At 39.4% G+C, this 121896-nt stretch overlaps 3 protein-coding genes and 1 long non-coding RNA gene across 5 annotated transcripts; 3 read left to right on the forward strand and 1 right to left on the reverse strand.

The window, feature by feature from the left end:
- Positions 1–2921: 2921 nt before the first annotated feature.
- On the reverse strand, positions 2922–33342 carry LOC130542745 (uncharacterized). The gene is made up of 4 exons (XR_008957523.1): positions 32953–33342; positions 24160–24276; positions 4860–5120; positions 2922–3134 (listed from the first exon to the last, which is right to left on the reverse strand). It is a non-coding gene; the product is annotated as an uncharacterized LOC130542745 (long non-coding RNA).
- Positions 33343–33440: 98 nt separating this feature from the next.
- On the forward strand, positions 33441–68968 carry SLC30A5 (solute carrier family 30 member 5). 2 transcript variants are annotated; one of them, XM_026498858.4, is made up of 16 exons: positions 33441–33630; positions 42422–42544; positions 43757–43823; positions 45042–45127; positions 49274–49361; positions 53947–54034; positions 55215–55291; positions 55528–55698; positions 56395–56683; positions 56866–57074; positions 58453–58610; positions 59872–60001; positions 62238–62439; positions 63082–63308; positions 66142–66270; positions 66859–68968. In XM_026498858.4, exons 1-16 carry the CDS (start codon positions 33542–33544, stop codon positions 67027–67029), a joined length of 2304 nt encoding a protein of 767 aa, XP_026354643.1. In that variant the 5' UTR covers positions 33441–33541; the 3' UTR covers positions 67030–68968. The 2 variants fall into 2 exon arrangements, with proteins under 2 accessions (XP_026354643.1, XP_044240074.1); XM_044384139.3 differs by lacking the exon at positions 33441–33630 and adding an exon at positions 43502–43641 and having other exon boundaries at positions 42469–42544.
- A 15036-nt stretch (positions 68969–84004) lies between these two features.
- CCNB1 (cyclin B1) lies at positions 84005–94282 on the forward strand. Its single transcript, XM_026498857.4, has 9 exons — positions 84005–84184; positions 84810–84980; positions 85082–85228; positions 87490–87672; positions 88897–89055; positions 89481–89717; positions 89997–90137; positions 90692–90802; positions 91647–94282. Exons 1-9 carry the CDS (start codon positions 84164–84166, stop codon positions 91752–91754), a joined length of 1278 nt encoding a protein of 425 aa, XP_026354642.3. The 5' UTR covers positions 84005–84163; the 3' UTR covers positions 91755–94282.
- A 2853-nt stretch (positions 94283–97135) lies between these two features.
- On the forward strand, positions 97136–121074 carry CENPH (centromere protein H). The gene is made up of 9 exons (XM_026498856.4): positions 97136–97388; positions 104690–104745; positions 111703–111751; positions 112142–112216; positions 113873–113929; positions 116179–116242; positions 116586–116637; positions 118317–118480; positions 120821–121074. Exons 1-9 carry the CDS (start codon positions 97255–97257, stop codon positions 120911–120913), a joined length of 744 nt encoding a protein of 247 aa, XP_026354641.1. The 5' UTR covers positions 97136–97254; the 3' UTR covers positions 120914–121074.
- Positions 121075–121896: the final 822 nt, after the last annotated feature.

A 121896-nucleotide genomic window follows, 5' to 3' on the forward strand; every position in this document is an offset into this window, starting at 1 on the left:
TTAGTCCAGCCCAAAATACTAGGGACGAAGTCCAGATGCCAACCTCCATACACCCTATTGTTAAATTAGCAGAGAGTATTAACGTGAACGATGTAAGGCTAAGAAAACAAAAGCACTTCAAGCAAAAACAGCCAAAATAGGCGTGGGGTTTTACACTTGGCGAATACACCCCCTCCACTTTACACATATTCACATGGGAAAACTACCCTTCAACTGTGATAATTTTAATTATGCAAAGCCTCCAGGAACATGTCTCTTGAATTAAAGACCACCCTTCTGCATTTTCTTAACAACTTCATTGACTTATAATTTATATACCATGAGATTCACTCCTCCTAATTGTACAATTCAGTGATTTTCAGTAAATTTCCTCAATTATGTAGCCATCACCGTAATCTAGTTTCAGAGCATTTTTATCACCCCAGTAAGATTTCTCATGCCATTTACAATTAATCCCCATTCCTACCCCCAGGAACCTACTAATCTACTTTTTGTGTCCTTAGAGCTGCCTTTTCTGGACATTTCATACAATACATGGGCTTTTGTGTCTGGTTTCTTCTACTTAGTATGATGTTTTTGAGTAGATTCATGTTGTAGCATGTATCAGTATTTCATTCCTCTTTATTTCTGAATGGTATTGCATTGCATGGATCCCATAGTTGTTTTTAGGCTTAAGTTTAGAAGGCCCAAACGCATCACCACTTCTTACTGTGTGTGCCAGATGTGATTATAAATAACTATGGCAGAAAGTACTCAACTATGGCCACCAGCAATTCTTCCCCTCCCTCTGCACACTCCTGACACTGAGATGTGGAGTCTACTTTCCTTCCTTCACTCTAGAATCTGGACTGGCCCTATCCCTTGGCTTGTCCAAGAGACATAGCCACAGTGATGCCCTGACACTTCCGAGCCCACTTAAGAGAACTGGCAGCTTCTGCTTCCTCCTCTTGGAAGCCAGTGATCATCCTGCAAAGAAGTGAGGGCCAGACTACTGGACGATGAGATATCACAAGGAGAGAAACTTTCAACCATGAGGCCTTCTCAGGTGTTGCAGCCCCCGTCGAGCTCCCAGCTGAATGCAGCTCCGTGAGTGACTGCAGTTACACCAAGTGGAGCTGAGAAACCAGCCAGCTTAGCCCAGGCAACCCATATAAGAAATAATAATAATAAATATTATAATATTTTATATTATAATTAATATAATAATAAATATTATAATATTATAATAATAAATAAATGGCTGTTGTTTTAATCTACTCTGCTTATGTAGTAATAGGCAACCAAAACATCACAATTTAACCAGTCTTTTTCTTCCATCTTAATTCTTGCTGGTTTTGTTCTTTTTGAGTTTTTACAGTTGTATATCTTCTCTTACAAGAGATTTCTAATGGGTGTTGACTTCAACATCACTTCCTTGGCTGTTTGTGATACACTGAAGAGTTAATGTCAGTCAACCGGCTTTCTGATATTTGTATGCTGAAATCTTAAAGCAAATTTTTTAAATGCTCTGAAGAGAATCACCTGGAACGCTTTATAAAAATAGATTCTCCATCCTCCCCTCTCCTCTTTCACCATGATGGGTAAGGAATCGGTGTGCAGCTGTTCCCACAGCAGTGTACAAGTTACTTTAATAATCTCACCAGGAAAACTATTTCAATAACTCAATTGAGTATCTCCTGAATTTTGATTAAAGGAAAATGAGCATGCTAAACACTGTGCACAAAGACACAAAAACTATCAAAATATAACCCTTACCCTCAAAAAGTTTAGAATCCAGTTGCCAAATATATATATATATTTATATTTATACTTATATTTATATTTCATGTCTATCAGATTATCATTCAATCAGCCTACACTGGAGATACAAAATTAGGTAATTTTCACTTACACAATGTTATCTATCAATTATATCTCAAGAGGACAGACAACATCCTTCTGGCCACAGTGATAGGTTTGGGGATGAACATGTGACCCAATCATAGCCAATGAGACACAGTCATTAGACTTTTGCTGGGACTGTGAGAAAGAGGTGCTCTTTTTTTACTCTTTTTTTTTTTTTTAATTTAGCGCTATTAACAACCATCTTGCCACCTCAGGAGGAAAGTCTGTCTTAGAAGAAAGCTATATTTTAGGAAAACAGATCTGGGAGCTGTCTAGAGAAATTGGTCCCTGATGGTATCACTGAACCACTGAAAGCTGGTTCCTGCTCAGGACTTTTCAGTTCTGTGAGCACACACACACACACACACACACACACACACACACATGCGGGAAGACATATACCTCTTATTGCTTAGGCCAGTTTGAGTTGAATTTTCTGTCACTTGTAAAACAACTACCTTAGAAGCATGTTTCTCATCAGTAAATTGAGGATACTACTTACTTGCTACCAGGCTTTGGCGGGGTCTGAGTATTTGGGAAAGTATACAGCCTATTCAAATATCAAGTATTTTCCCACTTACTTCCTCTTTTCTGCTTCTGCCTATTCCTAGCATAATAACACTTTTAAAGCATAAACGTAATGCTAGACCAAAAGAACATTTTCATTACCAGATATGCCTGTTCCTTGTTCAGGGACTCCTGAACGCTTGCGTTCCACAGAATTCTTCATATCATAGAATTCTTTGAAACCAAATCAGCAAAGTTCTGTTTCAATGAGCTGTTTCTTCCTTAGGTCACAAAAATAGCTTCTGCAAATAAAATCCTATGTTAAAAATGGTGTTTGTGGAAAACATTTTACCTGTCATACATGCGAATGTGCTTTGGAAAGGAAATTGCCTAGGAAATTCGTTGTTGATGTTTGGTACATTTTCATTACTACTAATCAGTTCGAGTCTAAGTTCCTTCTGCTTTCTTGATCTTGCAACTTGCTGCTCAAAAAAGACACAGACATGTGGGGAGCCAACAATGAAAGCTCTTTAGTCTTTATTCAAATAGCAGAAGATTTTCTTTTCCATAACCAACTGCTCATTTTACTTCCAGAATTCTCTCTGTCCTTCATTTCTGCTTCTCGCTCCTTTTCATGACTCCTTTATCCAGCCTTGAAATCTGATTCTTTGATTTCATCTATCTGTAGTATTTATTCCTCATAACCACTATCAATGCCTTTGCAGAAATTCATCATCCAAAGCCTGCGGACATTAGAGGACAGGAATATAAAAAATTAGCAAACAGGAGCACGATTTCAGTATGTGAATTCTATCTCAATAAAGCTGTTGCTTAAAAAGAAATAAAAGGCAATGAGTAAAAACTGGTCCAGCCCTCCAAGAACCAACAGAGAGTCATATACAGCTCCTCCCCAGAAACAAACTGGGGTTTGTCTGGGGTTCATCAGCATGAAGGATGGTGATATTCTTCTCTCGATACCCAAATAAAACCCAGCAAACCCTCCTTCAAGTGTTGCCAGTGAGGCATGTAGAATCACAGTGAGTGGATTGAACTGATAAAGGCATTTTCTCTGCCAGCATTTAAATGTGCCCTTTAAAGACTAAAATCAATTCCAACGTCCTTATTTATACTCTGGTGGTACCCATGTGTATATATAGCAAAACATCCATTAGGAAAGAAGCTTTGCATCTTTCCACATAATCCGAAACGATGGCAAATTATGACGTGGTAATTAAATCAGAACCGTACATAAGAAAAAATATATTGTGGACTGGATCTATTCAACACCACCTTCCTTTTAAATTTAATTTTCCATTCCATTTTTTATGTGTCATCCCACCTTGCCCATGTAATCTCTCTGTAATTCATTCTCTAGCTCAGCTGGACTTATTGCTACTTAGACTGGCAGATACAACAGTGAAAAGATGATGTCACCCCTTAGCCAAATTGCACTATTATTATAGAACCGCATGTACTCTCATTCATTTATCTCTGCTGACATCGCTCCACGGGAAGATTTTCCAGGGCAGATGTGAGCTCCCTTGGCAACAAAAGTGGTGGAGAGTGCACATTCATTTTAAAATCCTGAGAGGCAGAATTTAGTAAATCTTGACTCTTTGGAAGTATATTGTGAATAAAGGAGACATCTAATGTCCTCAAATGTGTTCTGATTAAAAACCTCCATCTTGAGCATGAGACAACCCCCCCAAATTTATTCTCATCACGGAAATCCGTTCTCCATTTAAAGGCATGCTTTTGACCCACAAAAATCGTGCAGACTAAAGTGGTCTATTTGGCAAGTATAGGTATACATGCTAAGAAATGACTTTATACTTTAGTTTCATTTGATTAGGAATTGGGCAAAAATTAATAAAAGGTAATTATGCAAGTTCCATCCAAGTGTGCAAAAACAGCTTCAAAATCGCATATAAGCATTAGAGAGACAGATAAGACTTTTTGAAGAGGAAAGCAAGCAATTGGAGAAGTGGTATAAAACAGAAAAGACACCCCAGAAAATGAGAGTGAAAAGAAAACCCAGGGACTCCTGGGTGGCTCAGTTGGTTAAGCGTCTGCCTTCAGCTCAGGTCATGATCCCAGGGTCCTGGTATCAAGTCCTGCATCGGGCTCCCTGCTCAGCGGGGAGTCTGCTTCTCCCTCTGCCTTCCGCTCCCCCTGCTTGCGCTCTCTCTCTCTCTGACAAATAAATAAATAAAATCTTTTTTAAAAAATACATAGCCTGGAAGCCCAAAATATTTACTACCTGGCCTTTAAAAAAAAAAAAGGATTTTATTTATTTATTTGAGAAAAAAAGCGAGCACAGGCGCACAAGCCACAGCCCTCCATCTAAGGACCCTGAGATCATGACCTGAACCGAAGGCAGACGCTTGACTAACTGAGCCACCCAGGCACCCCACTACCTGGCCCTTTAAAGAAAAGGTTCGCTGGATTCCGATCTATAGGGTAAATACCTATTAGTGAAATTGCTGGGTTAGGAGTTTCGCATTTCACACTTGGCAGGTCATGGCCCCGTTCTCCTCATAGGGGTTGGACTTGTTTATTCTCCCAGCAGCAGCGGGTTTTTCCATGTTCACATCCATGTAGTTCATTGGACATTTTCACCTTTGCCCGTCTGATAGGTAGGAAAAAATACATTTCTCTGGATTTGTTTTGCATTGGTCTGACTTGGAGTGAAATCAAGCATGTTTTTCTGGTTGGAAAAGCTGTGATGGCTGTGAGGGAAAGAGAAACAAATGAGAAGTGAATTATCGATTTCAGTTATTTGATGTAACTGAACTCACATCACTAAACAAACCCAGCAGAGCCCCTACCGCCACTCCAGACCCCGCCGCCCCTCTCTTCCCTCCTGGCCAGGAAACGGGTTCTGAGCAGCACCTGCTTCCTCGTGCGGCTCTGCTCTCGGCTTAATCACCGTGCACGCTGTGAGCAGCTGCTAGGCGGGAAAAGTGAGTTCTGGTTTCAACCTTGGGAAAGTGGAACTGAGGCTGTGGGAAATTCCTGCACCCGGGGAGGCTCTTCAGAAGGTGCGGTTCCGCCTCAAAGAAATGTCACAACAACAGCTCCCCGGGCTGGGAGTGAGGAAGCAAATGCACCTTTTTTTTTTTTTTTTAAATAGGCGCCATGCCCACCGTGGGGCTTGAACTCGCGATGCCGGGATTATGAGTCATGTACTCTACTGACCGAGGCACCCAGGTGCCCAGACCCCCCTTTCAATCGGGGATGCAGAGAGGATAGTGCTTCGCGCCCCCTTGTGGGTTTAGACTGTGCTGCTGCGGATGGGTGCTTGCTGTCGGGGGTCCCGTATGAGACACAGCAAGGGGCCCGGGGGTTCCTACCAGACTCAAGAGGCATCTGCCCCTCTCGCCGGCAGGGAGGAAAGCGGTGAGGCCCGGTGTTTGAGGGTCCAAGTTCGTTTGGACGTTTGTTCATTAGGCGAGGGTGTGCAGCTCGTACTTTTTCTGCTGTTCGGAATGGAGAAGGCTCCTGGAGAGGGGGCTACGATGCTCTGCCTGTGGGGCCTGACAGATGCAAGGGCCGGGGGCCTGCTGAGTCTTTATAGCTCGGCAAATTCCGAGATAAGTTGCTTGGAGAATAAAGCTTTGTTCCAAAAAGATAGCAAAGGACTAAAGTTTTATAGGTGGTGAAGCTGAGGAAAAGGCTCCTCAGCAACTAACTAGATCCTTAAAATATGGCAAGGCCATAATCACATTCAAATAGGTAAAAATTAGATTTGGGGGAATGCCTGTGCTGGAAATGTGCTAAATTAATGATGGTAAATCCATTTAGTGGAATAGTATGTGGCTGTTAACGCGGCGGATCCGTATGTACAGATACGGAATCTTTTCCAAGAAATCAAGAAATGGAAACGTCAAGGTAAGGGGCGGTAACTAAGTGTCCGGCATCGGGACTTCTAGAAGCCAAGAGCGAGACAGGGATTCTTGTGTTTTAGGAGGGGTTGCTCCCCGGAGAAGGGGAGCGGGGGAGTGGGGCGGGGCAAGGGGAAAAGCTAAGCAAGGCCTTGGTGAACATCGGCTTTCGCCTGATCCCACAGGGAGCACAGGGGCGTGAACTGGACCACGGGGTGGTCCAACCTTTTACCCCCGAGTTGGCTGCAGTGTGTCCCAGGCTGGTGGGAGGAGGGTTCTCCGCGGAAGAGGGTGAGTGTGAGCCCTTATGAGTAGCCCTCGCCCACAGCAGCCAGGAGGTGGGTGCGCTGGCTCTCGAGGACATCTGGGCGGAGCTCCGGCCGTACCTGCGACAGGAGAGGTGCTGCCATTTGGGGGACAGGGTAGGAGTGCATACAAATAGGCTTGGACGGGTGGGGACTAAGAGCGGAGGCCCTTATCCTGGAGCGCATGCAACCCCAAGTGCTTCAGAGATAGAACCATATTTCAATATAATTGGCTTTTTTTAATCCTCTGTGTTTTATTTTACGTATTTTCAAACGTTATGCTGAGGGGCACCCCTGGCTTCATCAGACAGCTAATGAGCGCGTGGTGCGCGCCCCAGAATAAAGAGATGCGGGAAGGCTGAGGGAGATGCTGGGCGAGGCAGAGTGGATACTTAGGGGGCGGGGCTCAGGAGTGGGAGAGACGCTTTTCATTCTCTGTATACCCTTTTGTACTAATGGAATTTTCGTTCTGTGCCTTAGTTATATTTTTAAAAGATAAGAGAAAAAAGAAAGAAAATGTATTTTAAAAAGTTACCTACTTCTCCAAAGAACGAGGAGGAAAGGAGGAGGAAGAACAGATATGGGGGAAAGTATCCCTCCAATGAACCTGATTGTTCCTGGGTTTTCTTTTCTTTTTCTTTTTCTTTTTTTTTTAACTGTTTGGGGTTTTTTTAATTATTCATTTATTTGTCAGAGAGAGAGCACAAGCAGGGAGAGCAGCAAGGCAGAGGGTGAAAGAGGCAGAGGCATTTTTTTCCAGGCTATGTATTTCTGTTGCAACTACTCATCTCCGCGGTTGTAGCATGAAAGCAGCCAGACAATATGTAAATGAACAGGCGTGGCTACCGCCCAATAAAACTTTGTTTACAAAAACAAATGGCAGCTTGAAATCGACCCACAGTCTGTAGACTGCCAACCTCTGCTAGGTATTCTAGCAAACGTATACAAAAACATGTATAGTATATTCTTCATAACAACAGCCTAAGAATGGAAACCACCTTGATGTCCATCGAGAGTGGACTGGATAAGCAAATAATAGTACCTCCTTTCAGTGGCGTACTTGGCACTCGGTAAAGAGGAAGCAGCTCAATCTGCACTGGTAAGGGTGAAACCCAAAATACATCAGATTTTTTTAAATGCAAGGTGGAGAACAGGGTACAGTGTGCTTCCATTTTTTATTAAAAATGTATAAATACATATGTATGTATTTGCTTATCCAAGCATAACACATATCAGAAAGGACACCCAAGAAGTTGGGGAGGGAAACCAGATGGGGGACAGGAGCATGAGGGAGACTTTTTTTCACTGTCTGCCCCTTTGTGCCCTTTGAATTGCATACCATGTGCTTCACCAATGAAGAACAAATAAATACAATTGAATTTTTTAATTGCCCGTGCACTTCCGGTACTGTTCTGGATCACCAAGTATAGGCAAAAGAGTAAAGTGGGGCTCTGGGCAGTAGACCTCGCTATTTCCAAAGTTCCCTCCCACACCCAGAGGCTATGGTGTCTGTCAAAGAGCATCACGGTAGGGGGCGCCTGGGTGACTCAGTCGTTAAGCGGCTGCCTTCGACTGGGGTCCTGGGATCGAGCCCGGGTCAGGCTCCCTGCTCAGTGGGAAGACTGCTTCTCCCTCTCCCACTCCCCCTGCTTGTGTTCCCTCTCTTGCTGTGTCTCTGTCAAATACATAAAATCTTAAAAAAAAAAAAAAAAAAAAAGCATCATAGTGGGAATCAGGGGACCTGGTTTCAAGTCCAGCCTCCATTACTGACTCTGTGCTGCCCTGGGCCGGGCAACCTCATCACTCTGATCGTCCCTTTCCTCTTCTGTACAACGCAGGCAATAGTGCTTTTGAGTTATGTCATTTAAACAATGTTACTGTTATTGGGGATATCTTTTAACATCTCTGGGCCGCTTTCCTCAACTGCAAAATCAGAAAGTTGGACAAAATGAGGCTTTTCACTCTCAAATGCATGATTCCATTAATAAACAAAGTTGTCATTTACAAGAATTCAGGCAGAATCACCAAGTTGACAAGCTAGGATGGATCACTTCTTGCTTATCTCAAGAGATGACTTCCAAATCCAAAACAGAAAATAAGATATCTGTTTGCACTTAGAGATTCAGTCCAACTCGGAGGTGGGAAAGGTCTGCCTTCTTCCAAGAACACCACCTCTCTTTCCTTGGCCTGGTCAAGCCAGCGGTTGTCACAGCCTGGCAACTTTTTGATTTATTTATTTTTTTTAAGCGGCTACTGGGTATAGAACACGGCCTGCTGGAAAAAAATTTAGGAAATGTCAGTCACAAAGAGAAATACACTAATAGTGTCAAGTAATAGGCTCATGAGTCCTGGCAGGACAAAGAAATGGGGGAACCCCATTCAGCAGGGCCATGTAGGGAAGGCCTTGCCTTGTCCTGACTTCTGGCCTCTGCTAAGAGCTCACCATTGGTATTGTTTCAGGAACTCCAGGGAGATAACAGGATGGTGATGAGGAAGACCAGGTTGCACTATCCTCCTGTTTCTGAGAATTTCTGGCTATTGTTAAGCAAAAGTTTGGAGAAGTTAAACTGACAGGAAATAACATGCTTGTTGAGTTATAAGGTGGGAAATGTTGTGAAATCCTTTTTCAGAAAAGGCCAGCTAAGGGAGCGTGTGCTGATGTGATAAGGAGCAGAACTCTTAAGATCATCTCAGCTGGTGGAAGTCTCGCTCTTTTCCTTCCTCATTTCCACGAGCTCAGGAGTATACACCCAGATGCTTTGAGAAGCATGTTGCAAAGATTCTTCAGGTCCCTGACTTCAAAGAAACTTTTATTCTTGAATAAACTATTTTGGCCTCTCAATTTTAGAACCAAAGTAGCCAGTCAAATCTAAGAGATTTTAACAAATCACAGACTCAACCTGAAAATGCAGAGTACAGTAGGGACACGTCCCCAGAAATGATGAACTGGGAGAGGGCAGAGGGAATGGGGGGCCTTAAGGTAGCAGAAGAAAAGGAAGGGGAGATTTCAAATGTGAATTACAGAATTGCGCTTTCTCTTTGAGAGATGGGAGGAAATAGTCTTTAAATATAAGTCACAGGACATCAGGGTTTGGTAAAAAAATTTGGTGGATTATGGGGTAACTTGAAAGAAGATAGAAAAGAGAAAAGAACGAAAAGAAAGAAAAAGAAAGTGAATTCAGTACAAGAATTTGCTATGAGAAAGACAAAACCATATGATTGCATTTATTTGTGGAATCTAAAAAACAAAACCAGACTCACAAACAAACAAACCAGACTCACAAATACAGGAAAACAACCTGTTGGTGGGATTAGTGAAAGGGATTAAGAGGTACAACTTCCAGGTATGGGGGCGACTGGGTGGCTCAGTCGGTTAAGTGTCTGCTTTCAGCTCAGGTCATGATCTCAAGGTCCTGGGATCCAGCCCCGGATTGGGTTTCCTGCTCAGCAGTGAGTCTGTTTGTCCTTCTCCCTCTGTCCCTTCCCCACCCTGCTTCTGCTCTTGCACTCTCTCTCTCTCATATAAATAAATAAATAAAACCTTTAAAAAATAAATTTCAATAATAATAAAAATAAAACAAAAATAAAACAAAAAAACTCCAGCTATGAAAAAGTCATGGGGATGAAAATAACTTTGTGTGGTGAGAGATGGGGACTACACTTATTGTGGTGAACATTATGTATTATATAGAACTGTTGAATCACTATGTCGTACGCCTGGAACTCATAAAACATTGTATGTCGACTATATTTTAAAAGTGAAAAATTTTTAAAAAGTAGCATTTGCTGTGTACTCTCTTTGGGGGTTGCCTAATAAGGAGAAAGCTCCTGATGGGGGGCTTTGTGCTAGAGAGGCAAACCCCGATGGGGTAGGGGGCTGAGAGAGAACATTCGGAAGGACCAGAACCCAAGGGTGTCCAACAATTTAACTCAATTATGACACTACCTACCTGAAAATTGCTTCAAATCCCACAGGTGAAGGGCTCGGTCCCACAAGCACGATCAATTATTAACTCCACTTCTAGGAATCCACCCAGGATCCATCCGGGAGCCTCATTAGAGCAAAAGACAGTTCTATCACCCAGGAAATTCCAAGGGATTTAGTACCCTGTTTCAGGAACCAGGGTCAAAGACAAATACTAGGATAAGAGATGCTGCTAACAGTCTTATCATTTAGGAAATTACGAGGGTTTTAGGAGCTCTGGTCCAGGAACGAGGGGCAGAGACCAATATATGTTTTCTATTACCTCACAGTACCTTATTTCCACTTTTACTATTTTGCAAAAGTCTGCAATACACATCCTTATACATGTCTCGGTGTAAATATGCAAAAAGTTTCTTTCAACTAATGTATATGTACAAATAGAACTGTTGATCTCATAGTATGCTTCCTTTAAAATTTACAGAATAGTTAGTGCTAAATTATTTCTAAAGTGGTTGTACCAACTCTCATTCAAACCCAGTTTCCAGAGGACATTATATGACTTTTTTTTGCTTTTGACGTTCTAACGCATGGGAAGTGCTTTTTTGTTTCAGTTTACGTTTTCCAGATTACTATGAGGTTGAGCATCTTTTCATATGCATTTCCAATCTGTAACTTAGATCATTTTTCTATAATTCTGTCTGTTTCATATCAATTTGTAGGAGTTTCTTATACATTCTGGAAACCACTAATTTGATATATCTGGGCTGATTTAAATTTTATCTAGCAGATTGGAAACAAAAATATCAGTAATCCATTCTGCAGTATAAAATTCAAGTTATACAGGTATTCTTACAAGAAAAAAAATCTCAGTTGATTTTCTTTTTTTTTTTTTTTAAGATTTTATTTAATTATTTGACAGAGAGAGACATAGCCAGCGAGAGAGGGAACAAAGCAGGAGGAGTGGGAGAGGAAGAAGCAGGCTCCCAGTGGAGCAGGGAGCCCAATGCGGGGCTCAATCCCAAGACCCTGGGATCACACTCTGGGCCAAAGCTTAATGACTGAGCCACCCAGGAGCCCCCTCAGTTGATTTTCTGACCTAAAAAATTCCTGGGGCACCTGGGTGGCTCAGTCAATTAAGTGTTCGACTCTTGATTTCAGCTCAGGTCATGGTCTCAGGGTTTTGAAATCAAACCCCTTGTCAGGCTCCATGCTGGGCGTGCAGTCTGCTTATTATTCTTTCTCTCCCTCTTCCTCTTCCCTCCCCTCTCCCTCCCTCTTTAAAAATAAATAAGCAAACAAATAAATAAATAATTCCTATAATATTTCTCTTTGACTCTGATGTACTAAAACTTCGACAAATGGCCAGTTCCTAGAGTGCCCAAGAATATTACAATACATAGTCCAGTAAAACTTAACACAATGGAAGCACCTTCTCTCAGACTTGTTTTAAACTTTCTGTATCAGTCAAGGTCCTCCTGTCCCCCCAAAACAGAAACAGATGATATACTCAAATTAGGAAAATTTGAAGAGGTTTTAGCAACAGAGGAATTAATTCCAAAAGGGTGAGTGGGTATAGGGGAACCATGAGAGATCGTGGTAGCAGAGCTGTCACCACCCCCAAAGGGAAAAGGAGAAGGGGAGCTTGCCATAACCGAGAAAGAAAGAAAGAGAGGGGTATGGAGGGGGCCGTCTAGACAAGAGCAGGGACCTTCTGCTGAGGGACACAGCAGCCTGTGGCAACATCACAGGAAGGAACCAGGGAAATAAATGCCCTGACCTCATATTCCTCTCTCCCTCCCTTTCACCTCCTGCAGAAAGCCAGAGAACATGAGTACCTTTAATGTAATCTGCGCAAGCCAGCCTGGCAGGTTGGAGACTGGTATGGGGAAAGGCAGAGAATGAATCTAGAGAGGCATACTGAAGAAATTCAACACCCTTGTGTAGCCAAATCGCTTCAGATTCTAGCCCATGTGTAGGAAGAGCAGATAACTTAATGAAGTTATAAAGAATCTTGAAACATTTTTCTTTCTTTCTGAATCTGGGTTAAATCACGAGTTGCTAAGCCAAGAGCTTCACTCTGAACCCTACAAAACATAGATTACTCCACACCAGCCCCATTTAAAGCAATTTACCGAAGATCACAAATGCTGAATAACTCGCAATTCCTTGTAAACCTGAGGGGTCTACTTTAAACTTTTAAATGTTAAGGATGACTTTTTATGAAGTTAAATAGGAGTAATTAGAACAAGGCAAGTGACAGATCAACTGTAGGGCCAGATACATAGTTTGTGGAACGCTTCGTCTCCTGTTTTTCATCTTTCATCTCCAACAAGGAGAAGGGTTATCAGACAGGAAATAGTAGAACAAGAATTCGGACAAGAGACCTAAAAATCCAAACTGGTGTAGGGATTATAAGACAGCACCGGGGTTCACAACATCAGTACAAACCTCTTGGCCCCAACGAACTACATCCCAGCCTACTACTGGAAGAACGTGGTGATAAAAGGAGCTGCTATTCGTTATCTCTGAAGACTCTTGGGAAATGGGGCAGGGATGGACAGGTTATCAAACATCACTTTGAACACAAAGAGAAGGATGGGAAGCACTTAAACATGTCTAGGAGTCAGGAAGGACAAGTCGTAATTTAATGAATTAATAGCACTTCCCTTCCTTTTTTTTTTAACTCTGCCAGACTGGTAAACGAAAGAAGGGGGTCAACACTGCGCTTTGGCATTTTAGCTCGGTGTTTGACAGAGATGTGCACCTTGTGAGCAAGATGGAGGACTTGGGGGGGCGCCTGGGTGGCCCAGTCGTTGAGCATCTGCCTTAGACTCAGGGCGCGATCCCAGAGTCCTGGGATCGAGCCCCACATCAGGCTCCTCTGCTGGAAGCCTGCTTCTTCCTCTCCCACTTCCCCTGCTAGCGTTCCCTCTCTCTCTGGCTGTCTCTCTGTCAAATAAATAAATAAAATCTTAAAAAAAAAAAAAAGATAGAGGACTTGGTCCAGATAATCACAAAGACAGAGGCTAGTTATGAATCCATGTCAACCCAGAGTCTCTAGTGCCCTGGGATTCTGTCTTCAGCCTTGTCCTGTTCACCGAGTAGACAGCTGAGTGCACAGCCAGTTTGCTTTTCCTCTTCCTGGAGGACTGGGAGAGGTAGCCAATATATTGAATGACAGAGTGAAGATTCAAAGGCCATAACAACACGCTAGATTTCACAATAAAAATTCTAATTGGAATAAACATAAAACACTACACTTACATTCTTTAATGCATAAGAACAGAGTCCGAAAAACATGACTCTGCTTCAAACTAAACATGAAGGGTTTTACTCTTATTTTTATTTTTTCCTTCTTCCAAAACCGACCAACACTACAGTAGATGACCGTTTCCTAATAAAAGCATAAATCCACAGGAACAAAGAGAAGGAGAGAGGAGGAAAACAGGACAGGAGATGTAGGCGATAATTTGAAAGATGGAAAGCAGTAGTGACTGAATTGGCAGAACCCACCACTGAAGTGTCTGCAAAGAGGGTTACTAGGGAGAATGAAGCAAATTCACCTTGAAGAACCCTGGAAAGGCCTAGAACTAGGAGGCCGAGCTACTGCAGAAGGGAGTGATGGAGCACAGACTCAAAAGTAGAAGCACCTGAAAATATGAATAGAATGAGCTGCTTAGGGACGCCTGGGTGTCTCAGTCAGTTCAGCAGCTGCCTTCAGCGCACGTCATGATCCCGAGGTCCTGGGATGGAGTCCCACATCGGGCTCCTTACTCAGTGGAGAGTCTGCTTCTCCCTCTGCCTGCTGCTCCCCCTGCGTGTGCTCACGCTCTCTCTCATCCCTCCCTCTCTCTCTCTCTTTGTCAAACACATAAATAAAATCTTTAACAACAACAACAAAAGAATGAGCTGCTTAGTGAGAGCGTGTTTCCATTCACTGAGGAGGTTTAAGCAGAAGTTGGACAAGCACTAATCAAATATGCTATAAAAGTGATTCAAGCTCTTGGTAGGAATTTGGCTCCAATGACCTTTAAAGTCCCATCACCTTTGAAATCCTGTGATTCTAATCATTCCGTAGACAGGCCTCTGATAACGTTTTCATAACTTCTGCGTGTAGTTCCTACACGCTCCTATAGGTGGCACTGCGGTACAAGATAAGACAGCAAACGGCAGCTCCTACGGGATTCTCCCAGGCTATGGTAGAGCTTATATGGTAATACATGATACCCACGTATATGGTAATACATGATACCCAGAATGCTTCTCAATTTTACAAAATCAGAAACCTGAACCCATAGATTCAGAACACCTAGACACAAAAGTTCTAGTGATTCATGAGCCTTTGTGTGCATTAGTTTGTCATCCTTCTCAGCTCTGGACATCTGCCTTATTTCATATCTCAGCTGTGACATTTTTCTTTGATCTATTTGTCGCTCTTGGACAGCAAAACAAGTGATAATGTAAAGCAACTGTTCCTTTACATCCCAGGTGTCCTGCTTCACTAAGTGCACCTTTCACCTCAGAGCTCCTGGGAGTGTGGGGCCCTACAAGCTTTATCCCCCTTGTTTAAATAATAATAATGATGTAGGAAAGATGCTGGGGCTCTGAACCTAAGGCCAAGAAAGAATTCTTGACATGCCTTTGGTGCAAAAGGTGGTTTTATTAAAGCACAGGGACAGGATCTGTAGGCAGAAGGAGCTGCACTGGGGTCAAGAGGAGTGGCCCATTATATACTTTCAAGTTGGGAGGGGGTTAGGGATAGGGAAAGTCTCCAAGGAATTTTGGAAACAAGGTTTCCAGCAGCTTGAGGGGACTAGCCATTGTTAGGAAAAGGTCATTCATTACCATCTAATAACACCTTAGTCCTGAGACCCTTCAGATGTTGATTGGTGGGCCCTTTGCTTGCCGGATGATTGCCAACGTGTATCTTGGGGTTAGAGATAAAGGAAATTCCCAAAGGAATTTTTACACATTCAAATAGACTTACAGGATCCTGGGAGTTGGGCTAAGATTGCCCTTTGCTCTTAGCAAAGAATTAACATTGAGGCAGCTGAGTTCCTAGAGGAACGTCACTCTGCCTGTTTCAAGGACTTGACAGTGGCCTGTAGGTAGTAAGGAAATTTAATTTTTCTTTTGTCTTTGTTTCCTACATCAGTAATAATAAATAACAACAAAACAAAAAACTATTTTTCCAGCACAAGTTCAGACCAGTGCCCCAAATATGATTGTCTCTGGTTCTCTTCCTTTTCCCCAGCTAAAGGAGATTTATGCTTTGTGTCTTACAAACTAAACACTTAATATCTAGCTCTTCCTGACAAGTTTGCTATTCATCAAAGCTGTAAATTTGGTTTCTTTATTTCTCTTATCTGTTTTAGATTTACAAGGTCCGTGGGGAATATCTGTTCCTCATCAAGGAATGTCTCCATCAATTCCATAGATTCAGGTTACTCTGTTCCTACACTCGGGTCTCAATTCCATGAAAACTTCCTAACACTAGAAATCTTTTTTCTAAAGAGAGTGTGTGCGCACCTTTGTGTCAAGATGTCAAGAGCAGGGGGAGGGGCAGTGAGAGAATCCCAAGCAGACTCCACGCTGAGCGTGAAGCCTGACTTGGGGCTCAATCCCACAGCTCCAAGGTCATGACCCTAGCCAAAACCAAGAATCAGCAGTTTAACCATCTGAGCCACGCAGGCACCCCACATTAGGAATCTATAAAACTGTCAAACACAATCATTTTTGGCATAACTTACCTCTGGGCTTTTTTTAAACCACGGATTTTTTTTTTTTAAGTGCCATTGGTAAACCCCAAAACCCAAACTGCCTTTAATACAAAAAATTAAGAGTTGAGTAGTAAAAAAATTCCACATTCATTCTTTCAGTAATTAGATTTTCAATAGAAATGGTCATTTGGGGTGCCTGGCTGGCTCAGTAGAGGGAGGTTGTAAGTTCGGGCCCCATGTTGGGTGTAGACATCACTTAAAAAAAGAACGAAAGAGAAGAATTCTCACCCTTGCACCTTATTTCAAGTATGTGTCCTAACTGCCTTGGTCAGCTATAGGCACAGGCCTACTAATATCGGATTGAGTCTGGTTGTTTTCTTTGTGTTTTTTCAGCAGTGTCCTCTTTATTAGCTCGATCTGAAGAATACGTTGTCATAGCTCACAACATTTGCCATCTGTCCTAATTTGTATACCAACTTTCTAGACTTGGTCTTTCTGTCTTTCTCTGGAGAGAACAGAAACAATTTATTTTATGTTTAGAGCAGTTAATAGGTATTTACAGAAACACCTTTGAATCGTCTCCCAGAAAGAAGGGTAGCACCTGGTTAGGTAGTCCTCCAACTTAATTATCTCTGTGGTTTCAAAAATGTTCGCAGCAATTCCAACACTATCTGTGTAAGTGAACACTCCTTCCACCGTCATATCACAAAATGGAAAACTTTCTAAGGAATCCTATGCATTTGGACATACACATCCTGATAGGTTTATTTTGTTTCTTATCATCTTCATAGCATGTACTTAAGTCCTTACGCAGCTTATAAAACAGGAGACTGCTCTAGTGAACCTTGGGATCTTCTGCTATCAAGCAAATTGCAGAGCTTGTCAAAAATGGAAGAATTTAAACTTTGTGGATTCAGATTCAAATTTAGCATTCGAGCCCCCAAACAAGCCAAATTCACTGCTGCTGTGATGGAACTATGTGCTGGGTGACCCTAAGGATGAAACAAACCAGGGTCTCTCTCTGCATTTCATGCATTTTGAATATAGATGTGGCTGGTATAGGGACCAAGGCAGGACACCCCAAGATGGGACACTCTGGCATGAAGTTGATTCTGAGCTGAAAGCAATTGAGACCCTACAGGTTCAAGACAAACTTTTGCCTCTCCCTTAACTACATAGAAGAATCTAAATGATTCCCAGAATAAGGGTTATTAACAGAGATACATTTCATCTGAGTGACCCATCTGTCTGGCAGGGCAAGCCTCTAATTACCAAACATCTGCTATTCTTTTTATTGTCCTGCGAATTGCATTCCTTCCCTCTGAAGTCCCAGACCCCTATCTATCCCCTTCTCCTCAGTTCAGGATGACATATAGACCTCATTTTGCCTGACTGGCAGTGGAATTCCAGTGTCTGCGTGGATTCCCCGTATGTACACCATTAAATTTTATTTCTTCCTGTCTTGTGTCAATTTGATTCTTAGTCCAACTAGAAGGACCTAGAAGAGGACAGGGATTCTTGCTCCCAGACACTGGCATCAGACCGGAATGAGGGAGAAGCTTCAATAGCTGATGAAAGAGCTTCTCAAGAAAGAATAAAAGTTTTTGTTTTCAAGGCCACCCTCCAACCAAAAAAAAAAAAAAAAAAAATCAACACGAGCCTACACTGACTTCAAGAAAATTTGCAATGAGATTTAAAACAAACATTAAGCAAAACACAACAGATGCTCCAGAAATTGTGTCTCATTAGGGCACATTGAGGGGTGCTAGGTCTCTGCAAATGTCCACTTAAAAGGCCTCTAAAGATTTCCCCAATTTGTGAACATTATGTTCACCCTGTGGTGTTTTTAGTAAAACTAAGACCAGAATTACACAGATCACGTTGAGGAGAAAAAATTTCTCTTTTTCCCTTCTAGGTTCTTTGGTTGGCCTAATAATTAAATGGACATAAAAGAGATTCATAGGAGAAAAACAAATTTCATTACATCTATACGGGAGCCCCACAATGATGCAAGACTAGAAGGCCGTCAGACAGTTGAGGCTTAGACACCATTGTGAGCTGAGGAGAAGGGGGTGCGGGCCTGGGACTTCAAAGGGACGAAGACAAGTAACAGGAATACAGAAGAACAAATGTTTGGTCAACAAATGTTTGCCAGGCCATGCAGATAAGTCTTTCTGATGTAAAAAGTTATCTCTGGTTATAGCTCTCTTCCTGGTACCAGCTCCCGGCCTAAATTCCTCTAGGCAGATAAGGGAGACGTAAAAAGCTTTTCCTGAGTCTGTTGGGTCGTGACCACCTTCAGCTCAAAATAATCCACATGCCAGCGGGGTATTTTGGGGTGGCATATTCGGCTCTCCTCCAATAACAACTTGACTAGGCTCCTGTACAATTACAGCATATGAAGCGTAATTTTATACGGTATTTTATTGTGGTCTGCTTGGCCAACATAAACAATTTGGAAAGCTTAATGCTGTACAAATATAGTTTGGGAGGATGACTTCTTTAAAATGAAATCAAGCCCCTAATGAGCACAGGGCATTATACGCCACCGATGGACCACTAAACTCCACCCGGAAACTCGTAATACACTACATGTTAACTCATTTGAATTTAAATTTTAAAAAAAAGGAAAAGGAAAAGAAATCAAGCCCTAAACAAGGATAACACCTCCCTTCATTACTTTGTTTCCATGAGAAACCAAGATTCAGCATGATGTACACCGACTTAAAGAAACTTTTCCCAGCGCACACCCAGCACAAGGATTTAACTTCACATTGCACGTGAACTCAAAACGCAATGCAAAGTATACAAACATCTCCGCGTGTGTCAGGTGGTTTGGTGTCGAGGCAACTTCAAGTTACCTCAGGGACTTGGGGATTTACTGTACATTACATACGGAATTAAGAAAAATGGGGGGGGTGCCTGGCTGGCTCAGTCAGTGGAGCATGTGACTCTTGCTCTCAGAGTCGTGAGTTCAAGCCCCATGTTGGGTGTGGAACCTACTTAAAAAAAAAAAAAAAAAAAAAGGAATCTCAGCTCCATAGCCAGGCATCATGGGGCCCAGCTGGACAGCAGGCATGACAGAGCCTGGGCGGCAGTTCTCCCAGCTGGAAGGCACCGATGCAGCAGCAGCCAGAAGGGACCCCAAATTGCCTCGGCAGCTGTGTTCACTGAATCTCCATCATTATGGCGACTCAGCAGCTCTCTTCGTTGCTCCAGCTCAACTCCTATCAACCAACCACCTCACTCTGAATATCTTTTCTCTACATCATGGCTTGCTTTACTCATAGCTTCTGCTCTGAGTTTAAGGGTTCTACATTCTCTTGGCACCCCCGCCCTGCCCTCCATCTGGGGAGGGAGCCCAGATCTGCTTCCATTATCAATTGCCTGTTTCTTTCCCTCCATCACCAGTACAAATTCTTTTTTTTTTTTTTTAATTTAAATTCCAGTTAGTTGGGGCACCTGGGTGGCTTAATCAGTTAAGCGTCTGCCTTCAGCTCGGGTCATGATCTGCAGGTCCTGGGATCAAGCCCCGCATCAGGCTCCCTGCTCAAGGGAGAGTCTGCTTCTCCTTCTCCCTCTGCTGCTCTCCCTGCTTGTGTGCTCTTTCTCTCTCTCTCTCTGTCAAATAAATAAATAAAATAATTTTTGAAAAATAAAAATAAAAAAATAAATTCCAGTTAGTTAACAAAAAGTGTAATATTGCTTTCTTTTTTTTTTTTTAAGTAAGTTCTACACCCAATGTGGGGTTTCTACTCAACACCCCGAGACCAGGAGTCGCAGGCTGACTGAGCCAGCCCCAGTACAATTCTTGAGAGAGAAAACTCCATCGATTTAGCTGGTAGCTCAGGCTGCCTCACAGGCCCCAGCCCGAAGCTCTCATATTTGGGTCTGCAATCACTGGTAAGGTTTATTAAAACACAGACTCCTGCACGCCGCCCCCAGAGTTTCTGATTCAGTAGATCTCCAGGGGAGTCCAATAATTGCCTTTCTGACAAATCTCCAGGTGACGCCGATGCTTCTGACCTTGAGGCCACACTTGGAAAACCACTGCTGAGCTACAGGTTGATGGGCCTCGGATAAGAGGTCCATCAGCGGCTGGCAGGGGCATACATTGCATGGTTTTGAATGTCACCAGCTATGACTAAGGAGCTGACAAGTGCCGCTTCCCGCAGCAAGAGGCCCTGGACATGAAACTTTGAGTATGGACTGTGAACAGGCAAGCCGCAGCCGGACACTGTCCCCGTGCACTCTCTCAGCGAGGCCCAGCATCATTCGTTGAGCGCTACCATGTGCCAAGCCTTCAATACACTAAGTTAGTGCAAGTACACCACCAGGTAACTTGAACTTGCAATTACGAAGGGCGCAGCTAAATCATGCCGGTAAGCTCAAGAAGTCAAGATGAATGCTTTGGTTCCCTTGTGAGTATAAAGACACATCAAAAGAAAACTGCAGAAATTCTCAAATCGTATTGCAACGTAAACAGAAGGGTGAGAGGTGCATAAGCAGGAAAAGCACATTCCAAAAAAAACAACGAAGATAAAATCATTAGTTATGCAGTATGCAGAAGTTCTCACTCTGAATAAACCGAAGTATATTATGATGAAAACAAGGCAGACTCTGAGCTCTCAAAACCCAGATGCATGCAAAGGAACAAGCACCTCTGAAAAGGAGGAGGTGTCCAGCAGATGTGCTAGAGGCAGGAAAAAGCCGAATATATACTGGTTTTAGGAAAGGTCCTACATGACCAGCCTGAGAAATGCATTCCAGGCAGAGGAGTATGCACAATTGTTTTTCTGGACCATGTAGAATCCCGACAGTAGATCAGGCTACAGCCCTGCTTCCTTCCCTAGTCATTCCGGGTTGCTTCGCTCCTCTTTCCCGATTCTGGCTTTCCGCGGCAAGCACTCCCGAACATCACGGAGGATTCTCTTGTATTACACTGTCCTCTAGTGGCTTCAAATAGTTTTCGGCTCCCCCCCTTTTCTTTTTCTTTTGAGAGAGAGAAAGAGAGGAGGACAGAAGGAGAGGGAGAGAGAGAATCTCAAGCAGGCTTCACACCCAGCGCAGAGCCCACTGAGGGGCTCGATCTCACAACCCTGAGATCATGGCCTGGGCTGAAATCAAGAGTCAGACACTTAACCGACTGAGCCACCGGGGCGCCCCAGCTCATCTCCCTTTTTTAAGGCAGCGTTTTTCACAGGGCCACCCAGACATATGGTGTTTAACAAATGTCTGTTAAATGGACTGGAATGACTGGCAGAGACCCTACGACGACCATGACTAGAAAACCTATTTCAGCCACCATGAGAGAATGGGTACTCAGGTATTTTAGGCTCAGGTTCCTTACGCCCTCTTCAGCTTTCCTTGAAAGTGAACAATGCGGTGTGGTTTGCCTTTCAGCTCTCCTACAGGCTCAAGGAAGTCCAGGGTAAACTTTTAGGTAGGATAGCCTGGGAAAGCAAATATTCCAAAAACGATCACTGCAAGTTCTCTATGAATAAGAACAAATACAGAGAGTTGAAGTGTTGACGTTGGTCTCTGTTCCAGAACATTGTGACTGCGAAGCATTTCAAGTGAGCCTTCACATCTCAGTCATGTCTGAAAGGTGAGCAGCTCACTTACTAAATAAGGAAACTAGGGGCGCCTGGGTGGCACAGTCGTTAAGCGTCTGCCTTCGGCTCAGGGCATGATCCCAGCGTTCTGGGATCGAGCCCCACATCAGGCTCCTCCGCTGGGAGCCTGCTTCTTCCTCTCCCACTCTCCCTGCTTGTGTTCCCTCTCTCGCTGGCTGTCTCTCTCTGTCAAATAAATAAATAAAATTAAATTAAAAAAAAAAAGGAAACTACGTAAGCTTATGGCTCATTAATCTTTCTTTCGTCTCAGCTTGGTATATTGTGCGTTTGGGTTCTGATTTTTTGTTTTCCTTTATGTAGCCATTGAACAAGTGTTTATTGCTTCTGCTAATTGTAAGGCACCCTGATGATCATTCTGGGGGCGTGGGAGGGGGGTGGGAGTGCCGATGGCACATGTCCTTGCCTTCAAAGTGCTTACGGTGTGGAAAGAAACCAGAATTTACATAGATTCTATACAAGCAGTGTTTCAAAGTGCCCCAAGAGAGGGGCGCCTGGCTGGTTCAGTCGGTAGAGCATGTGACTCTTGATCTTGGGGTTGTGAGTTTGGGCCCCACATTGGGTGTAGAGATTACTTAAAAATAAATGAAATGGTTTTTCTTTTAAATGTTTCCCAGAGAGTAAAAGAAAGGTAGTTATAAGGAGTTCAAAGAAGGAAGAGGTCCCCTCTGAAATCATCTTTGAATGTATGGCACCTGTCATTCCTGACTGAAGACCGTTCAGGAGCAAACAAACCACAGAGAATTAACATGACTGCGAGCTGATATCATCTGTCTACAACAAGACTGTAACTGAGGACAAATGCCCCACTCCTGTTTTCCATATAATAGAAATACTACTGGATTCCAACTCAGAAAAAAATTTTCACTCAGGAAATATTGGCTTTAAGATACCTCACTAGTTATAGGAAAGAAAAAAAGAAGATAGTGACCCTGACCAGAAAGAATGTATTATATAGTGGGGGAAAGTTGTGAACAACCCTCCAATTTAAGCTGAGCTATTTTTTGAAGTTTTATTTTTTAAAGATTTTATTTATTTATCTCAGAGAGAGGGAGAGAGAGAGCACAAGTGGATTGAAGGGCAGAGGGAGAAGCAGACGCCCCACTGAGCAGGGAGCCCGATGAGGGGCTCCATCCCAGGACTCCGGTATCATGACCTGAGCCAAAGGCAGACACTTCACTGACTGAGCCACCCAGGCACCCTTGAAGTTTTATTAAAATAATTTATAAATACCTAGGTGTTAGTACTGGTTTTATGAGATTTTTTTTAAGTTTTATCTTTTTTTGCCAGAAGAAAATATTGCAAAACATTTGTTGACAAAGCAGTAGTATTTGGAGAATATGAAGAACTCTATAACCCAGTTTAAAAACACAAATTAGGGGGTCGCCTGGGTGGCACAGCGGTTAAGCATCTGCCTTCGGCTCAGGGCGTTATCCCGGCGTTATGGGATCGAGCCCCACATCAGGCTCCTCTGCTATGAGCCTGCTTCTTCCTCTCCCACTGCCCCTGCTTGTGTTCCCTCTCTCGCTGGCTGTCTCTATCTCTGTCAAATAAATAAATAAAATCTTTAAAAAAAAACACACACACAAATTGGGGCGCCTGGGTGGCACAGCGGTTAAGCGTCTGCCTTTGGCTCAGGGCGTGATCCCGGCGTTATGGGATCGAGCCCCACGTCAGGCTCCTCCGCTATGAGCCTGCTTCTTCCTCTCCCACTCCCCCTGCTTGTGTTCCTTCTCTCGCTGGCTGTCTCTATCTCTGTCGAATAAATAAATAAAATCTTAAAAAAATAAAAAAATAAATAAAATAAAAACACAAATTACCCAATCAAAAATCGGGTGAAATACTCAGACACTCCTCAAAAGAAGACAGAGAAGAGCCTATAAGCATGTGAAAAAAAGCGTTCAACTTTTATTAGTCAACGGGGAAATGTGAATTAAGTGAAATATCACCAAACACCTATCAGAATGGCCCAGCACCAAATGTGGTGTGGGGAGGAGCAATCAAAACTCTCATTCAAGTTGGAAGGCTTGTAAAATAAAATAACTACTTTGGAACAAAGTTTGGCATGTTTTTATAAACTTAAAACATATACCTGCTCCTAGATATTTACCTGGGAAAAAGGAAACACCTGTCTACACAAAGACTTGCCCAAAAATATTTATAGCAGTTTAATTCATAATACCCCAAACGGGAACAACCCAGGTGTCCATCGGTAAGGAAATGAATAAAGTGTGTTATTTCTTACACCGAACACACAGTAACAAAACACACAGCCACAAAAAGTAATAAACTGATACATACAGTAACACGGATGAATCTCGAAAATATTCTGTTGAGCAGACGTCTCACTCAAAGAACTCATTGTAGGATTCCATTTATCTGAAGGTCCAGAACAGGCAGATCTAATCCAGATCTAATCTATGGTGGAAGAAAAAAATAGATGTTTCCTCTGTTGGGTGGAGGTGTAGATAGAGAAGAATATGAAGGAATTTTGTGGAGTAATGGTAATGTTCCACAACTTGACAGGGGTTTGGGTGACAAAAATTGATGTATTTGTTAAAACTTGGCAAATGTATACTTAAAATGTGTGCATTTCATTGTACGTACATTTTAAATCAAAGAAAAAATCTGTAAACAAATACTCAACTACAATATAGTGTTCAGTATTGTAAACAAATATTGAACTATAATATAATAATAATATACATGCTGAAGTATATTTAGGGGAAATGTGTTAATGTCCACAGATGACTTTGAAATGCATCAAAAAATATAATGGAACGGAGCACCTGGGTCGCACAGTCAGTTGAGTTGGACCCTCTCCCTCTACCCCTCCCCCACTCGAGCTTGCTTTAAAAACATATATATTATGTTATATTGTATTATATATATGTATCAGTGATGTTGCCAGGTGATCTGGGGACACCCTGGGCCCTGGGACCTCGATCCAGCGAGACCCAAAGGAGTCCCCAAAGGTTCTTGGTCTTGTCACAAGAATGAATTTAAGGACAGACATGCGACAGAGCAGATAAGCAACACTTGCGGGTAAGTGAAGAGTACGCTCCGGAGATAGGAAAGTGAAGGAGGTCCGGAGAGACAACTGAGTGCCCTGGGGGTTGGATTTCTTTTTTCTCTTTTTTTTTTTTTAAGATTTTATTTATTCATTTGACAGACGGCCAGTGAGAAAGGGAACACAAGCAGTGGGAGTGGGAGAGGAAGAAGCAAGCTCCCAGCGGAGGAGCCCGATGCGGGGCTCGATTCCAAAACACCGGGATCACGCCCTGAGCCGAAGGCAGACGCTCAAAGACTGATCCACCCAGGCGCCCCTCTTTTTTTTTTTTTTTTTTTTTAAGATTTTATTTATTTATTTGACAGAGAGAAAGCACAAGCAGGGGGAGCAGCAGTCAGAGGGAGAGGGAGAAGCAGGCTCCCCGCGGAGCAGAGAGCCCCACTCTGGGCTCCATACCACGACCCGACCCGGGATCACAACCTGAGCTGAAAGCAGACGTCCAACCGGGCCACCCAGGCACCCCTGGATTTCTTTTATTGACAGTTGCTAACTAGGAGTTGGAATGTTCATTACTTGGGGTGGAAAGCAGGGTTTTGGGCTTTTCCTTCCGAACTTGGTCAGAGGGCCCCAGTCATGGCATGGGCTATAGGAGCCTGACTGGTTTGAGCCGGCTTCTTGCCCTGGCAGGCTCTGACTTTGCGGAGAGCAAGCCAGGACTTCCTCATTCCTGACCTCCAGGTATCCTGTTAGAATTAAACTGCTTACTTGAACGGTAAGAGAAAAGATAATTCCTTTAGAAGAAAAAACTAAAAGATCAGAAAACAATTCCCATATTCTTGAAAATGAGAGAGAAAAACCAAGAAACATGTCAGCAGATGTTAAAACTTAATGGTTTAAAAAGAAGTTTTAATTAAAATGGCAACGATCTACAATTTTTTCACCCATAAAATTGCCCAAATATTTGTCCATTTATTTTTTTAATTTGAGGTAACCAAACATACATTCCTATTTTTTAAATAATATCTTTATAAAGATGTAATTCACATACCATCCAATTCTCATATTGAAAGCATACAATAAAATGGTCTCTAGTATATTCACTGAGTTGTACAACCATCACCTATTTTTTAAATAATATCTTTATAAAGATGTAATTCACATACCATCCAATTCTCATATTGAAAGCATACAATAAAATGGTCTCTAGTATATTCACTGAGTTGTACAACCATCACCACCAAAATTTTAGAACATTTTTATTGGACCCAAAAGAAACACTACCCATCGGCCATCACTCCCCAGCCTTAGGCAATCATTAACCTACCTATATATAGATTTGCCTATTATGGACATTACATATAAATGGAATCCTACAATATGTGCTCTTCTGTGATTGACTTCTTTCACTTAACACGTTTCAAGTTTCATCCATGTTGTAGCATCTACACAAGACTCTTACCAGAAACATGGTTGCAAATATTTTCTCTTCCTATTCTGTGAATTATCTTTTCACTTTGTTTTTTTTTTTTCTTTTTTTTTTTTTAAGATTTTATTTATTTGACAGAGAGAGAGACAGTGAGAGAGGGAACATAGCAGGAGTGTGAGAGGGAGAGGCAGGCTTCCCGCTGAGCAAGGAGCCCAATGCTGGGCTGGATCCCCTGACCCTGGGATCAAGACCTGAGTCGAAGGCAGATGCTTAATGGCTGAGCCACCCAGGCGCCCCATATTTTCACTTTCTTGATGGTGTCCTTTGAAGCGCAATGTTTTTAATTTTGATGAAATCTAATTTGTCTTTTTCTTTTGTGAGTTGTGCTTTTGATGTTATAGCTAAGAAATCATTACAAGGTCACAAAGGTCACAAACATACACACCTATATTTTATTCTGACTTTATAGTTTTAGCTCTTGAATTTAGATCTTGAAATATTTGGAGTTAATTTCTGCCTGTGGTGTGAGGTGGGGATTCAAATTCTTTTGTATATGAACGTCTAGTTGTCCCAACACCATTTGTTGTATAGATTATTCATTCTCCACTGAATTATCTTGGCACCCTTGTTGAAAATCAATTGAGTGTAAGCATGAGGGTTTCCTCCTAGACTCTCAATTCTATTCATTGATTTATATATCTATTCTTATGCCAGTGCCACACAATTTTGATTACTGTACCTTTGTACTAAGTTTGGAAATTGGGAATTGTGAGTACCTCAACATTATTCTTTTTCAATATTATTTTGGCTATTTGAGGTCCCTTGAATTTCCATGTAAATTTTAAGATCAGCTTGTCAATTTCTGCAAAAATCCAGCTAGGATTTTCCAGGACAGATATGGGATTATTGAACATTATTGAACTGCATTGAACCTATAAATCAATTTGGGGAACAGGGCATAATATTCAACTTCAATAATATTAAATATGAACACGGGCACCTTCCCATTCATTTAGGTTTTCTGTAATTGCTTTCAACATGTTTCACAGTTTTCAAAACATTGTCTTTTACACCCCCTTTGGTCAAATTTATTCCTAAGTATTTTATTCTTTAGGTGCTATTGAAAATGGAATTGTTTTCCTAACTTCATTTTTGGATTGCTCATTACAAATGTATAGAAATGAAATTTATTTTTGTATATTGATCTAGTATCCTGTAGCCTTGCTCAACTTGTTTATTTCTACCAATTTTTTTTTTTTTAAAGATTTTATTTATTTATCCGACAGAGATAGAGACAGCCAGCGAGAGAGGGAACACAAGCAGGGGGAGTGGGAGAGGAAGAAGCAGGCTCACAGCGGAGGAGCCTGATGTGGGGCTCGATCCCACAACGCCGGGATCACGCCCTGAGCCGAAGGCAGACGCCCAACCGCTGTGCCACCCAGGCGCCCCTATTTCTACCAATTTTTTTAAGTAGATTCCTCGTATTTTCTGTGTGTAAGGTCATGTCATCTGCAAATAGAAGTAGTTTTACTTCTTTCTTTCCAATCTGAATACTTATTTTCCCATACCCTTGATGATAGTGTGCTATTAAATTAGCTAATTTTTCTAAATAACTGATAAATAATATTTTCTTTTTTTTGGTAAGGAATTATTTTCAGTTTGTTTTCCCCAAAGGGTGTTGCTACCAGTTCAGTCTCTAATCAGTTTCAGAAGAAGGAGAATACTATGTTTTCCTCCACTCTGGAATATAATTGGTACTGGCACTTAAAAGCCCTTCAGTAAACACTTTCTTTTTGACTACTGAGTGGATGAATGGATAAATGGAAGGATCAATTCCTGAAACACCTGGGGCATAATTACAATGAAACTTCAAGATCCACAATAAAATTCTGATCTGCTAGTTGAAAATGTATAAATGTGAACTGTATCTCTTCATCTCTTCATCTGTATCCCCCTCATCGTTCTTGTACATGATGTTTTTCATTTTTAACTGCTCACATTTAATGTCTGCTAAAAACATTACGCAGAGTCCCTACCTGCAAAGAACTCAAATCCTTTAAACTACCCACTGCTTCCCTGTAGAGCTTTGCAGGTGTCGTAGGAAGCCCAAGATCTCTGAGAATTCCAGAGCACTCAAACCCCCAATCTTCTTCCTGCCTGGTCAGGACAGATATGGAATTATTGAACATTGTCTCGCTTTCCTTTTCTGATTTCAAATAGAAGATAAGAATATGTTTGGCATCAGATGAGGTCATCTTACGAGTCTGGGGCTGCTTTCTCCACTAAGGTGCAACATATTAGGTGATGGTTTTGAAAAGCATTGTTCTGCTCCTTGGTCTGAAATAAAATGCACTTACAAAATCTATATGCAGCTTATTGATAGTTGGGGTTTGGTACCATATCACCTGTACCATTCAGTGTTCTTAATTGCAAAGAACCACCTCTACTCTGACTAGTTCCTGCAGGGATTTGTTAAGGAATATTGGGTAATTCACAGAACCTCTCGGAAGACCAGAGAGCCAGGCTCTGCCACCAAGGCAACAGAAGCAAGGCCCAACCACACCAGGAAGGCCACTCTGCCAACCACGCCACTGCCACTGTCACTTGGAATGGACACCAGAAGCTCTGCCATTGCTACTTCCAAAGTACTGGATGTCTCCTCCAGCGAAGAAAAGGAGTGTCTCCACTTGCTGCTTTCTCAGCTGAAGTCAAGTCACACCTGGAGGTGTCTGACTGGCAAAACCCAGGTCCTATGCCAGAAGCCTAGGGGCAAGGAAGTCTAGGAATGTGAGTTTTCTGGTTTCAACCTTAGGAAGGTAGAACACACAGCATGTGGAAAATGACCAAAATATACGTAGCCTTGTAGTGGATACTGTCGGTAAGGCCTTTGCTCATATGCCCTTGGATCCCTTCCCCATTTTCAGACATTCCAGCAGCACTCATAATACCCAGCACCTTCCTCTCTTTGGTCAGAGAACTGTTTCCAATATATCCCAATTCCCTGTGCTATGGCCCGAATGTTTGTGCTCCTCAAGATTCATAGATTGAAATGCTAACCCCCAAGGTGATGATCTTAAGAGGTGGGTCTTAGGGGGTTATTAGGTTACCAGGCTCTGCCCTCATGATTCAGATTAGTGCCTTTACAAAAAAGACCACACAGAGCTAGCTCACCTCTCCCACCATATGAGGACACAGCAAAAAGGTGACACGAGGAAGTGGATCTTCACTAGGTACTAACTCTATCAACACCTTGATCTTGGACTTCTTCGCCTCCAGAAATGGGGGAAATAAATGTGTGTTGTTTATAAGCCGCCCATGTTATGTAATTTTTGTTATAACAGCCCAGATGTGCTAAGACCGCTCACCCCCAGTCAGGACCCTCTGAGCTGTGATCCTCACAGTATCCGAGCTCCCTAGTGGGACTTTGTCGGATATCACACCCTTGCTTCTCTTTCTTTCCTGTCCTACTTCCCACTCTCCTGTTTTTCCTGGGAACATTTGCTAATAAATCACTTTCATTCAAATTCTTACCTCAGAATTTGCTTCTGGGAAACCCAACAAGTACCTGACAGTGGACCTTGCATATGGTAAGCACTCAACAAATATTCATCGGAAGAAAAGAAGCTGGTGCTAAGTTGCCACTTAGGACAATGTCCACCATATTCTCTAATCAAGATTCCTAGAAGTGGTTTATGAAATAGGCACTCCCCATCTGGTTCTCTTATAACACTGGAGTCATTTGTCACGCATGCAATCAGGAAGAAAGTGGCAAAACAGCTGACAATGGCATGCACTTTGCCCGTTATTATGTAATGGACAATTTACTTAGCCTTTTTTGGGTTAAACTCTGTCACATAAAATAATGCCAACCTTGAAAGGTCTTCTAAAAATTAAATGAAATAAGAGATGTCCTCGTACTTAATAGAGCCTCTCCAAAAAGGTATTTCCCTTTCTTGCTCCTTCCAGCTGACTGAAAGTTAAATGAGAGAAAATGTTTCATTTCCATATTTGTCACTCCGTGCAAATGAGTCAAATCCAGATTAAAAAATAAAAGCTGCGGGGCGCCTGGGTAGCGCAGTCGTTAAGCGTCTGCCTTCGGCTCAGGGCGTGATCCCGACGTTATGGGATCGAGCCCCACATCAGGCTCCTCCGCTGGAAGCCTGATTCTTCCTCTCCCACTCCCCCTGCTTGTGTTCCCTCTCTCGCTGGCTGTCTCTGTCAAATACATAAATAAAGTATTAAAAAATAAAATAAAAGCTGGGATGGAGGGGCACCTGGGTGGCTCAGTCAGTTGAGTGTCCCAACTCTTGATTTTGGCTCAGGTCCTGATCTCAAGGTCATGGGATCGAGCCCCACGTCAGACTCTGTGCTCAGCGTAGAGTCTGCTTGAATTCTCTCTCACTCTCCCTCTGCCCCTCCCCACTGCTTGCACTCACTCTCTCTCTAAATAAAGAAATAAAATGTTAAAAAAAAAAAAACACTAGGATGGAGGAGAAGTTGCAGCCAGCCCAGGCCAGCATGAGCCTTCCTGCTGAAGAAGAGATGACCCACATGGTTAGTATTTCGTTACATACAAAAAATTTAAAAATAAGTCAATATATTGAGAATAATGGGAGCCATGTTTCTCATTCCCAGGAAAGAGAGGTACAAATATAGAAGGGGAAAGTCTAGAATAAAACATCTAAGGTTGAATTGTAATTGGAGGTATCAATGTGGATTCCTGGTTGATTCAAGTTTGTCTTAAGAGTAATGGAAAGCCACTGGGAGACTGCAGGGTACAGTACAGTGGGGTAAGCAGTTCATTATAAGATGTGCATTTGGAGGGGCACCTAGGTGGCTCATTTGGTGAAGCTCCGACTCTTGATCTCAGCTTAGGTCTTGACCTCAGGGTCGTAAGCTCAAGCCCTGCATTGGGCTCCATGCTGGGCAGGGAGCCTACTTAAAAAAAAAAAAAAGATTTGCATTTCAAAAATATAACTATTACTGTGGCAAAATGTGGAAAACAGACTGGAGAAGGGAAAGAGAGAACTTGGAAAACTAGTATGGGTTTACTAAAGTGGCTAAAGAAAAAGCAGATGGTAGCCTAGACTTGATGGTGGTGATAGGGATGGAAAAATTTGGATTGACTGAAGAAATACTGAGAAGGTAAAAAATGGTATGACTTGGTGATGGAGACGTGTACAAGATGATAGCTAAGTTTTGGGTTTGCTAAACCGAACAAATGGTGCCATCCAATGAGGTAGGAAACATTAGAAGAGAATAAGGTTTTAGGGAAAGATCATGCATTGACTTTTAAACATAAAGACTTGAGCTTCCTTTGAGACAAAAAAATGTGGAGTTCTGGAAACCAAGGAAAGGGAATGTTTCAAGGAGCGAGAGGGGCTCCTGGGTGGTTCAGTCGGGGTTAAGTGTCCAACTCTTGATTTCTGCTCAGGTCATGATCTCAGGTCGTGGGATGGAGCCCTGAGGTGGGCAACGCACTGAGCGGGGAGTCTGCTTGAGATTCTCCCTCTCCCTCTGCCGTCCCTGCACTCTCTCTCTTAAAAGTAGAAGAAGGAGGAGGAGAGGAAGAAAAAAAGAGAGATCAACTATGCTGAAAGCTTTAGAGAGGTGAGGTAGTATACGGCTGAAAAATATTCATGAGAGATCTGCTTCAGAAGACTGATAGATGCAGAAGCCAAGGCTGGAATGGGTTGAGAAGTGAGTAGGCAGAAAGAAAATAGAGGCTCTTGCCCTTTCACTACAAAAAGCAGTTGTAGAAAATGTACTTATATTGGCCTAAAAGAAAAGTGCCATAATTCCAGCCAAATCAGAAACATCGAGTGAGTTCAAGCTCCACTTGAAATGAAGTTAATTTCAATTTATATGTGTCATGCTACCTAGTCTTCTGGGCTCCACAAGAATGGAACTTGCTCTAGAAAACACAATACATAATACTCATTAATGCTGCTATTATGATTGGAAAATAAGAATTCTACCAAAAAAATTACTACAATAAAGTCACTTGGAGTCACTTTGGCCTTCAAAGGTCATGTCTTCCTCTGTGTTCTAAACATAGGATGTGTTGTCCCACAATGCTTTTGTCCCATATCCAAAACCTTATCCAAATTTCAGATCAGGTTCTGTCTATCAGTGAGTCATATCACACCTTATTTGGAAAACCTTAGCATTTGTGCCTTTAACCAGTAATGTTGCCAACCAGGCCTTGCTCGCAAATTAATAAATATTTACACAGTACATTATGAAGCTCCAGCAGGCACAGTGAGTTCTCAATATTTTGTATGTTGCTAAGACTTTTTATGTATATTCAAATTAAGTAGAGTATTGTAAACTGCTCCAAACCCCATTTCCATCTCTCAGTCCTCAATTTCCCTATGAGTCATAATAGTTAACATTCATTGATTACTGTGCTCCATTCACTATTCTAGACATTTTTCACATAACACAAATAATCCTCCCAACAACACTGTAATATAGATATTACTATTACTATTCTACAAATTAAGAAGTTGAGATACAGAAAGGCCAAGTGACACAATTATTAATGATGGAGTTACCACCTAATTCACATAAACGATTCACACAAATACAGATAAGAGAGCCTACGTTCCTAAATTTTTAGCAGCAGAAAGATAACCCTGATAAGGCCTGGTCCTACCTGGCCAAGTTTTACTGATGTACCAGGATTAAGTAGCATAGTTTAGCAGCCGGATTTTTAAAAGATACTCCACTCCATTGAATCACACGTTGTCCACTTTCTAGGCCCTCTTTCGCGGTGCTACAAGAACCCGCTGTATTCCTGACGGCCCAGAGGTGGCGCTGCAGGGACAAGTAAGGAACTTGGGCAGCGTCACTGGGAGGGGCTGATCCCGAACAAGGAAACGATCCGCCACCCCGCGGTAGGCGGAACCTAAGGAAGGCCAAAAGAAAGCGAGTGTTCTGTTGTGCGCAGGCGCAGGGCTGGGCACTCCCCCGGGAGTGAGGGCTGCTGGGCTCGATGACGTGGCCTGGCAACGTCCGCTCCGGTGCGCCTCCGGGGAACCCGGCGCCGCCGGAACTGCCTGCGGCCTAGTCCCGAAGCGCGTGTGCTAGTGAGCCGGAGCCGGGGACGGCGGCGGCGGCGGCAGCCGGGCCTGCGGGGACACGACGGGGCCGCTGCCATGGGGGAGTGACGTGTCTGTGCCCGCTGTTCCGCGACAGCGGCGAGACATGAAGAAACCCCGCGGCGGCGGCTCCTGAGCCCCGGCATGGAGGAGAAATACGGCGGGGACGTGCTAGCCGGCCCCAGCGGCGGCGGCGGCGGCGGCCTCGGGCCGGTGGACGTGCCCAGCGCTCGGTAAGTGACGGACGCGGCTCGCACCTCCGGAGCGCCTCTTTCCCGCGCCTGCGCTCGCCGGCTCGCTCACTCGCGCACCCAGACGGCAGCTGCCCCCCGGACGCGCGCGGGCACCGGCGTCCCTCCCGTCCCGCTGACAGCCCGGAACGCCCTCAGCCCAGCACGCGTCCCACAGCGGTCCGTCCTGTCCCTGTGCCTCCTGCGCCTGTGGCTTTCATTGGCTCCCCCGTTGTCCGCTGCAGAATGAATGCTCTAAAGCCGAGGGCGGTACTGCTTGAGTTTCTGGTTTTCGAGGCATACCGTTAACCTTCCCTCAACCAGCCGGTTCACGGGAGGGGTGTTTCTGGTCTGTGACAACCTTTTCTGCTGGCTCTTTCTCCCTGAAATAGTAGTTTAGTGACTACTTAACCTTTCTGACGTCTCCCTGCGTAAGTTAGGGGAAGGTGTCACCATCTTCAGGCGAAGAAACCAAAGTACAAACGGATGAACTTCGACATTCAGGTTAACCCCACACATCAAAAATTCAGCCCATCATCTAGCTTTCTTTATTTTCCTTGGCTTATTTATTTTATTATTAAATGAGAAATGTGTACTCATTGTTTAAAAAAAAAAAACCTCAAGCACTACAAAAATTCGTAGAATAAAAGGCGAAAATTCCTCTTTACCCGCCCCCCCATGTTCCCACGAACCTCCAAGAGGTAAGTACAGTAACCAGTTAGAGTGTGTCCTTGATCTGTCTTAAGTTCTGAGGTAGTGTCAAGGATGCATAAAATATGGCCCAACAATTTTGTTGGAATTTGGTATTCACTGTCTTCATTTTTAATGAGGTTCAGTTTTTCCGTTCTTGAAGACTTTTTTTTTTTTTGAGGTTTAAAGATTTTGATAAATTCTTTGGAACTGTAGAAATAGCATTGCCAATATAATTTTTTTTCAGTGAAGAGGAAAGGACATTTAAAATGCTGAAACAGAACTTAGTCAACTGCATTTTTGTAGTGTAAGTTAAATTTTCTAATCTCTTACAAATAACAGCATATCAGATATTATTTAGTGAGTTCTGACAGGTAAATGCAATAGGTGACTCGGGTCTAGATTTTGGTAGTAGAGGGGAAAAAATGCGGTAAAGGACAGTAATAGATCCATTAACAAAACCGGACTATGGGTGATAAAGTATAACCATGTTAAATTTTCTGAAGTTGATAACTTTCCTGATTAAAAGAAAATGTACATATTCTTAGGAAATCAAGTATTTAGAAGTGTGATGTAAATAACTTACTCTTAGCTGAGAAAAAGAGGCCTGTGTTTAGAGAGATGATAACGCAAATGGGACATTTAACAGTGAGGGAATCCAGATAAAGGGTATACTATTCTTGCCACTTTTCTGTAAACTGGAAATTATTTTTAAACAAATAGTTTAAAATTACCATTTATTCAAGAGATTACTGTCTTATCTGTGGCAAACAGTCTTTTGCTCTACTGTTGTATTATTTGCTTAGCAGAACTGCCCTATTGTAACTCATTGCAAAGTCAAATTCAACTCAGGAGTGGTTGAATTCTTAATAGATTCCAAGTTGCAAGAATTTTCCTTTGCATAGGCTAACGATCAAATACTCGTTATGATCTGCAATAAAAACTAGTTCAAAAATCCTTTAATTGTGGGTATTTTTGTGCCTGAATTAACAAAAAAAGAATTGCTTTAAATGTTTCTATCTGGCTTCTGTAAGGCCTCTTTGCAGAAAAGAAGATGATAGTCAATATTTGTTGAACACCAGTGTTCGATGTGCTTTGAGTATAGCATCTCAATTAATCCGTACAACAGTGCTATAGACTACATAGCACGTCCCTGTTTCACAGATAAAGAAACTGAGACATAGAAAAAAGTTTATTTTCCCAACTAATAACTGACCTGAGAGTCAGTTATCCTAAACCCCATGCATTTCACACTGATTGTGGTTTTTGTTTACTGGAGAACCATGAACTGCCTACTGCAGTGGGCAAAGCTAAGAAGCACATTTAAACCCAAACCAAAATTTTGGTAATTCTAGGTCTAGAGAACCAGAGATTTTTTATAATGTTTGATGAAACTGTTTGGTGGCAAATAATGATTTATCAGTTGGGTAGGTGGAATATATCCCTCTGAGTCCCCCAGAGCCATTGAGTGACTCAAGGCCACTGCCCCTGTTGAAGAGCCTTTCTCTTCTAACCCCCTCATCTTTCCCTTTTAGTAAATGAAGCTGTTCACTCTTTCCCTGCACAATATAAACTACAAATTATCTACTTATTAGTATATGGTTATTTAGCCTTAGCTAGTGTTTCATCTGTAGCCCAAGAGGAAGACTTCATTATGCGGCTTTAAAAATCAGAGACTCCAGGGATGCCTGGGTGGCTCAGTCGATTAAGCGAGTCTGCCTTCTGCTCAGGTCATGATCTCAGGGCCCTGGGATTGAGCCCCACATCAGGCTCCCTGCTCAGCGGAGAGCCTGCTTCTCCCTCTCCCACTGCTGCTCCCCATGCTTGTGCTCTCTCTCTCTCTGTGTCTCTCTCTCAAATAAATAAATAAAATCTTAAAAAAAAAAAAAAGATTGGGGGCGCCCAGATGGCTCAGTCGTTAAGTGTCTTTCTTCAGCTCAGGTCATCAAGCCTGCATTGGGCTCCCTGCTCAGCGGGGAAGTCTGCTTCTCCCTCTCCCTCTGCCGGCTGCACTCCCTGCTTGCACTCTCTCACTCTCTCTCTGTCAAATAAATAAATAAAATCTTTAAAAAAAAAAGATTAATGTTTTATAAATAATAAAAATCAGAGAGTCCAACTTAAAATGTTAAAATAATTTTCCTGATTTAATAGTGTTAGCAAAAATCTTGAACATACATGAAAAGTCATGTAACTATCAAAATATGTGTATAATTGTAAGTATATGAAATATGTATGTGTCCATACATGAAGATGCAAAGGAAAAGATTTGGAAGGATGACCACTTGGTTGTCTGTGAGGAGGAAATGGGAATGATTTTATCTAAAACTTTAATAACAAGCAGCTAGTCAGGAATTACTTTTATAATCTCTGTATTTTAAAAATTAAAAAAGGGATAAAGAAAATTAGTGTCGGAAAGATCATAATAGTAATATGTTTACCAAGAAGCATTTTACTTGGGGGGGCCTGGGTGGCGAAGTCAGTTGAGCATCCAGCTCTTAGTTTCAGCTCAGGTGGTGATCTCAGGGTCTTGAGATCAGCATGTCTGGCTCCAGGCTCAGTATGGTGTCTGAGAGTTTCTCTCCCTCTGCCTCTCCCGCTCGTGCTCCCTCTTTCTCTCTAAAGTAAATAGATCTTTTTTTTTTTTTAAGTATTTTACTGAAGTTAATGTTCCTTATGACTAAATCTTGGCTTTGAAATGACAAAATTTTAAAGGTTTATTAATACTTTAAACGGAAATTACTTAGAAACTGGGCACCTGGGTGGCTCAGTCAGTTAAGTGTCTGCCTTCGGCTCTGGTCATGATCCTAGGGTCCTGGGATCAAGCCCTACATTGGGCTCCCGGCTCAGCGGGGAGCCTGTTTCTCCTCCTGCTTGTGTGTGCACGCTCTCTCTCTGTCAAATAAATAAATAAAATCTTAAAAAAAAAAAAAGAATTTCATATATTGTCCCATCTTGTTAAAACACGTGTATTAAATATAATCTACCTTTTCCTTGATAACCTCTGGTCATTCTGTCATCTGGCTAACCTAGCTTAAATACAGTCATCTATTTAAGGCGTTTTCCTAGTACTAGTATTTTGCATATGCTGCTCTCTACTTTGAAATACTCTTTCCATTTTCTTGCTTTGTAATTCCTGCTTATTCTTTATTTTTATTTTTTTGAAGTACGCTCCATGCCCAGCATAGAGCCCAATGCATGACTTGAACTCATGACCCTGTGGTCGAGACCTGAACTGAGATCAAGTGTGAATGTTTAACTGACTTAGCCACCCAGGCACCCCAAATTCCTACTTAATCTTTAATACACACTTAGATATCTTGAATTCTAAAGATGGACCTTTGCTTACCAAGTTACAGTTAGTTGCTTCCACTATTCTTTTAAAACTCTAATACTTACTTGGGGGTCACATAAATACTTGTTTGCTTGCCTGTCTTCCTTAGGCCTCAGACTCCTTGCGGACAGGTCTCTATTACACATTAAGTGTCGCAGATAGCACCTAGAAATATGTTTAGTTCCAAGTAACATAACAAAGAGAACTTTAAACAAATAAGAAGATGTTCTTCTCACATAAAAGAAACCAGGTAGGTATTTGCTCAGCACCTCAGTGAGACCACCCAGATTCCTTGTCTTTGCTCTCTGCCATCCCAAGTGTATTGGCCTTGATAGTCAGGCTTGTTATAAGATGGATAACACTTTTAGATAATGTTAACATTTTGATAACATTTTTTAGATAAAGTTCCTTCCTTGAAGGCAGAAAGAAGACAGAAGTATTTCCAGCTGCATCTTCCCTTTTGATCAGGAAGGGAGAAGGCTGTGCTTGAAGCCACCTTGTCAGTCTTCCCTTAGGTCTCATTGGCCGTTTATAGCATCTGGCACATAGTAAGTGTGCAAAGAATATTTGAAGGCTAACTATCCCTATACAGGATATACAAGACTCTTTGCTGACATTGAGAATCCCCAGACTGCTGTCATTGTTTTTCCTGGTCTTTGTTTTTTCCCTCCCTATCTTGACATTATTGTTCTTTATGTCCTTACTTCTATCCTGCTGCCTTATTATTACACTTGATTAAGAGCTTAAGGAGTAAAGCCCGTGCAGTTTCCAGTGTCGCTCTCTACTTAATTTCATTCTTTTTTTTTTTTTTTCATTCTGAGTCCATGGCTGGGTTGCTGATAGTCCAAGCCAGAAGCTTGACTGCCACTTAATGTACTGTATTATTGCATTATGTATGTTACTGTATGAGATATCACTGTATTACACAAGTATAGTTGTAGAGTTAACATTCTTTCTTTTGGTAAACGTTTGCTGGGTACATATAATGCCCTTGACTGTGTTAGGAACTAATAAACAGCAGATTTCTAGCTCAACTTTTATTTTCCTTGACTAATTTTGAATTGCTATGCTGACCAGAATATTTAATTAACATTAATATAGTTGATATACTCAGCGTACTAAAGTCTGCGTGACTTTTTTCTCTGGTTTAAATGGGCGAAAATATAAAAAAATCTTAGGTTTTAATATGGTTTTTGTCTTTCATATTTAAAGATGATTTGATGGTTGTGTGTGCCACCGTGAATGTATAATTGAGAACAATTTAGAATGTAGGAACCCTCAAAGCCTTTAGATGAACTTTGATTTTCTCTGTGACATATTACATGATCTCAGGATTGTGAGAACTAGCCCCGTGTGTCTTGCTGCATGCTCAGTAGGGAGACTGCTTAAGATTCTCTCTCTCCTCTCCCTCTACCCTGGCTTGCATTCTCTCTCTTAAAACAAAAACAAACAAACAAACAACAACAAAAAAAAACAGCATATTTGGGCACCTGGCTGGCTCATTCTGTAGAACATGTGACTCTTGATCTCCAGGTGGTGAGTTCAAGCCCCCCCTTGGACATGGAGCCTACTTAAAATTTAAAAAAAAAGCATACTTAAGAGCCGTGGGTTTGACCCTAGCTAATGTTGTGGACTTTAATTTCCCAATCTGTGACATGAGAGGAACTGGGCTAGAGAATCTCTAAGGTGTTTCTCAGCTCTTAAATCTTAGTGTTCAGTTTACTCAAGCACGTGTACATTTACTTTCATACCTGGACAGTTGCTAGAGATTTGGTAGATTTCCCTTGTTGTATTCTTTGTTTTTAGCCAATCTGCAGAGAGTCCAAAAACAAAATACACTTGATTTTGTGTTGCTGTTATAGCCATAACTTTAAGTTTATTATTTTTCCAATGCTCCTTTTTTTGTTGAGATAAAATTTACCTATAATAAAATGCATGGATTTTAAAGGTACAAGTTTGCATTTTTCACAGATGTGTATACCTATGTAACTTTCAGCATAATCAAGCTATAGAACTTTTTTTTTTAAGATTTATGTATTTAGAGAGAGACCGCTCAAGCATGTGTGGGGGGAAGGGGCAGAGAGGGAGAGAGAGAATCTTGAGCAGACTGCCTGCTGAGCACAGAGCCTGATCCCCAACTCGGGGCTTGATCCGTGACCCTAAGATCATGATTGCAGCCAAAAATCAATGGTCAGGTACTTAACCGACTGAGCCACCTAGGAGCCCCAAGCTATGGAACATTTTTGTCGTCCCAGAAAATATGTTTGATCTTTGAAACGGAAATTTTAATGAAGTTTATACTGTTCAACAAGTGGGTTAAATAGGAACTTCTTTAGGGTGCTTTAGGATGTGACTTACATTATCCCGCAATAACATTTTTATTAGCTTTTGGGTGATTAATTATCACAAAGTTGAAATCCCCAGGGGGGAAGAAATCACCAGACTGCACTATAAAAGGCCCCCCAGATGGTGTTCATGATAAGGAAAAGCACTTTTGTCACATCTTTTTTTTAATTTAGTATAATATCTGGACTAAAACAGAAAATGAGCAATCTTGGATGGTGAAGATGCTGAGATTCATTCTTTCAGGGACTGAAACTTATTTTAATAATTGCATCAAAATCTTCCGAAAATATATTTTTTCATGACTTCTTAATCAGATTACTGTTTGTTTAATATAGTTTAGCTCTTGTTAATTCAGCGCCATCGCACTGGGTTATTCATACTCATCAGTTTTTGTGTTATGCGTTGATATCCCCATTGTATGTCAGATTGTCTTAACTCTATTTGAATGACTTGGGCTTCTTTTAAACTTACGGGTTTGCTTTTTGTATTTTTTCTCCCATTGAGAGAGACTTCTTATCCCTGTCAGTATGCTGGCTGTGGACGTTCCTCACACATCGTTTTTGGTTTTGGTTTTGGGTTTTTTCCTTCCAGCTCCTTTTTAATGTAGTAACACCTGTTTGGTGTAAACTTAAAAAGTCATCTACTAAGTGGCTTGCACAAGATGTCCTATTAGGGTGAGGGAAAAAGTACTAAGAAGTCCACAACTTTCTATCTCATTCTTTTTAATTTCTTTTTTTTTTTTTAAGATTTTATTTATTTATTTGACAGAGAGAGACAGCGATAGAGGAAACACAAGCAAGGGGGGTGGGAGAGGGAGAAGCAGGCTTCCCCGCCAAGCAGGGAGCCCGATGCAGGGCTCGATCCCAGGACCCTGGGATCATGTCCTGAGCTGAAGGCAGACACTTAACGACTGAGCCACCCAGGAGCCCTCATTCTTTTTAATTTCTAATTTGTGTATGTTTCATAACATATATAACACCAGTACAGTAATTCACTTTTACAACATACGGATAAATAGTGGGTTTCATGTGCAAAAAAAATTTTTTTTTACTGCTAGAGAGTATATGATCAAAGAAGACTAGTAGGCTAGAAAACTAAGTAATTTCTTCCCTAATTCAGTTTCTTTTTCAGGAGCTCCTTTTTTCTTTCTTTTTATGGCACCCTAATTTTTTCACGCATGCAGTATTCTTTCTTTTGTCTCAGAGATTGTTATTTATAGTTCTTTGTTGTTTGCTGCTGCTGTTACCTATGGTCCCTTTATCTTTTAGATTTGTTGTTTTTGTTTGGTCTCTCCTAAGCTTATCTTAAGGATTGATTATCCATGTTTGCCATTCATATTTGAGTGAGCCCTATAAAGCTAATTAGAACACCTGTGTGGGGCTTGTCCCTAGTGGATCCCTATAAGGGTTCTGCTGAGAGATTGCAGCCTGGCTGTTAGGATACTGGAGGTAAAAGAGGAAAAGGAGGTAACTTTCTTTTAATTTCCATGATTTTATTCTAGCACCGCACCCCTCTTCTCTACTTTGCCTTATGTCTAGACCTCTCCAGAGACTAAGCCTCGTGTGTCCTATCATGATTGAGGAGAGATAGTTGCCTGGCTGGGTGGGAATGTGCGGATCTAATTACCTGGAGGACTTGTTGATGCTGATCCTCTTTTCAGCTCCGCGGCCCCATCTGAGGTGCTTCAGATTCCTGAGCCTGTACGGGACTCTGTAGGGCAGGCTGCTTGACTTTTCAACCGATACTCTCACCGCAGTCACATAGCAAAGCAGAGGAGGGGCAGACCTAAGGCATTTACCATTCCTCTGTTCCTTCTTACGTTGTGGTCTTCTAGTTTCATCACAGGTAGAGTTTGGGGTCTGTTTTTATTCTCTTTGTTTGAAGCAACTGTCAAGTTTAAAAAGCAGATTACGAAATGATCTGGCAACTCAGTTAAACAAGAACATATTTTTAGTTTGGCCTCTTTTTTTTTTTTTTTTAAGATTTTATTTATTTATTTGACAGAGATAGAGACAGCCAGCGAGAGAGGGAACACAAGCAGGGGCAGTGGGAGACGAAGAAGCAGGCTCGTAGCAGAGGAGCCTGATGTGGGGCTCGATCCCACAATGCCAGGATCACGCCCTGAGCCGAAGGCAGACGCTTAACCGCTGTGCCACCCAGGCGCCCCACTTTTTTTTTTTTTTTAGCAGACTCTGTCTATATACATATATTTTTTTCTATACATTAAAAAGAACCTGGATGTTGTATACCAAGATATTAATAATAGTTATGTGGATGGTGAGTTGTTCGGTTTTTTGTGTGTTTCATTTTTTTAATGAGTATCTGTGGTTTTTATGATGATCCCTATTGTATAATAAGAAAAAAACATATTACAAAGTTCCTGTGATTTTAATGATACTGAAATTTGTTTCTGCTTTTATTTTTCAGATTAACAAAATATATTGTGTTACTATGTTTCACTAAATTTTTGAAGGCTGTGGGACTTTTTGAATCATATGATCTCCTAAAAGCAGTTCACATTGTTCAGTTCATTTTTGTATTAAAACTTGGGTGAGTGTCTGTGGTTCTTTTTTCCTTAATGTTTTATTTATTTGAAACTCCTGTTTTAACTGATTATCTTTAGGAAATGTTAGGTAAAATATTTTGTGCTCTTTATTCCTCCTTACACATGTATGATAAATTTTCCAAAAAATAAAATACCTAAAGTTAGAGGTACAAAGAGAATGACTTTTTTTTTAAAAGACTGTTATACTATAATAGCTTGCCAAAACTAAACTTGTACTATCGTTTGTGTTAAAGAGAGTTTTGCACATTTCTTTTAATGTTCAGCTTAATAGAGAATTGCTGAATTTTCGTGTCTGTTTCAGCATTCAGTCTGCAGGATCTCATATCACTTAGCCTCTGAAGACCTGCACTGTATGCCCCTGAGAGAATAAGAGTGAAAACGGCAGATAATCTCTTAGTATTTTCATAAAAATAGTTTTGTCCCCACAGTCTCCCTAAAAGAGTCTCTAGGCCCTAGGGATTCCCAGACCATACCACTGGTGTAGTTCAGCCTTCCAGCAGGCATAGAATGTAACCTGAGACTTGTTTTGGCACAGATGTTCCTTATTTTCTAAGTTAAACTGTGCTAGGCTTTGTTCACAATATGCTCCCTTCACAGTACAGGATCCTCATATGAAATAAATTTTACATTATTCTGCACATAGGAAGAAATTCTCTCTGAATAAAGTTTCTTTAGACCTTGAGATTGATAGTGACCACTCTCACTTTTTTTTAAATAAAAATCTGTTAAGGCTCTGGGGAGTTAATTTTAGTGATTATGGAAAGTGATTCTTGACTAGAAAATTTTAAGTAAGCAGTTGTATACATTTTTATATAACCATTTTGGGAATGTGAAGGTAAGGACATTCTTCATTTCTGTTATTTCAAGATTTGTTATTAAGTTTTGGAGAAAATAGGAATTTTTTTTATTTTTTATTTATTTATTTTTTTTGTATTTCAAAGGATGACAAAATATTGAGACTCCTTTCTTTTGTGGCTTGTGAACTGGTTCTGAAGGCAGTTACAAAATAAGAGTTCCCCAGATGTTGCAGTAGAAGCCTTAGTAGCATAAATACTATTCTCCAGTATAATTTTTTTAGAGGGTAATGTACCTTTCGAGTTGTAGTATGTTTGTTTAAAGTGAGTATCTTTACTTAACATCACACTTTGTGTGTAAGATAGATTAATATTAACATATCAATGTTTCCTTATTCACAGGACTGCCTTTTTTATGGTTTTGTTTCAAAAGCCATTTTCTTCTGGGAAAAGTATTACCAAACACCAGGTGAGTTTTTTCCACAATCCTTTTTTCCTAGCAGCTTCCTAGTCATTAGGCCACGAGAAGTGCTCTTTTGTTGATCAGAGTGATTTAAATAATTTAAGTACACAGCAGAACATTTCCAGTTAAGTCACTCTTGACTTGCCTTTCAGTATCAAGGCTTCAAGAGTAAACTGTAAAGTATTAAGATAACAGAATGTTTAAAAATGGAGAAGAGAGTAAAAAATTTTAAGGTATACCATAATTTTTTTTTAATGCAGGACTCTATTCTAAAAATTTCTAAATAAGACATGGAGACATGCCCAAAGCCTAGGACAAATGTCATTAGGAGGCAGATAAAGCATAGAGGTTAAGAAATGAGGCCTCTGGAGTCAGACAAATTCATATTCTGTTTGTTCTCCTTACGAACTCTTACTTTGAGCAAGTTACTTAATTTTTCTATCTCAATTTTCTCACCTGTAAAATGGAGTTAATAATACCTTTGTAATGAGCTGTGAATAATGAATTAATACATATAAAGTTCTTGAAATAATGCCTGACATATAGTCAGCAGACAGTACATGTTGTTTACTGACATACATATGTACTCATCATCAACATCATTTTCTTTAAGCACCTGAGGTTCAGGATGCATACCAGAAATGTCCTGTGTTCTATATGGTCACCTCACATTATTACCTCTTTGGACAGTAGTTAGAGTTTGCTTTGTGCAACAACTTAGAAACCCGTGCCATGACTTTTTATTAGAATGACAAATTTATGTACTGCTGTTTTAGAGACGATGCATGTTTTAAAAATAGGATTATTTTAATCCCCTTCATAACTTTTTTTCTCTCTTTTCAAGTAATTGAAGGTCCATCTGGTGGAAAAGAATTTAAAGATTAAAACATTACGTGTTCTAGCAAATTACTGAGAAACTAATGAAAAAAACATAAATTTGTATTTTATAGAAAAATATTTCAGTATCTAACAGCAAACAAGAATATAGAAAATGGAAAACAGCATATTGTCTTACAAATCTAGGTTTATTCAAGGAATGTTAACATTTTCTATTTAAGTTCAAAATATGTGATTATTTTTAAAAATGTAAAAATGTAATTATTTAGCCTTTAAAATATCTAAATGCTACCATTATTTTCTTTCCCTATATATTTTTTTTAAGATTTCGAGATACTAGGAAAACATATATGACTAAAATTTTTAACTTTTTGTTTCCATTCATAGTGGATCAAAATATTTAAACATGCAGTTGCTGGTTGTATCATTTCACTCTTGTGGTTCTTTGGCCTCACTCTTTGTGGACCACTAAGGTAAATAAAAATGTGTATTTTGAGTGTTTACTTATATGTTTAATTTTGAATATTTTATTCCATTATATTTTATGTTAACTAGTTACGTTAAGTTATATACAAATGCTTCTCTCACTCCTATAGCACTGGGTACATCTCAGTATTTATTTATATGGGGGGGCTGACAGAATCTGTTTAATTTGTGGACTGTCTTTGGTAAACACTGTAAATGTATTTTTCATGATTTGTTGTGATACTTTACTAGTTAAGAGTCCAAACGGTTTATAATTTTTAGCATAGGTGGTTTTTTATCATCCATTGGTGATCCCTTTTAGCAACTGATTTTCAAAACTAAAAGGTCTGAAATGGTAAATAAAATGAACCAGTAGGAAAGCTAAATCTTTGGAGCACCTGGGTGGTTCAGTCGGTTAAGCATCTACCTTAGGCTCAGATCATGATCCCAGGGTTCTGGGATCAAGCCCTGAGTCAGGCTCTCTGCTTACTGGGTAGCCTGCTTCTTCATTTCCCTCTGCCTGCCACTCCTCCTGCTTGTGCTCACGCTCTCTTTCTCTCTCTCTCAAATAAATAAATAAAATCTTAAAAAAAAAAAAATCTTCAGACACCTTGGTGGCTCAGTTGGCTAAGCATCTGCCTTCAGCTCAGGTCATGATCTCAGGGTCCTGGGATCAAGTCCCACATCTGGCTCCTGGCTCAGCGGGAAGTCTGCTTCTCCCTCTACCCTTCCCCCCTGCTCGTGATCTCACTCTCTCTCTCTCTTTCTCTCTCTCTCTCTCACACACTCAAATAAATAAAATCTTGAAAAAAATTTCTTTTCCGTGAAATTGTATTTTGTTTTCTGTTATTAAATCACTGTCCCTGTGTGTTAGGCAAGAAAGGCAGAAAATTGTTAAATTCTTACTTGACTCCTTATTTAGTCTTATATTTCCTGTCTTACAACCCATCACTACCACCAGCTCCTCTGTCAACACTGCCCCCTCATTCTTTAATTAAAACCATCAGGGGCCCCTAGGTGGCTCAGTCGGTTAAGCCTCCGACTCTTGATTTTGGCTCAGGCCATGATCTCAGGCTCCTGAGATCAAGCCCTGCATTGGGCTCCATATTCAGCATGGAGTCTGCTTGTCCCTCTCCCACTGCTCCTTCCCCTGCTTGTGCACTCTGTCTTTCTTACACAAATTAATTAAATTTAATTTAAGAAACAAAAACAGCCGTCATGCAGGGGTGGCTCAGTCTGTTAAGCATCCAACTCTTTATTTTGGCTCAGGTCACAATGTCAGGGTCATGAGATCGAGCCTCATCAGGCTCTCTGCTGGGTGTAGAGTCCGCTTGGGATTGTCTCTGTGTCCTTCTCCCTCTACCCCCCCATCCCCATTTGCACAAGTGTGCGCATGTGCGCTCTCTCTCTCTCTCTCTCTCTAAAAAAAGAGAAAAGGAATTACATGTTTTTTGTTCTTTGTTTTTAGGGAGGGAGAGGGAGGGGCAGAGGGAGAGACAGAATTTTAAGCAGGCTCCCTACCCAATGTGGACCCCCATGCTGGGCTCCATCTGACAACCCAGGGTCCAAGACCTGAGCCCAAATCAAGAGTCAGACACCTAACCAACTGAGCCACCCAGGCACCCCATGTAATTTCTTGATTAAAAAGACTCCTTCAGTGTTCCATAGCCTGCTGATATATTTATTTGTTTTTAGGGAGGGAGAGGGAGGGGCAGAGGGAGAGACAGAATTTTAAGCAGGCTCCCTACCCAGTGTGGACCCCCCATGCTGGGCTCCATCTGACAACCCACGGTCCAAGACCTGAGCCCAAATCAAGAGTCAGACACCTAACCAACTGAGCCACCCAGGCACCCCATGTAATTTCTTGATCAAAAAGACTCCTTCAGTGTTCCATAGCCTGCTGATATATTTATTTTCTTAAATTGTATCTTGCAATTATTAATAGAATTAAAGTTAGGACTGCTGTGTTCTGTGTTACAGATTTTTGAGTAAAGAGGAAAAATGAAAAATTTTTAAAAGAGCAGCTGAAAATCTTAATATTTAGATCCCATAAGCCCTGTTTTGGCTAGTAATAATGTTTTTCAGGTTTTTTGTGGGTTTTTTTTTTTTTAGATTTTATTTATTTGTCACAGAGATATATATTTATTTATTTGTCACAGAGAGATATAGAGAAACCACAAGCAGGGAAGGCAGCAGGCAGAGGGAGAAGGAGGCTCCCCACTGAGCAGGGAGCCTGATGCAGGACTTGATCCAGGACCCTGGGATCATGACCCAAGCCAAAGGCAGACATTTAACCTACTGAGCCACCCAGGTGTCCCAGTTTTTTTATTATTATTATTATTATTATTATTATTATTATTATTTCATACATATAAAAGAGTAAATATGAATAAGAATGTTTAAATAATAATGGCCACAGTATGGCCACCTGTATCCCCGTCTCCCCCTACCCTTGGGTGCAATCAGCATCTTAAGTTTTGTTTTTCATTTTCCTCGTTTTCTTTATAGTTTTTTCACATATGTATCTGTGTCTTTTTTTATGTTTAATTATTTTTTTAATGTTTAACTTTGCAAGTTTTTTACTTTGTATGAATAGAATTACATTGCATGCGTATTCTATAGCCTCCTTTTTCCATTTAATGTTACGTTTGAGACTTGCCCTTATTGGTGCATATAATATATATATTGGTGCATATTATATATATATGCATATATATAGTTCATTCATTTTGATGGCAGTTTTTCAAAATACAATTCATAAAACATTCATCCTTTTTTAGTCCATTGGGGCTTCTGTAACGGAAATACTGTATCTACTGGGTGGCGCTTTTTTTTCTTCTTCTTTAAAAGATTTATTTATTTATTTTTAGAGAGAGCGTGCATGAGCTGGGGGAGGGACAGAACGGGGGAGAGAGAGAGAAGCAGATTCCCCACTGAGTGTAGAACCCAACATGGGGCTCAATCCCATGACCCTGAGATCATGACCTGAGCCAAAATCAAGAATTGGAAGTTTAACCAGCTGAGCCACCCAGGTGCCCCATAGACTGGGTGGCTTTTAAACAACACAAATTTACTTCTCAGTTCTGGAGACTGGGAAGTCTTAATATCAGGGTGAGGCAGAGTGACTGTGTTTTGAGGTACTGCTTCCTGGTTCATAGCTATCTTTTCTCAATAACCTCACATGGCAGAATGGGCAAAGAGAATACTCTTGTGGTCTTTTTTTATGAGAACTCTAATCTCATTCATGAGGGAGGGTTCCACCCTCATGACCTGTCCACTGCAAATGCCCCACTTCGAAGCACCATCACACTAGGGATTGGGTTTAACATGTGAATTTAGGGGGGACTCTGACATGCGGTCTATACCACATTTAAAGTGTGCAGTTCAGGGGTGCGTGGGCGGCTCAGTCAGTTAAGGCTTTGCCTTCGGCTCAGGTCATATCCCAGGGTCTTGGGATCAAGCCCCACATAGGGCTCCTTGCTCAGTGGGAAGCCTGCTTCTCCCGCTCCCTCTGCCTGCTGCTCCTCCTGCTTGTGCTTTCTCTCTCTGCCAAATAAATAAATAAAATCTTTAAAATAAATAAAAAAAGCTACTCTCTTAAAAAATAAAAAACATAAAGTGTACAATTCAGCATTTCTTAATATATTCATAGACTTTCATTCATTTTTACTGCTGTACAATAGTCTATTGAATGAATGTATTCTATTTTATTTATTCTTTTACCAATGACATTTAGGTTGGGGCTACTGCAAACAGAACTGATAGGAGCAGCCTCTAAGTGTTTCCTGGTACACATACACAAGAAATTGATGTGATATAAGCCTACAAGTTTTACCATTTCAGCTTCTTTTTTTCCTCCTCTTTTTTTTTTTTAATTAAGTAGGCTCCACACCCAGCATGGGGCTTGAACTCACCACCGAGATCAGGAGTGGGGTGCTCTACTGACTGAGCCAGCCAGGTGCCCCTAGTTTCAGGCCTTCTGGGATAGATAAGGCCAAAAGATAGATTATTCCGAAAGCAGTTGTCCCTATTTATTTTTCTCAGTGTTTTATGAAATCAAGGGGAAATATTTATTTTCTCTTACTGTAGTTGAACTCATGCTTCTTGGTGAAGATCAGATGTATTTTATGAATGATAATGTTGTATTTTTATAGGACTTTGCTGCTATTTGAACACAGTGATATTGTTGTCATCTCACTACTCAGTGTTTTGTTCACTAGTTCTGGAGGAGGACCAGCAAAGGTACAATTTTCTGTTATTAATTCCTTGAAAATTGAAAGTTATACACGTAAAATATTATCTAAACCAATTAAATAAACTCCCTTACCATTTAAAAGAATGCAGGGGCTTTCTCTGCTAATTTTAACTTTTTCTTACAGACTTTTTTTTTTACTTTTTATTCTGAAATCATCATATATTCATAAGAGGATGCAAAAATAGCACCAAGAGTGCCCTTCACTCAATTTCAGTGGTAATTTCTTACCCAACTCAAGTACACTATCAAAACCAAGAAATTGACATTGGTATAATCCATAGACCGTATCAAGACACAGAACAGATTAGGGGCGCCTGGGTGGCGCAGTCGTTAAGCGTCTGCCTTCGGCTCAGGGCGTGATCCCGGCATTATGGGATCGAGCCCCACATCAGGCTCCTCCACTGGGAGCCTGCTTCTTCCTCTCCCACTCCCCCTACTTGTGTTCCCTCTCTTGCTGGCTGTCTCTATCTCTGTCAAATAAATAAAATAAAATCTTAAAAAAAAAAAATTAAAAAAGACACAGAACAGATTAATCACCACAAAGATCTCTATCATACTGTACCCAAGCCTCTTCCCCACCTCATTCTTTACCCTTATTCATCATTTTTGGAAAATACCTAAGAACTTGTTATAAAGTCTGATGAATATTTATCCAACATTTTGCCAACTAGGCCTTATTTATCTTAAGTAACTTAAGTATTATCCTTTTTTGGTAAATGAGTCAAGAATCTACAATTCCAAATTTTTATACCTACAGTATTTCTTTTTTATCAGATTGTTTGCTGTGCATGGTACATTGTCCCAATTATAGAGGAAAGGAAAAATAAAAAGACAAATAAGATGTAGTAGTCCCTGTTCTAAAAGAAGCTGTTGCAGGCTAATGGAGGCAGATGAATAAAATTAAGTGAACAAAGTAACATGCCAGGTAGAGCGGAGAGACTACCCAACCCATAGATTTCAAACGTGATAATTAATATTAAAGCACATGCCACTGTTTCTTTCATCTCACTAATAGAGTACTCCAAAATAAATGTGAATAAAAATTAATACATAATATAAAACTATCTTAATATAGTATAATGGTATGTAAATATATGTAAATGTTGTAAATGTATGTAAATATGTAATGTGTAATAGAAAATACAAATATATGTATAAAGTAATATATGATATAATGTGTAAAATAATATAAATATCTATAAATGTAATATGTAAAATAATATAAAGCTATAAAATAATATAGTTATACATATATATAAAGTAATATATATAAATATGATATACTGTAATATGTAAAATAATATAAATAGAGCTATATAGAGCTATATGGAAAATATAAATACATATAAAGTAATATATATGATATACTGTAATATGTAAAATAATATAAATAGAGCTATAAAACATCAATATATATAATATAAAATATAGATGGATAATTAACTACAAGCAAAGAATTTTCTGAGCATAAAAGCAGTGGGAGATGGGGCGCCTGGGTAGCGCAGTCGTTAGGCGTCTGCCTTCGGCTCAGGGCGTGATCCCGGCATTCCGGGATCGAGTCCCCACATCGGGCTCCTCCGCTGGGAGCCTGCTTCTTCCTCTCCCACTCCCTGCTGTGTTCCCTCTCTCGCTGGCTGTCTCTCTGTCACATAAATAAAGAAAATATTTAAAAAAAAAAAAAAAAAAAAGCAGTGGGAGAAAATCACAATGAGAAAACTCAGTACATTTTTAAAAAATTTTTTATTATGTTAGTCACCCTGCAGTACATCCTTAGTTTTTGATGTAGTGTTCCATGATTCATTGTTTGCATATAACACCCAGTGCCCCGTGCAATATGTCCCTCCTTAATACCCATCACCATCCTATCCCAATCCCCCACCCCCATCCCCTCTGAAGCCCTCAGTTTGTTTCCCAGAGTCCATAGTCTCTCATGGTTCATTCCCCCTTCTGCTTACCCCCCCTTCATTCTTCCCTTCCTTCTACCAATCTCCCTGCTATTTCTTATGTTCCATAAATGAGTGAAACCATATCATAATTGTCTTTCTCTGCTTGACTTATTTCACTTAGCATAATCTCCTCCAGTCCCGTCCATGTTGCTGCAAATGTTGGGTAATCATTCTTTCTGATGGCTGAGTAATATTCCATTGTATATATGGACCACATCTTCTTTATCCATTCGTCTGTTGAAGGGCATCTAGGCTCCTTCAACGATTTAGCTATTGTGGACAATGCTGCTATGAACATTGGGGTGCATATGGCCCTTCTCTTCACTACGTCCATATCTTTGGGGTAAATATCCAGTAGTGCAATTGCTGGGTCATAAGGTAAGCTCTATTTTTTTAACTTTTCAAGGGACCTCCACACTGTTTTCCAAAGTGGCTGTACCAACTTGTATTCCCACCAACAGTGTAAGAGGGTTCCCCTTTCTCCACATTCTCTCCAACATTTTTTGTTTCTTGCCTTGTCAATTTTTGCCATTCTAACTGGTGTAAGGTGGTATCTCAAGGTGGTTTTGATTTGTCCCTGATGGCTAATGATTTTGAACATTTTTTCATGTGTCTGTTAGCCATTTGTATGTCTTCATTGGAAAAGTGTCTGTTCATCTCTTCTGCCCATTTTTTGATTTGATTATTTGTTTCTCATGTATTGAGTTTGAGAAGTTCTTTGTAGATCTTGGATACCAGTCTTTTATCTGTAATGTCATTTGCAAATATCTTCTCCCATTCTCTGGGCTGCCTCTTTGTTTTGATGACTGTTTCCTTTGCTATGCAGAAGGCATGATGAAGTCCCACAAGTTCGTTTTTTCCTTTGTTTCTCTTGCCTAAAACTCAGTACATTTGACCTTATAATGATTATAAGTTTCAGTGTAACAGAAATCATTGTGCAGACAACAAACAACAACAGAAAATTACCACAAGTAAAAGTTTTACATTTCTTTCAAAATATAAATTGGTAAAATCAGTTAAGAAAAATGCATAAGATTCTCAATAAAAAAGAGCCGAGGGCAGGGAAAGACAACTCACAAAAGAAATACAAATGATTTTAAAACATTAAAAGCAACAACAACAACAACAACAAAAATTTGGGAGCCCCTTGGTGGTGGCACAGTTGTTTACGTATCTAATCTTGGTTTCAGCTCAGGTCATGATCTCAGGGTTGTGAGATTGAGGCCCATGTCATCCCCTTGTTCAATGTGGAGTCTGCTTGAGCCTCTTTCCCTCTCCCTCTGCCCCTACCCCCTTTCTCTCGAATAAATGAATCTTTTAAAAATATAATAAGAAATAAAAATTTTGCCACGCTAATGTTCAGAAATTAGAATATAAGTTGTACATATCATATTATTAGTGTCTGTAATGAATCTGGGCATCTGTCTAGGACACAGCATGGTTTTTTTCCTTAGTTATGACTGAGGCACTACAAAATTCTCAGTTGCTCTCTTTAACAAAAGATTAAATTATATCCTCCATATCTGGGTATTGTTGATACTGTCATATTCTAATTTAATGAAATTTAAAATTGTGTGGCTGACTTTTGTCAAGATATCCATCTACCACACTAATAGAGAATTTATCATGTGTACTGGTAAGCACGTTAATGAATAGAATAGGATTCTCACTTTAATTTTAACTTTTATTTAATGAGAGTATGTGGCAGTATACCTGTAAATTTATAAATACAGAATGTATAATAATGCTATTTAAAATAGCATTTTTTTACACCCAAAATTCTGAAATATTTGCATAAACTAGACAGTACATTCTTCCTGGTTTTTCTTTTGTCAAAATCCTTTCCTGGATGAAAACATAAACTTATAAAAAACTTATCAGCTTTTAAATGTGCTACATTTTTACTGGATATGAGAAATGACTTTGCTAATTTTCCTAATGTGCCCTCTTACTCTTTTTCCCTAGAGTGGTAACTAGAATATTGATAATATTGTAAATTAACTGTCTTCTCTATCACTTACATGTTGTAGAATAAAATAAGTTCCTACTAATTATTCTGTAGTTGCTTGGGCTTTTCAACCAGAAGCAAAGTAACATTTAGGAAAATTAATTCTGCAAGCACTAATAGTGCATAGTAACATGCCTAGCCCTGTTAGCAAGAAGACAGTTCAAGTTGTCATTACTGTGTGCCTTAAATGCCTTCAAAATATCCTGCAGAATTTGTTGGAGCTCTTTACTTTTTTATGTTACTGTTAATACTGCAAATTTAGGGGTGCCTGGGTGGCTCAGTCGGTTAAGCATCTGCCTTCAGCTCAGGTCATGATCCCGGGGTCCTGGGATCAAGCTCCACATCGGGCCCCCTGCTCAGTGGAGAACCTGCCTCTCTCTCTCTTCCTCTGCCTCTCCCCTCAGTTGTGTGCTCGCTCTCTCTCTCTCTGTGAAATAGATAAATAAAAGCTTTTTTAAAAAATACTGCATATTTATATTTTATAGTAGAAAGACTTTAAGGTATTTTTTTCTGTAAATATTTATTTGAAAAAAATTCTTCTTTAGCATTTGTATAGTTATAGTCTTAAAAATCAGCTCTTAAAACAGCCATTCTTGGTAATATTTTCTTCATTTTCAGACAAGAGGGGCTGCTTTTTTCATTATTGCTGTGATCTGCCTATTGCTTTTCGACAATGATGATCTCATGGCTAAAATGGCTGAACACCGTATCCTTTTGCAGTAGATTGGAGTGATTTAGTCTTGGAGAAAAATAGAAGACTGGCAGAAAGGGTAAAGAAGGAGGATTGAATTAAACTGATCAGTCATGAATGAAACTTCCATGAATTAATGTAGGTATTCAAATAATGAGTAAATTTATTCTAAAGTAAGTATTTTATAGCATCTCCATCAATATCTTCTACAGGGACAGTGAAAGAATATTTTAGAATGCCCTGGTGCTTAAAAAAAAAAGAAAAATTTAATTTGCCAGTCAACAAAATCACTGTGTTGGCTCCCTTGTAACAAATTTAATGATTTAAATGCTCGATTTAGAGGTCAGTTGGAATTATTAAATATAAACTTTATTTAATGAAAAATCTTTAGCATCTTCTTGCCTGAAAGAAAAAGCTAAAGTTCCTTCACCTGATAATCACTCTCTTGCTCTAAACTGTTATTTCTAATTGAGCTTCCACTATTCTATAACCCCAGCTTTCCAGTCAAATATGTATACTCATTTTCCTCTGCAAACAGACATACCTTGTTCTTTCCTGTCCATACACCTTTGTCCACTACATTTAGCTGACCTTAGAACACTAGTTTTGATTCTTCTGGTTACAGATACTGTCCTAAAGCCTGTCAATTAACTAATAACAGTTTACTTTGTTACAATGAAAGAGAGTGGTGTGACTTTGCAGAACTCCAGGATGCTTGTGATACGCCACCTCTGCCCCTTTCTGCTCGCTGCTTGCTTTACTGAGGCTTACGTGGTCAGTGATTTAGAAAGAGATTTAGGACTAATTTGACATGTTCTGAAAGAGCAACCTTAATTCCATGACAGTAGTGGTCCAAGAAGATCCTTGCTCTTATCCCTTTGTCCTACTTACAGTATGCATGCATATACTTTTGGAGGTTGACTACTAAAATTTAACAACTATATCTCAAGCACTATTGTAATTGTTTGGAGACAACAAAAGAAATACAGGCCATTCCAGTTTGTAAATCATGTCCCAAAATTAGATTTTTAATTGTTTTGTTTTTAAGGGCAATAAACTGTTGCAAGTAGTCCGGTTTGGGGCCCCCAAACTAGTCTATAGTCAGCCTAAAATAATGTAGCTAAAATTTTAGGACTTCAGGATTTAAAGAGTTAATATTTGGGATTTTTTTTTTCCTTTACTGCAACTCACTTAGCTGAAGGACATCATGACAGTGCTCTAACTCACATGCTTTACACAGCCATTGCCTTCTTAGGTGTGGCAGATCACAAGGTATGTTCTTTTCTTTGTTCCTAACATGATCCAGAGACTGTGAAAAGTTATAGCAACTATAAAAGTGCACTTAAAATAAGTTACCAGTAATTTACAGTATTGCCTGACATTTATGCAGTCCAGTAATTTGGGATGTGGAAGAAATATAATAGCTCCATTTCTTCAAATATTATGTATTTAAGGATTGGGTTTTGGACCGTGTGTTTCTAATGAAACTTATCTAATTTTACTCATAGGGTGGAGTATTGTTGCTAGTACTGGCTTTGTGTTGTAAAGTTGGTTTTCATACAGCTTCCAGAAAACTCTCTATAGATGTTGGTGGAGCCAAACGTCTTCAAGCTTTATCTCATCTTGTTTCTGTGCTTCTCTTGTGCCCATGGGTCATTGTTCTTTCTGTGACAACTGAGGTAAGAGTAGGAATTTATTGGTAATAAGTAAAATGAATTGCTCTTACTTAAAAATTTTAGTTCAGTACATTGTATTTTATTTCACTTTGAGCTTGCAAGTATCTTAAATTACCATTGCTTTTTTTATAATTTTTGAAAAATTTTTGGAGTAAATTTTGTTCATAGAAAATACAAATCAGGTACTATTACATTTGTATATTCATCCCATTCCTGTGGCCCAAAGGAATCAATTAAAGAATATTTGCTTATTTTAGAGCGAGAGAATGAGCGAGCTTGGGGGAAAAACAGAGGGAAAGGGACAAGCATACTCTGCGCTGAGCCTTTACAGGGCTTGATCCCACAACCCTGAGATCATGACCTGGGTGGAAATCGCGAGTTGGACGCCTAACCAACTGAGCCACCCAAACCCTCCTAAAGATTAACCCATTTAATAGTTACTGTGTGTTACAGACAAGGATTGTGGGTCACCTAGTATTTATATAATTATTAAACCATAGTGTTCTTGTTTTTAATACTTTGGGGTTACTGAGAAATGTACTAATATTTTACAGCTCTTATATCTTGGCATTTTATGAATCGTATTGAGTTAGAATATTTGTTTAAATATGAAGAGATTAAATAAAACATAAGATGTGAACTTTATTCCAGTGCAGTGCTAACAATTTCTTTTTTTTCTTCTTTTTTTTTAATTTCTAGAGTAAAGTCGAGTCTTGGTTTTCTCTCATAATGCCTTTCACAACAGTTATCTTTTTTGTCATGATCCTGGATTTTTATGTCGATTCTGTTTGTTCAATCAAAATGGAAGTTTCCAAATGTGCCCGCTATGGATCCTTTCCCATTTTTATGAGTGCTCTACTTTTTGGAAATTTTTGGACACATCCAATAACAGACCAGCTTCGAGCTATGAACAAAGCAGCACACCAGGAAAGCACTGAACATGTCCTGTCTGGAGGAGTGGTAGTGAGCGCTATATTCTTCATTTTGTGTGAGCATTTTTCCCCTTGGGAAATTTCATCTCATGGATTCTGATGTTGAAATCATTTACTTAATTTGGGAATTTGTTCAGTGCTTGCATTTCGTGCTGACAGATTCTGTGTTGGTTTTGGTAGCTTAATATTTTAAAACTTTTGTCATGTTGTTGTTTTCTCTTTTTTTTTTTTTTAAAAGCTGCCAACATCTTATCATCTCCTTCCAAGAGAGGACAGAAAGGCACCCTAATTGGATATTCTCCTGAAGGAACACCTCTTTATAACTTCATGGGTGATGCTTTCCAACATAGTTCCCAATCGATCCCCAGGTTTATTAAGGAATCACTAAAGCAAATTCTTGAGGAGAATGACTCTAGGCAGATCTTTTACTTCTTGTGCTTGAATCTGGTAAGATTTTTATATATTTGTGACATATCTTAAAAACGTAATCTTTTAATTTTGACAGTTCTGGTATAATTTTAGTAATTCCCAGATTTCTGATAATTAGAGAGGGGCTAAAATTATATTTTCTCTCAGTCATAGGAAGATTACAGGATCATATTCAGACTTAAGCAAACAATTTTTTTAAAGATTATTTATTTATTTATTTGACAGAGAGGCAGCGAGAGAGGGAACACAAGCAGGGGGAGTGGGAGAGGGAGAAGCAGGCTTCCCGCTGAGCAGGGAGCCCGATGTGAGGCTCGATCCCAGAACGCCGGGATCACGACCCGAGCTGGAGGCAGAGGCTTAACAACTGAGCCACCCAGGCGCCCCATTAAGCAAACAATTTTTGAGGCATTTTAGATGCATTAGTTTAGTGTGCTATTTTAAATCAGGAAATACAGTAGCCTGAAAGGTTTTTATCTACTTCTTATAGGATCTCACCATAGACCAGATTGCTAACATTTTATACCCTAGTTTACTGAGTTCTACAGACCTAAATGAATCTTTTTTTTTAAGATTTTATTTATTTATTTGACAGAGAGAGAGACAGCCAGAGAGAGAGGGAACACAAGCAGGGGGAGTGGGAGAGGAAGAAGCAGGCTCCCAGCGGAGGAGCCTGATGTGGGGCTCGATCCCATAACGCCGGGATCACGCCCTGAGCCGAAGGCAGACGCTTAACAACTGAGCCACCCAGGCACCCCAGATGAATCTCCTTTTAAATAATTTATAAGATGAACATACCTGATTTAATGTAGTATCTTACAGTTGTGTTTTTTTTTTTTAAAGATTTATTCATTTGTCAGAGAGCGCAAGCTGGGGGAGTAGCAGGCAGGGGAGAAGCAGGCTCCCGGCTGAGCAAGGAGCCCAATATGGGACTTGATCCCAGGACTCTGGGATCATGACCTGAGCCAAAGGCAGATGCTTAACCCAACTGAGCCACCCAGGTGTCCCTATCTTACAGTTTATATGAAATGAAATAAAGTGGCAGTTATATCTTCAAGTAAAGTTTGCATAATAAAAGGTTAAGGGGGCGCCTGCTGGCTCCGTGGGTTAAGTGCCTGCCTTCGGCTCAGGTCATGATCTCAGGGTGCTGGGATCGAAGCCCTGCTTCAGGCTCCCTGCTTGGTGGGGAGCCTGCTTCTCCCTCTCCCTCTGCCTGTCGCTCCCCTCCTCGTATTCAATTGCTCCCCCCCTCTCTCTGTCAAATAAATAAAAAAATCTTTAAAAAAAAAGGTTTTTTTTAACTTAAAGGTTTAAATTCTCATGATTAAGTTCTAATAAATCTCTTGAAATGGTATTTCCTAACATATTTCTCCCCTATTTTTCTTTAAATTTATTGTAGCTTTTTACCTTTGTGGAATTATTCTATGGCGTGTTGACCAATAGTCTGGGTCTGATCTCAGATGGATTTCACATGCTCTTTGACTGCTCTGCTTTGGTCATGGGGCTTTTTGCAGCCCTGATGAGTAGATGGAAAGCAACTCGCATTTTCTCTTATGGGTAGGTACACTGACCATCAGGGTGATATAACACAACGAAAAAATCTTAAGGGCAAATTCCATCTTACGGAATAAAATTTTATTACTTTTTTTTTTAAGATTTTATTTATTTATTTGACAGAGAGAGAGAGACAGCCAGCAAGAGAGGGAACAGGGGGGAGTGGGAGATGAAGAAGCAGGCCCCCAGTGGAGCAGGGAGCCTGGTGCGGGCTCAATCCCAGGACGCTGGGATCATGACCTGAGCCGAAGGCAGACACTTAATGACTGAGCCACCAGGCGCCCCAAAATTTTGTTACTTTTAATACAAATAATTTTTCAGAGCTTTAGTTTTCTTTAAATTGAAGTAGATACGAGGAAATAAATCAAGCATATGGTAAATAGTAAATGGCAGTAAGCTCAAGATTATATTCCCTGACTAATTCCTCTTGTAAGGAGAGAGCAAAAATCAGATTTTGGGGGGCGCCTGGGAGGCTCAGTCGTTAAGTGTCTGCCTTCGGCCCAGGGTGTGATCCCAGCATTCTGGAATCGAGCCCTGCATGAGGCTCCTCTGCTGGGAGCCTGCTTCTTCCTCTCCCACTCCCCCTGCTTGTGTTCCCTCTCTCGCTGGCTGTGTCTCTCTCTCTCTGTCAAATAAATAAAATCTTTAAAAAAAAAAAAAATCAGATTTTGAGCTCTTTGCCTAACAGTTTATTGGAGACAATGGAATGTGCATGGTCATTTGCATCTTTGCTGTTAGAAATAGTATTCAAAATTTGAAGAGGCTATGCATGAAATATCCTTTCATCAACTGAATAATTCAGTTCAAAAATATTAGAATCCTTGATTTGTACAAAGAATTGTGATAAGACCTACCTTGAACAGATTGATAAATTCAGCTCTTTTCAACTGTTAATATTTTGAAAGATAGGTGAGCCAAAAATACAAATAATTTTGGTACAAAGCAGAATCTGTGTGCTGTGACAGAGGTACAGAGCCCATCGAGAGAGCCCATTAAAGGGAGAGAAGGATCTTGTTAAGAAAGTCTTTGTGTAAGGGGAAACATTGAAGAAGGACTTTGATAAACATTTATAATTACAACAAACTTAAGTGCAGAAGGACTCTTCCAGCATTAGTATGGTGTTTAAAATCTTGGTAATTTTCTGATTGTATTATTTATGTACATAGTTGAAAATCTGAACTTACATCCTCTTTTGTAACGTAACATTTATACTTTGAAAATATTTGTCATTTTCCTTTTTTAAAAATATATTCTACACTTTTAGGTATGGCCGAATAGAAATTCTCTCTGGATTTATTAATGGACTTTTTCTAATGGTAATAGCTTTTTTTGTGTTTATGGAGTCAGTGGCTAGATTAATTGATCCTCCGGAATTAGACACACACATGTTAACAGTAAGTTTTTATTTTCCTGTTTGAATTTCTATTCATACCCCCTACCCTACAGCCTTTTCCATGCTAAAGTTTAACTATTGTAGTTATTGATCTAGGAAGGTTCTATTTTATTTTTTAATTTAAATTAACATAATTTCTTATCTTGTGTTTATTACACTGCTGACTCTTAGAAATTAATCCTTTTCTCTAATATTTTAGTCAGAATATTAGATGACAGTCTAAGACATACAATTTCTTTCTGACTTATTAAATGTTTTTGTGTGAAGATGTGGTTTTTAAATACCTGAGGAAATTTGCAAAATGTTAGAGATAGAATCAGAAAAATATTATCATTTTAAAGGCTTTACTTTGTTGATTGTACTACTGCTGTAGTAGTTTATAATGTTCTCCCTGTACCTCCAGACCTTTGCATGTGCTGTTTCTTGTAGTTGGCATGCCCTTTCCTCACATCTGCTTTTCAGCCTTTGTCAGGACTTTGCTTATATGTCTCTTCCAGTGAGATACTTTCCCTTAATCTCCCTCTCTTCCCTCCTTGAAGTTTGATAGCTTTCCCTTTCTCAGTATTGCTGTTATGTCTTGCTTTCTTTTTTCTTTTTTTTTTTTTTAAGCAACATTGAGTTATAACTCCTTTGTCTTTCTTCCACAATTAAAGATGTGAGTGAAGTATCTTCAGGACCTGAATTGTCAGTCATTAACTCTTAAACTCTAGCACCTGGCTTGTAGTAGGAAATCAGCAATTAATTGTCAAATGATTGTAAGCAGTTATGAATCTGGTTGCTGGAAGCATATATTAGTAAAATGCTTTGGATTACAGTTTGGAAATATATTTTGAATTTTAAATACTTATATCTTTTGACCTTTAATATTTACTACAGAAATATTTGCAAAAAATATTTGCACAGATGTGTAAAGGTGCATGATTCCTTGTGCCATTGCTCACAATGGTAAAAAAAAAAAAAAAATGTCCACCAAGGAAAAGACTAGTTAAAGAAAGAAAGCTGTCATTCTTAGGATACTATACAGCCAATAAAAAGAATGAGGCATATCTATATACACTGGCATGAACAATACTTATAAACTGTACTAAGTTAAAAAAAATTCCAAAGCAGCATTATAATATGCTATTATTGGTTGAAAAAGGTGTTTATGTATGTGTTTTAGTATGTGCGTAGAAAGTACACCATTCTCTTAGTGACTAATTTTGGGGGGTTAGATAACAGGGGGCTTGCACTTTCTACATTATTTTTTCTGATGAAGTCTATACAAATAAAGTATTTATCATTAGAGGAGAACTATTTGAGATAATGGGGTCTCTGTATGCAATATTTGATTTAATTCAAAATTCAATAACCATTTTCAAGTTCATAAAGTTAACTAAAATTTTAAAATCTGACAGATAAATGGTCTGAGCCTCAGTAAGAAGTGTATAATTTCCATACATGTTTACTAAAGTAAATCTCGTGTCTTACAATCTTTGGAAATTAATTAGAATTATCTGTCCCCATTATTGTTATATATTCTTTTTATAAATCAAGTGGATTTCTCTAAAGGAGAAATTGTAATGAATGTAAATTAAATAACACCCTGAACTATCCAAAATCATTTTATAAGAGAGGATAATCAAGGGTAAGTGACTTTGTTTATCCTTTGGGTTGTTATATGGCATTATTAAATCAGGATCATTCAGTTTGTTTAAAAAAAAAAAGGTGAAAGATTACTATTACATGTCTGTTTTTCCATTATACTTTTTGTTACTTTGGGAAATTTTACTGTATTTTAAGAAACATAGTAAGATTGTATGTATTTGGAATCCACTAGTTATAAATTATAATCATTGCCTTACGAAATGAAATTTATCTGGTAATATAAACGAGATTTCGGCTACAGTGCATACTTGCTCTAGTAAGCAGTACTTTCAAGCTCTATTCAAATAAAACAAAGTTCTAGAATAACTTATTCATAAACCATGAACCAAGTACATGTTCTTCACTTGATTAAAGCAAGTCCAAATTCCTCTACTTGTCAAAACTTTGCTGTTTGAAAGTTGAAATGTTTCTTCTAAAATAGTCTAAAATCTGCTTTTTAAAAATTTTGGTTTTCCTTATTGAACTTAGGTTTTACCAAAAATACTTTGAAAACTGTAAACAGAAAAACATATTTAGATATATAGTAACTTTAAATAACAAATATATTTTTAAAATTACAAATTTAAAGGTTTTCTTTTCTCCTTTACTAGCCAGTCTCAGTTGGAGGGCTGATAGTAAACCTTATTGGTATCTGTGCCTTTAGCCATGCCCATAACCATAACCATGGAGCTTCTCAGGGAAGCTGTCATTCATCTGATCACAGTCATTCCCACCATATGCATGGACACAGTGACCATGGGCATGGTCACAGCCACGGATCTGCAGGCAGAGGCATGAATGCTAACATGAGGGGTGAGTCCTTGACAAATACTGTCCTACTTTCCAACTGTTATCAATTGACGTTGACACTGTCTTATTTGTATTAAATGTTAGGCTTCTGGTACAGTTTTATTTTTGAAAAACAGTCTGTGGCTAAAAAAATGAAGTCATCTGCTGTAGAAAATGCTTACATTCGTTCATAAATGTCAATTTTTAAACAGATTATTAGAGTCCTTTTCATAGTGACATTTACATAAATATTATTTGGAAGGGAAATACTGTGTCATTATGAACTTTTACTACAGAAGAACCAGGAAATTTTTATTGTACTGTAAAATATATAGGGGAAGTATTTATCACTTACTGTATTGAATTATTTATTGTGATTGTTTAATTTGGGTAATGTCAAAACATGGCTCTTGTGTGATTTCTAGGAAAACCAAACCATCATAAAACTCACTACTCTGTGCTATAGTTGCCTGTATCTTTCCCTTTTGACCATTGTGCCATGAATTCTTTGAGAGCGGTGACCATGTTTTTTTTGTTTTGTTTTTTTAAGTACTATCCCCTAGCAGAATCAGGAGCATAGTAGGTGCCCAGTAATACTTATGAAATGGATAAAGGAACTAAATTAGATGTGCTTTAATTTTTAATGTTTTCATATTTTACTTCTAGGTGTATTTCTACATGTTTTGGCAGATACACTTGGCAGTATTGGTGTGATCGTATCCACAGTTCTTATAGAGCAGTTTGGATGGTTCATTGCTGATCCCCTCTGTTCTCTCTTTATTGCTATATTAATATTTCTCAGTGTTGTTCCACTGATTAAAGATGCCTGTCAAGTCCTACTTTTGAGACTGCCACCGGAATATGAAAAAGAACTACATGTTGCTTTAGAAAAGGTATTGTGTGTAATTTCTTCACTATATTTTTTCCTTTTAAAATAGCATTTAAAAATGATTAATTAATTAATTAAATAGCATTTGAAATTGAGTAAGTTGACCCGACTACAAATGTGCAAAATATGAATTAAAAAATACAGTTTCATTTAAAGGACATAAAAAGGGGCACCTAGGTGGCTCAGTTGGTTAAGCAACTGACTTTTGATTTCAGCTCAAGTCATGGTCTTAGGGTCATGAGATAGAGCCCTGCGTCAGGCTCTGCATGGAGCCTGCTTAACATTCTCAGTCCTTCTCCCTCTGCGCCCCCCCAACTTGTTTGTGCATGCACACTCTCACTCTCTCTTTCAAAAATAAATAAATAACATATAAAAGAGGGAGTGAACAAATGGAGAAATTTTTCGTGGATGGGAAACTGTATTGTGAAGTTGTTGTATTTCTTTCATTTAAATCTCAGTACAGTTGCCTCTCCTGGGCAGTACACGATAAAACTCTTGTAGTAACTTTTGAACATAAATGGGGGAAAAATTTTGAATACAAGAACAAAAATAGAACTCAAGAGAAAAAAAGGCAGACAAGGGGAAAATATTTGCAGCACATATAAACAGGCAGAGACTTACTATCCATAATTTTTTAAATCAAGAAAAAGTCTTGTAGGAAAATGGACTAAGAATATAAACCGGCAGGGGCGCCTGGGTGGCTCAGTCGTTAAGCAACTGCCTTTGGCTCAGGGCGTGATCCCAGCGTTCTGGGATCGAGCCCCATGTCAGGCTCATCCTCTGGGAGCCTGCTTCTTCCTCTCCCACTCCCCCTGCTTGTGTTCCCCCTCTCACTGGCTGTCTCTCTGTCAAATAAATAAATAAAATCTTAAAAATATATATATATAAACTGGCAATTCATAAAAAAAACAAATACAAAATAAATGTTTTTCAGCTTGTGGTCTGCCGTATCTTTTTTTTTTTTTTTTTTTTTTTTAAGATTTTATATTTAAGCGGTACCTGGGTGGCTCAGTTGGTTAAATGTCTGCCTTCAGTTCAGGTATGTCCTGGGGTCGAGTCCCACATCGGCTCCTTGCTCAGCAGGGAGTCTGCTTCTCCCTCTCCTCCCTGCTTGTGCTCTCTCTCACTTGCTCTCTCAAATAAATAAATAATTTTTTCTTCTTCTTCTTCTTTTTTTTTTTTTTAAGATTTTCTATTTAAGGGGCACCTGGGTGGCTCAGTTGGTTAAGCCTTCGACTCTTGATTTTGGCTCAGGTCATGATCTCAGGGTCCTGGGATTGAGCACCACATCAGTCTCTGCATTCAGCAGGGAATCTGCTTGAGGTTCTCTCTTCCTGTCCCTCAGCCCTTGCCCCCACTAATGCATGTGCTCTCTTGCTCTCTAAAATAAATTTTTAAAAATAATTTTATTTTTAAGTAGTCTGTACACCGAGCGTGGGGCTCAAACCCACAACCCTGAGATCAAGAGTCACAGGTTCTACTGACTGAGCCAGGCAGGCACCCCTCATTTTTTTTTAAGTAATCTCTACACTCAACATGGGCCTCAAACTCACAACCCCAAGATCAAGAGTCATGTGGGTTTTGTTTTTGTTTTTTTTTTAAAGATATTTTTAAAATTTATTTGAAGAGAGTACAAGCAGGGGGAGCAGCAGGCAGAGGGAGAAGCAGGCTCCCGCTGAGCAAGGAGCCCCACACGGGTCTCAATCCCAGGACCCCGGGATCATGACCTGAGCCAAAGGCAGATGCTACCGACTGAGTCACCCAGGTGCCCCAAGAGTCACATGTTCAGGCGCCCTTGCCATATCGTATTAAATTAGGATCTACTGATGAAAAGTTGTTATCTTGAATATTTAAGGAATAATATCTTAACCCACTGTTTTCATAAATAAAATTAGTAGTTTTCTCACCTTCTTGTTAGTGAATACTACATCCAACTAAAAGGAAAAAAGTTTTATTTCAAAAATAATTTATGCCCATTATGGAAAACTTCAAAATATATATATATTTTTATTTAAGTAATCTCTGCCACTAGTGTGGAGCTTGAACTCACATGTTCTACCAGCTGAGCCAACCAGGCGCCCCTGGAAAGAAACACTTTTAAAATGTGCTTTTCTATATTAAGATATTTTGAAAATACGGATACCTGAGTGGCTCAGTTAGTTAAACGTCTGCCTTCTGCTCAGGTCATGATCCCAGGGCCCTGGGATCCAGCCCTGTCTCAGGGCTCCCTGCTCAGAGGAGAGTCTGATTCTATCTCTCAAATAAATAATAAATAAAATCTTTTTTTAAAGATATTTTGAAAATAAAAATGATGAAAACTATGTTGTACTACTTTGTAAATTTCCCCCATTTAGTTATGTCATGTTGATAGATACTCCCATACTGATTGTAGTGTTACGTTGTATGCAATGTCTGTTACTTATTTAATCAGTTCATTGTTAAACATAGAAGATATCTTTTGAATGTGTTTATATAACCATTAAATATGTGAATGTGTAAGGAAACCAAGTAGTCCATTGAAAGTATCTAATGTTTAGAAAAGGCAAAGTACCTTTTAAAGAGGTGAAAATGGGTATGCAGCTATTGAGTGTGAAGACATCTGTAACCCCCATTCATTTCCTATCCAAAGCTGTCTTCCCTGACATCACTCCCAGTTCAAAATATTTTAGGCACCTTTACTTCAAACAAGTTGTCCCTTTCTTTTCTCACTTCTTTTCCTTCCGTATTATCTTTTTTAAAATCAGCTTAATAGTGGTTTCTGGACCAAAAAGATTGCTTTGTGTTAAGTGAATTAGCCTCTTAAGTCCATTTATATCACCTGTCCTTTTATTTGACAGATACAGAAAATTGAAGGATTAATATCATACCGAGACCCTCATTTTTGGCGTCATTCAGCTAGTGTTGTGGCAGGAACGATTCATATACAGGTGACATCCGATGTGCTGGAACAAAGAATAGTACAGCAGGTGATAATCTTTTGTTTTTAAAGTAATTTCATTTGAGTTAATTCATGCATAAACTGGGACGCATTATAAATTATACTTTGAGTAATCATGTAACTGTTCAAAAACATCAATCTTTTAGCTGTCCAAGGATAATCTAACTTATTTTTTATATCTAGATTTGTTTTCTACCCCAAAAATGGTTAAAATAAAATTAAGTTTCAGTATTTAGATGACAAGCTTAAGTGAATGTAAAAAAATTTACTTATGATCCACCTTGGCTCCCAATTGATTGTTCAGAAATAAATTATTATAATTAATAATAATCACAGTCAAGTTGGCGAGGTTAGGATCAAAGTAGTTCCTATATTCCTATTCTAAACCTACCATGTTGGAAACAAAAGCTGTTTCTCTTTTCAACTTTGAATGTCAGGTCAGTAATTTACTGGCCATCTAAAGGATATAGCTAACATTTGACCAAGTGAATAATAAACATTACTTTGAGGATTATCTTTGGCTATCTGTGGCTATGAAAAAAAATGTAATACCAGTTATTTAAGATATGCACTATATTAATATAAATGCTTTAAAATGTATGGGTTTTGATAACAGGTTACAGGAATACTTAAAGATGCTGGAGTAAACAATTTAACAATTCAAGTGGAAAAAGAGGCATACTTTCAACATATGTCCGGCCTAAGTACTGGATTTCATGATGTTCTAGCTATGACAAAACAAATGGAGTCCATGAAATACTACAAAGATGGTACTTACATCATGTGAGATAACTCGAGAAATACCTCTGGGGTATGAACAATGAAGACTAAATTACTCGGTATTTATAATATTGCCAGAAGGAAGAAAATTGCACATAATTGTACAGAAACATATTGCTGTATTTGAAAAAAATTCTAGAGTTCCCTACTATTGGATCAAGGAGTCTTTCTTAAAGGAAATTTAAATACAGAATGAAGCATTAATTGTACAAGTAAAATAGTTACTTGAATTATGTGTATAACAGGAATCTTAAAATTTGAGTGAACATGATGTATCACGTCATCTTCAAAAATGAACATATAATGATGGATTCTAGTGAAGACCAAAATTACTTCTGTGTGTTTACTTTCTGTGAGAAAGCATCTCCATTGTAAATAATGTACTTACATGTTTATTACAAAGACCCAAATGAAAAATTTTTAGTCAATTTTTTGCATAGCCCTAGGATAAAATAGGAATAAAAGTTCTATATTTATGGATTTTCTGTATATAAAACTGGTTTCTAATTATAACTTAAATCCAGTAAGTAAAAGCTGTATTGCCACTTTAAATGTAAACTAAATTATTTGGGAGAAACCAACCACTGAAATGAGACAAGCAGTGAGAATAGGGAAGTATAACATTATTGATGTATTACAAAAACCAACCACTCTGTAAAATAAATTTTTTTACTTTTGGTAATATTTGCAAATGAATAATTACTTTATTAGGGTAAAGAACTTATACTAAGTTGTGTGCATTATTCGATCACTTGTCTTCTTCCTCTGAAGTAGAATATTCCATTTCTTGTTATGCATCTGCCATTCCAAGTTGCTTGTCAAGCTGGTATCCAAGCAATGAAAGGGTTCTCATCTTTTTGTTTAGCTCCATATTTTGTGGAACAACCAGTTGAGAGAATCATAAATAATGTCAATTCACATTTGAATTTTCTGCCTTTTTAAACGTAATTTTTAAAAAAATTTCTGGAACATGTAGATCTATAAGAAGTATCAAAGAATAGGTAGTTATTTTAAAGTTTAGTAAGTAAATCTTGTCCGTAAGTACTTAGACACCATGAAATCAAAATACCTACCCTGTAACTATTTTCTATAGCAATATCAAATTTATATTTTTTCATTTCCAATTTAAACTGAATCTATAGTCTGAAAAAAACTGTATGATAGGTAGATCTATAATAATATATGCAGTTTTATGAACACCAAAGAATGTTGTTCAAAAGAAACTTTTGAATACCTATTTATAAGCATTTGAATATTTTCATTCTTAGAATAGGAATTTTGATAAGTAGGATGAATTAATTTTAGTATGGGTACTATTTTTTTAACTATACCATAACAGCAAACATGTATTGTAAATCATATTTTTATCTTAACAATTTTAATATGTGAGAGGTTTTAGAAATTTGTTATAAGTTATTTTGATATTCTTTGTCTTATCTTTACACATTTTCTGGTCCAGAATCTTCAATACATAATTAAAATTTTTGAGTGGTGGGAAAATAATTGCATATTGATGTTTTAATGCAATTTTGGTATGTTAAAAAAATGTTTAAGTAAATAGGTATAATAAATATTGCACCGTTACTAAAATTGCCATTTCCTAGGAAACATATAACAGCAGAAAAATTAAATTACTGTGATGAGAGATAAGGTGAGACATAGGGCGGGGGCTTGAAGGGGATCCAGATGGGAAGTAGGGAAACCAGTATTAAGAGCACCAGGGTACGGGTACTAACTCATACAAACATTTTTTTAGGCAAATCATCTTCTCTGGATATCTTTTTTTTTTCTCTTGTACATGAAACCAGAATAAAATTTGCTCAAGTTCATAGGGTTATGAGGAGCAAAAGAAATAATGTATGTGAAATGAATTGAAAAAAATTTTTCGTAATGAGTTGAAAGTTGAAAAGGGCTCAATAAAGTTGAGGAATTGTTATTATTCTAAACCTGCCTGCAAAGGTAGCTTTCATTAATTTGTCTGGGTTTTTTCCTATTACAATCAGCATCCCAAGAGATAAACTGTATTTTAATTGTATAAATAAGTTCAAAATAATACCCAAAACAGGCCTGTATAACAGTTCATTTGCTCCAAGAAGGGTGGTAGTGGTTGTTTACCACAACTATTAATTTCTCTCCTCTTCCTTTTCTCTGCAGCCGTTGTTTTTCCTGTATTACCAATTTGGGAGTTTGTGATTTCCACTTAGAATTAACTTTAGGGGCACCTGGGTGATTCAGTCATTTAAGCGGCTGCCTTTGGCTCAGGTCATGATCTCAGGGTCCTAGAATTGAGCCCTGCTTTGGGCTCTCCGCTCAGCAGCAAGTCTGCTTCTCCCTCTCCCTCTGTGATCTCTCTCACTTTCACTCTCTCTCAAATAAATAAAATCTTAAAAAAAGAATTAACTTTGCATCTGTTATAATGTAGATTTATTATTCCTTTACATAATAATTGATCAGACTTTAAACTTTCTAATTTTAATAGAATAATGAAGTTAGTTATAATTAGATATCTCTACCTAAGGGTTCTGGTTTTACTTTAAATTTAGATTATGATTCTCCCCTAAAATATATAGTATATTAATGCAGAGATATTTGTTTTTGCTAGTTAATGGTCACATGGTTCAGAATTTAAGAATAAATGGCAAAGGGGCGCCTGGGTGGCTCAGTCGTTAGGCATCTGCCTTCGGTTCAGGGCGTGATCCCTGCGCTCTGGGATGGAGCCCCACATCAGGCTCCTCCACTGGGAAGCCTGCTTCTTCCTCTCCCACTCCCCCTGCTTGTGTTCCCTCTCTCGCTGGCTGTCTCTATCTCTGTCAAATAAATAAATAAAATCTTTAAAAAAAAAAAGAATAAATGGCAAAAAGCCTCACACCCCTGTCACTCAGATACACAGCTCTCCTCTCTAGAAATTACCACACTTGTCAGTTTATCCTTACAGATATCTTATGAATATACATGTTTTTTTTCCTCTTAGAAATTATTCCAAACATTAAAAAGTAGCCCATTTTTTTTCCTTAGCTACATAGTATCCCTATTCATGCAGTTCTTAAGTTGGTTCCAATGTTTTGCTATTACAGACTGCTGATACAAACAGCTTTGCACAAATACTATTTTGCATATGTGCAAATAAATATGTAGAATATATTTCAGCATGCAGGATTTCAGAGTCAAGGGGTTTAGGACAGTTATAAATTTGAAAAATAAATTGTACTCCAAAGAGATTGTAACAGTTTACCTCCTCAGCAATGTTAGATGTCTTAAAATATTTTAAGACCGAGTGCTTGACTGACTCATTCAGTAGGGCATGTAACTCTTGATATGGTGGTGAATTCGAGACGCATGTTGGGCATAAAGATTACTTAGAAAAATAGATAAATAAAGCTCACATAATAAAAATTGGGTTTTTTTGAAGATTTTATTTATTTATTCGACTGAGAGAGTACAAGCAGGGAGAGCGGCAGGCAGAGGAAGAGGGAGAAGCAGCTCCCCCCCCCATTGAGTAGAGAGCCCAATGTGTGGCTTGATTCTAGGACCCTGGGATCGTGACCTGAGCCAAAGGCAGAGCCACCCATGCACCCCTCACATAATAAAAATTCTTTCAGAATTTTTTTATTTTTAAGACAAATTCTTAAAATTTAAGAATTTCAAGGCAAACATTTCTTTATAGCCTTAATTCATATGCAAGTTAAATATGCAGAGATTATACATAGATGCTAAACTGAGTTCAGATATAAAACCACTAATGTTCATTACATTTTTAGAGTGATTTTCAGAAGGAAAAATTTCTAGTAAATAGTGTGTAATACAATTAAAATGGTAAAATTGGATTTTTTAATCAAAAATTTTTCTATGCTTTGTTTGTTCCTTCTGTCCACAGTTCAGTTTCTGAGACAGATGATCAGTACTTTCTGCATATACAAATACGGTATTCTGTTACATTTTTTTTCTTCTCTGCTATTTTTGTTGAGGTACATTTAGGTGCACAATGAAATGAATTTTAAGCGCTCAGTTCAGTGAAGTGAGGATATGGAGCTACTGGAACTCAGTGCAAGTGGGAGAATGAAATGATACAACCACTTCGGAGAACTGTTTGCGTTTCTTTGAAAGTTTTAAACATACATCTACCCTGTGACCCAGCAATTCTCCTCCTAGGTATTTACCCAGGTTTACCCAAGAAATGGAAAGGTGTGTCCACAGGAAGACTTGTACAAGAATGTACATAATCATGATAACCAAAAACCAGAAACAACCCAAATATCCATTAAAAGAAGTAGTGCATTTATAATGGAACACTACTCAGCAGTTTAAAAAAAATTACTGTTTCAAAAATACAGGTAAATCTCAAAAACAGTATGTCAAGTGAAAGCAGCCCGACTCAAAAGAGTTCATACGTTATGATTACATGTACATGAAATCCAAGAACAAAGACCATACTGATAAAACACAGAAAATGGTTGGTATTTTCTATTGCTGTCGTAACAAATTACCACAAACTTAGGTGCTTAACACTAATTGTCTCACAGTCTGTGCGTCAGCAGTCTAATATGGGTGTCACTGGGCTAAAATCAAGGTGCTGCAGGACTGTGTTTATTACTTTTTTTTTTTTTTTTTAAGATTTTATTTATTTACTTGACAGAGAGACAGCCAGCGAGAGAGGGAACACAAGCAGGGGGAGTGGCTGAGGAAGAAGCAGGCTCCCAGCGGAGGAGCCCGATATAGGGCTTGATCCCAGAACTCTGGGATCACACCCTGAGCTGAAGGCAGATGCTTATCGACTGCGCTACCCGGGCACCCCAGAACTGTGTTTATTCCTGGAAGCTCTAGGGAAGAATCAATTTCCTTGCTCATTCAGGTGGTTGGCCCAATTCGGTGTTTGTGGTTGTAGGACTGAAGTCCCTGTTTCTTTGTTCATGTTCCCAGCTTCTAGAGGCCACCTATATTCCTTGGCTTCCTCCATCTTCACAGCCAGCAACAGTGGGTCATGTGCTCCTCACTCCTCAGATCTCTCCTGTTTCTTTCCCCACTGTTGCATCTTCTCCTGACCTACCTTTCTGACCTCCTCTTCTACTTTTAAGGATGCATGGAGTTACACCAGGCCCATCCAGGTAATCCAAAATAATCTCCTATCTCAAGGTCTTCAAAGTCCCTTTGCCGTGTAACATATTCAAAGGTATGTTCATATGCTCAGGTTGTAGGCATTCTGGCAAGGACATCTTGAGGGGGAGTAGCTCATTATTCTGCCTACTAATGGGGAGACAGTTCCCCAAGGGACATCTTTTTGAAGTGATGGGAATGTTCTTTATCTACATCCAGCATAGGTGTATATAATTGTCAAAATCTTGTAGCTTATAATTTACTTCTATATTATTGCATTTTCTTTTTTAAGTGTTCTTATCATTTGTTAGTGATTATTTAGAAGCTACTATATGCTAGGCACCATATAAGCAGATTACATGATCATCTCATGCATTTTTTTCTCCTAGTACTCTGGCATTACAATGTACTAAGCTTGCACTAACTGCTGTAGTTCAATAATGCAGTATGATGGAGCAGATTTTTTCAGGTACATATTGTTCCACTTTATTGCTATTTTCCATTTGAATTTAAAGACCAAGGAGGTTTTTCCCTGCAACAAAGTATAATACATAGATCTGTCAATATTAATATTCACATATTTAGGGAAAACCTAATAAAGAAAATAATAAAATACAATTGTTTATGGTTTTTTAAGCATTCAATAAGTTCATTCATACTCAACAAGAATTTACTGAAATCCTTTATACCAAGACACTCCTATAGGGCTAAAGTCATCAATGAAACAAAGTCCTGCCCTAATGGAGGAGACAGACTAATATGTGAAAAACAGTTTGTGATAAATACTGAAGAAAAGCAAATTATTAACCCCTTACCATGTATCAGATGGGCAACGTCCCAAGCAATAAATATGTAATTATTCCATTTTATTAATGAGGAAACTAAGGCGGAAAAAGGTTAATTAGGGGTACCTAGGAGGTTCAGTCGGTTAAGCCTTCTGCTCGGGTCATGATCCTGGAATCCTGGGATCGAGTCCCGAGTCGGGCTCCCTGCTCAGTAGGCAGCCTGCTTCTCCCTCTACCCTTCCCCGCCCCACCTCCATTTGTGTCCTTTCTCACTTGCTCACTCAAGTAAATAAATAAAAATCTTAAAAAAAAAAAAAAAGGAAAAGAAAAAATTAATTTGCCCCAAATCTTACGCCTGCTAAGTGGTCAATTTAACTTTCCAAACCAGGTACTCTGTTTTCAAGACTGACGCTCAACTGAAACAGAATACAAGGAGAGAGAGTAACAGGATGCTAGAGATTGGCCAGAGAGGATCTCTATGGAAGAAGACTTAAGAACCTGTTTTAAGTAAGGAGGTAAACAGTATCTAGTGTCCTAGACCGTCTTCTACCAGTATCCACTCTTATAGACAGAGCATCAAATGCAAAGGCATCTGAAGCAGGAGGTGCTTAACATGCTAGAAGAATAGCAAGAAAACCAGGGTGAGGGCAAAATCAGGCGGTGGTGTGAGGACATGGAAAACCTGGGGAGGGCTTTGAGGAAGGGACTGGAGCTGATAGCTTTCAAAAGGATCAAGGTAGCGGAGTGACAGTGCAATCTAGGTGAGAGTTAAAAGGCTTTTGCCAAAGTCCAAGTGAGTGAGAGAGGATGGTGACTTGGATGATGTAACGTGTTCATTGCTTCTTATTTATAAGTTTGCTGTTTAAGGGGAAAAAAATCAGACACAAACCCTTTCTTCAATACACTTATTACAGTGGAGAAGATAGGATGAAAAAAACTATCATTCAAGATTTGGAGAGATGTGGTGCCCTGAGGGAGTGGCAAGTTTCAGATTACAGAAGTTTCTTCTAGCTGAAGGGAAAAGGGTGTAGCTTCACGGAGGAGGTGGCATTGGACAGACTGATAGGACTGGTGGAAATAAGATGGCAAGGGCCTTAATTCCACCAGAGTGAACTGGGTAAACCCATTAGTAGTTTAGTTTTACATAATCGTGGCTTTTGAATATGGAATTAATTAAGAGCAGGGCGCTCGGGGTACTTGAATACCAGGTTACCATAGACCTATTATAGATCATCGTCTGGGGGTTAATTGTCCAGCCCTGTGAAAAACATTGGCTAAATTGCCCTGGCATACTTTTCAAGTGGGGTGTTCCATTTTGAAGTTGCTTAGATTTTCCATAGGAGCAAGATAGGAATGCCTAATCTGGAAGACTGCAGGTTGATACGGGGGCTAGACACTGGCCCAGGAACCAGGCTTTCTGCCATAGCTGTGATCTAAGGGCCAGGCACTTGTTCTCTGACATAAAATGACCGTGTTTGGATGCAGTGAATAGAAGATGATCCCTTTCAGTCCTGTGAAATCAAGGCAGTAGTCCTAAATTAATGTATGGAAACTGTTCTGTTAAAGGCACCTACCTATTTAGACGAGAGGCCTTGATGGCCTAGTATGTAAAGCAGGGTGGATGACACAAGAAGGTCTGATACGGCCTCTGTCTTTACAGGAAAGCAATAGTCACTGAGCATATAAAAATATGTAAAAGAGAATGAGGAGATACGTACCGGGAGAAATGAATGAAATAATACTGTGGGTTCAGAAGAGGAAGAACACTCTCCCAGGAACATTAGGGAAACCGTTACAGAGGAGAGGGCACACATTGTTAATAATCAGGAGAAATCAGTGGAATTAGCTATGATTTTGAGCTTGACCTGTCCTCATCCCGACCACGTGACAAATAGGCTTACACTGAGCTTTAGCTTCCTCGGGAGCATCACAGAGTTTTTGGAGGACCCGTGACCTTTCACCTACTCCCGCTTCTGACTCCACCAAACGGCTGATTGTCAGGTACAGCTGGGCACCATGCCAAGACAAATTGTGCTGTAAAGCTTCTGCTCCGTACCCCATGTTACTCAGGCTGCGCAGCCTTCTAGACAACTCACTCGGCAAAGACTGACTACTGTGTACCGTATGTCCGATACACAGGGAGTGGACTCCCGAAGAGAATCCTTACTTCACTTTCCAGGACGAGCAAGAGCCCTCTCACTCTCCATCGCCCCTCTTTTGCCCTTCCTCCTCTTCATTCCCTTTTATCTGCTTCGGTGTTCTTGTCATCACTTAGCACACAGGCTGTGTGTTATTACAATCCTTGTTACCACGATCCTTGTTACTACAAGGATTAAAGTTAGGCTTTCGGGCATCTGGCTGGCTCAGAGAAGGGAGTGACTCTCACCTCAGGGTCACAAGTTCGAGCCCCACAGTGGGTGTAGAGTTTACTAAAAAAATAATAATAAACCAAAAATAAAAGCTAGGGGTGCCTGGGTGGCTCAGTCAGTTAAGCGTCTGCTTTCGGCTCAGGTCATGATCTCAGGGTCCTGGGATCGAGCCCCGCATCCGGCTCCCTGCTCAGCAGAGAGCCTGCTTCTTCCTCTCCCACTCCCCCTGCTTGTGCTCTCTCTCTCTGTTAAATAAATAATTTTTTTTAATTAAAAATAAAAATTAACTAATAAAAAATAAATTAGGGTTTGTAACTGAAGATTTCTCAATGAGTGGAATAATTGTGAAATATTTCACCTCAGGGCATAGCTTATTCCCAGAGCAGCAGCTGAAACAAAACAAAAACCACCACCACTACAACAACAACCAAGTTCCCTTGAGGCGTCTGGGTGGCTCAGGAGGTTAAACATCTGCTTTTGGCTCAGGTCCTGATTCCAGGGTCCTGGGATCAAGACCCACATTGGGCTCCCAGCTCAGCAGTGAGTCTGTTTCTCCCTCTTACTCTGCCCCTCTGCTTGTTCTCTCACTCTCTCAAATAAGTAAAACCTTAAAAAAAACAAAAACAAAGTTCCCTTGGTGGACCACTACGGTTGATCTCTACAAAAAGAGCCTCAGTGCTGAGAAGTGTTTTACAAGAGAACCAGTTCAAGAAAAATTTAAATACGTTATAGCCACATTCTAAATACAACAAAAACAATTTATCACTACCTTCTCATGTACCAATTCTTTAATACTCTTACCTCTGTAAACAAATTCGCATGTTCCCCACACCCATCCACATACACACAGTAGGGTGGGAGCAGAAGCAGAGATATCTTGAAGCTTCTTGCTCTCACAATACAGCATTCTGTTATTTTTTTTTTCTGTAAAGATTGAAAGATTCTTAAACTTCAAAGAGAGAAAAGCACAAGATATAGATAGGCATCCTCCTTTGCTTGAGACCTGAAATCAGCCATGCCTGAAGCTAGGTACTCCCTGGATTTTCCACTTTAGAGAGCCAATAGCTTCCCTTTGTTATATAAGCCAGTTGTGGTTGGGTTCTTATCACCTGCAACAAAAAGTCCTTGTAATAGAATTTTGATGCAAATGCACTCTTGGTCTTTTAAACCAAAGTCCCCCTTCCCTCCCCCCCCACCCCCTGCCCATGACAGATGAAAAAGGGAAGAAAAGAGGCTAAAGAGAGAAAGAAATCTTATCCAGTACAATCATATTGTAATATTTTATCTTCATATCTGCAAGAACGTGTACCTTAACAGCAGATATCCCTAGAATCTAGCTCAGTGTATAAAACACAGTTAAAGCTAAAAAAAAAAAAAAAAAAAAGTATTTTTGGTTGAACAAACTCGATTTATTCATATTTTGAAAAAAAAGATTTAAAGATTCTTTTAAAATCCTTGTCCTCTTGGGGTGCCTGGGTGGCTCAATCAGTTAAGTGTCTGATTCTTGGTTTCACGTCAGGTCATGCTCAGCAGACAGTATGCTTCCCTCTCTTCCCCTGCTTGTGCTTGCTCTCTCGCTCTCTCTCGCTCTCTCAAATAAATAAATCTTTTTTTTTTAAATAATAAAACTTTTTAAAAGTCTTTGTAGGGGCGCCTGGATGGCTCAGTCAGTTAAGCATCTGACTTTGGCTCAGGTCATGATCTCAGGGTCCTGGGATGGAGCCTGACATGGGGCTCCCTGCTCAGCGGGGAGCCTGCTTCTCCCTCTCCCTCTGTCCCTCCTCCCACTCCTGCTTTCTCTCTCTTTCTGTCTCTCAAATAAATAAACAGAATCTTAAAAAAAAAAATCTTTGTACTCTTATATATGCACACCATATTCTTAAAGGATACCCAAGAACCTTTTAATACATTCTCCTCCGTGGAGTAGTACTTACTCTACTGTATAACCTCCTTAACTGTTGTCACATGTAGCATCTAAAACCTTAAAAAAAAAAAAAACTTAAAAAAAACAAAGGCAAAACTGCTATCAACAATTCAAGGGACAGTGGTGAAGTGTTAACATATACACCAGCTCTAGGGCATCTGGCTGCCTCAGTCGGTGAAGCGTGGACTCTCCATCTCAGGGTGGTGAGTTCAAACCCCATGTTAGGCATGGAGCCTACTTTAAAAAAAAAAAAAAAAAAAGAGTATACCGTAGCTCAACCACTGGAACAATGTCCCACTGAAGAAGTTACTTCATGATGTTTCTACGTATCCTCAGTGTCTTTTTCACTCCTATTTCCAGCTCTATCTTAGTGTGAAGATCCCCCATTTTCAGTCAACACAACCACTCCTTGTCTTTAATTTAATCTTTCAGTTAGAAGTGTGCATGTTTTTATTTATTTTTAAAGGAGATAGACTTTATTGAATACATCCCAAGGGAGCAGTGGGCAGGACCGCAGAGGAGAGGCTGTCTGCTATGCATGGTGGGTTTTTTTTATTCTAAAATTATAATATTTAAAATTTCAGGGGCACCTGGGTGGCTCAGTCGGTTAAGTGTCTGCCTTCGGCTCACGTCATGATCTCGGGGTCCTAGGATCGAGCCTCACATCAGGTTCCCTGCTCATCGGGGAGTCTGCTTCTCCCTTTGCTCCTCCTCCCCCTACTCATGGTTGCTCTCTCTCTCTCAGATAGATAGAGAGATAGATCTTAAAAAAAAAAATTTCAAACACACACAAAATGGAAAGAACAGTATAATCATCTCTATATCCTCTGTGCATTATCTAGATCTAACCATTATTAAAGCAAATATGGCAAATTTTAGCTGCATTTGTATATATATAAACACCCTAGAGTAAGCTTACATTTATAATCATATTACTATGATAGTAAATTTATTAATATTTATTATACCTGGGTAAATTAACAAGAATTCATTAATATCATTTTTATTTAATCAAGTTTCAAATTTTCCCAATCATCCCAAAATTCATCCCCAAATTTCTCTTTTATACTCTTTTGTCCCAATTAAGATTTAATCAAGATGTACGTTCTGTTATACATGGTTTTAAAAAGCTAACTTGTTCTTTAAAATTTAAAACAGGGGTGCCTGGGTGGCTCAGTCGTTAAGAGTCTGCCTTCGGCTCAGGTCATGATCCCAGGGTCCTGGGATCGAGCCCCGCATCGGGCTCCCTGCTCAGTGGAAAGGCTGCTTCTCTCTCTCCCACTCCCCCTGCTGATGTTCCCTCTCTTGCTGTGTCTCTCTCTGTCCAATAAATAAATAAAATCTTCAAAAAATAAAATAAAATAAAATAAAATTTAAAACAAAATCAGCACACCCTTGTCCCCCATTCCTACTCTCTAAAAGGAACCATGTTCTATTATTAACTGTGCAATTTTTCATTGACAATCATAATTTTGATAATGTCCTTATAATACCATTTTTGGGATATACAGTTTTGTTTTTTAAAGATTTATTTGAGAGAGAGAGAGAGAGAGCACAATGTGGGGGTGGGGCGAGCAGAGGGAAAGGCAGAGTCCCTGCTTAGCGGGGAACCTGAATCGGTTGGGCTCTATCTCAGGACCCCGAGATCATGACCTGAGCAGAAGACAGCTGGTTAGGGGGCGCCTGGGTGGCACAGCGGTTAAGCGCCTGCCTTCGGCTCAGGGCGTGATCCCGGCGTTACGGGATCGAGCCCCACATCAGGCTCCTCCACTATGAGCCTGCTTCTTCCTCTCCCACTCCCCCTGCTGTGTTCCCTCTCTCGCTGGCTGTCTCTGTTAAATAAATAAATAAATAAATCTTCAAAAAAAAAAAAAATTCCTTAAAAAAAAAAAAAAAAAAAAAAAGAAGGCAGCTGGTTAAGCCACCCAGGTGCCCCTGAGATATAGTTTTAAAAATTGCCCACTAGCCCCTTGCAATGGAGGATGTGGGTTTAATACCACCACCGGCACACACGTGCGCTCATAGACATCCCTCTCTCTCTTTCCCCACCTTTCCAATATAGTTGAATCATAGTTTCCGATTAAGTCAATATTCAGTGTTCCCATTCTTATGACTATGATTTACCACAGTGCCCTATGTACCGTATTATGACTACATTTCCATCTTTTAACAACTTCTAGCTTGCTCCAGAGTTAATATTACCTTGTTTATTTTTCATTTGCCTAGTTTTTTTCTGTACCTATCACTAATTTATCTCCTATCAGAAGTGTAAATCTCTGCTCAGTACATTCAAAAACATCAGGTAATATATCAGTTTCATTTTTTTGCTTGGAGATGTCCAAGTTAGAGCCCACTGTTCTTGTTGTTCAACTCCACCATGCCCTGATTGCTCTCTAGGCCTAATGGAAGATTTTGTTTATTTATTTTTTTTGAGAGAGAGAGAGAAAGAGACAGTGCACCTGCACTCAAGCAGGGGGAGGAGCAGAGGGGGAGAGAGAGAGGATCCTAAGCAGACTCCCAACTGAGCTCGGAGCCTGATGGGGGGCTCCATCCCACAGCCCCCAGATCATGACCTGAGTAGAAATAAAAAATCCAATGCTGAAGCGACAGAGCCATCCAGGCACCCCTAGGCCTACTGGGAAGAGCCAGCCTGGGATCCTATAAGTCTTGGGAATTTCTTTTTGCCTTTCTGCTGTGTTGGAACTACTGTATTTTAGATCCCACATCTAACTCTTTTTTTTTTTTTTTAAGATTTTATTTATTTATTTGACAGAGATAGAGCCAGCCAGCGAGAGAGGGAACACAAGCAGGGGCAGTGGGAGAGAAAGAAGCAGGCTCATAGCGGAGGAGCCTGATGTGGGACTCGATCCCATAACGCCGGGATCACGCCCTGAGCAGAAGGCAGACGCTTAACGACTGCACCACCCAGGCGCCCCACATCTAACTCTTTTTATTTTCATCCTTGTTTTGGAAGACTACACACCAATAATTTCTTAAAATATTGAATAGAAGTTCAGGGTCAGGGAATGCCTGGTTAGCTCAGTCCTTTAAGCGTCTCTCTCCCGCTCAGGTCATGATCCCAGGGTCCTGGGCTCCTTGCTCAGCAGGGAGCCTGCTTCTCCCTCAGCCTGCTGCTCCCCCTGCTTGTGTTCTCTCTCTCACAGATAAATAAATAAAACCTTAAAAAAATAGAAGTTTGGGGTCAGTGTGCAAGCATGTCAAGTAGTGAGCGTTGCTTTCCGGTGAACCAAACATTTCTTTGGATACCCTAACCATCAGTATTTTTGAGACTTTTCTCTGGGGCTGGTCCGTTCCCAGAGAAGCATGCCCTTATCTTATTTTGGAGGGTGTAAGTTAAGCTACCTGATTTCAGGGGACCGCACTAGTGGAAGAAAGGAACTGAAGGACTCACCATTTGGTATCGAAGAATTTTACTTCCTCCTCTCTCAGCTTCCCTGGTGTCTGAATCCAGAGTTCCTTTGGTTCAGCATCCCTGAACAGAAACCTCCAGTCATCAGCTGGGACCAGAAAAAGGCTACACCCTCACTACACTCAGATGTGCAGGAGAGAAGAACAAATTCTGTTTTCAGCTCCACCTACACCACCAATTTTATAAGCTCCTGGCACCTCCAATTCCTAAAACGTGCTGGAGTCTAAAGCCAGAATCAGTTTGCTTCTTGGTTTTCCATTGCCAGTCTAGATTTCAACTTTCTTGGGCTGTCTGCTTGTTCTATCACCACTTTTTGATTGACTTTCCTGCTTCCAAAATGTTGTCTTTAGTGTCTCCTCACCTATCCTTGAGAGTTACGAATTTTTAAAAAATTCCTTTACTGTCTTTAGGGAGAAACAGAGACAATATGTATATTTAGTCTGTCATGGTAAACCACTGCTCCCTCAGTGAAACATCTCTTTTCTGAGACACCACTCTTTGATCTCCTACCTCTCTGATCTTATTGCCCAATTTTCTTAACTGGCTTCTCCCATTTAAATATGGAGAGCCCCAGGGCTTGCTCCTGGCATGTAGGCTTCTTTACATTCCTTCTCTAGATGATCTCCTCTGTGTCTGGATTTAAATACCATCAACAGCCATCTAGCTCCCACCCTAAGCCTGCCTCCCGGACCTCTCCTCCTGCCTATCTCTGAGCATTCCCAATATAGCAGAATTCTTAATCTCCTGCCCATAACCTGCTACCCACTAAAAGCTGCTCATCTCTAAGTCTTTCTGTTTCAGCTACTCAGGCCAAAGCCTGAGAGTTATCCTTGATTCCATTTTCTCTCGTTCCCAAGTATGCAAGCCATCAAGACCCAGTAAATCTACGTCCAGAATTTATCCAGAAGACTTTCCTTTCTGTCAAGCGCTACTAGTACCATCCAAGCCATCTTCTTTTGCCTAGCCAGCTATGATGGCCTCCTCACGGCTCCTCTTGCTGTTCTCCTTCCTCCTTATTCCTCCTCCTCCTCCCCACCTTTGCACATTCTCTCCACAGTAACCAAGGTCATCTTTTTGAAAGATGGATAATGCCACGTCTTGGCTTGAAACCCTCCAAAGGCTTCCAACGCACTTACATAACCCAGACTCAAATCCCTTGAGTCCTTCATAAGGGCTTGTATAATTTTATTCTTTCCAATTTCTTCAATCTCACTTCTACTCTGTCCCCTAAACTCTAGCCATACTGGCTTTTCTGAACATGACAAACTCATTCTTATCACGGGGTTTTCACAGGCTATTTCCTCTATCGGGAATGTTCTCTTTCTTGTCATTTAAGCCTCAGCTTAACCTAGGAGTTACATCACCTTCTCAGACTGCTCCTAACCACCAAGTCTATGGTAGCTACCAAGTTATTCTCTACATCACTTCTTTTCATTCTCTGCCTAGACCTGAGTAGTAGCTGGCTTTTTTTTTTTTTTTTTTTAACTTTACTTGTTTACCTGTTTTGTTTCTCTTTTCTCTTACTGCAGTGTAAGATTTGTGAAAGTGGGGATCTTCTCTGTTTTGTTCAGAACTATATTCCTAGCACTTAGAACATAGCCCGGTATCGAGTTAGCCCTATTAACTTGGCCAGAGGAGAGAACATTGAGTTCATTGACTTCACATTGAGTAGTTCACTGAGGAGAGAGTCACACAAGTTTTTGCTCTGTTTTGTTTTTTTAAGATTTTTAATGTATTTATTTGACAGAGAGTGAGAACAAGCAGGGGGAGCAGCAGTGGGAGAGGGAAAAGCAGGCTCACCACTGAGCAGAGAGCCTAACGCGGGTCCTGGGATCATGACCCGAGCCAAAGGCAGATGCTTCACCAACTGGGCCACCCAGGCGCCCCAAGTTTTTAAGTATCATAAAGAAAGGAGGTGATCTGTGAAATGCTAATTAAGGGTCAAAAACTAGGATACTGAATAGAAACAAATTTATAGGTATGTACATAGTTGGCAAGATTTCTCAAGTTTGGCACATCCAGATTATTGACATTTTGGGCTGGATAACTAGTTGTGTGTACTTGGGAGGGTGGGAGCTATCCTACGCATTGTAGGAAAAGCTGTGGGAACTATTCCAGATTAAAGAAAGCTAAACGTAACATCTGGTCCTAGACTGCATCCCGTCCTGAAGGAGGGAAAATACTATAAGGAACCTTATTAGATCAACTGACAAAACTGGAATAGAAACTAGACTGCATGAAATATTGTAATAATGTAAACTTAAGAAGTTAATAACTATTGCAGTTATGTAGGGGAATAGACCTTTTTCTTAGGAAATATGCACCAAAGAATTAAGGGATCAAGGGCCATAAATATATATAACTTACCCTCCAATGTTTCAGGAAGAAAATTTTTACATACAGTTAGACATAGATCTATTTACAGAAAGAGAGAAGTAAATGATAAAGCAAATAAGGTAATATGTTAAGGATACTTGAATCTGGGCAAAAGGTATACATGTGTTCCTTGTAATATTTTTGTTTGCAATTTCCCTAAGTTTGAAATTATTTTCAAATAAAAAGCTAAAATAAAAGATTGGCTTTGGGAAGCAATTCGATTAAAGTACTCTGGCGGATTAAGAAGGAGACAGTATTCTTTTTTTTTTTTTTTAAAGATTTTATTTTTATTTATTTGAAGAGAGAGAGACAGCCAGCAAGAGAGGGAACACAAGCAGGGGGAGTGGGAGAGGAAGAAGCAGGCTCCCAGCAGAAGAGCCTGATGTGGGGCTCGATCCCATAACGCCGGGATCACGCCCTGAGCAGAAGGCAGACGCTTAACGACTGCGCCACCTAGGCGCCCCAGGAGAGAATATTCTTAAGAGACAATTAGTGGAAACATCAGGGATCCAAAAAATAACCGAAGTTTATTTCCCATGTTACTCATTTGTGACTCTGGGAAAGTCACTCAAAGCCTCTCTGAGCTTCGGTTCCTTCACCCAGAGGGCTGCGGGAATAATCAAATGAAAGAATGTATATTCAAGCCTTTCCTGCTACATGCCACAGCAAAGAGGAAAGTGTGTAACAATAAGCGGGGCTAGAGCCATAACTGCTTCTCAGGTTCCCAAACTCAGGCTGCTGCACTGTCACTCTTCGTTGGGACACCCGCCGTCCCCCAGGCTAGCTCCCGCGGCGCACAAGCTCTCCCCCGCAGGTGGGCCGCGCACCGCCGGCTCGCCTCTGCAGGTGGCAGCACAGCTGCCGCAGAGCCAAGGGCTGGCCCCGCCCGCTCTCGAAAGTCTCCGCGGGGTCGCCCAGGAAACGCATTCTCGGAGGAACGGGCAGCAGCCAATGGGAAGGGAGCGAGTGCCACGAACAGACCAATAAGAAGGGAGCAGTGCGGGGTTTAAACCTGAGGCCGGGCCCGGCTCTTCCCGGCGTGCTGCGGAGGAACGGAGGAACGGAGGAACGGCTGTTGATCTGCGGTGGGTCCAGGTCCCCGGCTCGTTGGTGGCTCCCGTGCTCCGCTTCTCCGCACTGAGCTGCTGCCTGGTGAAGAGGAAGCCATGGCGCTCCGGGTCACCAGGGTGAGCTGCTGCGGACGGTGAACAAACGCGGCCTTCCTCGCTCGCTGCGTGTCCTCTCGTCCTCTGTCCCCTGCCGGAGGCCCCCCCCACCCCCGTGGACTAGGGCAGCGATGTGGGGAGGAAGATGGGGGGGGGCGGGAATCGGTGGGCCTCTGGCACGGTGGGGGCGTTTGGGGGCCCGACGGAGAAAGGAAGAGAACCGGGCCGTCCTTGGATGAATGTTTGGCGCGAGGGGGGAGGGCGGTGGAGGGTCGACAGGAAACCTCTTTTACAGTGGGGTGGAGGGCGCCTGAGTGCGCTCGCACCAAGTGCGGAACCCCCTTCCCGGAGAGAAGGTGCCTGCCCTTGGAGGCTTTTCCGATTTCCTTTCAAATGTAAATTAGGAATAGTTCAGAGGCGCCGGGGACGAAACGGGCAGGCCCTCGATAGGTGAGTGAAGAGGTTCTGGGAAGAAATGGACTTGTCACAGCCGAAGCGTAGATCCTGGAACCCCGGTGTCCCTTGGGAACCCATTTTTTACAGCCGGCTTTTCTTCGGAGAGCCTCTCTCTTGCCCCACTTTCACTGACCCTGGACTGACTCTAACCTGGGTGGGCCGGCTCTCAAAGTGGTCTTGTTTCCTTCAGAACACAAAAGTCAATGTGGAGAATAAGGCGAAGATCAGTATGGCAGGCGCGAAGCGCGTGCCTCTGGCCACTGCCACGGCCTCCAAGCCCGGGCTGAGGCCAAGAACAGCTCTCGGGGACATTGGTAACAAAGTCAGCGAACAACCACAGGCCAAACTGCCTCAGAAAAAGGTAACTACCTTCCTCACCCAACTGCTCTGTCTATAAGAGTGCACCCTACAGCTGTGACCCCCGACGCAGAAACCTCTCATTTTCGTCCTTTTCATCCACAGGAAGCAAAACCTTTGGTTCCTGGAAAAGTTCTTGCCAAAAAAATACCTAAACCTCTGGAAAAGGCACCCGAGCCTGTGCCTGAGCCAGAACCAGAGCCAGAACCTGAGCCCGTGAAAGAAGAAAAACTTTCGCCTGAGCCTATTTTGGTAAACTTACTGTGCCTTTCTCCATCCAGTCCCTTGGATGTTTCTTTCCCTCATTTTATAATACATGGAATAGCACTTGAACAAGTAGTGATACTAGTAACATTTATAGAGTACTTAGCAGGAGGTAGTCTCCGCTCCGCACTTTTAAGTGCTTTTAACTGGCATAATCCTCACATGGACTCTCTTACCTGTGTTATTACCTCTACCTTTTATACTTCTCTAATGGCTTAGTGAAGTATTAAGTAATTTTTCTAGAGTCACACATCTAATCAGTAGCACCTGTGGATGTAAACCCAGGCTTCAGAACCTGGGCTCTTCATCATTTTGTTACAGAATTTATTGACTGAAACAGATTATCTTGAATCCTTTTACTCCCTAGTGTGGCCACTGAATAATTAATAAGCCTGTAACATTGGAATAGATAACGGTGTAAAGCAGAAAGAAAATGTAGCTTTTCAGAGAGTAGATGAGTTAACAGCCTCAAAAACTAAAACTAAGAACTTATTAAATATCAGTTATGTAAATGTATCCACTTCTGTGAAGGAGAAACAGGGCGCCTAGAAGGGGCTCCTTTGCTGAAATTAAAATGAACTGCATTTAATGAAGCTCTAAGTTTTAAATGACCTGCCTTCAGCTCAGGTCATGATCTCAGGGTCCTGGGATTGAGTCCTGAGTCTCGCTCCCTGCTCAGCGAGGAGCCTGCTCCTTTCCCTCTGCTGCTCTCCCTCTGTGTGTGCTCTCTCACTCTTGCTCTTTCTCTCAAATAAATAAATAAGGTCTTAAAAAAAATAGAGTAAAACGTAGTTAAGGAGCATCTCTACTTGCTAGATAGGATGATGCCCACTTCATTAATCACTTAAGGAAGACAATTACATCTTTAAATTAAGAAACAAATAAGAGTTAAAACCAGTTGAGAAAATGATCTGTAAAGTCATTCGGCCCAGCTCCTTCTACCTAAGGGTAGGAGATTTGAGGCTATTGCTTAAGTATTGACATTCTGGACAGAACACATGAAACCTGGAGCATGCACCATCTCTTAATTGGCCATACTGAACTACATGAGTTTTCCTTGAAAGTCCCATACTAATTCTTGACTTTGCTCTCCTTCCTACTAAGAAAAGGCCTTTCCTACTCTCTTGTTCTTTTAGATAGTAACCTTTTCTTTCTTTCTTTTTTTTTTTTTTTTTAAGATTTTATTTATTTATTTGACAGAGAGAGACAGCCAGCGAGAGAGGGAACACAAGCAGGGGGAGTGGGAGAGGAAGAATCAGGCTCCTAGTAGAGGAGCCTGATGTGGGGCTCGATCCCAGAACGCTGGGATCACGCCCTGAGCCAAAGGCAGACGCTTAACGACTAAGCCACCCAGGCGCCCCTAGATAGTAAACTTTCATCCTTCAAAGCAGCTCAAGTATCAACTCCTGAAACTTTGCCTAACTTACCCATACCCTTGTTCATAGCATCAGTCTCATTTCATTTACTTCTCTCTTCTAAATTCGAAGCCCTTTGAGGACACTATAAAGGCAGTGTCTAGCACAGAGCTTGACTAGAAGAAAATGCCAATAAATGTTTGAACAAAGGGATAACTGGAGCTTGAAGGAAATGGCTAATAATAATAATGAACTAGGGATGCCTGGGTGGTTAAGTGTATGCTTTCAGCTCAGTAATGATCCCGGGGTCCTGGGATCGAGCCCGACGTCGGGCTCCTTGCTCAGCGGGAAGCCTGCTTCTCCCTCTGCCTGCCGCTACCCCTGCCTGTGCTCTCTTTCTCTCTCTCTCTGACAAATAAAAATATCTTTAAAAATAATAATAACGAACTTTGTTAATCCTTAGTAGTCAGGACAGAACTTGTGTTTTCTGGGGCAGTGAGAAGCAGTCTATGGTTTGATATAAAGACTAAAGACTGTCATTCGTTTGGATTGACTTCACATGACTTGATAAACAGATTGTTTACTCATTTCCTTTGGAGGAAAGTCTAGAATGTGATTTTGTTTGCATTTTCTGTGTTTTACCCATTGGTGCTTAGATTCTGCTAACTTAAAATCTGCTCAGTCTGTTTTGGCTTTTCACTTTTTGTATTAATCATGTCCTAAGGAGAAATTGAATAAATTTGAAAAGAAGATACTTTTCCTTTAAGGAAATGAATTATGAATTATATGTCTATTTAGCAGCTGGTTTATTGAGTTAGTACCAATTATTGGCCCTTCATTCCCAGATTGTATGCTCCTCGTTGCTATTATTTCAAAAGGTCTTTCTGTTTCAAGGTTGATACTCCCTCTCCAAGCCCAATGGAAACATCTGGATGTGCCCCTGCAGAAGAATATCTGTGTCAGGCATTCTCTGATGTAATTCTTGCAGTGAATGATGTGGATGCAGAAGATGGAGCTGATCCAAACCTTTGTAGTGAATATGTGAAAGATATTTATGCTTATCTGAGACAACTTGAGGTCTGTATACCTTTTAGAATCTTTGCTTTTTTTAAACTGCATTTAGCTTTATTAAAGACATTTTCCATTGACAGTTTACAATAATTCAAGCAGGATGTGAGCAGTATTTGTTAGCAGTAGATTGCACTTTCAAATTCTCATTCACGGAGTACTGAAGGTCAAAAGTCACTAACCAAACCAAGGACATCTGCAGTTGCCATTTTGAACAGGTAAAGTTCAAAGTGACAGTGATGATACCATAACTCTAACGAATGTCCATAGGTTGTCCATCACAGTTAGGAGTTGGTAAGTCCCAGACTCTGAGTTTGAGGCTTGGAGGCAGGAGATAGATGGTAATGGAGAATATGCTGTAAAATTATAACCACCAGCAGCACAAGGCATTTGGGGTCATTGTGGCTGACGTGCATGTGATACCAGGGAGATTGGTCTTTGTGTCCAAGAGGAGTACACTCAAAAAAAAGGTTTTGGTTTTCTTTCATTTCATATCACTTCTGAAACTTTCTATTTAGTGGCATTTGTCCTTCCCCCCCCCCCAAAACAAGGAAGCGTTCTTTCTGCTAATAAGCTGTACACTACCAAATTTGCCCAATTGTTTGTTAATAAAGCATTCTCTTCTTTCGGGATCTTCTTTGGGCATCCATTTTCTATAGGATTGTCCTAGAGGAACTCCCTTGCCAGGACTAGCCTTCCACTTCAGGTTTTTTCTCCCTTCTTTTTAATAAAATTATAGCTTTGGCCGAGTGGGTTTAGCAAGCGTATGTGCTGGTCCTTGATGGTTCGTTCTTTTTCTCTATGGTATTTTGGGGGTTTAAATCCTAGAACAGGAGAGTGGGTAGCACACAGGTTCCAAATGATCTGGAAAGTGGCTGCTGCTAGTTTTCTCTACTTCATACAGCTTAGGTTCTGGGTTTAGAGTCTTAAGTGAAAAGATCTGAGATGATGGCATTTGTCTGGGATGAGGTAGGTACAGAGTGTGGGCCAGTAGCAGTGATGGTAGGTTAAACATAATGAGATCTGTGCATAATGAAAAACCTGTCAAACTGTCCTATTGAATGTTTGCTTTCTTTCTCAGACAGAGCTATATGTAGTGACTGTATGAGTTATTAAGTTGAAGTCTGTTAGAGATTCTGAACTCTCCGTTACTATTCTGTGGTGACTAATACTTGTGGACAGAAATGTCACATGGAGTCTTGCTTCTAAAGGATAATCAGCATTCTTTTGCAGGAAGAGCAAGCAGTCAGACCAAAATACCTACTGGGTCGTGAAGTCACTGGAAACATGAGAGCCATCCTTATTGACTGGCTAGTACAGGTTCAAATGAAATTCAGGTTACTGCAGGAGACCATGTACATGACTGTTTCCATTATTGATCGGTTCATGCAGGTGAGCATAATTCAGTAATTGAGGGTTCTCGCTTCCAGGGTGCTAGCAGAGTCATAAGAAACAGACTTTTTCAGGGGCACCTGGGTGGCTCAGTCTATAAGGCATCTGCCTTTGGCTCAGGTCATGATCTCAGGGTTTTGGGATCAAGCCCCGCATCGGCTCCCTGCTCAGTGGGCAGTCTGCTTCTCCTTCTCCCTCTAACCCTCCCCCCTGCTCGTGCTTTCTCTTTCTTCTCTCAAATAAATAAAATCTTAAAACAAACGAAAAAAAGAAACAGACTTTTTCAGCTAACATCTGTCTTGGAGTAGTGTCATTAACTTAAGCTTTAGCTGTGAGAGTGTTTTTCCCATGTCCCCGTCATAGCTCTGTTGTCTCCTTTTTCAAGTACGTATTAGTTGTTCATCACGTTGAAATTCCCATTGCAGAACAACTGTGTGCCCAAGAAGATGCTGCAGCTGGTTGGTGTCACTGCCATGTTTATTGCAAGCAAATATGAAGAAATGTACCCTCCAGAAATTGGTGACTTTGCCTTTGTGACTGACAACACTTACACTAAGCACCAAATCAGACAGATGGAAATGAAGATTCTAAGATCTTTAAATTTTGGTCTGGGCCGCCCTCTACCCCTGCATTTCCTTCGGAGAGCATCTAAGATTGGAGAGGTACAGATCTCTTTGGTCACTTTTAGTATGGTACATGATGAAATACTGCTATAGTCAAGCAGATTTAATTCAGCTGACATAAATCCACATGAGGAAGACATAAAGATGTTCTTTATTTCCAATCAGACTGTATATTAATATTGTCATTAAGGCCTTCCATAGGCAGTTGCATTTGAGAGTTAATAGACAAACATTTGTAATTATAGTTACGGGCATACTGCTTATTGCCAATACAGAATTCTCTGACAGACGTTGAGAGACCTGTGGGTTTTGTTTCAGGTTGATGTAGAGCAACATACTTTGGCCAAATACCTGATGGAACTAACTATGTTGGACTATGATATGGTGCACTTTCCTCCTTCTCAGATTGCAGCAGGAGCTTTTTGCTTAGCACTGAAAATTCTCGATAATGGTGAATGGGTAAGCTCTGTCCCATAGACTTAGGTTACCCTAAGCTTTTAAATTGTAGGTGATGTTTGCATGAATACTGGACTTTTTACATTAAAGGACAATTCTAATGGTTTCTAAAAATATAGCGTCTGCTGAGAGAATGATTAAAAATGAGGTGTTTGCTATGTGTTCATAGGATAACTCCCACTTCATTCCCTGATTTTGTCTTCTGTGTAGATGAAGCCACTCAGATCAAGTGACATGCTAGAAGTTCATTCATACTCATTGATTCACCCAATATTTCTCCTATGTGCCATGTCCTAGCCTAGGCCCTAGGAGTAAAACTATGTGTGAGAATGTTGGTGTCAAAGAATTTGAGCACACGTGTATAATAGATTTAAGTACAGGATCCTAGAGAAGCATGAAAAAAGTGTCTGGGGAAGAGGGCATTTTAAGTCTGTCTTAAATTTTAGTTATAATCAGTCCTATGGAATCTCTCCCTACTCTACTCTTGGCTAACATACAAAAATGTTACGAAAACCATTGTTGGTGAACATTTCTAACATTAACTTTTGTTGCCACAGACACCAACTCTACAGCATTATCTCTCATACACTGAAGAATCCCTTCTAAATGTTATGCAACACCTGGCTAAGAATATAGTCATGGTGAATCGTGGGCTTACAAAACACATGGTAAGTCATGGGTACTGTAAGATGTTGCTGGGGACATTGGGGGGTGGTGCAGAGTGAAAATAGTTAAGATTTCATGTCTGCAAATGCATGGCTTATTTTTCCTTTTTAAAAAAAATTTTTTTTTTAAGAGAGAGATGGGAGGAGGTGCGTACAGAAGGAGAGAAAAGTTGGGGTGCCTGGGTGGCTCAGTTGTTAAGTGTCTGCCTTCCACTCAGGTCATGATCTCGGGGTCCTGGGATCGAGCCCCTCATCGGGCTCCCTGCTAGGCGGGAAGCCTGCTTCTCCCTCTCCCGCTCCCCCTGCTTGCGTTCCCTTTCTTGCTGTCTCTATCAAATAAATAAAATCTTTTTAAAAAAAATTTTTTAAAAATTTAAAAAGGAGAGAAAAGTTTTTTGTTTCTTTATTTAAATTCAATTAACATATATTGTATTATTAGTTTCAGAGTTCAGTGATTCATCAGTTGCATATAACACCCAGGGCTCATTACATCACGTGCCCTTCTTAATACCCACCTCCCCTCCAACAACCGTCAGTTTGTTTCCTAGAATTCAGAGTCTCTTAGAGTTTGTCTCCTTCTCTGATTTCGTCTATTTTATGTGGGAGAGAGAATCTTATGCAGGCTCCACGCCCAGTGTGTATCCTGGTACAGGGCTTGATCTCACTATCCTGAGATCATAACCTGAACTGAGATCAAGAGTTACATGCTTAACCAACAGAGCCACCTAGGTACCCCAATGCATAGCTTATTTTTTAAGTATTTGATGTTTTAAGTGAATATCTGTACCGTTGGATCTTATAATGTTTTCCTCTTTGCCTCATTAACTCCCATGCTTTTCTCTTCCAGACTATCAAGAACAAGTATGCCACATCTAAGCATGCTAAGATCAGCACTCTGGCACAGCTAAATTCTGCACTAGTTCAAGATTTAGCCAAGGCTGTGGCAAAGGTGTGACTTGTAAACATGAGTTGGAGTACTATAATAACTGCAAATAACATTGGCACCATGTGCCATCTGTACATATTATATGTTACCTTTACTTACTTTTAATAAAGTTTGTGGTCCTTTTTACTTCTTATACCTTAACTCATTTGAATGTCGCTATTTTCCTACTGGGGATAACCTAAAAGTTGTGTTAAGGGTATGATGGGGAGTATAAAAAGTGTTTTCAGTTTATTGGGACCCATCTTACATATATAATCGTTACTTGCGTGGTTCTTGTTTTATGTATTTGGCTTTCGCTTTCTTAATATGGATTACTGTGGTCATGAAAGCAGTTAAAGCCCTCCTGTAGGGCATACTTCAGGTAAGCCCAATCGCCTTGGAGAATATGCAGCCTCTGCTTAGAAGTCTGCCACTTCACCCTTAGGACCACGCCCCTCCCCCCATTTTTGTTTCTGTTTCTTCTGGTGGTTGCTGCCATAACCATAATTCTAAGTAGTTTTTAATTCTACCACTATTTCTTAAATTATCGACTTTAGCTAGTATCATTTTTTTCGCTAGCAAAAATAAGAACTTTATATTTTAAACCTACTCTTTCATTGTTTATTGATCAAATAAAATTGGATCCTCAAACATACAAAAGTATCTAAAAATTTACTCATCCCCTTTCGTACAGCTCAATCCCATCCATCTGAAGGTACCAACAGTTTGGGATAGATCCTTTGATGTCTCTTCTATAAACAGACATGCATATAAATTGTTATAGGGATTTCTAAGAAATGGGATCATTCTGTAGATAAGCAATTCCTTTTAACATGTATAGGCCTTGCCTGTGTTTGGACATTGCATTTCATATTACGGATATACTAGAGTGTATTCAACCATTTTGCTATTGACCTTCACATTGCTTTTCCTCTTTGCTCCTACAGACAAATGTCTTTATTATCATTAAATAACATGCTTTCCTTTCTGTACACTGGGTTCTCCAGATTATGTATGTACTAAGTTTTGGCAGGTACTGCCAGATGACTTTCTCAGTGTCATCAGCAGTATACAAAAGTACTGGATTTCTCTGTGTCCTTGCCAGAACTGAAGGTATGATTCTCCAATTCCTGTGAATTTGGCAAAAAATAGTCTTGTTTGCTGTTGTAATTTATAAGTTTGATGGCTAGTTGAATAAATTTTTGTTGACTACTTCTCAATATGTAAGGTTTACCCATTTTGTCATTTGCCTTTTGACCGTTTATGCTCTTTTGCATGCAGACACTGCTAAGTTTTTGTATTGTTGAATCTACTTTTTTTTTTCCTGTAGTTGCTTTTGGATTTTCAGTCCTAAGGTCAACTCCATCCCCAAACCATAAACATCTTCTAAAATTCTAAAATTTACCCATTATATTTATAGTCCCTCAAACTTTTTGTATATGGGATAAAGTAGGACTCTGACAGATGGGTGCCCATTAATGCCCATACCACATGATCAAAATTATCCTTGTCAACCAGAATTGAAACATTAATGCCCATCTATCATTTCCTGATCTACTTATTTCTACTTGTTTTTTTCCTGTGATAAATACTATAACACCATTACATTATCTAATAAGATGAAGCTAGACTACTTTTAAGATATTTGGGGGCAATTTCAAACATAACTTTTATAAAGTTATGTCCAGTTACAGAAAAGCTTCTTTGAGGTTTTGAGTAGACCTGTCTTCCCATCCAGAAGCATTTTTCTCCAAGACTTGTTGCATGCCCTCCAATAAAAAGAATCCTAATGAATAATGAATTTTAATTATATAATTGCTGCACTTTTCTTGTCAAGCTTATTGCTGAGTTTGTGGCTTTTTGTCACTATTGAGAATGGGATCGATTTCCCACCTATCTTTTTATTTTCTAGTTGTAGTTTTCTTATCCAGCTTACTAAATTTTTTTTACTCAGTTTGTTTTTAATGCCATAGAAAACCTTAAACCTAGGCCTTAAATCTAAAAATTTTATTTTTCAATGTTTATGGAATTTATTGTATTAGAATTTCAAACATAATCATAATAGACTAATCCCTGTCTTGTCTTTGGATTAGACATCTCAAGTATTTTTATCGTTTAATGTTTTTGTTGTTAGGCTTTAAGTAGTCTTTATATTTTAGGTATTTTTCTGTTTCTGTTTCGAGTTGTTAATTGACAAGGCTGTGGAAATTCATTTATATTTTCAGCTTATGATGTTATTATGGTTATTAATGTGGCATAATATTCCACATTAGAGGTTTATTAAAGTGGAATGAATTCTTGCTCATGTTACACAGATTTGTTTCTCCTAGAAAATTTAGATCTCATTTGGAAAATTGGCCCAGTTTTGTTGTTGGTGTGGTTTTCTAGTTTTTCTTGTATTTTACCAGCTTTAAGAGGGATTAAAGAGGTTTTCATTTTTATATCACATACTTTGAAATCCTTATTCATTTAAAACTAGCTTAATTAAATTTACAATCATTTGGCCTGGATCTGCTTAAAATGGTATGTTTTCCATTGTCGTTTGTGGTGTTTTTGAGGAATTATCCACCCCCTCTCTTAATAGGAAATAATCTATTCTCGGGGTGCCTGGGTGACTCGGTTAAGCATCTGCCTTCGGCTCAGGTCATGATCTCAGGGACCTGGGATCAAGCCCCATATTAGGCTCCCTGTTAAGCTGGGAGCCTGCTTCTCCCTCTCCCTCTGCCCCTCCCCTGCTTTGCTATCAAATAAAATCTTAAAAAAAAAAAAGGAAATAATCTATTCTAGATTTTTAAAATTATAGCTGTGTATATAGATATATCTTGTTTCTTGTTCCTGATATTAAATATTTTTATTTTCTAACCAGGCTTGTGTGGAGGGTTTTTTTTTTTTTTTTTTTAAGATTTTATATTTATTTGACAGAGATAGCCAGCAAGAGAGGGAACACAAGCAGGGGGAGTGGGAGAGGAAGAAGCAGGCTCCCAGCGGAGGAGCCCGATGTGGGACTCGATCCTACAAAGCCGGGATCATGCCCTGAGCCAAAGGCAGACGCCTAACGACTGTGCTACCCAGGCGCCCCTGTTTTTTGTTTTTGGTTGTTTTTTTGTTGTTGTTTTCTGGTATTTTGAAAGAATCCGTTTTGGTGTTACATTTCTACCACATTTATTTTGTAGTTTTAGCTTTTACATTATTCTCACCATCTTTTTCTTTTGTTATTTTCTAGTTTAAATTAAATACTCAATGTATTTTGGTGATAAAAGCATTTATACATTTTCTTTGAGATAGCTTGTTTCTGAAGCCCTCCTTTATATCTATTTCTGGTTGTTATAATTTCATTTGTGGTTCTTCTTGATCTGGAGATTATTTAACTGCTTATTTTCTAAGTAGTCGGTTTCTTTTTAAGTTTTTTGTCAAACATCTTCAAGTTGGTGATTTTTAATTTTGTTGAAAATGGGGGTCTTTAAAAAAGCCTTTTGGAAACTTAATGTTTTCTCTGTAGATAAGTATTTGAATGACTTCTTTAAATATTCCAAAGATATAAAAAAGGATTTTTTTCCTGTAGGGGACAAAGTTCTAGGTACTTTTGTAGGCAAATATTAAGTTACAGGTGTAAAGAAAGAAAAGTATGTGTGTCGGGAACGTATATACATGTGTATGCATCTATTTTTCTTTTTCAGTCATTTCAAAGTAAATTTTAGATTTCAAGATAATGTCACCTTAAATATTTCATCACGCATCTCCTAAGAATTCATTTTCCTAAATAACCATAATCTTTATCACGTTAAGACAATTAACAACTCTGTATGTAATATGCGGTGCATATTCAAATTTCCTCAATTGCTTCAAAGATGTTTTACAAATTTTTTCCAATCCAGGTTCCAATAAAAATTAATTTGTTTCCCATATACAATAGTTGTCCTGCATCATTACCTCACTGGGAGTCACATGATGGTAGTTACCCAACTGTATTATCCCTTCTATATTATTGGACATTCTCTAAAGAATAGCTCCACATGTACATATTCCCTTTTTGTTTTACTCTGGAATTTTTTTTTTTAATCAGTTATAATCCATTACCACAGTGGTTCTCAAAGTGTCATCCCCATCCAGCATCATGAACATCACCTGGGCATTTGTTAGAAATGAAAATCAGAATCAAAACTTGGGAGAGGCTCCTGGCAATTTAAAAAAATATATTTTAAATTCCAATAAAATTAACATACAGTGTTACATTAGTTTCGGGTGTACAACATAGTGATCCAACGGTTCTCTACATTATTCTGTGCTCATTATATTAAGTGTGTTCTTAATCCCCTTCACCAATTTCACCCATCCTCCCACCCACCTAGCAGTCGGTTTTAATTAGTCCTTCCCATGATTCTGATTCCTGCTGAGATGAACTGCTGTATTGTCTTTGTCCCAGATTTGGTCTGGAACACCAAATAGGCAACTGCTTAAAAGGATGAGATTGATGTGAGATATTGGAAGACATCCAGGGTAAACTTAACAGTTAACATTGCGCTTTTGTGTAAAATAAAAAATAAAGGAAACCATGAGAGTATGAGGGTAGGAGTGGCGAACATCCGTGCGTTTTGAATCGAAATTATACCGGGAGCTGTTACGTTGATAATGAAGAAGAAAGGAGAGCGCGAACTGTGTGACCAAGTATAACTCAAGGGAAACGTTATTGTAGGGGAATGCTCTGCTCTCTTGTTCAAAGAGGTCTGCATTCCTGTGCTCTTGCTACAGAGCTGGAGCGACAGCCCTTAACGAAAGACTACAATCAGGGATTTATTTACATGTCCTGCAATTTCTCCATTACCCGCTCACGGCCCAACTGAAAAGCTTAACTGTAACCTAATAGGTCGACAAGCTAACACTTCGGGGCACAGAACTCTGTTATGAGTGCGAATCTTACTGATAGTGAAATTTCACGCTGCCAAGTCTGGACTTGCCTCGTAGGGGCTTCAGGTATCCCTGAACTTCGTCAAACGAGGGGTGTCTGGACGTTATAAGCTCTGACCCAAAGTCTACTTAAACAAAACAACGCTCCATTGTATTCCTTTCTTAGCCTGCCGGGCACACCCATTTTCCAAAGCTGCGAAGGTTAACGGAGTGCCGAGATGGGCCAAAAACACCGCTGTCCCAAAGATTCCCCGGTCCCAGTGCCAAGGATGAATGACCACATGTGTCGGGGTTTTCCCTTCCAGGGTTCCAGGCTGTTCCCGGGAACCGGTGTGTGTCCGAAACGGCTGTAGCCGAACCCCTAACCCAGCACTCGACTAAGCTGACTCTTAAAGTTCAACTGTCTCCTACCAGCGGTCTCATACTCATCGCCAGGATAGGAGGGACCAGGAGTAACCACGGCAACCAGAGAACGGGACGGAAGGGGTGGGGCTGTAGGGCGGAAGGGGCGGGACGAAGCGCGGCCGTTCTCTGGCCCTTTCCCGGCGTCAGTTTAGTGGCGGGAAAGTCGGGTCCTGAGGCTGCATCTTTCGGTCACGGGAGATTCTTCTTCGCGGCAGTCTGAATGGAGAAGCAACCCGGAAAGCAAGCGGCCACCGAGCCTGCGGACTCCGGAGCGGGAGGCGGGGAAGGCGGGCCATCACAGGTCGCTGGCGCCCAGGAAGCGCCTCCAGAGGACCGCTTGACCCTGCTGCTCAGGTTGTTCCCTCCGGCCGGCGTAGCCGGATCCAAGCGGGCGTTGTGGCCGAGAGCCCCGCCCTTCGCTGTCAGGGTCCCGAAGCCTTCGAATTCTGGTTTGGTCGCTTAATGGCTGCGTAACTGCGTCATTCAGTTAAGCTTCTTAAGCCTCTTGCTTCATCTTCGAAAAAGAGGAGGGTTACACCCTAGTAGAGTTGCAGTGGGGGTTAAATGTGATACTTGGAGGCAGGTGTTCATAGCACAGTGCTTCGGGCCCTTCGGGCCTTCCGAGCTGTAATTTACCCCCCTTTTCTCATCCACTCATGCCCTGCGGCCCCGGTATTCAAACGGGTTGTGAGGTGCATCTACATAAAAAAAAGTCCTGCCTCTTTGTGTTATGGTTACGACCCTTTCAATCCAGAAGCTTCATTTGTTATATTTCCTACCAAGCGGGTGATGTTTATACTTTTCCACTGAGCCTGGTGTGGCTTTTGATATGGCCCCTCAGGCTAAGAATAGTTTTTCTGTCTTTAAGTGGTTGGGACAAAGCTAATTCGTGGAGGAATATTTAATAACACGTGAAAATTATACGAAGTTCAAATTTCAGGCCGTTAAGGAAAGGTTTATTGGAACACACTTTCCCGCTATCGGGTCTGAGTTGAGTAGCTACACTAGAGACCGTATGACTCAGAAAGCCTAAAATACTTGTTTGGTCCCTTTATAGGAGAAAAAATAACAACAAAAACTATCCTATAGGGGATTTTTTTCTCCCTCCCCAAAGAATTCTAACTATTGTAGCTTTACCATTACTTTGAAAGGTCTTGGCTAATAAGCCGCACAGTGTCACTTTAAAAATTCCCTCCTACCTACAACATAAACTTCTAAAATATTAAAGATATAGGATTACCTTTTTTATCTCAGCTAAAAGGGAACTGTTCTTACAGTGTGTGTGTGTGTTTTAAATATTTTATTTATTTATTTATTTGACAGAGAGACAGCCAGCGAGAGAGGGAATACAAGCAGGGGGAGTGGGAGAGGAAGAAGCAGGCTCCCAGCAGAGGAGCCTGATGTGGCGCTTGATCCCAGAATGCTGGGATCAAGCCCGGAGCCGAAGGCAGACGCTTAACGACTGCGTCACCTAGGCGATCCCTTACAGTGTGTTTTAAAACGCTAGCCCAACTTCTTAACCTGTAAGAAATTCTTTTCTTTTGGAATTTCAAGGAATTTTAAGAAACTTAAACCATGGAGGTTTAAAAATCTTTCTAATGTCACTTTAGCTACTGATATAGGTCTCAAAATCTCAGAGCAGTTTCAGAATTATGAAACTACCATGTAAATGTACAACATCTTGTAAGAATAACTTAATAATTAGGGGCACCTGGGTGGCACAGCGGTTAAGTGTCTGCCTTTGGCTCAGGGCGTGATCCCGGCGTTATGGGATGGAGCCCCACATCAGGCTCCTCCGCTATGAGCCTGCTTCTTCCTCTCCCACTTCCCCTGCTTGTGTTCCCTCTCTCGCTGGCTGTCTCTATCTCTGTCAAATAAATAAATAAAATCTTAAAAAAAAAAAAAAGAATAACTTAATAATTAGTGTTTTACCCATAGCTTTTCTACTTACGTATGATTTTCAGTTAAGTACAATCCTAGGACAACTAAGAAACTATGTGAATTATCTATCCAAGAATTAGTATATTTGTTATTTTTCTATCTATCCTAGGAATGTTACAAACTGTTGTTAAATTTGTTAACAATGTTTGCAGTTTTCACCATTTTGATGTGTTTCTTCTTTGTGTAGCCCATATTTCTTGAGTGTGGCATATTAAATTTAGAAATCAGAATTTTAACTTTTCCTCATAGTTGCTATTTTTCCACTGGAGTACATTTTGCATCTTCCTCTGAAGCTTCCCTTTATTTAAAAAGATTTTATTTTTAAGCAATTTCTACACCCAATGTGAGGCTCCAACTCAGAACCGGAACTGAGCTAGTCAGGGAACTGAGCTAGCCAGGCGCCCCATAAGATTTGAGCATAGTTGACACAATGTTACATTAGTTTCAGGTGTACAACTTAAAAAGTTTGGGGGCACCTGCGTGGCTCAGTCAGTTAAGCATCTGTCTTCGTCTGAGGTCATGATCCCAGGGTCCTGGTTTCGAACCCCACATCAGGCTCCCTGCTCAGTGAGGAGCCTGCTTTTTCCTCTCCCTCTGCTGCTCCTCCTGCTTGTGCACTCTCTCTCTCTCAAATAAGTAAATAAAAAATTTTTAATAAAATCCATATGTCTCTTTTTGTGCCAGTACCATACTGTTTTGATCTCTACAGCTTTGTAGTATATCTTGAAATATGGAAACGTGATAGTTCCAGGTTCATTCTTCATTCTCAGGATTGCTTTGGCTATTTGGGATCTTCTGTGGTTCCATAAAAATTTATTTTATTTTATTTTATTTTATTTTATTTTATTTTATAAAATTGTATTTATTTATTAGAGCATGAGAGAGTACAAGTGAGGAGGGAGGTGGGAGACAGGGAGAGGGAGAAGCAGACTCTCCACTGAGTAGGGAGCCCAATGCAGGGCTCCATGCCAGGACCCTGGGATCATGATCTGAGCCAAAGGCAGATGCTTAACTAACTGAGCCACCCAGGCACCCACCCCCCCAATTCAAATATTAGTATGATTGTTGTAGTTTAGTGGAAAATAGTGTTGGTATTTTGGTAGGAATTGTTTTGAAACTGTAAATTGCTTCGGGTAATATGGACATTTTGGCAATACTTTTTTAATACATGAACATGGAATATCTTTCCATTTGTTTGTGTCATCTTCAGTTTCTTTCATCAGTGTCTTACAGTTTTCAGAGTACAGATTTTTCAACTCTTTGGTCAAGTTTATTCCTAGGTATTTTATTCTTTTTGGTGCAGTTGTAAATGGTGTTGTTTTCAAAATTTCTCTTTCTGTGACTTTTTTGTTAGTATATGGAAATGTTACTGACTTCTGTGTATTAATTTTGTATACTGACACTTTGGTGAATTCAATTATTCCAGTACGTTTTTTGATTGAGTCTTCAGGATTTTCTCTGTATAGTATCATGCTGTCTGCAGATAGTGACAGTTTAACTTCCCTACCAATATGGATGCCTCTTATTTCTTTTTCTTGTCTGATTGCTGTGGAAAGGACTTTCAGTACTATATTGAATAAAAGTGGTGAGGGTGGGGGTGCTTGGGTGGCTCAGTTGGTTAAGCATCAAGCTCTTGCTTTAAGGCTCAGGTCATGATGTCAGGGTCATGATTTTGAGCCTTCTGTCAGGCTCCACACTGAGTGCCGAGTCGGCTTGAGATTCTCTCTCCCTCCATCTGCCCCTCCAGCTCGTGCTTGTTCTTTCTCTCTCTCTCTCTTTTTTTTTTTTTTTTAAGATTTTATTTATTTATTTGACAGAGAGACAGCCAGCGAGAGAGGAACACAGGCAGGGAAGTGGGAGAGGAAGAAGCAGGTTCCCAGCAGAGGAGCCTGATGTGGGGCTCGATCCCAGGACCCTGGGATCACGTTCTGAGCCGAAGGCAGACACTTAATGAATGAGCCACCCAGGAGCCCCTCTCTTTCTCTCTCTCAATTAATTAAGAGAGTTTTTATTGTGAATGAATGTTGAATCTTGTTAAATGCTTTTTTTGCTGCTGTTGAGATGATTGCATGATTTTCGTCCTTTGTTTTACAGATGTGATGTATGATGTTGATTGATTAGCGAATATTGAACTACCCTTGCAGCCCCAGAATAAATCCCGTCCGATCATGGTGAATGATTTTTTTAATGTGTTGTTGTATGTGGTTTGCTGATATTTTGTTGAGGATTTTTGCATCTATGTTCACAGGGTATATATTGGCCTGTAATTTTCTTTTTTTGTTGTGTCTTTGTCTGGTTTTGGTATCTGGGTAATGCTGGCCTCATAGAATATTTGGAAGTTTTCCTTTTTCTTCTGTTTTTTTTTTTTTTTTTTAATTGGAATACTTTGAGAGTAGGTATTAACTTTTCTTTAAATGTTTGGCAGAATTCATCTGTGAATCCAGTTAGTCCTGGCATTTTTGAGATTTATTTATTTATTTTTAAAGATTTATTTATTTGAGAACAAGAGAGAGCATGAGTGGGAGGGGCAGATGCACAGCGAGAGGGAGAGAGAATCTCATGCTGGCTCCACACTGAGCGCAGAGCCTGACATCGGGGTTGACCTCACAACCCTGAGATCCAAAATGTCCAGCTCCACTGGAGCTGGAACCAAGAGTTGGACACTTAACCGACTCACAACCCAGGCAGCTCTTTTTGGTAGTTTTTGGATCACCAATTCAATTTTCTTATCGTAATTGGTTTATTAAGACTTTTTTCTTTCTGGTTCAGTTTTGTAAGATTGTGTGTTTCAAGGAATTAGCTATTTCTTTTAGGCTGTCCAGTTTGTTGGCATATAATTTTTCATAGCATGCGCCTATAATCCTTTGTATTTCTGTGGTGTCAGTTGTTACTCCTCTCACTTCTGATTTTATTTATTTGGGTCCTTTCTCTTTTTTTCTTGATGAGTCTGGCTCAGGGTTTATCAATTTTGTGTATCTTCTCAAAGAACCAGTTCTTGGTTTCATTGATATTTTTTCCTTTTTTTTCTTTCTTTTTTCAGTCCATATGTTATTTATTTCTACTCTGATCTGTATTATTTCCTTTCTTCTATTCACCTTGCATTTTGTTCTTCTTTTTGTAGTTCCTTTTAGGTGTAAGGTTAGATCTATTATGGAGTATGTTCCACGTGCGCTTGAAAATGGATGTTTATTCTATTGTTTTTGGTTGGAATGTTCTGTGTATGTTGTTATGTCCATCTAGTCCAATGTGTCATTCAAAAACATTGTTTCCTTGTTGATTATCTGTGTGGATGATCTATCCATCGATGTAAGTGTATTGTTAAAGTCCCCCTACTATTATTATATTGCCATCAGTTTCTCTTGTTTCGTCTGTTAACAGTGGCTTTATGTACTTAAGTGCTCCAGTATTGGGTGTGTAGATATTTACAATTGTTATATTCTCTTGTTGGATTGATTACTTTCTCATTATGTAATGCCCTTCTTTGTCTCTTGTTATGGTCTTTAAAGTCTCTTTTGTCTGATAAAATTATTGCTACCTAGGCTTTTTTTGGGTGGGTGGGGGCTTCCATTTTCATGGTGGGACGTTTTTCCATCCCTTCACTTTCAGTCTGTGTGGGTCTTTATGTCTGAAATGAGTCTCTCATAGGCAGCATATAGATGGGTCTTGTTTTTTATCCATTCTGCTATTCTGTGTCTTTTGATAGGAGCATTTAGGCCATTTACATTTAAAGTAATTATTGATAAGTGTGTACTTACTGCCATTTTTAAAATTTATTTTCTGGTTGTGTTTGTAGTTCTTCTACAAAACACCTTTCTTGCTCTCTTCTTCTCTTGCTCTCTTTGTGATCGGTGAATATAGTGTTTTCTTTGACTTCGTTCTCTCTATTTTTTGCATATTTCTCATAGGTTTTCCGTTTGTGGTTACCATGAGGTTCATATATAACATCCAGATAAATAGCAGTCCATATTACTTCTTTGGTCACCTAAGTTCAAACACATTCTAAAAAAAGCAAAACAAAAACAGTAAAAGAAAAAAGTCTCTCTTTTTCCCCTTCTCTTCCCTTTTTACTGACTTCTCCATAGTTTATTTTTATGTTGTTATATTTTACAACTTTTTATTCATCATTTTCTTATGTCTTATTTGGTCATTTCTTTTCCACTTAAAGAAGTCCCTTTAGCATTTTTTATAACACTGGTTTAGTGGTGATAACTTCTTTATCTTTTGTTTGTCTAAGAAATTATCTCTCCTCAAATCTGAATACCTTGCAGGTACTTGGTTGTAGTTTTTTCCTTTCAGCACTTTGAATATATCATGCCACTTCTTTCTGGCCTGCAAATTTTCTCCTGAAAAATGAGCTGGTAGCTTCATGTTTTCCCTTGTAGGTACTTTTTGTTTTTCTCTTGCTGCTTTCAAAATTTATCTTTATTTTATTTTTAACATTTGACATTTTAATTTTTATGTGCCATGGCCCGGAACTCCTTGGGTTCATCTGGTTTGGAACTCTCTGTGATTCTTGGACTTGGATATCTGTTTTCTTCCCTAGTTTAGGAAAGTTTTCAGTTATTTCTTCACATAACTTTTCTACACTTTTCTGTTCTTCTCCTGGAATCCCAATAATGTAAATGTTTTCTTGATATTGTCCAAAAGATTTCTTAATCTATTTGTATTTTTGAACCATTTTTCTCTTTGTGCTCTTCTGCTTGTATGCTTTCCATTACCCTCTCTTCCAGATCACTGATATATTCTTCTGATCCTTTAATACACTCTTGGTTTCCTGCAGTATGGTTTTTTTTTTTTTTTTTTTCAGTTATTGCATTCTTCAACTCTGATTGGTTTCTTTTAATATTTTCTGTCTTGTTATTGAAGGTCTCACTGAGTTCTTCCGCTCTTTTCTCCAGCCCAGTGAGTATCTTTACGAGCATTACTTTAAATTCCTTTTCAGGCTTATTATTTATTTCTATTTCATTTAGTTCTTTTTCTTTTTTTTTTTTTTCCTTGTTCTTTCTTTTGGAGCATATTCCTCTGTCTCGCCCATTTTGCTTGAGTTTTTGTTTGTTTCTATAGAAGGTAAACATTGAGCTTCTCCTAAACTTGAAGGGGTGATCTTGGTATGGTGTCCCCTGTGCAGACTGTGTGTGGTTGGTGACTTTAGCTGGCTGACTGGAGCTGTGGCTGTAAATGCCAGTTAATCTTTTAAACTGTGGCATGTCTCCTCCCATCTCTCTTCCTGTTCTCTTTTTCTTCTATCTTTGTTTATTCAGTAGCTGTTCAGTCAGCCCTTAGTTTTTTAGGAGGAATTGTTCAATCAATAGATGTAATTTCGTGTGTTTGGTGGAGGAGGACATAGTTTTTCCTACAACCCCATCTTCAACTGGAAGTCTCTTTACACACACTTTAAATCATTCAGGCCAAACTAGAAGACTTATTGCTGAGTTTACTTACACTCGTTTTATTGCATAAACTTCTGAAAAATGTGAGTTGGTTTATAATGTAGTAATGAGTAAAACCTCTATAAATATATGACTTTCTGGGATACCTGGCTGGCTCAGTCAGTAGAGCATGCAACTCTTGATCTCAGGGTTTTGAGTTTGGGCCCCATGTTGTGGGTAGAGTTTACTTAATTTAAAAAAAAAGTATATTTGTGTGTGTGTGTGTGTGTGTGTGTATATATATATACATATATATATGACTTTCTCTTCTCTTTATGCTTTCAGGCTGAGAGCACAGACAAAACAACAACTCTTGGAATATAAATCAATGGTTGATGCAAGTAAGTATTTTTATTTTCAAATAAGATTTTGTGAGCTTGGTGATGAACAATATTCTAGAGAAAAGAAAATAGGGAATGGGAGTGTCAGCATAATGTGGTACTATACTATATAAAAAGGCAAAAAACACGATTGCCCTGTCCCTCAGGAACTTGTTAGGAATTCAGGAAATAGATTAAAACAAAACAAAACAAAAAAACAAACTAAGAATGCAAGACAGTTAAGTTCTGTTGATCAGAGAATTGGGAAATTTCTGTGGGAAGGAATCATAGGACTTGATCATAAACAGCTTGGAGATTAAATTAGTGGATCAGATGATTGTTAAGCAAGTGACCTAAAATCTATACTTCAAGAAACACTGGAAGATAGGAAGGAGAGGCAGAAGGGAGATTAGCTTACAGATATGAATGATAATTTCGATTTTAAACACTGAAAAAATTTACATTTTCTTAAAAGATTTTATTTTTTTGAGGGTCACCTGGGTGACTCAGTTGGTTAAAGGTCTGCCTTCGGCTCACGTCATGATCCCAGAATGCTGGGATTGAGCCCTGCATCAGGCTCCCTGATCAGTGGGAGTCTCCTTCTCCCTCTCCTCCCCACTTGTGCTATCTCTCACTATCTCTGTCTCTCTCTCTCAAATAAATAAATAAAATCTTAAAAAAAAAAAAAAAAGATTTGGGATGGCTGGGTGCCTCAGTCGGTTAAGCATCTGCCTTAAGCTTGGGTCATGATCCCAGACCTGGAATTGAGCCCCAAGTCGGGCTCCTTGCTCAGTGGGGAGTGTGCCTCTGCCTCTCCCTTTGCCACTCCCCCAGCTCATGCTCTCTCTCACTCCCTCTCTCTCTCAGATAAGTAAATAAAAAATCTTCAAAAAAAATTATTTGAGAGAGAGAGAGAGACAGAGAAAGCACAAGCAGGGGGAGGTGGAGGGATAGAGGGAGAGGGACAAGCAGACACCCCACTGATCAAGGAGCCCGATGCAGGGCTCAGTCCAGGACCCCGGGATCATAACCTGAGCCGAAAGCAGACGCTTAACAGACTTAGCCACCCAGTCTCCCCTGAAAAACTGTAAATATCTTTTTTTTTTTTTTAAGATTTTATTTATTTATTTGAGAGAGAGAGCATGAGAGGGGAGAGGGTCAGAGGGAGAAGCAGACTCCCCACGGAGTGGGGAGCCCGATGTGGGACTCAATCCTGGGACTCCAGGATCATGACCTGAGCCAAAGGCAGTTGCTTAACTAACTGAGCCACCCGGGCACCCCTGTAAATTTATCTTTTAAAATCTAGAAGTCTTCAGGAGCAAGAGAGTACTAAAATAATGGTTTAGCTCTCCTAAAGTAATAACCATTATTGCAACCTAATTTGTAAGTCTTTGGGTCTCAAAGATAGGTTTTGGTGAGTCTTTCTTTCTCTGTGAAATAGGCTTAAAGAATAAAACCAAGGAGCGCCTGGGTGGCTCAGTCTTTAAGCATCTGCCTTTGGCCCAGGGCGTGATCCCAGGGTCCTGGGATCGAGCCCCGCATCAGGCTCCCTGCTCCACTGGAAGCCTGCTTCTTCCTCTCCCACTCCCCCTGCTTATGTTCCCTCTCTCGCTGGCTGTCTCTCTCTCTCTGTCGAATAAATAAATAAAATCTTTAAAAAAAAAAAAAAAGAATAAAACTAAACAATACTTCACGTTGAATCAAGAATTGTGGAAAACCTGAGGGGCCACATAGATGACTTAGTCACTTCACCTGAATACATGTTTAACTTAGGAACTTTTCAGACTCTGCTCAGATTCTTTTATAAGGCTGTAGATCCAAAGGCAGTTCCCATGTGTTGCCCATCTGATATTCCAGGCTTTCTAAAGTCTTACGCAAAACAAGAACAACAAAAAAATAGGACTATGATATGAGCCGCCTGGCCTCTTTTCTGCTTAGTATAACTAGTAATTTGTGAAACTGGGATATGAACCAGGTCTTCTTGCCTCCAAAGCCATGACCGTCCATTATATCAATAACGCTTCCATCAAAAATGATCAGTATAGGGGCACCTGGGTGGCTCAGTCGGTTGAGCCTCTGCCTTCGGCTCAGGTCATGATCCCAGGTTGCTAGGATCGAGCCCCACATCAGGCTCTCTGCTCAGCGGGGAGCCTGCTTCTCCTTCTCCCTTTGCCCCTCCTCCTGGTTGTGTTCTCTCTCTCTTCTCTCAAATAAATAAATTAAAATTTAAAAAAATGAATGGCAGGTCACCGTCCTTCTCCTGGTGGAATAAATGATCTCTTTGTTTCAAGCCCATGCTCCTTATATTAAACTAGTGATGTTTACCTCATAGATGGGACGTAGGATATGGCTAAATTCTTTTGCTGGCATGAGAGCCTACATAATAAAAAAGGATAATGTATCTTCTTAGAGGACAGGATGTTGGGGGAAAGCTATTCAGAATTTGGACCTTTGAGAAATTACCTCTACATTTTCCTGCATTCATTCAAATCATTTTTAAGTATTCAGTATGTCCCCACTAGGGACATGTAACTAGGCATGGAGACATAGTGTTGAAGGAGGTGGAATTTGTCCTGGTGGAGCTTAATTTCTATGTAGCAAAACGGGTAAGGAAAGAAGCATTGCAAGATAACTGTGAAGTACGGGAAGTGTGATGAAGGAAATAATGGTGTGATAAGGAGGGGCTACTTCAGATACTGTGATCAAAGATGGTGTCTTTGAGAAGGTGACATGAGAGTAAAATCCAAGTGTTATGAAATAGTCCACCTTATAGAGTCCTTGTTTTCCGACTATATATAATTCCTCTTTTAAGGGATTGTGACATCTGAAAACTTGAGTAGGCTTAATAGTGCACGCTGTAGAGTTTCTACAACTAAAGGAGATTACTGCTTTAGGGCATGAAATGAGGTTGTAGTCTTTGAAAAAAGATATTTATCTAAAATCAATTATTTTACCATTAAAAGAATATGTTACTTTATTGCTTGATGGATTTTTTTTTAAATAGTAAGTGCATCCCTTTTCAGAGTACAATTTGTTGAGTTTTGACAAATGTATGTATCAGTGTAACAACCACCACAATCAAGACATAGAATACGTCTGTTATACCTCCCCTATTCTACTTCACAGTCCCTGCACTTACCCCAGCACGCACCATTGTAATCTGTTTTTACAGATTTGCCTTCTAGAGTTGGGCTGTCCAGTGTCGTAGCCATTAGCTACATGTGGCCTTAAAGTTAAATTAATTAAAATTAAATTTAAAATTCAGTTCTTTAGTTGCACTAGTTACATATCAAATGCTCAGTAGCCACATGTGTCTAGTGACTAGCCATTTGGACAGCAGAGATATTGAAAATTTCTACCAAATTTCTCTTGGACAGCACTGTTCTAGAATTTGATGTAAACAGCATTATATATGTATTTGTGTGTATCTGACAACTTTCTTTTAATGGAGATTTAATTCATATAAAATTCATTTTAAAATGTACAGTTAAGTAGGTTTTAGTATATTCACAGTATTGTGTAATCATCACCAATTTCCAATTCCAGAACATTTCCATCACCCTAAAGAGAAACCTAGTACCTGTTAGTAGTCACTCCCAGTATGTCTGGCTGCTTTTGCACAGCATAATTTTATGATTCATCCATGTTGTTTGTTTGAGTAATTTTTTCTCTTTTATTGTAGAGTATATTTCACGATGGCTATACCACATTTTGTTTATCCATTCACCTGTTGATGGCCATTTGAATTGTTTGCAGTTTTTGCCCATTATGAATAAAGCTGCAGTGGACATTTGTCATTTCTTTGTGTCTTTTTCTGTACACTTCTTTTCATTTCTCTTGGTTAAATACCTAAAAGTGAGATTGTGTGCTCATGTGGTAATGATACGTTTAACATTTTTTCTTTTTAATATGCCCAGTGTGGAGCCCAGAACAGGACTTGAACTCACGACCCTGAGATCAAGACCTGAGTTGAAATCAACAGTCGGACGCCCAACCGACTGAGCCATCCAGGTACCCCTATATGTTTAACTTTTTAAGAAACTGCCCAGACATCTAAAATGTTTACACTGGGGCGCCTGGGTGGCTCAGTTGGTTAAGCGTCTACCTTGGGCTCAGGTCATGATCTCAAAGTCCTGGGATCGAGGCCCACGTCGGGCTCCCTGCTCAGCAGGGCATCTGCTTCTGCCTCTCCCTCTGCTCCTCCCCCCTGTTTGTGCACATTCTTTCTCTGTCTCTCCCTCTCTCTCTCAAATAAATAAATGAATAAATAATCTTAAAAAAAAAGTAAAATGGTTACACCATTATGGTACGTTCTTCCTAGAAGCATGAGATTTCCATTTACTCGCCATGTTCTTTAAAATTTGATACTGTCACCCTTATTAAATTTTAGCTATTCTAGTAAGTATGTAGTGGTATCTCATGTGGTTTTTAGTTTACATTTCCCTGGTAACTAATGATGTTGAGTATCTTTTCATGTGCTTATTGGCAATTAATATATCTACATTTATGAAGGAGATCTGTAAATATACTTTAATGAAGTGTTAAAATCTTTGCCTATTTTTTAATTGGATTGTTAGTCTTAGAGAATTTGAGTTCTTTGTTTATATATATAGTTATTTTTTTCAGATATCTATATGTAGTTACAGATATAGATAGATAGATAGATAGATAGATAGATAGATAGATAGATAGATGTAGGTATCTATCTATGTATAGATATGTAGGTATCTGTGTATCTACTTATATGTTCAGCAGGTATTTTCTCCCAGTTTTTTGCTTGCCTTTTTTTTTTTTTTTTAAGATCTTTCTATTTTTAAGTAATCTCTACATGCAGCATGGGGCTCGAAGTCACCACCCTGATATCAAGAATCTCATGCTGCACTGACTGGGCCAGCCAGGTGCCTAACTTGCCTTTGTTTTTTAACTGTCTTTTGAGGAACCGAAGGCATTCATTTGATGAACTGATTTTTATCAATTTTTTTTTTCTTTTGTGGTATGTGATTTTAAGTCCTCTCTAAGAAATCTGTGACCGCTCCAAGGTCACAAAGATTTTCTCCTTTGTTTTGTTCTACAAGGTTTAGGGTTTTAGGTTTAACATTCATTTCTGTGATCCTTTTTGAGTTAGTTTTTGTGTATGGTGTGAGCTAAGGATCAAGGTTCATTTTTCCCCCTATGGAAATCTAATTTTTCTTGCACTCTGTATTTGTAACTTTCCTTTCTCCATTGTATATGTGTGGGTCTATTTCTGGGCTTTTTGCTCTCTTCCCTTGAGGTATTTGTCTATGCTTATAATAGTGCCACACTATCTTGATTACTGTAGCTTTATAGTAAATCTTCATATCAACTCCTGTAAGTCTTGCAGTTTTGTACTTTATCAGAATTGTTTTGACTGTTCTAGGTCCTTTGGGCTTTTATATGCATTTTAAAATCAGCCTGTTAATTTCTACAGAAAAAAAAAAGGGTCTGAGAATTTTGATTGGGATTCAGTTGGGATCTATAGATCAATATGGGGGAAATTGTTGTAATAGCCATATTGATTCTTGTAATACCTATACATGATAGATCTTTTCAGTATTTGAATGTATTCAGTGTAGAGGTCATATGCATATCTTGTTAAATTTATCCTGAAATATTTCATGTTTTTGAAAGAAATTGTATTTTGTAATTTTACTTTTTAATTTCCAATTGTTTTTTTCTTTTTTTTTTTTTTTAATTTATTTTTGCGAGAGAGAGAGAGCTCGAGCGCATGAGTGGGGGAGCCCAGAGGGAGAAACAGACTCCTCACTGAGCAGGGAGCCCTATGTGGAACTTGATCCCAGGACCCTGGGATCATGATCTGAGCTGAAGACAGACGCTTAATGGACTGAGCCCCCGAGACACCCCTGATTGTTTTTTTCTAACATATAGGCATATGGGTGATCTTTTTGACATTGCTCTTGTTAATATTTTAATCCTTTTTTATTTTCCATTATTCTCAAGCTGTTCTGTCCAGTATGGTAGCAACTAGCTCCATATGACAATTGAACACTTGAAATGTGGTTAGTCCTTGAGAGGGACTATAAATGCAAAATACAGAAGAAAAGATTATAAAATATTTATTTAGTAATTTTAGATTAATTATATGTTGAAATGATAATATTTTAGACCTATTGGGTTAAAATAAGTTACACTGAAATATTTTCACTTGCTTTATAATATGAAAACTAAAAATTAAAAATTAAATTTTTGGTTTACATTTATTGCTTACATTATATTTCTGTTGGACTGCACTCTTCTTTTTTTTTTTATCTTTTTTTTTTTTAATGATTTTTTTATTATATTATGTTAGTCACCATACAGTACATCCCCGGTTTCTGATGTAAGGCTCGATGATTCATTAGTTGTGTATAACACCCAGTGCAATACGTGCCCTCCTTACTACCCATCACCGGTCTATCCCATTCCCCCACCCCCCTCCCCTCTGAGGCCCTCAGTTTGTTTCTCATAGTCCATAGTCTCTCATGTTTCATTCCCCCTTCTGATTACCCCCCCTTTCTTTATCCCTTTCTTCCCCTACCGATCATCCTAGTTCTTATGTTCCATAGATGAGAGAAATCATATAATTGTCTTTCTCTGCTTGACTTATTTCACTTAGCATTATCTCCTCCAGTGCCGTCCATGGTGTAGCAAATGTTGAGACCTCGTTCTTTCTGATAGCTGAGTAATATTCCATTGTATATATGGACCACAACTTCTTAATCCAGTCATCTGTTGAAGGGCATCTCGGCTCCTTCCACGATTTAGCTATTGTGGACATTGCTGCTATGAACATTGGGGTGCATATGGCCCTTCTCTTCACTACGTCTGTATCTTTGGGGTAAACACCCAGTAGTGCAATGGCTGGATCATAGGGTAGCTCAATTTTTAACTTTTTAAGGGACCTCCAAGGACCGCACTCTTCTAAACTGTTACTAACTTCAAAAAATTTTTTATTTGCAGATGAAGAAAAAACTCCAGAACAAATCATGCAAGATAAGCAAATTGAAGCGTATGTCATATTTTTAAATTTTGCGTTTTTTACTAAGATTTGATATTATTACACATCTTACACCACTATCTTGCTTTTTCCTTTTCTTTATTTTTCCAAGTAATTTTTCATGCGTGTACTAAGAATATTTGATATGGGAGATGGACTTAACATGTACCTGAGTGGTCACATTAGCACTTTTGGCATTCCCGTTCACGAGATAATTAGTTGAGTCTCTCAGAGGCATCTGTTTACCAAGTCTACAAATGCATCAGTGTGGGGAACCTGTAGAATAATTTTATCTACATAGGATCATTTTACTTTTTTCAAAGGTTTACTTTATATATTTTTTGATGTTCAATGAGTTTTTTTGATATAGCTGAAATTTTTTTGTTTATACTTCTTTGATAGTAAAATTGAAGACCTGGAAAATGAAATTGAAGAGGTGAAAATTGCTTTTGAAATGAAAAAGCTTGCATTAGACAGGTAATTATTACATTCTTTGTGAACTGAATGCAAAATGGGTGTGATTTGTGGTGGAGGGAATACTTTAATTAGTCTAATTGATTAATCACGTGATACCATTAGATAACGGTTACACAAATTTTGAGCCCTGAGAGAAAAGTTACATCATTCATTAATACCTTCATTTGAAGTAGTTACGTAAGATTGACTTAATAAGCAAATATCAAAGAAATAGAAGGGTGAGCTTAAATCCAGTGTTTCAAAGGATTACATGGATTCGATTACGACAGTAACTATTAATCAAGTAAAAGAATTGTCATCAAGTTTAAATATATATAGATATATTTTTTAAAGATTTTATTTTTAAGTAAAACACCAACATGGGGCTTGAACTCACAATCCCAAGATCAGGAGTTTCATGCTCTATTGACTGAGCCAGCCAGGTGCCCCTAAATATATTTTTAATATAGGTTTTATATCTGTATTTTAAAATTCACTGAACAAATATTTGAATGGTTACTATGTCTTAAGCTTTGTAGGTGTTGGTATACAGTTGTTAATAAGACAAACGTGATCTCTTATAGACCTGTGATCTGAATTAGTAATCTCAATTAAGTGAATGACTTTTAAAATTATTTCCTTGTGTTTCTGGCCTTCCCAGATGAATTTCTTATACATTTAATTGAAAAGTAGTTAAAATCCTCTTAATTGCTTCTAATAGTAAACATTTTTCCATATTCTCATAAGCTGGCTTGGTACATAGATTATATGTACTTTTTATTAATTCATTTTAAGTAAGCTCTTTGCCCTACATGGGGTTTGAACTCATGACTCTGAGATCAATGTTGCATGCTACACGGACTGAGCCAGCCAAGTGCCCTAAATAATAGATATGTATATTTTTTAGATTTTATTTATTTATTCGACAGAGATAGAGACAGCCAGCGAGAGAGGGAACACAAGCAGGGGGAGTGGGAGAGGAAGAAGCAGGCTCATAGCGGAGGAGTCTGATGCGGGGCTCGATCCCATAACGCGGGGATCGATCCCATAACGTGGGGATCACGCCCTGAGCCGAAGGCAGACGCTTAACTGCTGTGCCACCCAGGCGCCCCCTTAAATATTTTTTAAGATGACTTGAGAGCTATTAAAATATCTCATTTTAATGAATTGAATTTTTTTGTGTGATGGAAAGGAAGAAATGACTTTAATATTGCTAAATTGATTGCCTTTTCATTATTACTTATTAGCTACTTGGATTTAAAAGTAATTTATGCAGTTTGTTTATATGTACGCGTATTTTAAGTGTACGTTCAGGTATGGCTTTGTATTCCCCAGCTCCATGTCAGGCCTTTGCTGATCTCTGTAGTGCCTTAATGCTTCATCCTGGCCCTGCACCAGAGTGGATGGCTTGGAGAGCAAAGCCCAGGCTGATTTCAGGTCTCATCGGTCCTTCAGCTGCAACCACGTGGAGCAGCCCTTTCTATCTTTTTATTTTCCATTTCTGTGACTTATTTATCAAAGTATTTCCCATACAATAGTGTTTATAAACCTACTTATGGTTTAGGTTACATTTAAAGAAAAATCAATCTTTAAGTTGTATATATACGTTTTTTCTTTTAAATGTGCCACAAATGTTATCCATGTTTTATAATGCCAGCTTTTTTCCTTGCGCCGTAGGATGCAACTTTCAACTGCACTGAAAAAAAACCTAGAGAAAACTAACCCCAAGACTAGGTATGTTTGTTTTTTTTCTATTTTCTTTTTTTCTGAATTCGTTAAGGCTGAGAGTAAGAAGGGAGATCTGCATAATGACTTTAGTTTTCTGAATTTTTGTTAATTAGCTGTCAGTGCCAAACCACCTTTATCTGGGAAATAAGGAAAGTGACAGAATTTTTGTGGGCATTATAATTTTTACAGTCCTACTGACATTTTGTCTGGATTGCAACAATGGAGATTTTTTAGCCAGACAGCCTGAAAACTTTGAAGGAGATTTTTAGCCAGACAGCCTGAAAACTTTGAAGGAAGATTTCGAAAGTTTACTTTTGTTCTGTATTTACTGAAAAACAGAGATAGAGCTATCTCATTTATCCAGTAACCCGGGAATTGGTTATTGAGATAGGAATGAGACAGGAAGTTTATGCCTCATTTTTCACCGGCAGAAATGAGCTTGTATATGTTAAGCTCTTTGCCAAGGAATATAAAATTAAAACTTTGGCGGTCAAGGTTTTCTATAATCTGGTCCTTTGTGTCTGGCCTCAGGGAACTTACCTATGCTCATATCTCTCAAAGCTCTAAAAAATCCTGTGATAAAATATCCCCTACCATTAGCACCAGAAATGTGTTAAGATGTATCTGGGCACTTCCCCTCTCTGGGTGTCTTAGTTCAGACTGATCATGTACTCTCCCCATATTCCATTTAACTCCAGGATTATATAAATCCTAAAGTACGAATTTGGGCCCTCTAACGATTGCTCCTCCATAAAAGGTGAGCCTTAAACATTCTTGAGTTAGAGAAGTACAGGACAAATTGACCCCCAGAGAGGACAGAAAGACCAAATGGGCTGAGGTAGTGCCTTTAGCAAGTTCTAAAGTTTACAAACCAGTATAGCTGTAACTAGTAGAAAATGAGTTTAGCTTTCCCAGATCTATGCAAAGATTCACATTTTCAGCCTCCTCAGCAAACTCCTTCTGCATGCAGTGTTTCTCATGCCTGGTTGATATCAGAATAATTAGTATTATCACAGTGATCACATTGTTGGTCCCTTCCCAAACCTATTGACTCAATCTCTGAGTCCAAATGGGCATGTAGGGGGTCATGTGATGATCCACATTAAACATCCTCCCAAAGGATTGTGGCACTTGGAAGTATAAGAACCAGGCTTATTTTATACTCTTTGGCTCTAGCTATTGCAAACTAGATAATCTAGGTAATTACTTCATGTCCTTTAAGATTCAAGAGTTTCCCTTGTTCTACTCTGTGCACAACTCTTTCATAACTGGTTGTAATGAAACCATACTATAGTTGTGGTTTCATTTTTCTCTTTCAGCAGATTCTTTCCTCTTGGTGTTTTACTTTGCTTTATATTCCTGGTGCCTGAACAGGTCTTAGCATGTAGTAGGTACTCAGAAATATTTGTTGAAGACATGAAGGTAAGAAGCAGCTTGAATATTCATTGAAACTATTCTCTATGATGCTATATAATGGTGAATACATGTCTATACATTTGTCAAACCCATAGAATGTACACCACCAGGAGTGAACCCTAATGTAAATTATGGGCTTTGGATGATAATGATATGTTAAATGTAGATTCATCATTTTGATGAATGGACCTTTCTGATGGGGGATGTTGATAGTTGAGGAGGCCATGTGTGTGGGTTTACCTTCCATTCAATTTTGCTATGAACCTAAAACTGGTCTCAAAAATAAAGTTTATTTTTTTAAAAAGCAACTTATTAGCATGTTATTAGGGCTTTTTCTCCAAAATAGATTTTTAGAAATGTTCCTACATGCTTAAATTTCATATTTTTTATTGTCTATGATTACAAATTTTTCTAGGGAAATGCATCTCTAATTTTTTAAATTTATATTTTGCATCTAATTTAAAAATTTTTTTATTTATTTGAGAGAGAGAGAGCACAAGTGCAGTGGGGAGGCACAGAGGGAGAGAGAATCTTAAGCAGACTGTGCTGAGTGCAGAGCACGGCATAGGGCTCAATCTCCCGACCCTGAGATCATACCTGAGCTGAAACCAAGTACAACACTTAACTGACTGCTCCACCCAGGTGCCCCTGCATCTCTAATTTTAAACAGAAATTTAGTTTACATCAAACGTTTCCAGTTTTATTTTGTTAAAAGATAACTTTCTATTGAAGTATAAGTAAATTTCATAAAAGGAAATACATAGTAATTGATTTATTCATTAATGATATTTATTATTTTTAATTCAAGGTTAATGAATCATTTTTTTATTCCTTTTCAGTGTCCTCATGGATAACATGAAACATGTATTAAAGCTAAACAAATTAATAATGAAATCACACCAGGTAACTGCACATTGGGCTGCTTATATATACTCATGATTTCAGTAACTTTTTACTGGCAACTGTATTGTGTATGGTTATATGGGATTATCCAAAGGTTACTGGTATGATTGGAATTCACTGTTCTTAAGTTTTCTTTTTCTCATAACTCAGTTGTTTCTGACTATTGTGACTAATTATTTACTTAAAATTTAAGCTACTATCCTTTTTCTTTTTTGGTATGGAAATAAAGGGATTGAAAACTGGAGGTTTGGAAAACATGGGCTAATAGATAAAATTCAGTGGAGTAAGTGTTATTGGTTTGTTCTGAGGTAATATGCCTTAATCTTTTTATTTTTAATAACAGGAATCTTGGGATTTGGAGGAAAAACTGCTTGATGTTAGAAAGAAGAGGTTACGTACGTGGAACAGTTATTTTGTTTTTGTTTTTTGTAGAAAACATTTTCACTTACTGTGGATATTTATAAGACCAGTTATCTCAGCCATTGAGAAATTTATTAATTTTCAGATTTTCTTAAAATTTTGCACTTGGCATTTTTAAAAGTAGTATGTAAAATGTATTTCACTTGATTAATTTTTGTTGTTTTAGAACTTTAAATCACTAAATTAATACATTCTCAGGGAGAAAAAAATCAACTGACACAGAAAAGTACAATGTGAAAGCCATACCTCCTTCCTGTGTGACCACAGTTAGGCATATATCATTCAAGTAATTATTCCATATCCCTATAAACATATTTATATATACATGATTTTAAGTTATCATTTGATACATATTCTATAGCTTTTTAACTTAATGAACATGAAGTAGCTTTTTGCATTGAAATTATTGATTTTTTTTAAAGTAATACACATTTTTGGTAGAATTTGGAAACAGAAAAGTATACTTAGGGAAAGTAAAATTTTTAAATTTACTATTGCGATAATCACTCTTTGGTGCTTTTATTCTTTTAAGATTTTTGTTTTATTTATTTGAGAGAGAGTGCACGCGAGAGAGAGTACAAGGGTGTGAGGGGCAGAGGGAGAAACAGGCTCTTCACTGAGCAGGGAGCCCAATGTGGGGTTCGATCCCGGGACTCCAGGTTCATAACCTGAGCCAAAGGCAACTGTCTAACCGACTGAGCCACCCAGGCGCCTCCTTTTTTTTTTTTTTTAAAGATTTTATTTTATTTATTTGAGGGGAAGAAGGAGACAGCACAAGCAGGGGAAGGGGCAGAGGAAGAGGGTGGGAGAGAATCTCAAGCAGACTCCATGCTGAGTCCAGAGCCACGCATAGGGTTTGATCTCAGGACCCTGAGAAATTGAGTCAGAGCCTTACCTGACTGAGCCTCCCAGGGGCCCCTTCAGTGCTTATTTCTTATCTAATAAAATTGGCTTCATTTTATTCTATGTTGTAAACTGCCTTTTTCATTTAATAGTATAGGCATGATTTATTATTTTAACATACTACACAGATTTGCCTGTTTGTAAGTAATCTCAGGGTCAGAAGTAGTTCTGGTCATCTGATCTAATCACCCTTCGGATGTTTAATGTTTTTCCATCGCATTCCAACCTATTTTTGATCCATTAATATCAAGGAACCAAGCTCCTGGGACACACCATTTATGTTTTCAAAGAGTTTAATTCTTAAAACATTTCAGGAACTATAGGAAATGGTTGATGATGTGTTTATCCCTGGAGAAGAGAATCTCTTCATTGAAAATTTATCTTGTTGATATGTCATTTTTGTAAATAAAGGAGGAAAAGGTATTTCCTTACATATATCTTCTACTTTTCTTTTAGCAACTCTGACTAAGTCCTCTTTAACATGATGTCACTTCAAACATAAGTAGACAACTGTCATTATCATATGTACATACCCTGAACATTTCATGAAGATTGCTAAGGATAAAGTTAAAATACTGGTATTTTTCACAAAGAAAGTCATTTTCAGATCAAAATAGAACTGCAACTTAAAATGATGCTTATGAAATATTTTCTCTTAACTGATAGTCAGGAACTGTTCTGCTTCACAGTTTTTCCAGATTCTTGTTTGTAGGAGTTATTAAATATAGTATTTTTTTTTGTAACCTAATAGAATTAAAACAAGCTTCAGAGAGTAAGCTTTTAGAAATACAGACTGAAAAGAACAAACAGAAAGATGATTTGGTCGATATGGAGAATTCAGACAAGATAAAGTCCATACAACAAAACCTGCAGATGGAGATACAAATTACTACAGTTATTCAACATGTGTTCCAGGTAACATTTATATAAGGAAAGTATAGGTAAAGAACTTTTTAAAAAATGATTGGTTCTGTTACTTTCAGATTTGCTTTGTTAGTCTTTGATCCTGAAAAAAATCATGAATTCAATACTAAATATTAGTCTGTTTACATATATTTGGAATTTATGTCTGTTTAATGTTTAAGGCTTTGACTCTTCATTATGGTTAGATCTTAGGCATTTATAAGTGGACTGATTTTAGCAGCCTTGTGAAGACAGACAAGTATAATGGTGGAAAGCATTAGAACTTAAACTTGGGAGGTGGGGAAGAACATGGATGGGGGTGATGGGGATGTAGAATTACTATCCATACTGCAACTTAATACTTGCAAACCTTGAGGAAATTATTTAAGTTTTCTAAACGTCAATTTCCTTGTTTAGAAAGAGAGGTTATAAAACCTAAAGAAGATAATTCCTGTTAATCTGTTTAGCATAATGTCTGGTCCAAGTAGATTCTCAATAAATGTTGGTAGTTATTAGCATATTATCTCTTAAATTTTATATGTTCCTTTATTCTGGAGGGTTTTCATTACTCTTTTTTTTTTTTTTTCCTTTTTTTTTTTTCTTTACTCTTTTGAATTATAAAATGTCTCCAACTGTTGAGATGAAATACTTAAATTACCAGATTTCAATTAGGAAGATACACAGTTAAAACTGCCCACTATATGTAAAGCAAATATTTATTATATGTAAAGCTTATCCTTGTAGAATATGAGTTCTTATATCTGACCATAAGAAATTATTCCTCGGGTCTCTTTTTAAGATTGATTGATTGATTGATTGATTGAAGAGACAGAGAATGCAGGCAGCCGGGAGGGAGAAGTAGGGGGAAAGAATCTCAAGCAGACTCCACACTGAGCACAGAGCCATCATGGGCTCAATCTCATGATGCTGAGATCATGACCTGAGACAAAACCAAGAATCAGACGCTCAACCACCCAGGCGCCCCTCTTCATCAGGTCTTAATCCTACCTTTTAGTAGCAGCGGTTGTTACTCTGTTAGCAGTAAGGAAGTCCCTTAGACTAACCTCCAGTGGAGGATTGCATCATAAGTACAGGATCCTACTAATTTTCTTTGGCACACGTTCCTTCCTACTGCTTTGAGACTTCTATTATTTTGTCTTTCTTAGCTTTTATTCATATCCTCTTAGTGTTAATTTTGATTTAATGAAATCATTGCTTTGTTAAGCAGAACATAGCTTTGGCTGCATTAGAAGTTCCTGCCCCTAATGGGTTCAGTCATGTTTGAATGCTTACTTCCCTTTGCCTTTGTAAATTTTTAATTGGATTTATATGCACCAGCCCTATAGCAAGAATGTACCCTGTGTAGGCCAAATTTTTAAATATTTTTATACATAACAATATAACGCTTAAATTCTAAAATCTCTTTGAACAGAATTTGAATTAGTAACTTGGTATCATTGAGCCATAGTTTTTCTTTTTAAAAAAATAAGGGATCACAGTTTATGCTTAAACTGTTTTTCACTGTAGAAGTGCAAAATGACTGAACCACAGCTACAGTCTTTTTCCTTTAATCTAGAATACCATTGCAAACATCCCTAATAGGTAAAAGGTGTCTCCAAAAACTGATGAAGCCAAAAAAATTGTTGTAAACATTGTAAATATTCCATAGCATTATGGGGATCAAAGCTGAACCCTAACTGAAAGTGGAAATGAGGATACAAGAATGTATTTTTTCTTTTTTGGGGGTAGATTTTATTTATTTATTTATTTATTCATTCATTCATTCATTTAAGAGAGAGAGAGTGAATGAGCATGCATAAGTAGGAGGAGGGGTAGAGGGGGAGGGGGAGAGAAGCAGCAAACTCTTCCTTGAGAAGGTGGAGCAGGGGAGGGCTTGATCTCAATACTGTGAGATCAGGACCTGAGCCAAAACGAAGAGTCCGACCCCTAACTGGCTGAGCCACCCAGGCATCCAAAGAATGTATTTTTTATAGAGTAGATGCCCATACCTAGTTTGGTAAATATTTGATAAGATTAGTGAAAGAGGGGGGCACCTGGGTGGCTCAGTCAGTTAAGCGTCTGCCTTTAGCTCAGGTCATGATCCTGGGGTCCTGGGATTGAGTCCACCCTACACAGGACTCCCTGCTCAGTGGGGAGCCTGCATCTCCCTCTCCCTCTGTTCCTCCCCCTTACTTGTACTTGCCCTCTCTCTCTCTCTCTTGCTTTCTTTCTCAAATAAATAAATAAAATCTTTTTTAAAAAAGCATTAATGAAAGGATTTTTAAAAATCTTGTTAAATTTTTAAACGTACTGTAACTTTAATGTAAAAATTTTTTCCTTTTTTTATTACAGAACCTCATTTTAGGAAGTAAAGCCAATTGGGCAGAGGATTCCGCCTTTAAGGAAACTGTTCTACAGCTTGAGAAGAATCTCGCCATGATCTAATAAGAATTCTGTTTCGTTATTTTTTGTTTAAATCTATGATATATCAAGTAAAATTTTTATTTAGTGTTTTTGGAACTAATATTGCAACGTTTTTGTAGCTTAACACTGTAACATGGAATTTGTTCTTTCAAATATGTTAATTAAAGTGGCATTCTCTAAAAGAATCTGAAAGTCTTAACCTTGCAAGTGTCCCAAAAGACATCTAATCTCGATTTCCACTGAATGTGGACATTTTTTCTACAACATTCCTGGCAGTCCCAACTCTCATTTGGAATACCTCTTTTTTTCTTTTTCTTTTTCTCTTTTCTTTCTTTTTTCTTTTCTTTCTTTTGTCGCCTTTTTTTTCTTTTTTTTGGTAGTTTCAAGTTTTTATTTAAATTCCAGCTAGTTAACATACAGTGTAGTATTAATTTCAGGAGTAGAATTTAGTGATTCATCACTTACATTTGACACCCCAGTGCTAATCACAAGTGTCCTCCTTAATAACAGTCAACCATTTAACCCATCCCTCCACGCCCCATTATTTGGAATACTTTTGTACATTTGTCAGTCAACTAAAATATTAGAAAAATAGAAAAGGGTATCCACATATTGATGTTTTTTCAACCAGCAGTTGTATTTTATTGAAATAAATCTCATTTTAATTTTATCTCACCACAGATTTTTTTTTTTGCCTTTTTTTTTTTTTATAATACAGAGATATAATTGACATGGTATTGTATAAGTTGAAGTTCTACAATGGGTTGATTTGACCACCATGGCATTAGCTCACATCTCCATCATGTCACATAATTATTTCTTTTTTGTGGTGAGAGCCTTTAAGATCTTAGCAACTTTGAAGTATATAAAAGAGTATTGTTTTTTTTTTTTTATTTTTTGTTTTAAAGACTTTATTTATTTATTTGACAGAGAGAGAGAGAGAACAAGCAGAGGGAATGGCAAACAGAGGGAGAGGGAGAAGGAGAAGCAGGCTCCCTGCTGAG

The sequence above is a fragment of the Ursus arctos genome, unplaced genomic scaffold (genome assembly GCF_023065955.2).
Source record: "Ursus arctos isolate Adak ecotype North America unplaced genomic scaffold, UrsArc2.0 scaffold_5, whole genome shotgun sequence".
In the NCBI taxonomy this organism is placed as follows: domain Eukaryota; kingdom Metazoa; phylum Chordata; class Mammalia; order Carnivora; family Ursidae; genus Ursus; species Ursus arctos.

What these genes read in the sequence shown, in the direction of transcription:
- CENPH (XM_026498856.4), top strand. Translation starts at nt 97,255, where the DNA reads ATGGAGAAGCAACCCGGAAAGCAAGCGGCCACCGAGCCTGCGGACTCC. An exon ending in AAAACTAACCCCAAGACTAG is followed by an intron (nt 113,930 to 116,178) that starts GTATGTTTGTTT and finishes ATTCCTTTTCAG; the next exon opens with TGTCCTCATGGATAACATGA. An exon ending in TGTTAGAAAGAAGAGGTTAC is followed by an intron (nt 116,638 to 118,316) that starts GTACGTGGAACA and finishes GTAACCTAATAG; the next exon opens with AATTAAAACAAGCTTCAGAG.
- CCNB1 (XM_026498857.4), top strand. Translation starts at nt 84,164, where the DNA reads ATGGCGCTCCGGGTCACCAGG. An exon ending in CCAAACTGCCTCAGAAAAAG is followed by an intron (nt 84,981 to 85,081) that starts GTAACTACCTTC and finishes TTTCATCCACAG; the next exon opens with GAAGCAAAACCTTTGGTTCC. An exon ending in CTTATCTGAGACAACTTGAG is followed by an intron (nt 87,673 to 88,896) that starts GTCTGTATACCT and finishes ATTCTTTTGCAG; the next exon opens with GAAGAGCAAGCAGTCAGACC.
- SLC30A5 (XM_026498858.4), top strand. Translation starts at nt 33,542, where the DNA reads ATGGAGGAGAAATACGGCGGGGACGTGCTAGCCGGCCCCAGCGGCGGC. An exon ending in CTGGAGGAGGACCAGCAAAG is followed by an intron (nt 49,362 to 53,946) that starts GTACAATTTTCT and finishes CTTCATTTTCAG; the next exon opens with ACAAGAGGGGCTGCTTTTTT. An exon ending in TACATGTTGCTTTAGAAAAG is followed by an intron (nt 63,309 to 66,141) that starts GTATTGTGTGTA and finishes TTTATTTGACAG; the next exon opens with ATACAGAAAATTGAAGGATT.